The sequence below is a fragment of the Chionomys nivalis genome, chromosome 9, assembly GCF_950005125.1.
Source record: "Chionomys nivalis chromosome 9, mChiNiv1.1, whole genome shotgun sequence".
Classification (NCBI taxonomy): domain Eukaryota; kingdom Metazoa; phylum Chordata; class Mammalia; order Rodentia; family Cricetidae; genus Chionomys; species Chionomys nivalis.
In genome coordinates, this window is record NC_080094.1 from 14672503 (window position 1) to 14774729 (window position 102227).

General features: G+C 47.8%; 2 protein-coding genes across 10 annotated transcripts; one reads left to right on the plus strand and one right to left on the minus strand.

The window, feature by feature from the left end:
* Positions 1–7972: 7972 nt before the first annotated feature.
* Ada (adenosine deaminase) lies at positions 7973–30377 on the plus strand. 3 transcript variants are annotated; one of them, XM_057781199.1, is made up of 12 exons: positions 7973–8126; positions 18281–18342; positions 21308–21430; positions 24025–24168; positions 24760–24875; positions 25834–25961; positions 26516–26587; positions 26669–26770; positions 26996–27060; positions 29089–29218; positions 29669–29768; positions 30147–30377. In XM_057781199.1, exons 1-12 carry the CDS (start codon positions 8094–8096, stop codon positions 30161–30163), a joined length of 1092 nt encoding a protein of 363 aa, XP_057637182.1. In that variant the 5' UTR covers positions 7973–8093; the 3' UTR covers positions 30164–30377. The 3 variants fall into 3 exon arrangements, with proteins under 3 accessions (XP_057637182.1, XP_057637183.1, XP_057637184.1); XM_057781200.1 differs by having other exon boundaries at positions 30150–30377; XM_057781201.1 differs by lacking the exon at positions 7973–8126 and adding an exon at positions 11265–11348.
* A 631-nt stretch (positions 30378–31008) lies between these two features.
* Positions 31009–94157, minus strand: Pkig (cAMP-dependent protein kinase inhibitor gamma). Of its 7 annotated transcripts, XM_057780872.1 has the most exons (5): positions 94004–94140; positions 62152–62274; positions 54412–54480; positions 36103–36275; positions 31009–31708 (listed from the first exon to the last, which is right to left on the minus strand). In XM_057780872.1, the coding sequence occupies exons 4-5, from the start codon at positions 36248–36250 to the stop codon at positions 31629–31631; spliced, it is 228 nt and encodes a 75-aa protein (XP_057636855.1). In that variant the 5' UTR covers positions 36251–36275; positions 54412–54480; positions 62152–62274; positions 94004–94140; the 3' UTR covers positions 31009–31628. The 7 variants fall into 7 exon arrangements, with proteins under 7 accessions (XP_057636855.1, XP_057636853.1, XP_057636854.1 ...); XM_057780870.1 differs by lacking the exon at positions 62152–62274 and having other exon boundaries at positions 94004–94157; XM_057780871.1 differs by lacking the exons at positions 62152–62274; positions 94004–94140 and adding an exon at positions 93834–93997.
* Between the last annotated feature and the right edge of the window lie 8070 nt (positions 94158–102227).

Here is a 102227-nt window from a genome sequence, read left to right on the forward strand (position 1 = left end):
GGCTGACTGCTATCACGAACCTAATGTCACCATTCTCTAGGATTCCAAGAGAATGACAAGGCCACGGACACACACACACACACGGGCACACACACACACGGGCACACACACACACACGGGCACACACACACACACGGGTGCACAATACTGAGGTGATAACAGCAGACAGGAAGAATCAACTAAAATGTGGCTGCTATAGAACCAATAATGGATGGAGGTGACAAGGAGCCCAGGGCCTGAGACCCGAATATTCCAGTGAGTCACTGAGACAGACTTGCTGAGCTCCCCCAAAGGCTCAGGGGTTGGAGGAACCAGGCTCCTCTAAACACCGAGAGGCGGAGGGCAGACTGCCGTTTGAAGGGTTGGTTGCTCTGAGAACAACTGATTAACCCGGGCTATCTTCACGGTGGGCACAGACAGGATAAGGACCTCCCCACCGTGACAGGAGATGCCATCGTGTGCTCATAAAGGGCTCAGGAGTGTGCCCCCTCCCCATTTCCTTGAGGAGTCATTCACACCAATGCCCTCTTCCTGGCTTGCCCTCTTAATTTTTCTTCTTAGTCATAGGGAGTCTCAAAGACATATAACAAGAGAAGCTACATGAACACCAGGGTCTGGCTTTCTGCTGCCATACTTTCTTCCTACCTTTCCCAATGCACCAGGCCATTTGATGGCACAGGAGGGGCCCGTTGCCTTCCACTGTGTAGCATCCTGTGCTAAGCAAGTACTCTACCACTGAGCTGTGTCCCCATTATTCACTCCTTTAGTAGCAGGACCTCCCTTTTTACCTGCGAGGTTTGTTTTCTAACTACAAACCACTTTTCAGGCACCTTTGCAGTTCAGTGTGGTCACATGACTTCATAAGTGAAAACTGTAAAGGGATTTGGGAAACTGAATCTTTAAAAAGAAGGCGTTAGTGGCTCCTTCTTCCTCTCTGATCGTGGAGCTGCTGATGAGATGGGTCAGTGCCTCCGCAGCTACAGTAGACCCTGGGCCTGGGGGCTAACAGGACACACTACCGGCGACAGAACAGAAACAGGCTGAGCCGTCTGCAGAGTCTGACCTCCAAGGCCTGCCTCTGAATTTCATATGACAGAGAAAGAAAAGTGTCTTGTAACCACTGTCGTTTGGGGATTTTCTGCTGTGAAAAGATCTAATCCTATTTTGTAACCTGAGGTGAGGTCCATCTTCTCTGGGCTCTCTTCCCACTCAGATCCTGGGAGATCGGCCAGCCGGGACTGGGTTGTATGGAGTTCACACATCCAGGGACAAATCTGGAGCACAGATGTTTTCCTTGGCTCCTACAAAGTTTAAAGAATTAGAAAATTCTTGAACATGGTTTCTGTTCTTATTATTCTTGGTGAGTTTTGTTATTGTTATTTTTTTTTTTTTGTGAGTTCGCTTATTTGAATCAGTGTCTCATGTATCCAGGCTGGTCTCAGGCTTACTATGTAACCAATGATGACCCTAAATTCCTGATCCTCCTGCCTCAGTTGTTCCAGAGCTAGGGTTACCTGGCTTATCCAGTACTGGAGACTGAACCCAGGGTCCTGTGCACACTATGTGAGTACTGTACCCAGCCCTTGAATATATCCTAAACTTTGAAATCCAGGATTCTGGATCCTCTTTGATGGCTGGAGGATCCAGCTGCTGAAATATTGATTTCAGCACAGCAGTATTTGTTTCTTTGTTTATTCATGGCAGGGTTGCATGCAACTCAGGCTAGCCTCAAATCCACTATATAGCTAAGGATGAGCTTGAACTTCTGGTGCTCCTGCCTCAACCTTTAGAACGCTGGGATTATCAGCATGCACCACCACAATGGGCATCTGCTACCTCCTTGTGATGTTTCCCTATCAAATAAGGATGCTCTCCTTGGTTCAAGAATGGGATTTGCCTATGGCTCAGACTATGAGCCAGCTATGTCCACACATTGGCCCTGAACTAGGATGGCTCTAGTTTATTCCAGAGTTAATGAATCTGTGTTGTCATCTCCACTACACAGAGGAGGAAATAGGGCCTCGGAGCTTGCCTAAGGCTGCAAGCCATAGACCATCATGAGTTTTGATCACTGTACTCTGTTAACTGCTCTGTCAGCATTGACCCTGTAACCCCGAGGCTCCTGAATATGTGCTCAACCTCACAGTGACAAAAGATAAACTTAATGATCATGACATGATGTGTCACATTAGGAGGGGGCAACTTACCTGAAGAATTATGAATAGTCAGAGTAAGATATTCCCTATATTCTCAAAGCCTGGCACAGAGTCAGCCTGGGGAGCTATGTTGAACAAATGAGGAAGCCACACTCCTCAGTCATCTGGCACCGGAACAGAGCCAGGATGCAAACCCTGGATTCCAGCCTCTTGCCCAGGCTTTTCCCCAGACATGGCTGCTGCCAGCCTCACCTGCTTTCCCCCAAGCACACTCCCTAGCATGTTTGCACTCAACCCTGGTGCATCTCTAACCAGCAGCCAACATAGAGCTTTGGTTCCTCCCCAAACGGAGGTCTGATTGTAATCCTTGCCGCTTGGGACTGCAGGGCCGCTGGGAGGACCAGACGACATCACGCATGAAATGATACATAACAAGTGCTTAGTACACAGTGGGCATCACTGGGTCGCATCTTTTATGAAGGTAGGAGGTGCGGGGGACTGACATTGTTACCTGGAAATCCTCACCTGCAGCCATCAGCCTGACTCTGCACCAAGGCCTTGCTCAGATGCAGCTCCTCTTTATCTCAGGGGCAGCACGATGACCACAGCTTCCCCTGACTCCATCCCACACACCCCCACAGCACACACGCTTACTCTCGTCAGACCTTAGCCTTGGCCTAGAGATCTGGAGAAAAAATGACCCCACTCACTGGCAAGTCAAAGTCATGGGACTTTCTTTTTTAATCCATGATTGTAGAGAATGATAGGAACACGATGTTTGATCATGCGCACCGTTGCCTTCTCCATTTCTTCTTTTCCTGACCCCCTTCTTGCTAATAACCTCACCTTCTTCATGATAACTGTCCTCCAAATTCTGCACTTGAGAGAAAATGTAACTTACTTTTCTCTTTCAACTTGATTTACTTAATTTAACATGGTGATCTTTGGTCCCATCTGTTTTCCTTCTAGTGATATCATTTCATTCTTCTCATGAAACATTTTCTTGGTTTTTTTTGTTTGTTTGTTTGTTTGTCTTTGTTTTTTAGAAAAAGCCTCATATAGCCCAGGCTGGCCTCAAACTCACTAGGTAGCTAATTCTTCTGCTTCCACTTCCCAAGTGCTGGAATTACAGGCATGTACCACCACATTTATTCTTCACATGACTTTTTATGTTTTTTTTTTTATTTATATATGTGGGGGTTCACATGAGTGCAGTGCCTATGGAGGCCGGAAGATGGCTATAGAGACCCTGGAATTGGAGTTACGGGCATTTGTGAGCCAACCTACATGGCGCTGGAAACCAAACTCAGAACCTCTGCAACACCAGTGTGCATCCCTTCATCCCCTCAGGCCTTTTTGACCTCAGGAAGATGGCAGCAAGTCTCCTGAAAGGGGAACAAAAGGGCTTCCACAGGTAGATACTTTCCTACTCTGGTTGACTTTAGATGTTACTGAACTACATTTCCCAGCCCACCCCATTCCCCTACAACTCTGTGGCCCAGTGATCCACCAGTAACCTACTATAATGACCCCCCTACTACAATGTATCAAATGTGCTTCTTCGGAGCCTGGCTACCTCACACTTCCTCTTCTAACTGGCTGGAGTAAACATGACCTTGGAATCCCAGAGCAGGATTCAGCAGGACTGCTGTGGACCACCCAGCCAGAAGAAGCACAAACTCAGGAATCTGATTCAGGGCTAGACCAGGTATCTGTTTCATCTTCTTTGCTACAGTAACTACTGCTGAAACATTGTAGTTCTTTCTTTCTTTCTTTCTTTCTTTCTTTCTTTCTTTCTTTCTTTCTTTCTTTCTTCCTTCCTTCCTTCCTTCCTTCCTTCCTTTCTTTCTTTCTTTCTTTCTTTCTTTCTTAATGTCTTCATGTTTAACACCTGGTGTCTATGCAGCTCTGACTGTTTGGGAACTCACTATACATATCAGACTGGCCTTGAACTCACAGAGATTTTGTCTGCTTCTGCCTCTGCCAAGTGCTGGGATTAAAAGCCTGGTCCAGCAGATTATAGTTGTTTCTAAAGTGAAGCACCCCCACCCCACCCCACCCTACCCCCACACAAAGCTGTTTGGCAATTGCATCAGCAATGCTATTACCGAAGCCTCTCTTGGCTTAGCTGGAGAGATTACTCCTAAGCAGTTCCCATAATGCAATTTATTAGCTGGAATTGGATTTATATATATTTGAGACAGTCTCACTCTGTAACCCAAATTGGTCTTAATCTTGTGGCAATCCTGCTTCCACCTCCCAAGCACTAGGAATACAGACATGAGCCACTCCACCCTGCTTGGGATTAGCCCTGAACAACTCCACCCTGATTGGGGTTAGATCTGAGTTTGGTTTTGCAGGAAGGCTAAGAAAGCCAGAGTTCGTATGTAACACATTTAGGGAACGGCATCTCTCTCCATCCCTCCTCCAGCTCTCTACATGATGTGTTTTGTTCGGAGAAGCCAGAGTCCAGATGACACACTCAAGGGAGTAATGGAGGGAAGTTTAACAAATGCACTGACTACCAAGGGGTGGGCCCTGCCCGTGTGCTGCCCAAGTAAGCAGGGCACCCCTCCACATGGTGAAAACTACTTCCCAATGACACCTGGATGTCCCCAGGTCTGTCTCTCTGCTGCAGGTGCTAGCAGCCCTGGAGCAAGCTTAGTCGGTTGTGCTGAACTCAGAGTACCAAGAAGTTCATGGAAGAGGCTTCAAAAAATACCAGAGGAGACTGGAGAAGATACAGTCCTTGCCTACCACTCAAGAAGTCTGGGGTTTGGTCCTTGGTACTGCAAAATATACACATACACGCACCTGATAATGGAGGAGAGTGTGTGGTTAAGCCCCTCACTCTCTGAGCCCCCAATCGGATTAGCTGCATACCCTACCATCTTCCGGATGTTGAGTCCAGAGCTCAGGTTGGTCACCTGCCTGCTACAGAGTTCTCTTGCTGCCCTGTCTCTTTTCTGCATTCCCCTTACAGGGGGCTTCCTTAGATCTCTCCTAGTAAACCCCAAACTTTGTCTCAGGAGCTGAGTCTAGGAAAACCCTAACACCAGGAGCATAACTCAGGAAGAGCAGCCACACATGGAGTCACTATCTTAGGGACAGGGGCAAGAGGGGAGCTGTAGGGGCAGAGGAGAGAACAGAGAGAAGAAGCCTGCCAGGAGCTAGGGCCTTGCCAGAAAGACAGTACTCTTTGATGCCTAGGAGAGTGGAGGAAATAAGCATCTGGCTTCTCCATCCTGTCACCTTCTGCCCCTCTGCCTGTGCCAGAGGTGAAAGAATCCCTGGTGTTGTGTATAGCATGAGGTTTGCTCTTTGACAAAAGAGCGGTTTGTGTATCCAGCGGTGAGGCTGATCAAAGACTTGTAACCCAGCACTCTGCTGTTTCTTGGACGTTTGGGCCTGCCTAGAGAGGAGAATTTTGACAGTCTGCCTGGTTAGGACGGAACATACTGGGTTACAGAAGTCGGAGGGCTGTAGCAGATGGAAGTACCTGCCCCAAATCATGGCAGCTGATGAGAAACACCTGCCATAGCTTTGCAAGTAAGGAACGTGGCTGGGCTCCACTGGACATTGACTGGAGTCAGCTGGTTGGCTGAAGGGTGGCTTCACGGTACCTCAGATGGTGGGATTAGGGGTGGCTGAAAGATGAGGCTTGACTCAACAGCCAACTGGACTCACTGAACACACTTTCCACCAGTGACAGTATCTTCTGGTGGCTCAAGTACTCAGAGAGAAAGACCAAGAGGTCCCAGCGGAAGTTGAAAAAGCCCCAAATCCCTCCAGATAAGAAAGTCTAGATGCTTCCTCTGCCGTGTTCTACCAGCAAGCCCTTCAGGCCCTCTCAGGGCAAGTCGCCAAAACCTAGACTCCATCAGCAAAGAGCTGTCGCCTTTGGTGGGACAGCAAGTTATTCTCGTGGCCCCAGATCCGTCTAGTGTGCTGACTTTGGAGAAGGACTTGACTGTCCCAACCCAGACCCAGATACAGAGTCAGAATGACATCTAAGTATCAGCACTCTCTACGACACAGTGATCCTCCAGGAGCCCATTGGGCAGTGCCCTCTTGCGGCCTCGGTGACTTCATCTGTAGACTGGTAACAGTTCCTGCATTACAGAGTGTGGGACAGATTGAATGGGATGCTATTTGTAAAGTGCCACTGGCCACCAAGGGTGTGCCCACATGGGGTGGTGGTGTCATGTATCTGAGGTAACAAACTGCCCACAATGCTACAATGTGTTAAGAATTTTTCTTTTTGAAACAGAATCTCAATAATCTCAAGAATAGCCCCAAATCCTTCTGCCACCGCTTCCTGAATGCTAAGGTTACAGGTATGTATTACCGTCTCCAATCCACCCCCTCCCTCACTCCTCAGACCCACATGAAACCCAACCCCAAATCTGGACTCTGCAGCTTACATGCAGCATGGATCAGACTCTCAGCTATCCCCACTCTGTCACCTGGATCCTTCCTCGGCGCCCCTCTCATGCTGTCCCCTCGTGTCAGTGTGCTCAGTGTCCCCACTTCAAGGTGGCACCTCAAGTTGTTTAAACATCTTTCTAGAATACAGCAGACCCTGCCCTCAGCCATGAGTATGTTTCTAACCAGCTCGCCTCCACCAACCTGGATAAGTTTCTAGACTTTGCAGCTGGAGGACTTTCCCAATAAAGGTTTGATACCGTACGGAAAAACCATTGACAAACCGTCACTTACCTCCCCGCAGGCTCATGGGAAGGGCAAACCTCACTGCGGCACATAGCATGATTTAGCTTCCACCTTGCCTTCTGGCCTCAGTCCCCTATTCTTCCCCCTCTTATTTATAGGTTTGTTTATTTACAGACGAAAAGTGGAAATTGCATCTCATCTAGTTCTGGGATACCGTCATTAAACTGATGTTTCCATGTGCCCCAGTCTTCCCACAGATTTATGCTGTCCCACCGCTTGAATGACAGTGCTTAGACTTAAGTGTATGTTTCCCCTGCTTTACATTCCTCCGCACTGATGCATATAGCGAGCATGCATATTTTTGGTGTCGTTTTTATATGTCCTAGAAGTTGACCAGAGTGTATGAAGTTTTCTTCCACTTATTCTTTCTGTCCCCATTCAGTATGGCATCTGCATACATCTGGGCTTTGCAGCTGAAACTCACTTTACTGCTGCGTAATACTCTGTGGAGCAGACAGTCTGCTGTGTTTCCCCACTAAGTCAATGTGGGCATTCTGAATTGTCTCCATACGAGGGCACGTTTCTCCAGCGTAGCTGCCCCGGGAGAGATGAACTCTGTGTCTCTCTCTGTCCGCCCCTGTGTCTCAGCCACCCTGGCGTCCTTTCAGTTTTAGCTCCCAGGAGTCTCTCACACACATAACGAATGTCCCTTTGCAGCCCACCTGCCCTCGCCTGGTGAGCTCCAGCCGTCGTTGACTCCGCTAAATCTCCCTAATTACACACTCTCGCTTTGGGATTCTGCAACAAGTGAGTCTACCCCGCAGAATCCTGCCCCACGAGGCTCCGGGGCTCGGTGCCTCCAGCTCCGGTCTGCACATAGTAGGCGCCCAGGCAACATGGAAGCCTCGGTGAAGAAGGGGCTGGAAAGGGGTCAGGGCTTGGCGGGGACACTAGGATCACGCCTTTTGGGGGCTCACCTGAGAGTTTTCTAGGGTGTAGCCGCCTGGAAGGTCTGGGGTCCAGAACTCCGGGAAATGGGCGCCAGGGATGCAGGCGGGCCAAGGGCGGGACCCGAGCCCCGGAAGGCGGAGTCTCCTGTGTGGGCGGGGAGTGGGAGGGACCGGCCGGGGCAGCCCGGTAAAAAGGAGCGTGGCGGTCTGCGTTCTCTGAGAGCCCTCGGAAAGCGACCCTGCCACCGAGCCAGCGCGGACCCGGAGAGCTTCGGCGGCGGGAAGAGCTTCGGCACCGGGGTGCACACTCGGCACCATGGCCCAGACGCCTGCTTTCAACAAACCTAAAGTGAGCGCGGAGGGGCTCCGTCGCCCGGGTTGTGCCCCCGGGCTGTACCAGGGCTTAGCCGGGCCCAGCCCTGGGAGACTTCACCCTTAGAAGCATAGGAGGACTCCCGCTGGCATCTCCCCTCGACCCAGGCCGTGGCTTGCTTCCGGAATGTCGGACGAAAGACGATGTGGCAGGGAGCGTCCAGAACCTGGAGGTGCCTCTGGCTGGCCTTCGGGTTCGGCTGCTGTCCATGCCCTGTCCATTCCGGGTCTCAGCCTCGCTGTCTGTCAAATGGGCACTCAGTGGGTGGGGCTGCGCAGCTGTGCGAGCCTGAGCAGGGACCTGATGTCTGAACCTTAGTAGAATGGGGCCCAGGGTCTCTAGCTGTTAAGTGTTCGGTGAATGGTTTTATCTTCAGTGTTATGATTGCTTTGTGGGTGAGTTTGTGGGTGTGCCCGTGGGAAAAAGTTGTGATCCAAGCCAGAAAGGGGAACGAGGCAACAAAGCGCTGGGGAGGAATTCCTATACACCCTGGGCCTTTGGCCACAATAGGTTTGTTTGGGGTCAGGTCATGGCCCTTGACCCCTGATGGAGTACCCCTTGTCTTTCTGCTTGCAGATGTAGCTTCTTAGAAACAATGAAAGTCAGGGAGAGTCCAGGTCCCTAAGGCGAACTTGCAGCCCTCAGGGATTCTGTCCAAGGAGGCCCTAGACCCAGTAGTCAGCCAGGCAAACTGAACTGGTCAACAGAATAAGGACTGAAGACCCAGGGGGGAGGAATCAGAGACAGCCAGGCTCAGATTTATCCCTCCAAGAAACAGATGTTGACTGGTGATGGCAGACATCGCAAAGGCATTAGCAAGAATCCGATGTATATGTTGTGTAACATATGTGTGCCTGGAGGGGGAGGGGAAAGGGCAGATGGGCCTGCTCCTCCCGTAGGGAACTCACTCTGACCCTGCTGTCAGAAGCTAGAGGCTAGAAGGGCAGGGCACGCCTTCTTGCCCAACCCATGCCTCCTGCACATCTTGTCTGGTGCCCCTCACCATAGTTAGCGCCTCTTGTCATTGAAGGCTTTTTTTTTCTTTTGATGGTCTGAATTCTCTCCACCCTTGGTCAGGGGAGCCACCTCTCCTGATGGGAGCGATGGAAGCTGAAGATGAGTGACAGGTGACAGATCGATAGCACCTTACCCTTTTGTAACAGCGCTGTGGGGAGTGCCAGTATACTATGATCCCCTGTATTGTCACCTGGTTCATGGTGGCAGGTCATTTCCTCCTCGGCCTCAGACTCCACACCTGGGGGAAAGGACTTCATTCCTAGGTCTACGCGCACCGGTGTCTGGGTGTTAGGAGGCAATGCTTGAGCGGAAAATTAGCATATTGGTTGCTACGTCTCATGTCATGGGGAGGGAGGAACGTAGCTGTGGCCAACAGAAGTGGGAAGGGGTCACTGGGATCAGCGTCTGGGCGTCCTGTGTGATTGAGTTTTACTAGTTGAAGCTTACTGAGGGCCCAGCCTTCACACATAACTGCACACAGCCAGTCCATCCTGATAATGGCCTTGTGAGGTAGCCCGAACCATTCCCATGTGCAGATGGGGAAACGGGTGCAGGGAGCCTAACTAGGATGTAGCCAAGCTGGGAGAAGAGCCCACATTGAGGGCTGGCTTCAAAATCCCATCTCCTACGCCAGGCACCATGATACACACCTGTAATTCCTAGCATTTGGAAGGCTGAGGCAGGAGGATTTTTTTAGTTCCAGGCCTGAACTATATAGCAAGACCTTGTTTTGGATGAGAAAACAGCATAAAAGCCAGAAATTCCATGCGCCTTTCTCCCCTGGGTGAGCTCTGCAAATGCCTTGGGGAAGAGATGGCATCTCACCTGAGACAGGAGCCTTTGCTGGGGTCTTTGTTTTCTTATGCCCACCACCAGCTGGGACCTAGGGGCTTGGGCAACTTCAAGGTGAGTGGTGATACCTACCAGAGTTTTTGTTTTGTATATATGTAAGTGTGCATGGAGGCCTGCGTGTGGAGGTCAGAGAATAACCTTAGGTGTCAGTTTTCTCCCTCCGGCTTGTTCCTCTCTGGAACACCAGGCTATCTGCCCCAGGAGTTTCGGGGCATTCTCCTGTCTCTGCCTCATGTTTCATAAGAGGAGTAATGGGATTGTAGATGTGAGTTACCATGCCTGGCGTTTGCGTGGGCTCTGTGGATTTGAACTCAGAGCCACATGCTTGTGTGTGCAAGCTCTGTTCTTCCTGAGCCATATCCTCAGCTTTCCCTTCCGGATTTGGAAGTAATCTGACTTTAACTGCAGGCTGAGACTGAGGAGGTTGGGGCAGGGATGAGATACTATGTAACACTCCTGGTCCACCAGCCTACCCGGAGAAGCAAGAATTTAGGCACCTGCTACCTGCTTTGACTGAGTGCTTGCTTCTTAAAATTGCTGGGCACTGAAGAAGATGGATGAGTGTGTGTGTGTGTGTGTGTGTGTGTGTGTGTGTGTGTGTGTGTGTGTACACCAGTGATCCTTATCACGGAAGCAGGACTAGAAAATTCTGTGGCTCCAGTTGTTGCTATGTGTTAAAGTTCCGCGCTGACCTCGTGCCTCTGGCTGTGATGGGGTCGTGAGTACTGGGAACCTTTAGCGGTTTCGTTCACAGAATCCTGAATGACTGAACGGGCAGCTGTCAGCATCCCGTTTGCAAGTGGAGTCGTCTGAGGACTAGAGAGGAGAAGTGTGCTCAAAGCTGCACTCTCTGTGCATCTCACGTCTTAGACGGCGAGGGAACTGGCCCAGGTTGGGAAGGCTGTTTGAAAGCCAGCCATGTGTGGCATGATCCTAGGGCACCTTTGCTCTCTGACACTTGGATGTTTGTACCGAGAGCGGTTCTAGCTGCTTTGTATGAATTAAGTCACGTTTTGTTCACAGCAGCCTCCCGGGATAGGTCCTGTTATCTTCATTTGCATAGGAGGAAACTGACTCAGAGAGGCAAAGGAACTTGCCAAAGTAGCACCACCATAAAGCAGCATAGCTGGGCTGCAAGTCGGACTGGCCTAAAACCGAAGTAGGTGCTATTGACGGCTTTGCTAATTAGTAGTTTTTCTTTTGTGAGATAAAAAAAGGGGAGTGCTGTGATGTTAAGAGCAGGTACTTAGCGGCAGTGTCTTGGCCTTAGCCTTCAGACAGACCAAGGTAGAACCCCTGCCTCTCAGCTTGGCAGCATCAAGTCCTCAGGTAAGCAGGCCCTGAAACTCAGCTGTCTTCAATAGCTGGGAGAGAAACCACTGTTATGGGGTGCTGGGGCAAATCTACACCACCATGGTTTCTGCTAAAGTGCCTGGTTCTAAAGTGTGTGCTTCCTTCCGGAGGTTGCAGTGGGCACTTCCTGGATTACGGGTCACCCTCATTTCCTGTTTTGAGCAGGTGTACTGACTTGGGTTCTTGGTGTCTTTCCGTTACCAGAGCCACCTGTTAAAATGAAACTAGCCATAGGAAGAGACTGTCTCACCTGTTTAGATTCATGTGACAGTTGTTGGGGAGGGGACAGAGGGATTTGGTTTCATGGAAGCCTTTGTTTGACAGAGCAGAAAGAGGAAGGGGTCTGTGGTCACACAGGGAGGCAGGAGACCAGCCTGACTCCTGATTCCAAATCCTGGGAGACTGTCCTGCAGACTGAGAGAGGACTGTCCACCTGCCTAGGTGTCCTGAGAGAGTCCTATAGCCATACCCCTGGGGTTGATGGAGGCAGCACTGTGGGATAACCTTGAACAAGGGGACCCCAAAATGAGGTTGAATGCTATATTTATCATGGGGCTAGGGGTATGGGTGAGCTGTGCCTCAGAGTGGCTGCAGGGCTAGATAGCAGTATGGGGGCCAGAGCCAGGCCCACGCTGAGTTCCGCTCTCCCCCTTAATTACTGGGGTTAAGTAACTTCCCTGTGCTTTAGTTTTCCTGTGAAATGGGAATTATACCTGTAGCCATCTCACGGACACCAAGTGTGACCTGGTTAGTGTGGGCAGGCCACACTGATAGCTCCCGTCTGTTAGGGACCTGCGTCACCTGGTGATCATCCTGGTCACATTTTCCCTTCCTCTGCCTAACACCTTGCCTTGTTTGGATAAAAGCTTCTGGCTTTGGGCTCATGCAACTTCCTGGCTGTGGTGTTCATTTGTTTGTAATCCTGTTGTGACCTAAGGCAAGTTCTTCTCTGAGTCTCAGTCTTATCACCTTTAAAGTGGGAATAAACTGGACTGTTTCCTAGACTTTTGAGTCATAAGATTTCTGCCAAGTGGAGATGCTTCTTGCTGCCTGAGAACTTCTGGGGTGACTCATGAATAACACTGGGGAGCTCCATCAGGCCCCAGGGCTACAGGAAACACCAAAGGTCTGCTTGGCTCCTTCCAGTCTGTACCTTGGATCTACCGGAGCCCAGAAAGGGCTGAGCTGAATTTGGAGGGGCTTCCTGAAAAAGGCAGGGCTGAGGCAGTTCATTGGCCCAAGCCTACCTTGTTGGTTGGTTTCATCCTAAAAGTCAGTCAAGAGGTGGTGGGACATGAGGTGCTGACCCCTGCTCCACCCAAGCCCTTGCCAGGATGAGGTAGGAAGGAAGGACTTGTGTGGGCTGGCAGTGGGTACCTGTGGCTCCTCTGGGTTCTGGCCGTGGTGCTCAAGACAAGAGCCTGGCTGCTCTGCCCGCCTGGATTCTCTACCGAATCTGCCATTGCTGACATTAAGACTCAACAGACCCAGAGCACATTTTGCTGTGCCAGGTGCTGTAGTTGGTACCGAAGACATGTAGAGGGTAGAGTGTGTAGAGTGGCGCAGATGGGTACCTGTTCTTGGAGAAGCAAAAGTGGAATGAGAACAGAGTGGGGGCAGGTGTGGTGGTGCACACCTTTAATCCCAGAGTGTAGAGGGCAGAAACAGGTGGATCTCTGTGAGTTTGAGGCCAGCCTGGTCTACAGAGTAAGTTCCAGGATAGCCAGGGCTATAGAGAGAGAGAGACTATCTCAAAACAAAAAGAAAAAAGAAAGAGAGAGAGAAAGAGAGAGAGAGAGGTGTTGTGTGTTTAGGCATGTGGAGACCTGGGGACACATTGTCCTACTGGGCCAGTCCTGCCCACCCTCTACAGGCCTGAAGCAGATATGAAAGCATCTGACCAAGAAGGCCAAGATTTAGATACTTGTCCTAATTCTGTCCACTATCTCCAGCATATCTTGTGACCTGAACTCACCCCTCTGGACCTCACCAATGAGGTCCAGACATCTCTTGGTGCTTCCTCAGTTCCTGGCACAGAATAATTATCTGTTAGTTACTAAGCTGCTTCCTGTCCCCAGCAGCCCTAGAAGGTCTTCCTGCCATTCTCACAGATAATGGCCAACTGCAAGCCAGTATTATTGAGTGACCACAGAAAGAGATATAAAACTCTCCAGAGAGGTCAGGAGGCTGGAGAGAGACTGGGCACCAGGGTCAGGATGGTGTTGTGGCCTCGAACAAGACCTGGACTTAAGGGCAGGAGGACTTGGGCCCCGACTTTGCTCTCTTGTTGGTCTGCTCTGACTTCTCTGAGCTTCACGTCACAAACGTCTTTATGTACAGATGCTAGGTTCGCATAAATGCGGACCTTGCCTGGGGTCTAAGGACGGCAGGAGCTCTGAGAGCCTCCACACTGTCTCAGAGGTGGTCCTGTCTGCCGCGAGGCTAGCAGGACAGCAGTTAGGAGCTCAAGGGCAGACTTGGGGTCACTGACTGATCCCTGAATCTTTAGAGCACTGGCTCTCGACCTTCCTAAGGCTGCCACCCTTTACTACAGTTCCTCATGCTGTGGTGACCCCCAGCCATAGCATTATTTCTATTGCTACTTTGTAACTGTAATTTTGCTACTGTTACGGATCATAATGTAAATATCTGATATGCGACCCCTGTGAAGGGGTTGTTCAACCTCCAGAGGGGTCGTGATCCACCAGTTGAGGACCACTGCTTTACATACTTCTCTGAGCCTCAGTTTCCTCCCATGTAAAATGGGTGTGCAGTCCTTGCCTTCAAGGTTGTGGCACATACAATAGACACTCACATAGACTCAATAGACACCCTAACTGTCCTTTTCCTGAACATGGTCCCAACTCAGTCTCTAAACTTGTACCTCCATGGTCATCTGGGCTGGTAGATTGGCTTCTCAATGGCAGCTTTCTGGAATGTTCAATGAGTTGCCTGTCTAAACTGTGAACTGTCTGTGGAGATGGTCTCTGCTTCCGCCCCCTACCAACCTGTTCCATGTGGCAGCTTCTGTAGAGCAGGGTGGACAGCTGGCCTCAGAGGGGCCCTCATCCCTGCCGGGTTCTCTAAGACCCACCATAGGGGGTTGTTGTGTGTTGGACTCCTGCTTGCCAAGGACCTACCGCCGGTACAGTGTGGCAGGCCTTGCACAGTAGCTGGCTCCATCTGGACACATACATTAGCAATCTTCTGCTGAGGTTTACTCCCAGCCTGCTCTCCACCCAGAAAGCCACACTTTTAAGAGCTGCCCCCTCTCCCCCGCCTATTGAAAATATTTCTGTTGAAAACCCATCTCCGTGAGTGATTCCCAGCAGGTTTCCCGATTCTGCCACACACTAACTTTTCCTTGATCTTTCCTTCTTTCTGGCCTACTCTGCCCTGCAGGGCTCCTTCTTCAGGTTGGCCCTCGGAACACACTCTATTGTATCCCTTGGTGTCTGATTTTCTTTACCTTGTGGCTCTGCAGGGTGTGTGTGTGTGTGTGTGTGTGTGTGTGTGTGTGTGATCATACCCTAGGGCTCTAACCTCGGAAGGGCTCTTGTTCTGGTAAATGGGACAAGACAGACCAGCCCAAGACAGCGTGGATGCTTCTAGAGCTGGCTTGCTGGCTATCTGCCTGCAGCTTCCGGGAGCCTTTCTGCTCCTGATGGTCTCTGGGGGCTGGCAGGTGGGGCAGTCACATCCTGACAATTGTCGCTGTTATACAGCAGCAGAGACACTGTGGAGGTGTCTCTGTTGACGTGTAACTGCTTTCCCCAGAGTGCCCTTGCAGACCTCTGGTGCCCACTGATGGAGACAGAGCACAGACACGCTGCCCTGACCCACGGTTGGATTCCCCTTCTCATAGTCCAGGCTTTGTTTTGCCTCCGACCACTCCTCCCCCTTTCTCAGTGACCTCCTTTACTCCATCATCCATCAGTGTCTACATGGAGTCAACTCACTCCTGCCTCAAAAGAAATGAGCTGCTGTGATCCACAGCTACCCTCTGCCCCTCCTGGGCTATGTGTCAGCCATTCAGAAGTAAGGTTCATAGGAGAATAACCTAAACCTTCTCTACTTTCTCACTTCCATTTACTGTTGCCTTTCCCTATCTGGATTCCGCTCTCCTTGTTCAGGCCTCTAGCATAGGGCTCTAGGGCATTCTTCTCAGCCTTGACTGGGGTTCAGAAAACAAAACAAAAAACAAAAAAAACGGAGCTGAGACCCAGGGGCATCATTGTGTCCTCCTTGCCTTGACCTCTGACAGGGCCTGGCTATATGAGATTCCTGTGGCAGCTGTAACAAGTGACCGCATGCTAAGTGGCTTTAAAGCCACAAAACACCCTGGGCTCCATCCCCAGCACTGAAAAGACAAAATAAAGGCTGTTACATCCCCCTTCCCCCAGCCCACACTCTACAGTTCTGGAGGCCTGCAGGGTGATGCTCACAGGGGTCAGCCCTTTGCTTTTCCAGCCTCTGGTGGTGTCAGCATTCCAGACTTACAGCCTCATGGATCCAATCTCTGCCTCTGTGGTCACATTGTCCTAGAGGTCTTCTGCCTCTGCCTCTAGGACAGGAAAGTACATTCAGAACCTGTCCAGAGAGTTCAGGATAAGCTTCCCCAAGACTGTGGATGATTCCATGTGCTACCATCTAAGACTGTGGATGATCCCGTATGTTACCGTCTAAGACTGGATGATTCCATGCTACCATCTAAGACTGTGGATTCCGTATGTTACCATCTAAGACTGTGCATGATCCCATATGTTACCATCTAAGACTGTGGATGATCCCGTATGTTACTGTCTAAGACTGGATGATTCCATGCTACCATCTAAGATTGTGAATTCCGTATGTTACCATCTAAGACTGTGGATTCCGTATGTTACCATCTAAGACTGTGGATGATCCCGTATGTTACCATCTAAGACTGTGGATGATCCCGTATGTTACCATCTTAAGACTGTGCATGATTCCCTGTTATCATCTTAGGTCCTAGTTTCTGGTTCTAGGGCTTGAGATACTGGGGACCCGTGGTTGACCCAGTGTTCCCACCCAGGGAGGTCACTGCTCCCCCTTATTTAGCCTGGTGGGCTGGCCTCCTTATGCCATGTTCTCCAGTGTCCCCTACTATCTTGGGCCTCTATTCCCCAGGCTCTGCCTCCCCTGCACTAAGTGCTGGCTTAAGCTAGGGCCTGGTTCTAGACCCCAGCCTCAAACTCTTGTCTGTGATGGCCTTTCTCAGCCTCAAAGAAACTGGGAAAGCCAACAGCCAGCATGATCCCAAGCTGGGGTGAGCTGCTCTATCTTCTCCCAGCTGGGTGGCCTTAGACGTGCTGGGTACTCTAAGGACCTACTGACTAGAGGTTTTGTCCCCTCTGCTGGCTGCTGCCATGGGCCTGGTTTTTCCTGCTGGAAATGGGCTCTGTAAGAGTTCCTGGGGCTGACCCTTGGGCCAACAGTTCCCAGATGTTCCTTCTCCATGGCAAGCCTGCCAACATCCTTATCTAGGCCACCAATTTCCAGATATGGCCACACCTTGGAAAATACCACTTCTGGGTCTCCCTTGGTCCAAGAAATTTACTCCATGACCTGGATAAGGCAGATGACAAAGTCCTTTAGGTCACTGGCTCCTGGCACCTGTTGTACCTCTTAGCAGTCATGGAAAACAGCATCTCCCAGGGGCAGTGGCTTCTTCCTTTGGGCCACACCTCTCCACAGACACTGTATAAAGTCTTTGCCATAGTTTTTGTAGAAGACTGTAGTATCCCATGCTGTTCAGTTGAAGCTTAGGCCCAAAGAGACCAAATATCTGAGATCAGTCATCCAAAGGTAGAACTGGGAGTCTAGACAAATAGACTCTTTCCAAAACCTCTGCTGGTAGCCTTGGCTTTATGTGCAAGGTGTCACACACGGGACTGGGCAAATAAGGGATGATCACCAAGACCTTTCTAGAGGATCAGAAAGACTTAGTTACCAGATATGTTGCCTGCTAAGGTAGGCTGGACTGGCACTGGTGTGTGACCCAGAGTCTGGTGTTTGTATATTTGCATTTACTTCGCCCTGCACATGCAAGTGTGTACTTTCCCACAGAGCTGGAGTCATACTTCACTGTGTGTGTGTGTGTGTGTGTGTGTGTATGTACGCATGTACGCGCACATACAGGCATATATACCGACATGTAAAAGCCAGAAGTCAATATCGGGTGTCATTCCTAAAGTGCCACCCTCCTTATTTTTCGAGACAGGTTCTCACTAGGGAGCCTGGGGTTTACCAATTAGGCTAAACTGGTTAGGGAAGCCCAGGGACGCCCCCCCATCTCCATCTCCCCTGCTCTGGAACTGTAAGTTGCACCACCACACTTTGTGTGAGTGCTGACTGAACTCAAGCCCTATGCTTGTGCAGCAGTACTTTATAAACCGAGCTGTCTTTCTGAGTCCCAGAGCCTGATTTTTGAGGTGTCTGCAGTCGGCTATTCCTGGTAAACTCAAGAGGTGGCTGAGGGCAGCAGCTTTGGTGTGGTGGGGGCTGGCTCCCACTGGGACCATGGTTGGCCTCATTAAGTTCACAGTTTGGGAATTGGATTGGGGTTAGAACATTGACTCTGCTGCTCCCCAGCTGTGGCTAAGGCAAGGGTTGGGTCCCTGCTTCCATTGCTTGCTTGCTATGTGACTTTGGACAAGGCATTTAACATTAATTTCCTGAGCTGTGAACTGCATAGCACAAGCACAAGACCCCCCCCACACACACACACAAAACAACAACAACAAAAAAAAAAACAGGTAAGCTTAGACAAGAGCATTCATGTAAAGAGTTTAAGAGGTGTATTGACTGAATGTCCAGAAAAAGGTGGCTTCCAAAGTGGTCCTCAGTTTCTATGGTGTCTCATGTTCCTTCTCTGCCCCTTGCAGGTAGAGCTGCACGTCCATCTGGATGGATCCATCAAGCTAGAAACCATCTTATACTATGCCAAGTAAGTCCGTGGACAACCCAGTCCTCTCCAACATTCAGCGATATGTACAGCTCTTCTTGGGGGGCCCTGGAGATTCCCAGGACTCTTTTCACCCCTTGTGGGAGTCAAGCCAGTCCTTGGTGGAAGATGGTGTTGTCCTAGGTTCTTTCCAGTTCAGCCTCCATTGATTGGAGGTGGTAGGCGAGCATCCTACCTTTTAGCTGTCGGGAAAAGCAAGCCCCGCTCCTAGCATCCTTCACTCCTTTGCTGCGGGGCACTCTGTGCATCCTGGGAGGAGTCAGCTTCACTCCAGTGTCTAGCCTCAACTCTACCGCTGTGGCATGAGACAGCCTCCCCAGGTGTCCAGGTGCCACTGGGGAATTTGTCTCCCAACTCCAGAGCATGGCTCCTGTGTTCCCTGGAAGGGTTCTACTGGGCACGCTTTCCTCCACATTGTGCTTCCAGCAGCCTCTTCCTGCCCTGGGATGTGGCTGCTGTTCAGTTGTCATAAGCACACAACATCGGCTGCCCCACATTGAGTGACTGCCCTAGCTTACAGGTGGGAGGATGAAGCCATGGAAGCCAAAGGCAGTTTCAGTCCAGAGGTCTGGTAGAGTATTTTCTCCCATCAACAATGCAACCAGGGAGCTCTGTAAAGTAAGACCTGAGAAACAGTGTCTATCAGGATGCCACAGTAAAGGTCACTCCCAAATGACACTGTCAGCATCTGTGGCTCTAGTGTCCAGGGGACGCCTCTGACCTTATCTGTGTGTGACCTTTGATCATCTGGAGCTGGTAGCTATTGCCACAGGGCCCTGCTGAGGTCGTCTGGGTGGGACACTAAGATGGGTTCTAATCAGGGATTATTAAATGGTCCAAAAGGCTCATTAGCCGGGTCAAGAAGGCACGAGTATCCTTGAGTGAAAGAGCAAGATGTAAATATTGGGGCCTGGTGTGATTTTTCTGGCCTCAGTGAGCTCGGGGTGAGAGGGGGGTGCCCTGAAGTCTTCAGGCAACAGGGAAGAGGCCTCGCTTCCAGTGACCCCTTCTCTGTCTGGGTGTCTGGGTGACTGTTCTTTCTTCAGCTCCTGGGTTGTGCCCTTCATAGTGCCTTTTACCTCCTTCCCAGGCCCCTTCACCACCCTGCGGGCTCTCTATGGAGCATATGAAGATTTAGCCAGGCCCCTTTACCACCCTGTGGGCTCTCTATGGAGCATGTGAAGATCTAGCCAGTCCCCTTCGCCACCCTGCGGGCTCTCTATGGAGCATATGAAGGTCTAGCCTCCTCTAGTGCCATCATTGCATGGCTCTGAGCCACTACTGTCCAAAGGTCATCTGCAGTCTGTCTCCAGATGCCTACCATGGCCTCACTATCCTCTGGGCTTTAGGGCTGTAGTCTGACCACTGACTTTGAACATAGTTAGCAGTGTGTCCCTCTGAAGGCTCTCCAGGATCACCATGGCTGTACATGGCCTTAGGAAGGTGACTTAGGCTGGCTGGCCAGCAGCAAGAAGCTTAATCTGGAGGGACCAGTGAGTACTGAGAACCTGCTTATGGGCCAGGAGCACAACAGGGGCAGGGGCCATATCCCCAAGGTAAATTATGGGGACCTGGGACTGGTGAGGATTCATGATACACAGGCTAGAGTGGGGAGACCTTGGTGTTACCTACTGGGAAACTATGGGGACTTGTTTTATCTTACAGCTGTGCTGGGAATGAAACCTAGGGCTTCTGCATGCTGTAAAGCTAAAGTTTGAGCCCCTTATATTCTCTTTTTTAAACACATGCATACACACAGACACACACACACATGCATGCAAGCATGCATGCACACACACCAATAATAACAATAGCGGTATAAAATAGGAGAAACCAAGGCCTAGAGGGATACTGCAAACAGGAGCTGAGTCACGGTGGGTGGAGACAGCAGAAGCAGGAAGGCACACCAAGTTCACACCAGCTTCCTGCAGTCCACAGGAAGGCAGAGCTCCCGATGTAGGAAGAAGGCAAGGATGGGAGAGGGTCTTGAGCTGAGTAGCCAGCACAGCAGACCTATGCTAGGTGGGGCAGGTTGCTATAAGAAGCCAGCCAGGAGGACAGAGGGAGAGGTCCTGATACCAGCTCTTGTCCTGGGATTATGATACCACACAGTCTAATAGCTTCTGTCTGGACATGTGCTCAGACATCTCTGCCTACCCCTGGACCTGATGAGGAAGTCATGGGCTTGCTATGATACTCACCCTGGCAATAGCCAACCTGTTAGTCCCTTGAGATATATTGACTTGTCTCTGGGTCTACCACCCTGAATGCATTTAATCTTAGAAGCCAGGCAGGGCCAGGCCTGCTGAGTACTTGGATGAGCAGTATGATTTGTCGTGACTTCTGAATACAAGTCTTGGAAGGCCTCTATGCTGTTCTCTAGCCTTGGAGCTCAGTTTCCTCATCTGTCCCAGAGGAGAAGCTAGATGGAAGGACCCCCTTGTTTCTTACTGGAGTTACCAGTTTGTTCCATGCTGCCCTGGGAGGCCTGGCTGGATCTTGCCTTGGCATCTCATGTTATGTTTTCATTCGTTTGTTTGGTTGGTTGATTGGTTGGTTTTTTGAGACAGGGTTTTTCCATAGCTTTGGAGCCTGTCCCGGAACTAGCTCTTATAGACCAGGCTGACCTCGAACTCAGAGAGATCTGCCTGCCTCTGCCTCCAGAGCACTGGGATTAAAGGCATGTGCAGCTTTCTTTTTTTAATGTAGTTTTAAAAATTCATTTTATGTGTTCAAGTGTTTTGCCTGCAAGTATGTATGAGTACTACATGCACGCCTGATGCCTACCAAGGAGGCAGAAGGCATCGGATCTGCTTGAACTGGAGTTAGAGATGGTTGTGGGCCTCCATGTGGGTCTCGGGATCAAACCAGGTCTTCTGCAAGAGCAGCCAGTGCTCTCACCCCCTGAGCCCTGGCTGCAGCCCCTCATCCTCAGTTTGATTTTCAGGAAGAGAGGCATCACCCTCCCGGCAGATACAGTGGAGGGGCTGCGCGACATCATCGGCATGGACAAGCCTATTTCGCTCCCTGGCTTCCTGGCCAAGTTCGATTACTACATGCCTGCTATCGCGTGAGTTGCTCCCAATCCTGTGTCCCACAACAGCACCCGTCCCTGTAACCAAGACCAGACTGAGCTGCTGTAGAAGGACCTCTGAACCTCCAGCCTTGCTTCTGACCGTAGTGTGCCCCTGAGCCAATTTCTCCTATGCCTTTGGAATCCTAATCTCTTAACCCACCCAGAGGCAGAAGAGGCTCTGCTCAAGCCCTGTGCTGGTTAGGCTACGGGATGTCTTGTTCAGAACTCGCTTCCCTTGCACAGCTTAATGTCCCCAGACCCATGCCGCCATCACAGAACTCAGAGGAAGAGCCCTTGGCTTAGGTCAAGAAAAGACATGGGGGGTAGATCTGAATCAGGTCCCCCATGTCCCAGTCTAGAACTTTGGAGGGTGTGGGCAGGTCAGGTGCTGGAGCGGGAAATGGAGGTGCAGTTGGGTCTGTCTTCGATGTCTTGAATCTCCGGTTGAACGAGGACCACTACTAGTCTCTGAGAAGGCCCAGGAACTGCCATTAGAGAGTGTCAGAGAAAGGACTCAGAGTCTGAAAATCTAAGCCAGGCTTCTGACCCAAATTTACCGGCTTCTTTCTGTGTCGCTCAGAGCTGACACCGAAACCCACATGCCAGGTGCAGGGGTCCTACAAGGCTGAGCTCTTGCTTTCCGCAGATGCTGACTCCTCCACTACCCTTGGGGACTAACATACCCCAGCCTCAGGTCCTTGCCAGTCCCCCACCCCCTGTTCTCTCTGTCTGGAATGCTATTCTCTAAAAGCCCATAGTTTGCCTTCCACGCACATCTGCGGTGCCCCTTCTCAGTGAGGCCTTACTGGCCGTGTTGTAGCGTACTGTATCACCTCCTGGCTTTATCTCTATCAACAGTGTTCCTGTCTGGCAGACCATGTGCGTTTTCCCTTTACCTGGCTCTTCTGTCAGAAGGTGACCAATAGGCAGGGATCCGAGCTCCTGTTCACTGTGTCCTGAGGGTCTGTGTCCAGTATGAGGGTTCAGTACCCACCTGGAGAATGACTGGAACCACAGCTCTGGGAAAGGCAGAGAGCAAGCCCCTCCCTACGGCAAAGCTGAGACCCAGAGCCTCCTGCATCCACTGAACCTCCTCCTGGGAGTGCCCCATTTCCCCAGAGCTAGGCCCTTTCTTCTCACTTAAAGGCGATGGGGGTGCTTGCTTGCCTTCCCTTGCTCATTGTCCCTGCTCTGGAGGAACTCCTACCTAGGACAGTCCATTAGCATTTGATCAGTGTTCACAGAGGCCCTCACAGGTCACTTTGTGCCTCGCTCCTGTAGCTTACACTCAGCAGCAGCAGCTAAAACACTTCCAGCATCCAGCTGATCACTTCTTTGTAGCATTTGTCCGCCCTACCCCAAGTCCTGGCCTAGGTGAGGTTTCTGATGTTTTGGTCATTTGGCCTCACAATAACCCTTTGACAGCGGTATCAGAGAGGGGAGCTAACTAGCCCAGGATCACACAGACTGTAAGACTGTGTGAATATCATTTGCCCACTCCAGAGTCCCTAATCCTAGCGCTTGGGAGGCAGAGATGGGTGGATCTCTATGAGTTCGAGGCCAGTCTGGTCTACAAAGCAAGGGCCAGGACAGGCACCAAAGCTACACAGGGAAACCCTGCCCCCCCAAAAAAAAACAAAACCCAGAATCTCTCTGGGTTCACCATCTGTGCCCCTTCTCTCCCTGCCAGCCTCACATTTAGTAAAAATTTGGCTACTGTGTCCTAGGCCCTTTCCTTGGATGAACTGTCATAGTTATGACAACATAGAGAATCCTTGCCTCATGGGAGTCAAGGGGACATGGGAAATAACACTTCAGAAAAAGCATGTGATGTCTAATGTTAGTGATCAGGACATGGAGAAAGGATCCCCAGAGAGAAGGTGGTCTGGGCAGGGCCTTAAGTTGGCATTAGGTGGAGGCAGGCAGAGTCCTGAGGTGGGAGAGACAAGCTTGATGGTCTTTGGCCAGAGGAAGAATGTGAATCACAAGATGCTAGCAAAGCTGGTGACCGTGCCATTGGACTGGCATCGAGGCAGAGCTTTCTACACAACTGGAAGCCATAGGGCTCAGAAGAGAGGAACAGCATGCTTTGGTTTCCTTTTAAAAAATTATGGAGTTAGGAGCCGCTAGATATGTGCCCCGCCATTGAGCCACTCCCTAAGCCCTTGTTTTCTTTTCTTTTTAGGCTGGGGCAGGGATCAGAGGACAATTTGCAGGAACCTATGTCCTCCTTCCACCCTGTGGATCCTGACAGTCAAACCCCGGTCTTCAGGCTTGACAGCAAGCGCCTTTTCCCACTGAGCCATCTCACTGGCCCTCCGGGTTTCCATTTTTAATCACTCCCGCTGCCACACGGAATGGGCATGGCATCTGGGCAAACGTGAAGACATGCCCGTTAGAAGCAGTTCCGTCACACAAGGGCAAGGGGTCAGAATGAGTTTAGTTCAGAAGCACAGATGTCAGGACTTGCCAGTTGGCTTGGGTCTTCTCTGCAGGATCTGAAGAGGGTTGCAGGCACCTCGTTTGCTACAGGAGCTCCCAAGGATTTTGAAGAAGCTTGTTGCCAGCCTGTGTTTCTCCCTTCCCAGGGGCTGCAAGGAGGCCATCAAAAGGATCGCCTATGAGTTTGTGGAGATGAAGGCAAAGGAAGGCGTGGTGTACGTGGAAGTGCGCTACAGCCCACACCTGCTGGCCAACTCCAAAGTGGACCCGATCCCCTGGAACCAGGCTGAGTGAGTGGCTGGGGGCTGGAGGGGGCTGCATTCATTGCTCAGCCCTGAGGAGATGCAGAGTGCTGGGAGCCCTGGCCTTGCCCTGGTCCATGAACTCAACTCAACCAGAAGAAGCATGATCCCTATCCCTCTGCCTGTGGTTACATCTCTGCCCTAAGTGAAATGCTTGGCTAGCTGCCCACGACTCTGCCTGGCTTAGCCAGTGACATCGAGAGACTCTGCTCAATGAATGAGCCTGGCCCATTCCTGTCTTCTGGTCTGGACCTCTTCATCTGGAAATATCTTGAAGCCCCCTTGCCCCATCCCTCTGAGCCATGATTCTGATGCCTGTAGACAGTGGCAGCCCTACAGGTTCAAATTTAGCCCCCTCTCCATCTAGAAATGGGAAGGGCTGTCTGACACCCTCACACTGGAATCCAGCAGTGCCCAGACAGCTCTGAGGAAGTAGGCCACTGCATAGGGGCTTGAAATCATGTCCATGTGTCTCCCTGAAAGACAGGTCAGGGGCAAGGCTGCTCCTCCCTGCTCCAGTTCCATGGCTACCATGGCTACCATGACCTGAAGTCCCTCCCTCCTGCTCTCCCCACACAGAGGGAACCTCACCCCGGATGAGGTTGTGGATCTTGTGAACCAGGGCCTGCAGGAGGGAGAACAAGCATTCGGGGTCAAAGTCCGGTCCATACTGTGCTGTATGCGCCACCAACCCAGTGAGTACCACTGTACCCTGCCGGCTGCCTGGCTCTATCCCAAAATCCCATACCCTGTGTGTCCAATGAGCTCTTGGCAGCTCTAGTGAGTCTTCTAAACAGGAAATCTAGGTCTTGACAGCCGCGTGACCAACAGGAAGCTCATAGCCAAAGGAAACTAAACAATAGGGAAACGTCTATGACCAAAGACTCTGGTTTGGCCCGGTCCAGAGCCTCTTGCATAGGTCTGACTTCTGAGGTATCTGGGATTCCTCTCCTGTTGCCAGCATTGGCCAAACATCCAGGGCTCAAGCTTCAACCTGCAGCGCCCATTCTGTGACCTTGGGCAAGTCACATCACCCTTCTTGAGTGTTCACACCTCGTTCGGGGATGGTCACACTCACTTTGTGCCCCTACCCTAAGGATTAGCGGGAACAAAGTCAAGGGCTGATGTGAGGTTACAGGGCTCACTACAATAACGCACGGCCTGCATGCCTCTTCTCAACCCTCAATGCCACCTGGGGATCGAAGTCAGGTCATCGGGCTTAAGGCTTTTACCCACTGAGCCATCTTGTAGGCCCACATCGTAACTCTGTGGGGCTCTTAATGTAAACTGCATGACTCGTTAGCAGTGAACTCATTCCTGAGGTATAGCATGGGTTAAATATTAGACTCTATGTTCCCACTTTCTGAGTGAGGGTACGTCTGCCATGGTGTTGGTAAGCACTGGGGAAATGACCTGTTTGTCACTTACTGAGCCCCGCCTTTGTCTCAGCACACCCTCGCCATGTGCAGTGGCAGTAGTCTTCCTCTGGGAAAGAGACTTGGGTGGGGGAAGACACAGCAGTCAGGATCTGAAGACAAGACACTGGATCTCGTGTCTTCTCTGGACAGATGAGGGCTTAGAACATCCAGGAGGGCTGCCGGGCAGCCCTGCTCCCATACTGTCTGATGACGCTCCGTTGAACCTCTCTCCCAGACTGGTCCCTTGAGGTGTTGGAACTGTGTAAGAAGTACCATCAGAAGACTGTGGTGGCCATCGACCTGGCTGGTGATGAGACCATCGAAGGAAGTAGCCTCTTCCCAGGCCACGTGCAAGCCTATGAGGTGGGCCTGAAAAGGGGAGAGATGTTCCTGGGGGAGCTTGGATGGTGAGCCTGGGGCCTCCCAAGGTAGGGGTGAGGGACTCCGAGCAGGGTATAAACCAAAGCCCCTGCATGGTGATTGGAGAGCTGTGTCTGAGTCTGCATCTGCCTGTGATTTGCTGGGTGATCTTGGACAGAACTGTTTCTTTCTGGGCCCCATTTCTTAGTTCTACACTTCTTGTTAGGCCTTGGTCATATTAACTTGAATTTTCTGAAACTCCACCCTAAAACCATGTTTGTTTGTTTTAGAATATTAGACAATGTGTTTAAACCCTTCAGACAGTATCGGTGCAGGAACTGCAAAATAAAGGATAGCTACCACTTTATTTCTAACACTTGGAAACCAGGCCACACCCTCCTGTGTACTTATTGAAGTAGCCTCGCCTGACTCAGAGGACAGTCACACCTGCCAAAATTTAGACCCAAGTGTGGCAAAGACAGGGACCTCTGGGGACCTTCTAGGAACCTTCTAGGGACCTCTCAGAGCTACCCCTGAACTGTCTCTTCCCCTTCTAGGGGGCTGTGAAGAGTGGCATTCACCGCACCGTCCATGCTGGGGAGGTTGGCTCTGCTGAGATTGTGCGAGAGGTAAGGAATCAGGAACCCTGGGCCTCCTCTTCCTGACTCCAATCCTGCTCCTAGACTCACCTCCTCTCTGCTTCTTCATAGGCTGTGGACACTCTCAAGACCGACAGAGTGGGACATGGCTACCACACACTGGAGGACGAGGCCCTCTACAAGAGGCTACTGCAAGAAAACATGCACTTTGAGGTGAGGGTGTGGGGCTGGGAGCTGTCTCTGGCTACCCCCATGCCTTTTAGACAGAGGTAGAAAGGCCAGGCAAGCTGACTGGGAGTGGCCAGTGGTGGAGGTTTCAAGGGCTCGAAGCAAGGAGGTCTTGGCAAAGCTGGCAAGAATGGTGCCACGGCAGGTGGCTCGGCCCATCGGGGTATGGCCTGGGGCCCACTATGCCAGTCACACACCTGCCCCTTGCAGGTTTGCCCCTGGTCCAGCTATCTCACAGGCGCCTGGGATCCCAAAACGGAGCATGCAGTTGTTCGGTGAGATCTGGTTCCTGGGACCCATTTGGTTCTTCTGGAAAGGAAGGGGAGGGAACGTAGGAACGGGCACCTGGGCACCCTGGTTCTTAGGAATGAAGTCACGGTGGCTGGGTGGGAAGCAGGTACTGCTGTCCTTGTCCAGCGAATAAGGACTGCGAAGCTCACGTGCAGACCTGACTGTGGTCCCCACCTACTGACTACTAGAGCTGAGGTCCCATAATGCATCAGCCACAGCAGAATGCCCCCTCCCAAAGGAAGCTTCTGCCTTGTCACCAACTCTGACTTATGGGCTGTGGGCAGACCAGTCTCACCCGGCTGGGTGTTTGCTGCTCTTGGTGCTGTTGAGCGCTCCCATGAATGCCAGCCTGAAGCTTTCCCTGGAGCATCTCTCCCATACTACAGGGCTCCCATCAGCAACCAAGAACAAGGTCTTCCTGTCCTGTGACCAGGTCCTTATCAGGGTTCGTTTGAGGACAAAGCCATCTTCTCCTAAGGCAGGATACAGATGGCAGAACCTGGGCTGACAATGGACAGGCCAGCACTGGTGCCTGTGGCACAGCAAATGGCAGCTCTTGGAGGCACACGGGTCTATTAGCACACTGGCTAGAGGGAGGTTTAACTCATCTATGCAAATACAAAGGCTGAAGAACAAAGACTCTGGAGATGGTAGATCAAGGACTGAGGAGAGAACCCACAACAGTGACATCAAAGGGTGGGAGAAACAGAAGGGAAGTCAAAAGCCTGGTGTCAGTGGTTACGGGTGCTTGCTGTGCAGGCATGAGGACCAGGGTTCAGATTCCAGCAACCACATAAAAAGCCAGGCATGGCCATGCACACCTGTGACCCCAGTACTAGGGAGGGGGTGGAGACAGGAGGATTGTTGGGGCTTCAGGTTCAGTGAGAGGCCCTGACCTAGAGGAATGAGATGGAGAGTGAGGAAGATGGCCAACATCTTCCTCTAGCTCTGCACATCCACAAACATGGGTACGCACACACAGGAAACTGAAACAAAAAATTTAAAATAAGTTTTTTAAAAAGTATGGTGTTAGAGAAATCTAAGAATGGTGTTTTGAGAAGAGTTAAGTGTCCAATTCTGGGGCTGATAAGGTGGCTCAGTGTGTAAGGTACTTGCCACCAAGCATGACAACCCAATAACCTGTACGGCAGAAGCAGAAACCGACCGTCACAAATTGCCCTTTGACCTCCAAATACACACCATGGCATGCACATCCACAACATAAATACAAATTTTAGAAGTGTTGAATGAAGGCTGAGAGAGGTGGCTCAGAGGTTGAGAGCATTGGCTGCTCTTAACAGTGGCCCTAAGTTCAATTCCCAGGCTCACAACCATCTATAATGAGATCTGGTGCCCTCTTCTGGCATGCAGATGCACATGCAGGCAGAACACGGTGTACCTAATAAATAAATCTTAAAAAACAAACAAAAAAGCCGGGCGGTGGTGGCGCACGCCTTTAATCCCAGCACTTGGGAGGCAGAGGCAGGCGGATCTCTGTGAGTTCGAGACCAGCCTGGTCTACAAGAGCTAGTTCCAGGACAGGCTCCAAAACCACAGAGAAACCCTGTCTCGAAAAACCAAAAAAAAAAAAAACAAAAAACAAACAAACAAAAATCAAAACAACAAAGGTGTTGAATACTACTATCCAAGCAAACAAGGTTGGAGCCAGCAGAAACCAATCAAGCTCAACAAGATGGTGGGCAGGGTTGTGCCAGGAAGTTTACGTGGTGTGTTGAGGAGCCATATGCGAGGAACTGAGGCCTGACTAGGAGAGGCAGGCAGGGTGCCAGCCACGTTCCAGTGCTGAGAAGGGGAAGGTTAGCGGGCACGAATGCTTAAGGGGCTATTGCTTTCCTGGCTCTGCAAACTGCCCTCCTCCCTGGCTCTCACCTCAGCTCCAGAATGCAACCACTCATGTTGTCTAAGGCTGGGTGAAGATCGAACCGGGGAGATGGGGAGCCATGGTCCTTGGAGTAAAGAGGCTCTTTTCTCCCTGCCGGCCCCTCCGCCAGCTTCAAGAAAGACCAGGCCAACTATTCACTCAACACAGACGACCCTCTCATCTTTAAGTCCACCCTGGACACTGACTACCAGATGACCAAACGGGACATGGGCTTCACTGAGGAAGACTTCAAGCGACTGGTGAGTGGGGGTGAGCTGTGGCCGCGACACTTGGTCCAGGTGTCTGTGTGAGGACTTCCTGGAGCCTCTGGAGACCCACAGTGGGTTTCCCTGACATGCCAAGCTGAGTCTAGCACCAAAGGCCTCCCACAGAGATGCCTTGACACTGGCATCCCAGCTGAGGGATCAGGTGGCTTAGCCTTTGCTTGGGTTGATCCCTCTCTCAGAAAGGTGTGCCTGGCTGTGGAAAATTTTGTGCCATTTAGGCTGCTCCTAGGCTGAGACCTTGGTCTTGGGTTCTGCTGTCCTGAGTGAATCCTTGCAAGGGCCTCTGCCCACATCTAACCTCCTCACACCCACAAGGAGTATGGGGGTCTGTGGTCTCTGCTACCCTGTGACCCTAAAACAAACCCCTCGCCCTGGTTCACAAGACCACTCCCTTCCTGGCTCTTCAACTGGTTTCCCTTCTAGAACATCAATGCAGCCAAGTCAAGCTTCCTCCCCGAGGAAGAGAAGAAGGAGCTTTTGGAACGACTGTACCGAGAATACCAATGGCCACCAGAGGCTGAAGGTACACCTACCTCTGGGAGGTCCTTTGGGGAGCGGGGGACAGTACTGAGAACTAGTGAGCCTACCTGGCTTCTGGGTGCAGTTGTCGGTCAGCCTCTCCTCAGGGAGGCTGTTTCCTGAGCAGTTACTACGTTCTGGACAGGCTTCCTGCAGATACTCCCAACCATCATGGCAGCCTGAGGCGTGACCCTAACAAGGAGTAGGCCCAGTTCGATTTCCATGAATCCCTTCATTTCTGCATATGGCCTTGGCAAGCCACACATTCCCTTGCCTGTAGCCCCTGTCTTGCTATCTATGGTAGGAAGGCATTCTCTGTGCTTTCCCCGATGCCTTATGTGTTATAAGTGGTCTGACTTTTCTACCTCTCTGACTTGACCAGCAGGGCAGGTCCCCTGAAGATGGCAAGGCCACTTCTCTGAGCCTCAGCCTGTGGATGGAGCCTTCACAACTGTGACACTCTTACCTTCATTCCTTCCAGACCTCGGAGCGGCCAGGTCTGTCCTCTGATCAGGTGTTCTGGCCAGGGCCCCGGGGCCTTGCCAATTGTGGGTATGGATCGGAAACCTTCCTTCTAAGGCTAAAAATCTGGTGTTTAATAAAGCAGCTGGTGACTGGCATCTTGCAGCACATGGTGGATGTGGTCTTGGGGCTGCTGGCTGGGGTAGGTAAGAGGCCCCACATGGACACTGGGCCGGAAGAGCCAGGACCTTTCCTCCAGAAGTGACATTTTCCCAGAGAGGCAGTTTGAGCAGTTGCTCCTCAACTCTTGGCTCCTTTAACCAGAGTCTTTTGCGGCTATTTTTATTATTTTAAAGGGTTGTCCATTTTTATGTATATGGATGTTTTGCCTGCATGTAAGTATGTGCATTGTGTGTGTGCCTGGTGCCAGAAGAAGTCAGGACAGGGCATCAGATCCCCTGGAACTAGGGTTCAGACAGCTGTGAGCTACCGTGAGCGCATGTGCATTAGAGGACAACTTATGAGTGCTGCTTCTCTCCTTCCACCATTCAGCCCAGGGACTGAACTCGAGCTGTGAGGCTTGGCCGCAAGCACCTTTACACACTGAGCCATCTCACAGGCCCCCTTCAGGTTATCACCGTGGGCTGTGTGAGGATGGGGTGGGGAAGGGTTCATCAGTTACACTGGTCACTACAGGACAGAGGGCAGCAGTGCCGGCTGAAGATGTGGGGGTACAAAGCCCAGCTGGGCATTTGGTGGTTAAAAGAAACAGTCTTAAGCCAGTCACACAAACCATCAGCCTTTATTTCCCGGGACCTAAGTATCATTCTCTTGGTACAAAGGGCAAAGAACTGGTCAGCTAGTTTTGAGTCCAAATCTTTTCCCTACAACTGGATCTGAGGCTCCGTGAGGGGAACTTAGAGCTGCATAGATCATCAGAACTAAGCTTAAAACGGCTTCCAAAACAAACCAAAACCAAAACAGAAAAAAAGTGATTGTCAGCTCCCCTTCTCTGCTGAAAAAAGTTATGTTTTTAAAAAATGTAAAAGAGGCTTTAAAAAAGGGATAGAAAGATCTTTCTGACATAGGCAGCTGACTGGAGGGATGAATGGTGTGGGGACAGTCCCTGTCCAGGTAGGGACTGCCCACCTGGGGGGCGGGGCCTGGCTCGGGCCCCACCTGGCTGAATAAATAACATCCTGTGGTGATGGTGTACCTGGGCACTGCGGGGAGGTGGAAGGGAGAGTGGAACCATGGCGTGGGCAGAGGACTTTGCTGGAGTAGGCGCCACAGAGGCCTCCACGAGGCTCAGTCGATCTGGCTGCTCAGAGAAGAGACTGCTGGGTTGTGCCAGGGCTCCAGTACAGGAGGGGACAGTTAGCCTGCAGGAGCAAGGCTGGATTCAAGACGAGCTGCTCGCATCACTGCCCTGGGGCTGGCTGCTGGCCTCCTTCTCTGGGGTACTTCCCTCCGTCTGTCCTTCTGCAGGGGAGAGAGAAGGAGGAAGTTTTGGACACAGTCACACACTACAAAGCACGGGGGTCTGGAAAGACCAGGCAAACTGATCACTGTGGCCAGCCTTTGGAGCAGGCTAAGAGCTGCACTGGGCCAGAGAGGCATCCGCCTGCTCTCCCGTGGAAAGGCTGGCAGGGCTCCTAGTACAGTGAAAACCAGAAAGGTCAGGACTGTGCTAAAGTGTGAGAAGAGTGTGTGCTCCCCGGGGGAACTGCGAATGTGAAGTTCCCAGAAACAAGTATGTGCTTATAAATGAGAAAATCGTTGAAGACAGTATAGCAGACTCCACCAGCCCAGCTCAGGAGTGCCCACAATGGTACAGGATGCACATCTGGACTGTCTGACTCAGTACACCACTGCTAGCATCCACTCCTGCTCTACTCCAGCAGGCAGAAACCTGAGCTGGGCTGAAGACAGCAGTCACTGAGAGCAACCAGGCCTGCTCTCGAGTCCCTGTGTGAGCCGGGTCTCCTCACTCACTCCCAGCTTTCTCAAGGCCTGCTAGGAGGTGGAACCAACAGCTTTTGCCTCACCCACCTGACAACAGTGCCCAGCTTGTATTCCATCCTCAACCCTCCCAGGGTCAGCATCCTCCACAGAGCCCAGTCATATGGGCAAAGCTCAATTGCCAGTCTCAAGCCCCAGTGACACTGTGATGCCACTGAAGGTCCATCTATCTCATCCTGCCATTAGGCCTGTCTATAGCCCTGGGTCTGGCCACTGCAGGCACTCTGCATTAGTCCACACGGCAACCTGAAGGTGTGTTTGAGGTCATGACACCCATGTGAAAACAGGCTCAGAGGAGCAAGTTGACTGATGTCCCTACAATCTAAGGGTGGAGAGTCTTCTTACTGCGGAGCCCAGCGTCCTCCACTAAGCTGCATTCTCTGGAATTTATAGAGGCTTGCTGGCAGGTTGGCCTCCCAGTGTCCCACACGGCAGTCTTGGGCCTGAGTGCTCATGGAAGTAAATAGTGTGGGCAGAACTTGGCACTGTGACTCAAGTGTGTGCCAATCTGAGCCTGCCTGGCATGAAGCTACCTCTGAGGATGGTGACTGAACCAAAGCTCTACCCACTTCCGGGCTCCTGGAGGCCTCACACCCATGACTGCATCCGAGGAAGCATGCACTTTATGAAGCCCACCATGAGCTGTGACCCTTTGAACCCATGTCTCTGCTCTGTCACTCTGCTGCTAGAGACTGCAGGCAAGCCACTCTGCATTAGCCAGCCTAGCAAGGGTGGAGCCATTCTAAACAGACTCTGTCCTTCACCTTGGTTGTCAGACTACTGAAACAATGCCCCAGGATCTCCTGCTGCAGAAAAGCCTAAAGCCCAAGCCAACCAGAGGGACTTTTCTCCTGGAAAGAGCTCGACAACTAGTCAAACCCTGAGGACAGTGGGCTCTCAACAGTGAAGGGTCCATGGTGGGCAGGATCCCACCTTGTGCGGGACTGCTGAGGTATGAACGACTCTGGCCTCTACTTAAACCTGCCCTCATGGCACAGCCCTGAAGATGAATCTGGAGGGGTCGGTCACTGGATCTTTTCGTCCCTCTTCCCAATGTGGCTGTGCTTGAATAAATTGCCTTTTCCTGCTCTTCATATTATTTGGCTCTTTAAAATATTTCAATTTATTTTTACTTTATTTGTATGACTATTTTGGTTGCATGTATGTATATAAGTTTTGCTTGCATGGATATGTACCACATGCATGCAAGGTACCTTTGGAGGTCGGAAGAGGAAATTTCCTGGAACTGGAGCTACATTTTGTTGTGAGTGCTGGGAACCCAACTTGGGTCCTTTCTACAAGCAGCAAGTGGTCTTAACCACTGAGCCCTCACTCCAGCTCCTAATTTGGTCCTTGTAATTGGCATACTGAGGACTGCCATCCAATGTGGCTTATTGGAGCACAGGATGTGACCCCAGGTCCTCTAACAATTATACTTCTTCCCTGCCAGCCTCAGCTCCCCCTTAGTTGGGGAGAAGGTCCTCTCCTATCCATCCCAGGGAAGAAAGAAGCTGTGATGCCCAAGGTGAGTGCACTGTGTTCTCCATGGCTAGCCTGTGGCTTCTCTTGCTCTTAGGCAAAGTAAAGCAGCATCTGCTCCGTGTCTGAGACACCAGGGACAGACAGACTTGTCCCTCATACTGCAGAGTATACACATCAGGCAGGCCACAGGCTTGAGGAGACCAGGGAGCCTGGACCTCTTAAGCCTTTGAGGATTTTGGTCCTGTCCTACTCAGCTTATGCACCAGCTCTTGGAAGTTGTGACAGAGAAAATTCTGGGGTCCTTGGTCTACTGGGTCAAAATCTCAGAGGTAACATTTAAGTCCCTGTCCTCTGTGAGACTGCTGGGCTCAGAAATGCCTGGAAACATTTTATTGCAAGGCCTCCTCACAGAGGCTTCTCATAGCTGGTCACTCTGCCCCAGCTTTACCAAGGGTGCGTCCCCCTCACAGAGGCTTCTCATAACTGGTCACTCTGCCCCAGCTTTACCAAAGGTGCATCACTCCCTGGAGCAAGCACTGCCCTGTTTTCATGTCTCCTTTCTGGACGTCAGTCACTGTGGCTAGCAAGCATCATGTACTGGGAGGACCCACATATCATGAAGACTCTCAAGTAGGGCAAAGGGCATTGGAAGGGCCTATAGGAGAGGACTGGCAGCTGTAGTGGCTAAGGAGGGTGGAAGACACCAAACAAAGCTGATTAGAGCAGAGAGGCCTTGAAGGAACCCTTGGCACCGTGCCCAGTGTGCCAGTTGGACACACTGCTCATTCAGCTGGGCAGTGAGCAGCCACTGAATAAGTGCCTGTCACGTGCCAAACCCTGCTCGTCCCAGAGGGCACCAGACAGCCTGGGCTGCAGCAGTTCAGTTCACAGGGGTGCTGTGTTTACGGGGCCATGGAGACAAAGGGAGAAAAGGGGCTCCTCTGCTAGAGATGAGTTGTGGTCAGGGAAGACCTTAGCACAAAACACACCACCATGAGAGGCCACCAGCATGTGTGGACCAGGCAGTGGGTGAAGAAGCCCTCACAGCTCTAGAGCCTGCAGGCTGGAAAAGAGAGTTGAAGCTGCAGAGGGGCGTGGCACGGGCACTGTGGAGGTGTCCACACCTGGGTGAGGCTCTTGGGGTAAGAGGCAGTGAGCTCTCTCAAGGCAGAAAGACTGTCATACTAACTATGGTCATGTGCTGGGTGAACCTAGGAAAACTCCCAATTTCTCTTGGCCTCAGTTGATCTATCATGAGAAGCTGGGTCCCTGCCCCCAACACATTCTCTGTTCTGTCCTAAGTCCCTTCTGGGCAATGAGGCAAGAACTCAAGACCGGGGCCACCCAGGCAAAAACGATGTTATGGCCCTGCAAGGACCAACTGCTCCTAGAGTGACAGGGAGGAAGCCACAGTGTAGAGCGGGAAGTGGTGTCTCTGGCAAGCATGGCCTCGGTGCCTGCAGCAGGGAAGAGCTGGAAGTGAAGGCTTCCCAGGAAGGGTCAACAGCCATCTGGGGACCTGAGCTGAGCAGAACAGAGGGAGAAATGGGGACCAAGGTGTCCCAGGCAGTATTGGGCGGTTCCTCTTGGTTTCTTCATTGGGTCATTCAACCTGTGGTCACCAACTGCTTGCCACGTGCAAGAAGAACAGGGGCCCCTCTTTTCTAGAGCTCAAAGTCAAAGAAATGAGACCTTCGAGAGTAATGCGGTTGGGGCAGTGCATCAGCTCTCGGAGGAGGCTGCTCAGGGCCTCTGCTAAGCTGGCCCTGAGAGTGAAGGGGCAGCAAGTGGTCCTAACTCCACTGGGGGATGTTCTAGACGAGCAACAGTGGAGTAAAGGCCCTGACTAGAAAGCTCTGCACCCTGATAGAGAATTAGACAAACATGGGTGCGTGGGAGAAGGTGTGGGTAACAAGGCAGGAGTAGAGCCCAAGACACTGTGGAGTGTCGTGGCTCTGAGATACCACCAGGGAGTCTGGGGCAGAAGCCTGGCGGGACTGGGTAGCTAACTAATCCTGCTTCCTGCTGCATGAGGAGCGCACCCAGTCCTGGTGAACAGCAGGTGACAGGGCAGCTATGGGGATGCAGAGAGGATGAAGCACGAGGCAGAGGGAGTTAGGATACGCCAGAGACTTGACAGGGCTTGGTGGTGGTGGTGAAATGGGAGAAGGGAAGTGGCCCAGATGCTCGCCAGAGCCCTCAGGACCAAGACACTGGCGTTCTCTAGCCTACACATTGGCTGGGCTCTGCCACTATCACGGACAGCTCCAATTTAGAAACACTTCTCTGAGGAAGTGTGGGATCTGGAGACTAGCGAGAGCTAGCAGGGCACCTCCCCATCTGCCCACCAGGGTGTTGGCATAGGCTCTGACCTGCCCCCTCAAGTGCCAGCTCGCCCATGTCTCCAGCTAGCTTCCGCACGCTCACGGCCTCCGAGTCACCCTGGATGTCAGGCACTGCATTCCGCCGGCCTGTCCGGTCACAGGAGATGAAGTCCGAGTAGGAGGACTCGACCTCCATCACGCCTGTCGCATCGCTCCTCAGCCTGTGGGGACAGAAGCAGGAGGGCAGAGGTGAGGCACTGATGACCTCTGACACAACTACCTTTTCCACAGAGAACTGAGAGAAAGCACTAACCCCAGGTAGATTACTAGCCACATCTTTTTTTTATTTATTTTTTTATTTTTATTTTCGAGACAGGGTTTCTCCGTAGCTTTTGGTTCCTGTCCTGGAACTAGCTCTTCTAGACCAGGCTGGCCTCGAACTCACAGAGATCCACCTGCCTTTGCCTCCTGAGTGCTGAGATTAAAGGTGTGCGCCACCACCGCCCGGCTACTAGCCACATCTTTTTTTTTTTTAAATATTTATTTATTTATTATGTATACAATGTTTTGTCTGTGTGTATGCCTGCAGGCCAGAAGAGGGCACCAGACCTCATTACAGATGGTTGTGAGCCACCATGTGGTTGCTGGGAATTGAACTCAGGACCTTTGGAAGAGCAGTCAGTACTCTTAACCACTGAGCCATCTCTCCAGCCCCATACTAGCCACATCTTAAAGAACAGAGCGGAGCAGGTGGTGCTGCACGGCTGTAATCCCAGCACTTGGGAGGCAGAAGCAAGATATCTGTGAGCTCTGCACCATCCTGATCTGCACAGTGAGTTCCAGAATAGCCAGGGCTATGGAGAGAGACCTTGTTTTATTAAAGAAAAAAAAAAAAAGAACATGCATGAGGGTGAGAAATGACTCCTGCAAACTGTCCCCTGACCTCACACCCTCACCGTGGACCTCAAACAGACACACACACACAGACACATACGCACACACACAAACATGATGACATAAATGTAAAAAAAAAATGTGTTTAAAAAGAACATTCATTCAATCTTCACTCAAAATAAATTTGAAGACCAGCATTTCCACGCTTACCGTATCATGTGCTTGGCACCGCCCTGGGATCTACAGACAGAGCCAGGACAGGCCAGCACCACTCCCCACCTCACAGAGCTTAGAGTTCTCTGTATTTGGCATCAAGCTACCATTGCTTAGGTCATGACCATGTGTTCAGCGCTCCAAGGGTGCCACAGGGATGGCCAGGAACCAACCAAGACTCGGAATCAGGAAGTACCGTGTCAGTCAGGATGCAAGGATGGTGGGGGACAGAATCTGGGCATGTGACTTACACCATGCTGTAACTGCAGCACTCAAGGGACTGAAACAGGAGGATTGCTGTGAGTTTGAGGCCAGCCAGCGCTATGCAGTTACATAGCGAGCTCTGTGATGACAGAATGAGACTCTGCCTCAAAGTAAAATTCAACAGTGTAAAAAGAGAGAGGCAAAGGGTGTCCTCAGGAAGGGAGCAGCAGGTCCTAAGGCGCTGAGGGAGAGCAAGAGGGGCAGTGACATCGAGGACACTGAGGGTGGGCAGAGGCCACCTGCCCATCCTGGAGGGCTTGTAGCTAAGGTCATGAGGATAAGCTGTGCATTTCAAAGACAATTCTGATGTTTCTGTAGAGCAGGGCCTGGGTGGGAGTAAGTTTAGAGGCTTCTGAGGAGGTCAGGTGTGAGAAGGCAATGGGGAACACGCAGGTACTGAGATGCATTCGAGGCACAACCTGAGGAAATGTGTGGAAAGAATCTGGCTGATGGGGAATTTGGTTTCTGACATGAGTCAGGAGGTGGACAGAGGTGTGGCTACTGAAAAGGGACCCAGAGGGGAGCATTTGGAATACCGGGTGGGTGGAAAGCAACCATTTACTAGTTAATTTCCTAGATGGCTTCAAGTTTAGTTTCCCATGATCCCTCCAGTGGGAAGGGAGGGACAGGCACATGGAGGAGGAGGGAGTGGAAGCAAAGGTGTGAAGCCAAAAACAGTACAGCCCTGTGGTAGACAACACTCTAGAGCAAAGAGAACCATGACTGTAAGGATACAACACAGAAATTATTTAGGGATGTGCACGCACACATTGTACATCACAGCCTATTCTTTGGAGCAAAGACGCTACCCCTCTCTGGGCCAGGTTCCCCACCTGTAAAATGAAGGCATGGAGAGATGGAGGAGGCACACAAGTTCTGTGTAAAGCAGTCCCTGCTGCATCCAGCAGATGGCGCACCCTGCCCAGACTTCTTAGCTGTGGTGAGGCCTCAGCTGAAGGATTGTGGGTGTGGTATCTTCTGCTAACCACTCTGCCTCCCCTTCCTTTAGGGAAACTGTTCAAAGCCCAGGACAGGTAAATGGCCTGTTGCAATAGTACACTGTAGTAACAAGGACAAGTGACAAAGCCACCAGTGGAAAGAGTGACAGGACAGTTACCAGGCACTTGTTTTACTCCATCTCTCTCAAAGGCCCCATCCCGTAAATAAGCACTTATAACCTGACTTGGGAAGGTCTCAGGCAGATCCATGTGGCTCCCAGGCTCATATGTTTCCCCGTGTGGCACCAGCAGCCCATGGGATGGGTCAAAGCCTGGGCAGCCCACACCATCTGCTGCAGCCTATTTCTTCCATGAAAAGAGGGATTTGGGTCTGGACTTTCAATGCACTGATGGAGATGGGTCTTGTATTAATCTGTTGCTTTTATTGGTTAATTAATAAAGAAACTGCCTAGGTCCATTTATAGGCCAGCCCTTAGGTGGGTGGAGTAAACAGACAGAATGCTGGGAGAAAGAAGCCGAGTCAGGAGTCACCATGTTTCTCCCACTCCAGACAGACGCAGGTTAAGATCTCTCCTGGTAAGCCAGCTTGTGGTACTACACAGATTATTAGAAATGGGTTAATCTAGATATGAGAGCTAGCCAGTAAGAGGCTAGAGCTAATGGGCCAAGCAGTGTTTAAAAGAATACAGTTTCCGTGTAATTATTTCGGGGCATAAGCTAGCCATGCGGGCGGCTGGGTGCCGGGACGCAGCCCCGCCGCTCTTATTACAACAATGCACCAGACTCAAAGGCCTGAGCTTGGCAGCTGAGCCAACCTTCTCTGCTGCTTCCTTCCAAGATGCTCCGCTCGGCACCTGCTACAGAGGAGTGCTCTATAAATAAACCTGGATCACATTGCTTTTCATCCACCCACCCACCCACCCACCCATCCTCTCCCGCTGCTACCTATATCTATGGGATGCAGAATGGCTCCAGGGACCGCAGGGAAAGGCTGTCTGCCAGAGGCTGCACTGTTCTTGCCTATCTCCGGGATCTGACACCAGCAGATGAAGTTACCTGCTAATCTGAAGTGCCAGCCTCTCTCTGGGACACACCTCATGGGGCTCTGGACTTGCTCTTACTCTGTCTGGCCCTATGAGCTGCACAGGAAGAAACCTGATGCTGGTGGCACAGAAAACGACACTGCCAAGCCCCAAGCCCCAAGCCTAATCCTGGAAAGCATCCGTCCCCATCCCGCAGGGAACAGTGATTCCAAACACAGCTCCAAGGAGTTTTCAGCTCACACACAAACACCCAAGCTCACTTTTCTTCCACATCTATATTCTTCATCCTGTTGTGGCATAGGTAAGGCCTGGAATCATAGCTAACAGAGGGGCTGAGGGAGGATGATCTCAGGTCCAGCTAGCCTGGGCTACATAGCAAGATCCTGTCTCAACAGACAGACAAACATGAGGAAATGTTCACGTACACTGTTAACTGAAATAAGACCATAACCACATATACAAATATTTAAATTATGAGTGATTTTTAAAGTATTCTATATTTTCTCTACCTCTTTGAGACAAAGTCTCATGTAGCCCAAGCTGGCCTTGAATTCCCCATGAAACCACAGCTGGTCTTAAACTCCTGATCTCCCTGTGTCTATTTCCCAACTGCTGCAATTGCAGGAGTCACCACACCTGCCTTACTTTCTAAATCTTCTTTTTTTAAAAAAAAAATATTTTTATTTATTATGTATATAGGTTTCTTCCTTCATGTATCCTGCAGTACAGAAGAGGACACCAGATCTTATTACAGATGGTTGTGAGCCTCTGAGCCATCTCTCCAGCCACCTTTCTAAATCTTCTTTAGGGGAATAGTTATGTTTTTATTATTAATTATTATTAACGCTGGACATGTGACCCAAGGCCTTCTGCACGCTAGGCAAGTGTTCTACCATTGAACTACAACCCAGCCCATAAATTATCAAGCTATCTGTGCAAGAGAAATAAAACTCACAAGGTGCAAATGGAAATACGTAAGAATTGGCATCCCACCCTGCACAGTGTATCTTGGTTCCTTCAGAAATGTCTGGGTCATACACAAAAGCCTTCCCTTTGTTTTCCCTTAAATTGTTTTTTTTTTTTTCGAGACAGGGTTTCTCCGTAGTTTTTGGTTCCTGTCCTGAAACTAGCTCTTGTAGACCAGGCTGGCCTCGAACTCACAGCGATCCGCCTGCCTCTGCCTCCCAAATGCTGGGATTAAAGGCGTGCGCCACCGCCCGGCTTTCCCTAAAATTTTTGTACGCAAAATTTTCATTTACTTGGGGGAGGGAAATGGGAGGTGGTGGTGGGGAGGAGGCAGAATTCTTTAATAAATAAAGAAAAAAATTTTTTTCATTTACTTTTTGTATCTTTAATGCGTGCACGTGACATGAAGTGTGTAGGTGTGTGGGAGCCACAGTGCCCATATGGAAATCAGGGGACATATTTGTGGAGCTCTTTCCCTGTGTCTGGTGTTCAGTGGCCAGGCTTGTGAGGCGAGAGCTTTTACTCACTAAGCCAATTTGAGGGTCATCTTTTGTTTTCTTTTAGAGGAAGGCTCTGGGACCAGGCTGGGCAGGAACTGACTATAAAACCCCAGGTGGGCCTCCAGCTCCCAGCCTCCCAGATGTGAGGATTACAGGTTTGAAATATCATGACTGCTTAAAACTTTATCTTTCATCTTGCTTTTCTTCATTCAAGCATATGTCTTAGAAACAAGTCCAAATTACCCTGAAACCCTGTACAACGATTATATCAAGACACTAAAAATATATCCAAAGTCCTCTCAGCCCTCAGCTGCCGTTAGCAGCTGCACGATCCTCTGCGGTCACTGCTGCGGACTGTTTTAATTCCTCCCCACCCCCAAGACCTGGAGCCTGTTTCCTTAAAAGCAGAAAAGTCACATCAAAGGCTCTGTACTTTTTCACTGTCCTAGGTCCTGCCCACTTCTCCTCCACAGACTGTTTTATTTCTATTCCCATTTTAACCCATCTTGTGCAGCTAAAACAAAATACCTGAGCCTGAACCACCCTCAGCCGTGTGTTTCAAGAGTAAGGGCTGCACACACAAGATTTTAGTTTTTTGGGTTTTTTTTTTTGTTGTTGTTGTTTTGTTTTTCGAGACAGGGTTTCTCTGTGGCTTTGGAGCCTGTCCTGGAACTAGCTCTTGTAGACCAGGCTGGTCTCGAACTCACAGAGATCCACCTGCCTCTGCCTCCCAAGTGCTGGGATTAAAGGCGTGCGCCACCACCGCCCTGCTCACACACAAGATTTTAAAGACCACAGGTCATTCTTTTAGATCCTCCCTCCCACAAGGGCAAGCATAGTCTTTTCTTTTGTTTCCCAGTGTGCCCTGAAGGGCTTTCCCGTACCTGCAGGCACTGGGTGCTTCATACTGAATAAATAATGAACTGTTAACAGCCGGCGCCCTGCCCCTTAGCGGCCAGGCTGGGTCACAGCAGCACTTGTGCAGAGGACGCCTCTACACTCCACTTGAGAGTTGAGAAAAACTGATGCTGGGGAGTGGATCGCCTTCCTTCAACTTCTCAGAGCGCACTTTCTCTCTCTTCTAGGCCAGCACCTGAACAACTGGTGCTTCCATGCTGTCTTTCACGCTCTTCTGCTTCCTCTTGTCACTCTGCGCATCTCTCCATCCCATGACACAGCCGTCGACTCTCTCATGCTGAGAGATGCAGACACCTGGGTGATACCAGAAGGAATGGCGACAGTCTGGTCCTTCTCAGGCCTCTCGTTTATTCTTTCTCCTGGGCAACATGGGTTACCTGTGCCAGTAGCTATGCATAGGCCCACGCCCCACACCCTCTCCTAACCTGCACTTCGTCTACACATGCTGGCTTATGGCAGGACTGTCATTCTGGCATCCACTCCCTACACCTCTACCTCTGGCACACCCTCGGGTCCTACATCCTCTGCTAGCATGAGGGACACTCAGAAAAATAGTCTGGCTCATGGTCACATCACACCTGGCTCAGAAAGGTTCAATGATTACAAAGAGTGACACAAAGCTGAGTGTGGCTGTGCATGTCTCCAGTCCTAGCACTCGGGAGGCAGGGCGGGGGATGAGAAGTTTAAGGTCACTCCTGACTATACAGTTTAAGGTCACTCCTGACTATACAGTAAGCTCAAAGACAATCTGGGCCACACGAGACCCACACACTGATCCATTCACGTCCACTGACATGAAAGGACGTTCTCAATAAATGGTCACTAACATGTGGGGCTGTGGGGCTCTCTCCAGCAGAGTGACAACTCTGATGCATCCAGGATCACGACAGGGCCTGGTCCATAGTACACGCTCAACAAATAACAAAAAAAACTTAGGCAGAGTCAAACCAAGGGGACTCCAGGGCCCACTTAGAAAAGCCTCTTGCTACTTGGAAAAGCTGAGGCTCAAAGGAGAATGCTACATCATAGGGGCATATTCCCTTAGTCCCAGGAGGCAGAGGCAGGTGGATTTCTGTGTCTCAGGCTAGCCTGGTCTACATAGAGAATTCCAGACCAGCCAGGGTGACAGACCTGACCATAAGTAGTAGTAACAATAGGAAAGTGATAGACCCACGGTCTAGAATCTACAGCTCCTAATGCCTAGTGTAGAGCTCGCTGCCCTGCCAGCTGAACAGTCCTGCTGACGTCAGTGACGTCAGAGGCTGTCAGTATGCTGTGGTAGAGCGCTTACTTTACCACTTGGGACATATGGCTCGGGACTAATCAAAACACTCTGAAGTTCCTGGGCTGAAGTGAAGATGCACTGAGAATACAGGCCTATAGGGGCTGGAAAGTTCCATGAGATGTGAGAGGTGCCAATTAATAAAACATTGCTGTGTCTCCTGTGGCTGAGGTATCAGGAACGTTTTCCTTCTAACATTTCACCCCTCTCCTCTGTCGGCTCTGCCTGACAGTGCCACAGACAGCCAAAGCCCTACAGCCCTTTCTCCCATGCTTTTACTGCTGGCTGGAATAGGAGTTCTACCAGTAGGCCATTCTGCCCAGCATGTGCGCGGTTCTACTTGAGTCAGGCCAAGTTTAGTATGTGATGAACTGTGTTCTCAGCTCAAGGGTGGAAGGAGCAAAGGCGGGGCCCTGCTCACCAAAGCGGCAAAGGTCTGACTCTACCCTCGCAGCCCTCATAATGGGGCAAACTCCCAGACTCCTCTTCTAGCTTCCTTTGCCCCCACCTGAACAATAATGGGGCATGACTGCTGAGTGTCTGCCAGCCTGGACATTTCATTGTGCCAGGCACCTTCCCGGGCATGGGGCACACACTGGAGACGAGACATTTACAACCTGGCACAAGAAAAGGCATTGAGTGGGGTAAGGAAGGAGAGGAGCGGGCTCTCCAGCTGCACACGAAGTTCAGTTAAAGGTCAGGGAAGTGGTTCTGCAGTCACATGAAAAAGAAAAAGGAGCACCAGGTGCGGTGACACCTGACTAGAAGTCCCGGCACCTGGGAAGGAGAGGCAGGAGGACTTCCCGAAGTTCAAGGCCAGCCGGGTCTGTACACAGAGTCCCCACAGGGAGACCCTCTCTCAGAAACCTGCCAACCAAACAAAAGCCCCCCCCCCACCTGAAATGAAAGCGGCCCAGGAGGACTCCAGGCAGAGCCAAAAGCCCATCTGTGTCCACGGGGCGCTAAGAACTGAAGCTCCCAGGTGTGGGATCTGAATGCTTACGGGGAACCCAGCTGACCTTCAACACCCAGGCAAGAAGGAAGAAGCCCTTATATTCTGGGGTCTTGAGGTCACAGGCCAAAGCTCCCACAGGTGTTTACTCTGGTCCCCACAGGACAGCATCTCTCTGGGGGCTCTGCTGCTCTCCCTGGCTCTGTAAACTGAATGGACCCTGGGCTGTGCCAAGAGCTACAGTCTGCTTGAATCTGCAGCTCTTAGTCCTCATTCCATTACAACTCTAAACTGCTTTCCAAATACATTTGAAAGGTCATGTCTTGCTTTTTTTTTCCTTTTTAAAACAATAAAGTATTTTGCAGAAGTTACAGAAAAAGAAAGCAGGTTTTTTTGTTTTTTACAGAGGACATAGGGTACAGGAGTGTGAAATAGTCTTGTGAAAGGTTTCCCAGTCAGCAAAACTGCCCAGCTCCACAGCTAGAGAGACCTGCGGGTACCAGAGGGGAAAGCCAGGATCTATTAAACCAGCAGTCTCCAAACCATCTCTGCTAAGGAAGCTGGGAACAGACAGGCCGCCAGGGTTGACATCAAAGTGCTCCCGAGTGCCCTAGGGCGCATACAGTGAGTGCTCAGTACCATGCAGAGAGCAGCCCTGGGCAAGGCTTTGATGGGAGGTATGATGGGAGGGAGAGGTAGGGCCGGACCAGATGTGACCATCAGTGATTCTGGACTACCAGGGAGTAAGGACACCTTCCTGTTCAACTCTTAATTCTCTAGTGACTTTTCCGGTGGAGTGCCCAGATACTACACCCTCTGGGTCTCCTGCTCCTCCTGGGACCCATACGTTAGAGTTTCTCCCCCAAATTCTCAGTCCTGTTTTGTGTGTGCTCCTGGGGGAAGGGACAATCCCTAAATATTTTATGTTGATGATCCCTAAAGAGCTTCAAACTCTCAGAATGTGTGAATCTGCCCACTTTCTGTGCTACTGGGCTTCTTTGTCACCAGCAAACCTCATGTGGCAAGCCATCAGCCTGCCCCCTTCAAGCCTTCCTCTTTCCACAGGCTGCTGGAGGTGAGAGTGTGGAGCCATTCTTGCTCCTCCGCTCCTCTGCAACCACCGACAGCTTGCCACCGGGTCACCAGGTCACATCGCCTCTGCTTGCCGCAGTTTCCCTGTCACTGTCACCCGCCGAGTGTCATGCAGAGGTCCTCTCACCCCAAACTGCTGCATGCCAATTTCCCACGCAGCCCCAGAGTTGTTCCTGAAACAGAAACTGGACTGTGTGATTCCTCTGCTCCAGTCAACATCAGCGAACCTCAGGCTCTCGTGTCAAGCCCTGATGTCCATTCTGACCCAGTCCTGCCTTCTGCGCAGCTTTTCACCATTTCTGCGTTCATGGCCAACTTTTGCTGTGCTATACTGGAGCCTCCAATTCTCAAACCTACTGTAATTCCGGACCTTCCCAGGCCGCTTCCATCTGCCTGGGAATTCTTGGTCACTCTCACCTCCTGTGCACTGCGCTATAAGTAGGCAGGTGACACCCTAACCTCAAGTTTGCTTTTTTGTTGCTGCTTGTTTTGTTTTTCATTTTTTGAGATAGGGTTTCCCTGCAGCTTTGGAGCCTTCCTGGAACTCACTCTGTAGACCAGGCTGGCCTCGAACTCACAGATATCCACCTGTTTCTGCCTCTCGAGTGCTGGTACTAAAGGTGTGTACCACCACTGCCCAGCTAGCCTCAAGTTTTTAAAAGTTCCTGCTCTGAGGTTCCCAGGGCTCAAAACCACCAAGGTTCCTCTTTCTCACTGTGTAAGTCAAGAAGGCCTGGTGCCTGGAGGCTTACTGCAGTGGACACAACTATGGGTCTGAAGTCTAGTATCTGTCCCCAGAGTAGCCCCTTATGGTACTGGCCAACTCGCCTGACCAAGGGACAACTCTGAAACATGGGTGCTAATAGCTGCCTTGAGTGTGGCTGTGGGGACTCTCAAAGCTCACTGGTAACAGGTTTTAACAGAGATCCAGTGGTCTCTCTTGGGCAGTAAACCACGTCAAAAACAAAGAAAGCATTATCATGGCTGTTTTGCAAAAGACAGGGGAAGCTCTGAGAGGTCGTAGCTTACCCAGGGTCACATGGCAGATGTGGAGCAGTCCAGTCTGTAATCAGGCTAGAGCACGGAAGGGACCTGGAATAAGGTCTAGTGTCTATTAAGATTTTATTTAAGTGTCTGTTTTCTTTCTATCATTTTTTTTATCCCCTACCCACCCAGTCACCCCAGTCTCTAACCTCAAAGAAAGAATTTCAAAAAGTAGAACAGGAAACTGGGAAGGCTCAAGAAAATGTTTTTGCGCGCCAAAACAAACACCAGCTGTACTTAACCACACTTAAGCAAAGTTCTGGGCTGAAGGTTCCCACTTGTGGTTTCTAGTTCTGAGTCAGAGTCTCATCATGTCCCTCAAGCTGGCCTCCACCTTCTTCTCCTGCATCAGTCTCCCTAGTTCAGAGAGGATAGGCCAGTACCTAGTTCTCTGCATTGGATTTTGTGCTGGAGATCAAATCCTTCAGTCTTTTCAGTGATGGCTGGTTGAGTGTATGTATTTGCCTCAAAATTATTAAATCCACAGCAATAGAAAAAAATAATGTGGGATACCAATTTTAAAAACCTCACCCTTTTAACAGCTATGCCCTACCCAGCACGGCTGTGCTGTAACTTATGTAAGGCAGGGGGCTGGAATCTGTCAGTCTGTGATTCTAAGGAGGCCACTGGGATGAAGAAGCAAACAGTCTTGCTGAATCTTTCGATGACTAGGCACGCTTCTCCCCAGCTCTCCTGTCATTTGGGCCATACCTAAGCTTAGCTAGGGCTCAGCTGTAAAGCAAAACTTCTAGACAAAAGCAGCCCCCTCTACCATGAAGGGAGGGGCAGGAAGGGAAAATGAAATCACTTCCAGGCAGGCTCGCCCAAGTCCCAGGCTGGGCTAAACTCCAGGTCTGCTGTTGCCAGGTGGGCATAGTTTCCCCCAATCTTATGTGTCTCAAGTATGAACGAAGGGGGAAACCGCCCTCTTTCTCTGTAGTTGTTCTGCAACATGTCTACAAGTTGTTTGACACTCTGCCTAACAGGATGAGCATCAAAAAGGCTGTAACTCAGTTGATGGGGCACTAGCCTCGTACACACACAGTCCTTGGTTGAAGTTTTAGCACCATTCAAGAAAATATAAACACAGCCGGGCGGTGGTGGTGCACACCTTTAATCCCAGCACTCAAGAGGCAGAGGCAGGCAGATCTCTGTGAGTTCGAGGCCAGCCTGGTCTACAAGAGCTAGTTCCAGGACAGGAACCAAAAGCTACAGAGAGCCGGGCGGTGGTGGCGCACACCTTTAATCCCAGCACTTGGGAGGCAGAGGCAGGCGGATCTCTGTGAGTTCGAGACCAGCCTGGTCTACAAGAGCTAGTTCCAGGACAGGCTCCAAAACCACAGAGAAACCCTGTCTCGAAAAACCAAAAAAAAAAAAACAAAAGCTACAGAGAAACCCTGTCTCGAAAATCCAAAAAAAAAAAAAAAAAAAAAAGAAATATAAACAGGTAATGGAGGGTCTAATTTAAATCCTTTGGATGAGTTATGAGCTACCTCTGAGCTAATTTTTCTTCCTTCTCTACTGGGGATCCCACTCAGGGTCTTTCATGGCCTAGAGCTATACCCAGTCTCTAATTTCTACTATAAAATGAACGATGGTGTCTGATTTCTAGGAGGAAGTTAGTGCATCTTGTACAGCATCCAGCTGACTCTCCTGGGATAACTGTCTTCTGTATTTGAGCAATACAGGAAATCAGAGGCTTCCATACCTAAGGAGGAACCCAAACTAGTTCCCGGAAGTGACCACACGAGGAGGCCTGAGCTGCACGATGGAGATGCTACTACATGTCCCTTGTTAATGCAAATCTAGCCACTAGATATGTGTGAGAGATAAAAAAAAAACAGAATTACGCAGGCAAGCTGTCCAAAGTCCTGACCTACAGAAATCAAGAGAGAAAGTAAGTTCATAACTTCCCTCTCCACTACCGAGTATCGAGGTGATGTATTCTGCAGCGGTGGAGAACTAGAGCAAACCTTAGGCACCTCCAGCCCAGGTTTCCTCTCCAACCCCTCTAAGAGCGTGGCAAAGCTACCCCAAAAATACACTGTGTGGGATGAAAGGAAGCAAGAAAATATCATTACAATATTCATCCATTCATCCAAAAACTTGACTGACCACTCACTGTGTACCAGGTTTGTGACTGCACGCATGGACACAAAGACAGCCAGACACACGTTCGGCCCTGAGGAAGTTCATGGTCTAGTAAGGGAGACTACCAATTCCTAACTCTTCAGAGCTGAGGCTCTGAGGCACTTGGTAGAACTGCTAGTGCTTTCAAAGACCTTCCTCTCAGTGGGTTTAGAAATGACAGGCAGGGTGGGGCACTGTTACAACAATAGCCCTTATTGACATTTTACTGATGGGGAGAGCATGAAAGCCCACACACCTAGTAATAGAGGGAAGAGGTTAGGAATACTTTAGGATAGCATATATAAACTTTAAAATGTCACAAACCTTGGTAGCTGAGAGCTATAGCTAAAAAGAATAGATGGAATGATAAAGAATACCCACCTGGCACCTTCTTCGGGTCTCTGTGCATGAGCACAGGTGTGTGCATGCGCATGCACACACACACATAAATCTTAAAAAATAAAAAACCTTCCCACCCCTTGCCTACATCAATCCCAAAGTGATGTAGATCAGAGACATGCTCAGAGCTTCTTAGCTAATAAAGCCATTTATAAAATACATTTAGAGTCAAATTTCATTTCTCTAATTATTCTCTGGGAAGGACGCATCCCACGGCACACAAGATTCTCGCATTATTACTATGTGTCAGAGCTCTCATCTGGAGACATAAAGTAGATCCGCAGTTGCTTAGGGCTGGGGAGAGAACAAGAGGGTGGTGCCGAAAGGAGGCAGGGTTTCTTTGTGGGTGATGGAGATGTCTCCAGTTGATTGTGGGATGGATGTCCAACTATGAGAACACTGAAGGGCACTGACTAGGACCCTTTAATGGGTGAACTATGTGGCATGTGAATTCATAAAGCTAGAGAAAGAAAACACTCTACCTAATTATGATGGAGAGAAACCCTTCTCCAGTAGACACTAGTGTATTAATGCGCTATGCCCTAAGCCTTCCTTCAGGATTTCAGATCACGCCTGTGAATGTGGTTTCTCATGCAGGATGTAACACAGCAACACTCTCAGTATCACAGTGTAAGAGGCTATATGCCCTAGGAAAAACAGTTCTTTATTTTTCTGTCTTTTCCCTAAAAATAAGGAAGGTGAACAGGTATGCTTTAGCCACACACCTCTGACTGGCTCACTGGCTATATTATCCACGGCAAGTCACTCAAACTCTGTACAGTGCACCAGTTTCTCCACATGTAAAATGACAGCACCAACTTTCTTAGGGTTAAGTACAACAGCATGCAAGATGCCTTTAACGGTCCCTCTGGTATTGGAAGCCAGACTGACTTGAAGCCCAACATAATTTTATTTTGTTTTGTTTGGGACTGGGTCTTTCTATTATGTAGCTCTGGCTATCCTGGAATTCCCTATGTAGACCAGGCTGGTCTCAAAGTTATATGTCACCATGCTAAACTCCAACATAATTCTTGCCATTATCAATGTTGTGCTCACAAGGGTCTTTCCACGGACTCAAACCAGTAAACTAATGTCATGCTCTTGGGTGTTGAGTGGAATGAATTAAGAGTCAGACTGTGTATTTCATGATATGACGTGTACCACATGGTGACCACTGCTGCTAGATGAAGTTCTAGCATTTCAACAGTGCAGACCACACTTCTCCAAAGCTTTTTACTTTCACTTTTAGTGATCCTCAATAATAATGCCTTTCCCTTTGGGAAATTTTGTGTGGGCTTTGGTAAAGGATGAAATGTGTACAATGGTAGCTTCTCTAAACAAAATAATTCTGTGGAAAAAATCCCTGCCACTGTGGAACCAGGAATTCCATTGTGCCCTCCTAATTACAGCAAGAACAGGAAAGTTAGAGATTTACTAGACACCCCTAATCCCAAGGATGAAATGCCTACAATTCAGATCCAGAGCCTGAGGCCATTAAGATCAAAAGTTCAGCTAATAAATACAGAGAAATCAGAATGGTACAATATAACAGAAAAAGAGTAAAACATCAGGATCTTCCCTTTTGGGAGCGTTATGAGGGGGAAAGGTCAATATAGTAAGGCTAAGAAATTATAATATATTATCTGCTCTCCAGAAGTCCTTTTCCCAAGGTCAGACATTTGAATCAGGGTCTCCATTCCCTTGGGGTTTGAGGAAAGTTTCTGCTTAAGAAAGCACTCATTCTTATAGGTAAAGTTTACTTTTAAATTTTACCACCATCTATCTGGTTGATTGGAAGCCATCATTGAACCCTGTTGAGCTGCTGTGCCATCTAGAGTGTGCTTTACACATTAGCACAGAATACGAATGTAGCACGGACCACATGTTCTTCCCGGTGTCTGATTCAGCAACTCACATTTTTATCCACGTTTACTGAGCATGGGGAACCTCAGCTTCTAGAAGTCATAGCATTTGGCCAACATTCAAAAGTCAAAAAGTGGCACAACCAAGATTTCACTCTAGTTTTTTTTTTAAGCTCTATACCATTTTTTTCTTTCAACTACATGAAAGCTACTTTGTGTATTTTTACTTCACTTCTTTGATAACAGTGACTCCTGCCTTGAACATCTTGATGGAGCCGAGTGCTGTGCACTTAGTATTTCAGTTCTAGTCTAGTCCTGTGGGGAAGTTGTTACTGCGTTCACAGGTGAAGAACTGGGGTGCGAAGAGGTCCAGAGTCTCCGCTAACTGAGGAGGAGGGCAGCATTTGAATTCTCCTTAGAGACAGCTGCCAGCTCTCACCCTGGACTCCTGCTCCCTGCTTCTCCAGCTTGCAGAAGAAAAGGATCTGGAGAAAGTGGCACCGTTTTCACAGATGAAGAACCCAACGCTCAGAGATGAGCTCTGATTCGGTCCCCTGGCATCACGTGGTAGTTGGAAGAGATTGTGACTCAGTTTCTCATCCACAGTGCACCCCCCCATCTCCTCTCAGCGTTTCTCCTAGTAACCAGGGCAGAATCCACAGCCTTGTTCCTCTTCTACTTTCTAGTGGTTCCAGGATTCGGGGATTCCAGCCCTTCTCTGCCTCCAGCCTCCTGCTAGTAGAGCCAAGGTCTCTAGTGGGAAGCTGTCATGAGAACAGAGCTCTTCAGCTGCTATCAGCAAATCCTGTACACCCTGCCTGCCAGCTGCTTCCCAGGACACCAGGCTTGTGCCCTCTCCTGACTTAGGGCCTCTGGGAATCTCCTAGATGCATATGTTTGCAGTGGCTTGGTTGCAGCTGTCAGTTCCCAGGATTTTTTTTTCCTACCAAATCCTGTTTAGGAGGGCTAGCCTCTGTTCCAGCTGCTTTGGAACACTGAGGGCCAGAGCCCTGTGCGCCTTGACACTGATAGGCTTGGGAGGGGGGGACCTTAAGTCATGGACATAGCTTGATACTTACAATGTTGTCTTAGTTTGGGTTTCTATTATTGTGAAGAGACACCATGACAATGGCAACTCTTTTAGGGAGTAGCTCACTTACAGTTTCAGAGGTTCAGTGAGATATTATGTACGTTTTTATATGCATATAGATTCATATGTACATACTGAAGGGTACAAGAATAAGAATATAAAAATGTAGATCCCAGAAACAAGAACATAGAAACAAAGGCACACAAAGTTGTAAGCCTAGGAGAATGAGAACAGACTGTCAGTAGACTTCTCAGCAGCTTGAGGATTAACTATTAACAGTGGGTTACTCTGCTTTACAACCCATAGCTCTACTTACAAGGTCAATGCATCTCTCTGCAGACTGAGAGCCTAACACCCCGGCCATCCTTGATTAAAGACAGATATGAGCTGAGTTAACTTTTAGGAGATAGATATCGACCTCTGGGTTACACATCTTCCCTGCTCTGCGAGACCGGCAGCATCAAGGGGAGAGCACAGGGCTCAGTGCACACTGCCTGGAAGGACCAGGGAAGACAACAGATTAAGTACAACACTAGTTTAACTGAAAAACTCTGTTAAGAGAGATTATAAAGCAAGGCAATCTATGAGTTTTCCCTGGAGATTGTAAAAATTTCTTTGTTCAGACCTACTGCTTGCTATACCTTACTATAAAAAGGTGGGTTCAGAAACCGGCCTTTATCACAGCCTTACAAAATTCATCTCTGGCTGTGGTCTCAGCTAGTTGATAAGCTTTTTGTGTCCCATAGAGATTTTTTATTTTTCCCTGGAATCAGGTTTCTGAAATAAAGTTTGCTTCTGGTTTATTAGACTTTGGTGGCCTTTCCTCATCTTTGTGTGACCCCCTGGACCCAACACATACTAAATCATCTAAATGATTACTACATTTAACTAATTACATATCTATCACCTCACTTTTTTGTGATGAGACTTCAGAGCTATCCTATTAGCAACTTTCAAGCAACTAACACATTATTATTGAGTCTAGTTGTCAATACTATACATTAGATTTATTATTATTATTCATTTTATAACTATGAACCATCAAGTCTGCCTATGTTTAAGTTTCTAAGACCCTCACCAGTTGTTCTCCATAACTGCAGCATGGATTTACATGCACCTCTGAGCTTTTACAACAGTGCACTGCACGGATTTACATGCACCTCTGCCCTTTTACAACAGTGCGCTTCACGGATTTACATGCACCTCTGAGCTTTTACAACAGTGCACTGCACGGATTTACATGCACCTCTGCCCTTTTACAACAGTGCACTGCAGTTCAAGTGCATTTCCCTGATGTCTAGAAAGGATCTTCCCATGCATCTTTCAGCTATTTGTATGTTACCCTAGGGAAAGTGATGATGGGGGTAGAGTAGTACAAACTTGTAGTTCCGGCCCTCGACAGGTAGAGGCAAGAGGAGTGTGATTATAAGGCCAGTCTGGGCTACATAAAACCCTGTCTCAAGAAAGCAAAAAAGAAAAAAACTTAAAAGGCCAGGTATAAGAACCACGAGGGTATACACCTCAGAATTAAAATTTGGCAATAAAAAAAAAAAAAAAAGAACCACGTGTGTGCCACATGACAAGGCCCAGGACTTGGGAGGAGGCAGGAGTCCCAGCATTTGAGAGCAGGAAGCAGGAAGATGAAGAAATAAAGAAAACCTTAGCTGGGGCTGGGGAGATGGTTCAGTAGTTAACAGCACTGACTACTCTTCCAGAGGACTTGGGTTCAGTTCCCAGCCCCATTCACAACTGTCTGTAACTCCAAGATCTGACACCCTCACGTAGACATACATGCAGGCAAAACATCAACACACATACAATAATATAAATTTTTAAAAATTAATAAAATGTTTTTAAAAAAGAAAGAAAGAGCCAGGCAGTGGTGGTGCACACCTTTAATCCCAACACTCGGGTGGCAGAGGCAGGTGGATCACTGTGAGTTCGAGTCCAGCCTGGTCTACAGAGTGAGTTCCAGGACAGACTCCAAAGCTACAACAGAGAAACCCTGTCTCAACTAAACCAAAAAGGGGGGTGGGGGAGGAAAGAAGGAAGGAAGGAAGGAAGGAAGGAAGGAAGGAAGGAAGGAAGGAAGGAAGGAAGGAAGGAAGGAAGAAGTCAACAGTCATGCCACCTGGTTTAGACCATGTACTTCTATGCCAGAATCCTTGGCTATCATAAAACTATGGCCACTGAACCTAGGAAGCACACTTCTAAGCAACATGTTCACACTGTATATGCACTTTGTTTCCAAGTGGAAGGTGCCTGCCCCATCCCTCCTCACAAGACTGCTGGGTGTGCCCATTTCTTTGGGCTGGGCTTTGCTTATTTTGGTAATTCTAACAAAGTCTTAAAATGACAATGGCCATGCCCTGGGTGTTGTGAACATTTCTTTCTAACAGACACATGCAGGGAATGTTGGCGTCACACCTAAAGCTGCTACCCAGCTATGGATGACTCCATCTGTTTGGGTATATGGCTGAAGAAACCTGCTGAGGCACCGGAAGGAAGCTGTCTTTCCAATGCTGTGAAGAAACTGACTGGATGGGAATCAGGCCTGTGGCACTGCAGCATACCAGTATATAACTGCTGCTAAGAGACACCCTGCCTTTTTTTTTTTTCAGGCGACCAAAATTCCCCTCGAACTTCATTTAGAATCTATGGACTTTCTTTCAAGCAAGAAAAAAAGAGAAGACGTGTAGGCAAACTCGGGATGTGATGGCACAGAAGTGTGAACTGCACAGCTACCCACCTAGTTTAATTTCTTCTTCCTGCTTGCATCACTTCAGGTTTTTCACTCTTGATTAATCAGTGTGGAAGTCTAGAAACCAGAAGAAAAGAAAACAGGATTAGAGTCAGGCACGCTCTGGCTAGAAACTGGAGCAGCCTTTGGGAAGACAAGCTTGCACTATCTGTTAACATGGAATGAGCACCTTTGTGTGAGCCTAGAGGTCAGGAATAGGTCCAGAGATACATTCCAGCAAGTAAAAGCTACTGTGTGGGGTTAACTGTCTGTATGGGATGGAGTTATATTCCTGGGTATCAATATGCCAAAACACCACACAGCCATTTCAAAGTATAAAGAACTGACATGGAAAGAAGTTTATGTTTAATTGCTTAAAAGAATATTGTAGCCTGGCAGTGGTGACTCACGCCTTTAATCCCAGTACTCAGAAGGCAGAGGCAGACAGATCTCTGTGAGTGTGAGGCCAGTCTGGTTTACAGAGCTACTTCCAGGATAGCAGGAAGAAAAAAAATTGTGAAATTGCATATATTACTGCTGCTCTTTTGTGGGAACAATCTTCCTATGTAGTTCCAACTGGCCCTCCAACCTCCTCCTCAGTGTGAGGTGAGAGGTGTGTGATGCACACAGCTACTACACACCTACATGGAACAGTAAGACACATTTGTTCTTACTCTTTGGGGCAGGTGTGGAGTGGTGGTGGTAAGGACCAAAACAGAAAAGGGCTTCCATTCCACTATTGTGTTTTGGTTTTTTTGAGACATGCTCCTGCCTAGCTGGAGTTCTCTGTGTTGCCATGCAGATTTCTGTGAACTTAGGGTCAGCAAGGCTACAAAGTGAGAGCCTGTCTACTCAATAGTTAAAGTCTACAAAATAAACTCCCTCCCTTCTGGGAAGCCCAATTTCATCCAGCCCTGGGAGTAGCTGGCCTCTGGGAAGAGGATGCTTCAGACCATCGCATCTGCTCACTGGCTGCTCCCAGCAGATGCTCTGGCTTCCATATCCCACAAGACCAGGAACCCAGATAAGAGTGAAAAATGTGAATACTGTTTGAATCATTTTTTTAAAAGATTTTATTTATTATGCATACAGTGTTCTGTCTGCATGTCTGTTTGCATGCCAGAAGAGGGCATCAGATCTCTTTACAGATGGTTGTGAGCCACTATATCGTTTCTGGGAATTGAACTCAGGACCTCTGGAAAATCAGACTGTGCCCTTAACCACTGAGCTATCTCTCCAGCCCTGTTTGAATCATTTAGACAGAAGAGAAAGCAGAGGAAATGATAGAAATTAAGAGTGAAAGATGCCAAGTGCTCACCATAGTTGCCAAGGGAACTGCCTAACTGCATCAACCTTCCAGAGTTCCCTGGAGGGCCTCTTCTCCCCTCTGCTTCAGGGTTTTACTTCTAACTTTTTCTTATTTGATAATAAAGATTTCAATGAAATAGCAATGACACCTCTCATTTTCACATATCCCCCTCACTGCACTCAACCTCTGCCCTCCATGCTTCTTCATGGCAACAGCCACCATATAGCAGGCCCCATGTTCAGGCCCCGCTGTGCTGTAAACTTCAGCAGTCTTGTTACCTTCCCTATGCTTTGCCTACACCAGCCTTCATTCAGCTTCCCTAACATTCTACAGGCTTCCCGCCTCTAATTGTCTTGCTCAGCTGCTCCTCTCCCTGCCTGGGTTAGTCTTCAGGCTCCATGACATGCCTTAACCTCGGCTCTCTCGGCAGCAATGCCTTCTGAGGCCATTTAAATACCACCTCTTTGAGGAAGCCCTGGCCCGCCCTCTGCACTCTCCTGTATCTCAGCGTGTTCAAGCAGTCCGAACACCTATTCATGCTCGGGGTGAATGAATTTGAGAAGGGCCACTCCTGTTTTCTCTTACACCATTCCTCTCTCACCATGCCCAGTGTAGGCAATGAATGAATACTGGCTGACCACATGAAAGTGTTATCAACATGAACTGAAACGGAGGCCTCAACACTGTAACTCCTGCCTTCCCAGGCTTGCCGTCACTCTTGGGCCTCTCTTGGAACTCATGACAACAAGGTTTTCTTTTTCTTTCTTTCTTTCTTTCTTTCTTTCTTTCTTTCTTTCTTTTCTTTTTTTTTTTTTTTTTTTGTGGAAACAGGGTCGGAGGGGGGGCAGGGTTGAGACAGGGTTTCTCTGTGAAACAGTCCTGGCTATCCTGGAGCTCACTCTGTAGACCAGGTTGGCCTCAAACTCACTGAGATCCACCTGCCTCCCCCCCACCCAGGCGCTGGGATTAAAGGTGTGCACCACCACATCAAATTCCAGGCCAGCCAGGGCTACATAGTGAGACTCGGTCTCAAAACAAATTAAAATAACTAAAAATTTAAGTCTTACCCCCTTCATATTCTCACCACAGCACCATTCAGGAGGCCTACCACCCAGATTTTAACCAGCAGGGCAGGACAAATGGAGGTGGCAGCCCCTACCCACTCAGATGGTAGTTCTGCCTGTATGTGAACAATACATGCATGCCTCCAAGATACACAAATGCACAGGACACCAGGGAGAAACATGACAGTGTGAGGAGAGGAGGGTAAAGGGGAACTTAGACACCACAGAGTGGAACCACGGAGCAAAACCGTGGAGTGGAACCATGGAGTGGTGATTTAAATATTTTTCTGCACCATCTAGTTTTCCTTCCTTGAGTATGTTCGAACTTTGTAACTGGGGAAGGAAGAACATCACAATAAACACTATAAAAACAAACCAACAGAAAATCCACTGGTAACTTGAGATTCCAAGTCACCCATCCCTATAGTTGGGGTTCCCAGTCCTGGGCCATCCATGTATTGTGTGGAAGAGTTCCTTCTATTCCTCTGAAACACAGGGATCAGGAAGGTGAAGGAGTGCATGCCTTGGCTGCAGCAGCTGCTGCCAGCTGTTCCCATCACAAGAGCTGCAAAGCTGTCGGCACAGGAACTGGAGAGGGTGTGGGCTCAGAGCAGCTGGAGCTCAAGCCTCTGCAGGGATCCATGGTCCAGTGCACACAACCCCTCCACATATTTCACTTGGACCACTTGGCACAGGCCACAGCAACTGCTCACTCCCCTGCTGTCTTCCCTGGTCACAGGGCCTAGAAAGTAGTCCTGTGGTGGAGTGCTTGCCTGACAAGAACTTGGTTTAAATATCACTATCAATGCTTCATTTAAAAAAAGCAATACAAACAAACAAAATCAACAAACCAAACAACAGCAACAACCCAGGAATTGTGTGGATTTTGAGCAGGGTCTGGTAGCATAAGCTACCATACTATAATTTCAAGCACTAGGGAGGAAGAGGTAGAGGAAAGAGGAAGAGGAAGAGGAAAGATTAGTAAAGGCCAGTTTCAGCTATCAGTGAGTTTGAGCCAGATGAAAAGATTCTGTCTCAAAAAGAAGAGGGGTGAGAAGAAAGAGAAAACAACTAAAGCTGGGTCTGTAATCACCAATCCCTCTAGCCCAGTGCTCAGTATTGCAAGACTGTGACAGCCAGCCCTAACCTAAACTGCCTGGGGGTGGGGGCAACCACTCCATCCCAGTCATTAAGGATACTTCTTTTTTTCCCTGGGTGGTCTGGTTTGTTGACGACTTACACAGTACTGCCTGTGATGGCTAGGAAACCTAACCCAGCACCAGGCACCCCTAAAAGCTGTTGACCTTTGTCCTGAAATGCCTGTGGGATCCTAGTGGCCTGCAGGTGCTAGCCAGGTGAGGTAAGAAGTAATGAAGCAGTTGGCTCTGGCTCTGGGATGAAGGGCTCTTTATCACTGTACAAAGGGGGATGACAAACAACTGAGGGGAGGGAAGCCTTCTCCTCCTCCAGCTGTGGGATCCATAGAGCATGAGGAAACTGTGACGTCCACCTTTATAAACCCTTCCTTAGCCCTTTTGGCACACAAGCACCTGATTTGGCTCTAAGGCTGTTGTCCTTCTGCTAGCAGTAAGATAAATTCATTTAGTCTAAATCTGAATTGAGTCTTTGTCTTTGGTCTTTCCCAGCGGATTCAAACTCTTTGAGCCCCTCAACACACATTTACAGAGTTACTAGAGAGACCACTCTATAAGGCATTGCCCAGAGCTGACCTAGAGCCCTCACAAGTGTGTCCTTTCTCTGGGGGCTCCAAAGGTCCATTATCCCGTCCTAAAGAGCCAAATGGAAGCAGGAATTTCTTCGAACACCAACAAAGCTTCTCTTACATTTGGGAACTGCTGGCTCCGTAGAGCACTATGTTCTAATCTGCCATTCACAATCTGCTGGCCTCACAGCCAGCAGGGAAGCAAGGCCACTGTCCTAAGCACCACTGAAGGGTTTCCAGGAGGTGGTAAGCACAGCCGTAAGCCTTGTGTAATAACTGTTTGGAAGAGTTTCCACCTCTGACTGTGCTTAGCAATCATGTCTGGCGCCTGAGCTCAGCTGAGGAGAGTAGTTAGGCTCAACTTCTTACAGGCGTGGCTGCCAGGCCAGGGTTCTCTGCTCCCAGGCAGGAGCACCCACCACTTCCTTCCTGCCTCCGTGCTGATAACTGACTTGAAGGTCAGAATTAGGTGTCCAGGTGACAGAAAGTAGCCCCAAAGCCTGGTTTGTAGAGCCAAGAGGCAGTACTGGGGAGCCTGACATAAACACTATCCTACGAGTCCACTAACATCCTCCTATGTGTAGTAAAGCAGCAGTCTAGCGCATGCATTTCCGTTTTATTTTGTTGTTTTGTCATTTTGGTGATGGTGGCTGTGGTGGCGCTGGCTTGGAACTAACTCTACATAGGTTTGAGGCTAAGGATAGCCTAAAATTATAGCACTGCGATCCTCTTGCCTTAGCTTTACAAGTGCAGGGATTACAGGTGTGAATTACCATGCCCAGCTGGAGAGTTTGGTACCAATCTACAGGTGCTAATTTACTGTATTTCATCCACCCCCACGACACCCTGTGGGGTAGGTTTGGGTGTGATCCCAGCTTTGCCTGAAGGCTGACAGGTTCTCGAGGAGGAATGAGGTCTGCCCAGGGCATCTGCACTAAGGAATGAAGTATGCTCTACTGCCTTCCCACCAAACTCGAGATTGAAAGCAAGCAGACGAGACACACCAAGTCCAGGGATTACAGAAGCCCACAGTGGTGAAGGGCCAGGAGCAGACAGCAGACTACAATGTATAGCAAACTAAGTGGGGAAAGGTAACAAACCTACGTTCATGGCCTAAGCCGTGGGTTTAGACTAAAACACCACTCTGCCTTCTGACTTTGGTACAATACCTCTCCTCGAGCAGACAGAGAAACTGAGCCCCAGGGAGGTGACATGGATGGAACGGCAGCTCTGGGGGCAGGGACAGACTACTCTCATTCAGCACTCTATCACCTGCAAGAGGTGAAAATCTGAGGAAGTCGCTCCCCGTCTCTGTAGCTCTTTCTGGAAGATGGGAAAACCCCTGCATCAGTGCTGTGAGGATGAAAAGGAATCAGCTGAGATGCCCATGTAACACACATGGGAAGACAGGAACCCACACAGGAGCTCAACACAGAACTCTCTTCCTATTCCCGAGATGCCCTAAACTTACCACCAGGGTGGCGCGTATCAGGAAAAGCCCTGTAATGGCGCTCTGATAGCACAAACAAGAAACTAAAGCCATGCTCACCTTGCACATGAAGAAGACATGCCACTCACCACTTTCCATCCTGCTTCCTGGCAGAGACCGGGTACCCCAAGTCCCAACCTTTCAAAGCATCATGGCCTCATTACCTCCTGAGAAAGAGGGATGATCCCTATCCAGAGTCCCCAGCTCTAGGGCCCACGTTGAGGGCTGGGGCATTGAAGAAAGGCCTCCCAATGCCCTTGCTACAGGGTAGAGTCCAGCTTGTATGGCACAGTCACTGGGAAGTCTGCAGCTTTAAGATATGCCCAGCTGCTAGGAGACCTCTCCCTTTAACCCCCACCCCCTTACTTCAAACAATTTCTAAACAACACATCCTCCTGAGGATTAGGGTCTCTGATGGCCCTAAAGATAAAGAATTAACAGGACCCGGAACAACAACTGACTTTTGTTTTGTTTGCATCCCAGCTGTGGACATCCTTTCCCTGCAGCAGCAGAGAGGCTAGATGAAAAGGCTGGGAGGCAACAACAGGGAATTTCCCTCCATCTCTCATCTCTCTTGCCAAATGAAGACCTAGGGTGGCAGGTTTTATGTTGGAATGGAATTGTGAGGCTGGAAAGATGTCTCAAGATGTCTCAAGCAGTTAAGAGCACTTACTCCTCTTCCAGAGGACCCAGACTTGGTTCCCAGTTCCCAAGTAGCTCACAAACACCTTTAACTCCAGTTCCAGAGGATCCTATCAATGCCCTCTTGCCTCCAAGGGTTCTGACGTAAGTGCCATTAAACCTGACTTTTTCATATAAGCTAGGGATCTGAACTCAGGTCCCTGTGCTTACACAAGCAAGGACTCTTTACTCACTGAGCCACGTCTCCTGCCCAGCGTCCTCTTGATTTTCCCACTCAGCCAGTTTTTAGCCATTTTGAAATACCAAAAACCTAGGGCACTTTGCTTCAAAAGCTATAATGGTCAGCCTCAGAAGAAAAGAAACATACATACAATCACTTGGTTTTGTCCCTTCATTTAGATACAAACCAGGTCCAAGTGTATCAAACACTTGTGAAGATCACATGCTTTCCTTGGATGGCTCTTTACTACACGGTGACTTTATTTTTTGTGGTGCTGGGGATGGAAGCCGGGGAGATCATGTACACGGTAACAAGTGTTCCACGCTGAGCTACACCTATTCTATCACTGGTTTTGCTTCCCAAGGCTAGATATTTCCATTTTAGTTATAACTTCTCATATATATTTAACCTGTGAGGCTCAAAACTGTCTGTAACTCTACTTCTGGCCTCTGCAGACACTAGGCAAGAAAGTGGTACAGGCAGATACTGAGTATACATGCAGGCAAAACACTCAGACACAAAAACATATAGTAATTTTCAAATATCAAATCTATTTAATCTGATAATTGGGAAGATGGGCCACAGCATGCCATAAGCCATCTCTAGTCACCTGAGGACCTCAGTTGAGACCCAAAGAGGGACCTAGAGGTAACAAGGGCCCCTTCCTTCCTCTCTGCAGAGTGACCTGCCTTGTTTAAAAACCTGAAAACAGGCTCCAAGAGAAGGAAAGCGTAAGGGTTTATATGGTCGAGGAAGAGAGCACAGAGTCAAAGTCCAAGATCACTCCTTCTGAGCCTGGAGCTCTCCACACAATTCCTACAGCATATGGGAATGCCTTTGTGAACCTAAACAAGTTGGTACCCGAAATTTAACACACAGCCAGCACTTGAGAGGTGGAAGCAGGAGGATTAGGAGTTTTAATATACCAATTTTTTATGTGTGAGATATGTCTTTTAAGAATTTGTAAAACTTTTTAAATTGGAATTTTAAAAAACCTTTGTAATTATAAAACTATTAAAATTTTACAGATAGTAATTTCTAGAGTCAGATTTGGCTTTTCAGCCTATATATGGGCAAGGAGGTGCCCTGAAGGCTGTGGAGACTGCTGAAGCTACATGGTGAGAGAGTCTCCAGTGCGGATGGAGCCCACCTGTGAGAATGAGGCCCCCACTCTGCAGCCCTGGACAGCTACGGAGAAAGCAGTAATGTCTGGAGCAAGTGTCCATGCATCACAGCACAGAAACTGACCTTTTGTGGGCAGCAGGCTAGGCTGGGGTAGACAAGCAGCGCAGTGGTACTCACGGGGGCCAAGTCTCCTCCACGGGCAGAGGTCCTGGTCAGAACGGAAGGTAAGAAGCCAAGGTTCAAGGAGGGCCGTGCAGAGAGCAGCAGGCAGCTCGTTCCTGCCCTTTCTCTCTCTGTCTCCTAAATGAAAAGCACTTCGAGGTTTTAGAGGGTGTTTCCCACGTCTCAGGCCAAGTAAGTCCCCATTTGTTGTAATCCAATTCTCGGCCTGATGATGTCAACCACTCAACCCACTTGCTCAGTTTCCATCTCTGTCCACGGGAGAGATCTATTTCCTTTGGACAATGAGCCAGGAGGCTGTAACTTCATCCCAGGCCCGTCACATTTGTCAAACATCCTTCCTTCAATTTTCAACACCGAGGCCTCAGTGACAAAAGGCTTCCTATGTGGCTGGTCAGTCCCAGGCCTCCAGGCATTTAGTCACTGGGGACAACCGTGGCTCTAGGCTCTGCTGTGCTTCCATCCATTTCTTCGGTGTAATGTGCTAAATTAGGCAGGAAACCTCTCTATGCCTCCTCCATCTCTGCCTCTCTGCCCAGTCCTCCAAGTCTTTCATTTCTCCAGCTTTCTAGGAACATGCTAGGCACAGTATGTATGTCCTTATGTCCTACGGACACACACAGGCTAGGCTAGGACACGCTGGAGAACTGGCTTCAGGTCTTGACCCTGACTCAAGCAAGTCACTGGACCTTCGCTTCATCAGTGAAATGATACATGGGTTTCTTTCCTGCCTGAAATTCCATTGCAAGCCAGTGTGTGTAGAGCTTATTACCAAATGTATCTTGGATCATTTTACTCCAGGCTACCAGCCACATGCCTGAGCAAAAAGAAACCCCTTCTTCCATAGATTCAAGATGCCTGCCTGGATTTGTGGGCTCCTGAGCCCTCACAGAAAAGAGAGCTAAGACATTTCTCTGGGAGAAAATTCAAAAGAATTCACTGAAGGCGTCCCAGGGGACGTGAAGAGAGACAACATAAACTACTAGATAAGATAAACAAGTACGAGAATGTAACTGTCCTTAGGGACAAACCCAGCAATGGTCAGGCTAGATAACAAGAATGTTGCATCTGCAGAGTACTCAGGGAAATGGGGAAACCTTTCTACTCTTCCCTGTGAGAAGCAAGGAGACCTGGGCAGAGACTTGTGAGCAGCGTCAGGAGTCAGAATCAGGATCAGTAGGGTCTGAGCCCTACATAACACACTCTGTCTCTGTCTCTCTCTGTGCATGTGTGTCTGTTTTCCTAACTGTAAAATGGGATGCTAGTGGCTTCATTTTAGGATCCTGAGAAGTGATCCTTACAAGAAGACCAAGACAGCAGACAGTGCAGACTGAATACTGGGCAGATTGGTTTTTTGTTGTTGTTTTTAATATTTATTTATTTATTATGTATACAATATTCTGTCTGTGTGTATGCCTGCAGGCCAGAAGAGAGCACCAGACCCCATTACAGATGGTTGTGAGCTACCATGTGGTTGCTGGGAATTGAACTCAGGACCTTTGGAAGAGCAGGCAATGCTCTTAACCTCTGAGCCATCTCTCCAGCCCCCAGGGCAGATTGTTGTACATTATCTATTTTGATTCTCACGACACCCCTAGAAGAATTATTATTATACTCTTCCCTCAATAAGAAGATGAAGCAGAGAAGTTATGTGATATGCCTAAAGTCACAGAGCTCAAAAACAAAAGGGCCAGAATTAGAAACCATGGCTCTTAGCTCCTGACTAAGTCAGAATGAATGCACACATGTGCCAATGCTATTCTTAAAACAGACATCCCACCCAGCCTGATAAAGGGAACACACCAACCAGTCCATCAAGTCAAGGGGTGGGCTTATTGGCTTTGTTACCAAAATGCTGGGTGGTTTTAACTGCTTCTACCCAAAGCGGGAGAGCCAATCTATGTGCGTGTTATTTCCATGGGGACAGGAAGTTATGGAACTCTGCTGGACACAGCTCTTCACGGCAGCGGGGAAGACTGTGGCCCTTTGTAACTAAATAGGAATTTTAATTAGTTCTCAGAAAACTCTGATGCTTATCAGTACTCAAGCAAACAGGCTCTTCAAGGGTGGATGTCGGCCAATCAGAAGGCTTTGGAACAAGTTGGTGAACTGTGGTAGAATAAAAACCACCAGCCTGAAAACACTGTGGGAACAACAAAGATGTGGGGTCCTACCAGCCCTGCCTTCCTCCCACTGAGGATGACCTCGGGCAATCAGTTTGTGCCTTGGCTGCCCAATGGAGAATGGGATCACAATAGCACTTTCCCTCATAAGTTCCTTGTGTGTTGTATGTGACTACATCTTTGTGTAGGTGTCTACGCATGTGCACACATGTATGTGGAGGCCAGAGATCTATGTTGGGTGTCTTTCTCAACAATGTTCCACTTTATTTCTTATTAGATTTATTTTTATTTTATGCGTATATTTTGACTACATGTATGCACGTGTACCATGTGTGTGCCTAGTGCCTATGTGGATAGGTCAGATGAAGACATGGGATCCCCTGGAACTGGAGTTAAGCATGGTTGTCAGCCAGTGGGGTGCTGAGAACTTAACCAGGTTCTCTATAAGAGCAGATGTCACATTTACAGCTTGTTTTCTGTGCCACGGAGCTACAAAGGCCCTGCTTGTTTAGACAACTGAGAAACATAATATTGAGATTTACATCTGAAAGTAGAGTTTCTTAGCTGGGTGATGGAGCAGAGACAGGTGGATCTCTGAGTTCAAGGCCAGACTGGTCTACAGAGCGAGTTCCAGGATGGCTAGGGCTACATAGAGAAACATTGTCTTGAAAAATCAAAAAAGGCTAGTTCCAGGACAGGCTCCAAAACCACAGAGAAACCCTGTCTCGAAAAACCAAAAAAAAAAAAAAAAAAAAAAAAAAAAATCAAAAAAGGGGGAAAAAAAGTTTCTTGCCATTATCTTTTCAATTATAATCGTTTATGTATAAAAGGGGCATCTATAGAACAGGAAAAAGGCATGAAAGGTGCCATCACCCCAGCATACAGGCGTCACCAGAGAGCCTCTTAGTGCCCAGCTCCAAACAGAATTTGCAATCAGAAACATGAGTCACGTGGGAAGCAGTGCAGTCAATCCCACAAGAATCACAAAGACACATTCAGTAAATTTGCTTGAACTTTGCCACATAAGCCAGGCTAGCCCTTGACCTTCCTTCTAGGTAACCTTCTTACTATGGCTAGTAGGATACAGGCCACCATCCTGGTTTTTTATATGACTTCCGGGATCTGAACTCAAGTCCTCACAGTTGGAAAGCAAGCACTTTACTGAGCCATCTTGTAGTACCCTCCCAGAAGGCCTTTCCTGAGGCAGCACCACTTACACGTTTAACAGGAGGCAGCCTAACACGCCGCTGCCGCCCTAACTGCCCTGCCCTCTGGGTCTGGCTAATCAGACCCCACACTAAATGTCACTTTCTTGGGGAGGCCTTGTTTGGAGCCACATTAGCTCTGTGCTGAAATGATCTCTTATTCCTCTTAGCATGGTATTTTAAGCACCTGCTGTGTGTTCTCCTACCAGAGAAAGGCTAAAACATCTCTGATAGATCCATCCCAAGAGCCTTAAACAGTGCTGAGTGGACACACACAGGCACAGACAGACAGACAGACAGACAGACAGACACACACACACACACACACACACTCCTTGTACACTATAAGCTAGGCCCTCTCTCTATGGGAAAGGATCATCAGAGAGCAAGAGATTTCCCTTCAAGTAGTTTCTAAGAGAAAGCAGAGCCAAAGTGAGACACAGTGGTGTGCACCTGTGGACATGATACACAGCCTGCTTTATGAAACCCCAAGGAGGCTCTCAGCCTGGCAGTAACAGTAATGGAGGACTTGGATCTATCACTTCTGGCCAGCCAGCTCCTACCCCTACCCATGTAACACACAGAAGTTCTACAGAACTACAGGCAGACAGGGTGGGAGGGGGGGTCCTTTCCATAAGTAGGAGTGGTCTAAGACTTCTCCCAGGAACTTGGCCTCCTTATTAAGACATCTGAGGAGCCTCAATCTACCTGCTGGTCCTATCATGTGCCCTGAAGTAAACCACTTCTACCACTCAGAAGGTGTCCAACAATTTCCTAGGAAGAAGAGGCTTATGGGGCAGACAGCCAACTCCAAAGGAAGCTAAGACCTATCCCTTAAAAAGAGTCTTTCATTATTGATTAAGAACAGTCAAAAGCATTATCACAAGAACACCATCAGCACGGCAAGGACTCTAGAGAAAATAGATCCAGTAAACACAAGAAAATCAGACAAGTGAGAAGGGCTTTATAATTCTGAACACACTGTTTCCATAAAGCATAAAGAAAACTAACAAACCTGAACTCCTGAGAAGTGGCAGTATTGATGGAGAAGCTAACACTTCAGTGGGAGGACCGGGAGTGAGGAGAGAGCAGCTGACAACGCAGAGGGAAATACAAGGCAGAAAGAAGCTTGATTCTAGAACAATCCTGGAAGTTCAACGTGGCACCAGGTAGGAATTCCAGAAAAGAAAGGGAGAAAGGATATGATAGGAAAATATCTCCAATTCTAAGACGTTTCCAGGACAGTCTTCAAGCCCAAAGTCAGATGTGTATGAGTAGAACATGGTTGACAGCCACTTAATTTTGCCCACTTCAAAGAACAAAACAGAGGAACTTTGCAGAGAAAAGACATTGTTTCAAAAGTACACAATCTGCTCTTTCTGAAATCCTAACACTTAACAATATGTTAAGTTGGGAGCATCACCCCAGTCCCTGACATCCATCCCAGACTCCCTGGCCTGGGAGTTGCATTGGTGTGAACTCCAAATCCCAGCATGCCAGGTTCTAACCCCTCCACAGAGGAGAGTCAGGACCACTCCCACAGGGTATTTAAGTGGATGCCCAGAGGAGGAATACATGGTCCCAGGTTTAGCATGTGCTCTGCGGTTTTCTGTCTCCCCTGCCATGATCTCAGCCACCTGAGAGTGCTGTATTTATTAAAACATGGCCATTTTAATTTGGTTTGATTTGGCCTGATTGGATTTCTGTGCACTAGCGGAGAGGATTTTTCTTAACAAATATAGTCAGGACAATATAGTCAAACTCTTTTTTAAAGTGTACTATAGAGGGGGCTGGAGAGATGGCTCAAAGGTTAAGAGCATTGCCTGCTCTTCCAAAGGTCCTGTTCAATTCCCAGCAACCACATGGTGGTTCACAATCTGTAACGGGGTCTAGTGCCCTCTTCTGGCCTGCAGTCATACACACAGACAGAATATTGTATACATAATAAATAAATAAATAAATAAATAAACAAATAAATAAATATTTTTTAAAAGAGTGTACTATAAAAATAAATGGTCTTGTTTGGCTCTAACTGGAAAAATACATATGTTAAGATAATTGGAGATCCTTGTTAATAATAAGGGCTGTTAAATTATTGTATGTGTGATACTAAATGCTAAAAAGTGCTTTTGGCTGGGTGGTAGTGATGGAGGCCTTTAATCCAGCACTCAGGGGCAGAGACAGGTGCATCTCTGTGAGTTCAAGGCCAGCCTGGTCTACAGAGCAAGATCCAGGACAGGTTCTAAAGCTACGGAGAAACCCTGTCTCAAAAACAAACAAACAAACAAAAACAAAACAAAACAAAACACCAAACAAAATAATAAAATAAAAAGGAAAAAAACAACAAAAAAAGGTGCTTTGGTTGCTGTTGTTTGGGGCGGGGGCATTGGTATGAGGTAGCTGAGTGGTACCTAGTGGTAGAGTGGTAGAGGGCTTGGCTAGATGCTCTAAGGCCCTGGCTTTGATCCAAGAACCACAAAACAAGCAGGCCATGGTGGCACACCTGCATCCACGCGTACGGAGGTGGAGCAGGAGAACCAGAGATCTCCAGCCTATGCTATGAGACTGCATAAAAGAAAGGCAGGTGACAGTAAAAGAAATGGTGCTTTCGAGTGAGACACAGAGGAACGGTGTCTTTTTGGATTTGGAATTTCTTTTTGGTTTTTAAGTTGATCATGGCCAGGCATGATGGCACACATCCTTAAACTCCAGCACTTTGGAGACAGATAGGGGAATCTTTGTGAGCTCAAGGCCAGCCTGGGTACATAGCAAACTCTAGGCTAGCCAGGGCTACCTAATGAGATCCAGTCTCAAAAGCAATAACAACAACAAAACCATTCATTCATTCATTCATTCATTCATTCACAGTTAAGTCCTACCTGTATTTTAAATATTTATCTTTTGTTATCAGTTATTGTAATCAGCATTTAGCAGGCCCTTTTGCTAATGTCAACATCTATAAACCCATGTTTATAAACCCAGTGTCCCTCAGGGTTAGAAATCCTCAGTCACCTAGGGGACACTAATGTGACCACTGCTGTTATTGCCACTTGATATGTGCATTCTTAGTTCTAACTCTCAAAGCAATCCCCGCCCCCCCAGGGCCCAGGTCTGATGCCACCACACCTCCCCTTCACATCCTGCAGTTTGTTATCATCCAGAAAGTAATAGCACATAAATTTTCTCATGAACCCCATGAAAACATGGGGGTCAGGACTATCTTCATTTGAAAAATGAAGAATAGAAAAGTAAGTGATTTGCCCAAGATTTCAGACTCCCTGGTCCCCATCCAGTGTTATTTCTACCAGACCTTATCATCTGCCCCTAAACCCTTCATGGACATTTGACCTGCAGCCACTGTAAATGAATACAGTGGACAGAGAGCAAAAGCAGGAGCGAGACAAAGGAGGGGGAGAGAGACCCCCCCCCCAACCCTACAAAGAAAACAGCAACCAACCATGGAATGTCCTTTGTTGCTCTGTCAGCATTATGCGTGAGTCTCTAAGGGGCTCTGGAAATGCCAGCAGCCAGACCCTGGCATACACACAAGCTGTTGGCACAGACAGCTCAGAGCACTTCTGACAAGCGGTGCTACTCTTTTTAGGTTCCAAAACAAGCAGCCATGTGCGCCTCTGCTCTGAAAAGACACGGCCTGTGCCTCCTAAATCTGCTTTAGTCCAGACATGTATGTAGCTCCAGGCTTTTAATTCTTGCCGATATTCTTAGCTATGGTTGGCCTAGAGCAGTGGCAAGTTGACAAAGCTCCACAACAGGCTGGGCCACAGAGGAAGCCCAATGTGTAGAGTTAACGTGGGCAAACACCTGACTCCAGTCACTTAGAGCGTGGAGAAGCTGGCGGCTCCACCAAGCAGAGAAGGCCAAGATATGGGTGTCATGCATTGAGTGAGGCTGGTGCTGGTGCCATTCCCAGCCTGTTCTGGCATGTGAATAATGGCCAAACAGCAGCTAGGGGAAGAGGCTGTTTACTTGAGTTCAAGCTATTTATAGCACCAGCAATCTGCACATATTTGGATGACAAATCTCTGGGCTTCAAGTGAGCTGAGCTTTGCTCCTGGACAATTTCAACAAACACATTCCCTCCCCACGCCACCCCCAGGGCCCTCCCTCAACATGTGTTGCCCTCAGGATATCTAACTTGAGTTGCTGAGCTTCAGAAGATTATGAAAATAAATCACATTTGAGGAGCATGTGACTTTTAATTCATTTATCTATGAGTTTGAAATACATATTTAAGACTTAAATCAATCCATACACATCCTTTAATAGTGTTCGAAGATCCAACAGCCAAGTGATGGTGGTGCACACCTTTAATCCCAGCACTCAGGATGCAGAGACAGGTAGATCTCTGTGAGTTCAAGGCTAGCCTGGTCTACAGAGTGAGTTAAAGACAGTCAAAAATACACAGAGGAACTCTGCCTCCAAAAAAAAAAAAGCCAAAAAAGAAAAGAAAAGAAAATAGTGTTCAAAGATCCCATAAACGGACAAACAATATCTGAATGATGTATTGGGATAGTTTTGATCACACTCTGACACTCTCATGACTAACAATAAAGTTTACTTTGAATCAGAGGGCAGCACCAGTTACAAGCTAACCAAAATTAGCCACAGAGGTTTGGAGGACTGAGGACATATAGAAAGACAAAAGAAGTAATAGGGTGGGGCTTAGAAAGATTCTCAGCCCTTTTAGATTGAGGAAAGAGAGAGAGGAGGTTACTGATCGCTTCTCTGATTATTCAGGTCCTTACCTCAATATCTGACTCCGGAGTTTTTATTGATAAAGAATAATTCAATAAATGCTTCATCTGGTACCCAATATAGGACACGTATTTCCACATAGGACCTGAAAAAGTACTAAAAAAAATTCCAAACACACACAGACTCAACACAGCTTCCTAGTACAGGCACCAAAGCTACAGAGAAACCTTGTCTCAAAAAAACAAAAAAATAGATACAAAACTTTGGACTCACCAAGATAGGTTAGATAATGGAGTAATGTCTTCAAATTTGCCAAATGCAAATGGACTAGATATTGTGGATGTAATTTTTACCTTTTTTTTTTTTTTTTTTTTTTTTGTAGCTTTGGAGCCTGTCCTGGAACTAGCTCTGCAGACCAGGCTGGCTTCGAACTTACAGAAATCCACCTGCCTCTGCCTCCAAGTGCTGGGATTAAAGGCGTGCACCACCACTGCCCAGCTTGAATTTTTTTTTGTCTAATAATTGTTCTTATTGTATATAGTTTTACTGTATTAGAGTTAAAGCCTTTCCTTTTTATTTAGATAAAAAAGGGGAAATGTGGAATATTTGGTCACACTGACACTCCTGAGACTGACAATAAAGTTTACTTTGGGAATCAGAAGGCAGAGCTAACTACTACCTGTCCAAAATTAGTCATAGAGGTTTAGGAGGACTGAGGATGTATAGACAGACACAGGAAGTAGGGTGGGGCTTAGAAAGATTTTCAGCCCTCTTGGACCAAGGGATGAGAGAAAGAGGTCATCACTGATCACTTCTCTGATCATTCAGATTCTTACCCTGATATCTGACTCCCGAGTTCAATAAAGAATAGATAAACAATGCCGGGCGGTGGTGGCACACGCCTTTAATCCCAGCACTCGGGAGGCAGAGGCAGGCGGATCTCTGTGAGTTCGAGACCAGCCTGGTCTACAGAGCTAGTTCCAGGACAGGCTCCAAACCACAGAGAAACCCTGTCTCGAAAAAACTAAATAATAATAATAATAATAATAATAATAATAATAAAATAAAATAAAAAGAATAGATAAACACTTCAGAATGACTGTAATCAGTATGTCTGTGCTGCTATAAGGCTGCCGTGCCTAGCTCAAGACCTATCTAGAGAACATTTCTTATGACACAGTTTGTGTAGAAGGAGAAATGTTTTCTGTGATCCACAAATATGTAATCGCATATGCATGCCAAACAAACAGCAGACGCATCCCCACCGACTGTAGAGCAGAAGCAGACAGTGCAGGATTGCCAACGCCCCTCCAGCTTACTGCACACACATACAAGGGAAAGGTGGGGTTACAGCAACAAACATGCAGAACCTTCCACAGCTTTAACTTAAACTGTGGCCAACAAGTCTGTTTGGAAAAACTAGCTACCTCTAAAAGCTGCTTTGTTTTTAGGACTAGGTATTGTTGCGGAAAACTCGTGCTAGCCCGTACTTAATAAACAAAACCTTGCTTTTGCATTCAGAAGTATGGCTCCGTGGTGGTCTTCTTGGGAGTCCTAAGACTCAGGCACAACACTGTCTAACTCTGGGTGCTGTTAGGTCCACATGCAGAGTGACTACTGATGTTGGAGGCCTGCAGCTCTATCACACAATGCAGTCACCACAAAGAAAAAGCTGGCAAGTGAAGAAAAGACATCAAGTGTGAAGAGTGACGCTGGACAAGTAATTTGTGGGGAACACAGCTTGTCTTTAGAAGACCTGGCCTGTCTTCTTACCCTTTTCTCTTGCTAATGACACTCACTAGAACACAAAATTGAAGTGTTCCAACAAATCTTAAATTTTTGTTATTGAAAATTTGTTATCTTTGTTTCAAAACAGAATCTTACTTACTACATAGCCCTAGCTAATCGGAAGCTCACTGTACAGAACACAGTGGCCTCAGCCTCCAGGGTGCTGAGATTAAGGTGTGTGCCCCCACACCCAGCTGTACTATTACTATAATGTTGAGGACGAGACCCAGTCCTTAGGCACCTAGGTAAATGCTCTACCTTTTGTGGCCCCAGTTTTCTTTATTTTTCCTTCACCCCTCCTTAGTTTGCTCCTTTAACTTGTCCCATCTAGAGATAGAGAGCGCACCGTAGTATGGCCTCAGCTTTCAATGCACAGCTCTTGGCCCAAGGTTTTCAATGTAGATATTTATCACACGAAGATAACTAGACAAGAACACCTATGTAGATACATCCGTCAGTAACTGTTTATAAAGTAAGTGTTGGTGACATGTTACACAAATCACCAGCTACCCACAAACCTCAAGGGTACTGTTTGGTAGAACAGAGGCTTCATCTCAGAGACTCAGGATTAACTGAGACAATCTGAAGTACCCAGTTCACAGTTTATGTTTTGTTGCTGTTCCCGGAGCCATTTACATCTGTAAAAGGATATACAAAATACCAAATTCCAAATGAGGACTTCTCTGGATGGTGGATAGCAAGAGGGATCCATTAAATTATGTTCTACCATGAATCCTTAATTTTTAGAAGTGCAGATTAAGGCCATATCCATGAAAAATAAAGACATTACTCTAGGAAAAGGGGGCAGGTGGAGGTGGAACTGGGGCAGAGCACTTGCCCAGCAGCCACAAGGCCCTGGGTTTGATCCCTAGGCTCACAAAAAGAAAAATAAAGGATGGAGAGACTAAAACTGAAGGAACTTAAACAGAGCAGAAAAAATTTGGGGACAGTAATAGGAATTGGCTTAGTAGATCTCAAAATACAGTTCCTCGCTGGTCAATGGTGGCACACTCCTTTAATCCTAGAGACAGAGGCAGGCAATCTCCGGGTTTGAGGCCAGCCTGGACTATACAGTGAGTTTCAGGACAACCAGGGCTACACAGAGAGACTGTATCTTAAAAAAGCAAACAAAAATAGTTCTTCTGGGACTCAAGAGACAATCAGTGGGTAGTAAAGGCACAACCAGTCCACCAGGCTGACAGAGGTGACTTAGAGAAGCACATGCCACACTTTCACCAAGAAATCAACAGATGCCTGGAGACTTTAGGCTTCTGCAAGGCATAAAACCAGGAGTCTGGATCTCAAATAGCTGTGATACTTGGATCATAGACTTTTTCTAGTTATTTGTTTAGCTTTGAGACAGGATCTCACGTAGCCTAGGCTGGCCTTAAACTTGTTATGCACCTGAAGATGGCCTTGCACTTCTAATCCTCTTGCTTTCACGAGTGCTAGGATTATAGGTGTGGCCTGTCATGGCCCATTCATGCAGGGCTGGGAATCAAATCCAAGACTTTGGGTTTGAGAGGTAAGGGGATAAACAGATAAACATATGATGGTTAATTTTGATTTTCAATTTGACTGAATTAAGACACAGCTGGGTAATGAATGAAGCTCACTGCTCGCTCTCTCTCTCTCTCTCTCTTTACATTTTCAGAGTCAATTAGACCTTGAGATCCCTGACCAAATGAATGGTTTAATCCTTTGATGGATTTTAACACGGTAGCATTATTTGGGAGTTAGTGAAAAGCAGGGGGTGACAGCTAGAGGCAGGTCACTGGGAGCACGCCCTTGCAGCTGTATCTTGCTCTCGCCATTTCCTGTATTCCCCACTCTGTTTCCTGTGTGCTGAGAAGAGCTCTTCTCTGGTACACACGCCCATCATCGCCATGTTCTGCCCAAGCACAAAGGACCAAGTGACCATGGACTGAGCTCCTGAAACTATGAAATCCTTCTTCCCTTATGGCTAATTATTTATGTCAGGTATTCAATCACAGAAACACACCGCTGAGGCTCCTCCACGCCAGTGTACAGAAACACACTGCTGAGGCTCCTCCACGCCAGTGAGATGCTTTCCTACTGTCAGTGACTACTACTCATTGTACACTACATATCCCTTTAAGAATCTAAGGAAAATGTCTATTCTCAAACAATTTCCTTTAAAGGATCAATGGAATCTGATGATTATCTTTGGGTTTGTCACAGATGCACAGATCACATCCAGAAACTCTCAAGAAACTACAAGTTTCAGTGAACATTTCTTGTTGGTGATGGGCATCAAGTCCCTTGCAGCTTATACAGAAGGTACCACAGTACTACCAACTTACACCCAAGCTTTTATAAGCGTGTGTTGGGGTCAGAGAGCCCAGACCCCAAAAACATAAAATGCATGGCATGAGACCCTTTACAGGGTTAACAATGGACTGAGAGAAGTAGAGAGCAAACAGACCTTCACAATATGGCAAGATGAAGTAGAGAGCAAACAGACCTTCACAATATGGCAGGATGCATCAGAGCACATTCATCAGACTGACCTCACCCCTCAATTTCCTTTTTGGCTCCAAGACTCACTGGCTACAAAACAACAGGTGGAAATGATTGACAGGAATACTGAATAGAAAAGAAAGCAATAAGCAGTCCAGACACTATGGCACCATTGTTAAATACCCAGCCTGCTCTGCCTGTGGAGCACTGGACTCTGTGGCTACAGAAAAGTATCTCAGAACAAGAACAATAGGTCTTGGGGCTGGGAAACTGGATCAGTCCCTGACACACTTGTCACACAAACAAAAGGACTTGAATTCAGATCTCCAGCACCACCCTTCAAAGAGCAGCCAGGGGTAGAAGGAAGTGCCTGCAGCCCCAGGCTGGCCTTGAACTCATAGAGATCTTTCTGCTTCTGCCTCCTGCTGCTGGGATTAAATATGCCTGGATTCAGATATTCTTTTAAACAGTAGTTCAAGAAAAAATAATTTGGGGGTGGAGAGATTCAGTTCTCAGCACCCACATGGTGGCTCACAACTGTCCAGAACTCCAGTTCCCAGGGATCTGATACATTCTGGCTTTCATGGGCACCAAGCATGCACATGGAACATATAAATACATACATGCAGGCAAAATACTTATACACACAAAAAATAAAAATAACTAAAGCTTTTTAAAAGAGAAAAAAGGAATTTCCTTTAATCCTCATAGACACTTTATGCACATTTTATCATCATTCTCTTTACAAGAGAACAAGTAAAGCTCAGAATTTTAACTTGCCTAAAACTGCATATCTTTTAAGGAGAGAAATCAAGTTAGCTGTCGAAAAGGAAATATTTTTGAGATTTATTTTTATTTTATAAATATTGGTATTTTGCCTGCATGTATGTCTGTGCACCATGTGTGTGACTGATGCTGAGGGAGGCCAGAAGCGGGTGTCTGATTCTCCGAAACTAAAGTTACAAATGGTTGTCACATGTCATGTGGAGGCTAGGGATTGAACCTGGGTTCCCTAAAAGAGCAGGGTATCCTAACCACTAAGCCATCTCTCCAGCATCCTGAAGTTTTAATAATGTATTATCACCTACTATGTGTGTGTTTATATATGTGTGTGCAGACAGGAGTATGTATGGAAGCCAGAGACAAAAGACAAGAATATATGTTGAAGCCACAGGACAACTTCTGAGAGTTGGTTTTCTCCTTCCATCACATGGGTCCCAGGGATTGAATTAGTTTTGGCAGCAAGCACCTTTACTTACTGAGCTATGACACTTGCCCAAGGAAATATTAAAAATTACATATTGGAGGCGGGCAATGGTGGTGCACATCTTTAATCCCATCACTCAGGAGACAGAGGCAGGCAGATCTCTGAGTCTGAGGCCAGCCTAGTGTACGAAGCAAGTGTTAGGACAGCCATGGCTACACAGAGAAACTCTGTCTTGAAAAACCATAGATAGATAGATAAAATATTACATATTGGGTAGCTAGAGAGATGGCTCAGCAGTTAAGAGCACGGCTGCTCTTATAGAGAACCCAGGTTCAATTCTCAGCACTCACATGGCAGTTCACAATAGTCTGTAATTCCAGCTCCAGGGGACCTGACACCCATGGCAAAATACCAATGGACTCCTCTCTGCTTCTTCCATGGAGTGGCGAGGGAAGCCTAGTCAGTACTGTCTCTCCCTGTCCATGCTTTTAGGAGACTTTTTCCTTGTGTGTGCTGTGTGTGAGAATCATGGCACACTGTGGAGGTCAGAGGAAAACTTGCTGAGTTTAGTTTCCTCCTCCTACTTTGGACACTGGGGTTGAACTCTGGTCATCAGACTTATATAGCAAGTTCTTTTACCCACCAAGCATCTCAGCAGCTTCCTCTTTTATCTTCTTCTTTTTTCATTTCTCGAGACAGGGTTTCTCTAAGTAACAGCCCTGGCTGTCCTGGAACTCGCTCATGTTGACCAGGCTGGCCTCAAACTCACGGAGATCCGCCTGCCTCTGCCTCCCGAGTACTAGGATTAAAGGCGTGCGCCACCACTGCCACAAGGTTTCTTTTCTTTCTTTTGTTTTGTTTTTCCAGACAGGGTTTCTCTGTGTAGCCCTGGCTGTTCTAGAACTTGCTCTGTAGACCAGGCTGGCCTCAAACTTAGAGATTCACCTGCTTCTACCTCCTCAGTGCTGGGATTAAAAACTTGGTATCACCATGCCTGGCAACAGCTTTCTTTTTCACAAGACTTTCTTCAGAATGCAGGCTCTGGAAAGGATTTAAGGCACGCTTGACGAACTGTCTGCTTTACTCTGTACAGACACTTAGGCTCCTACAGAGCATTGAGAGGTTTGTCCTCAAAATACCGACTGCCAGTCACTGGCTGGTGTGTTCTCCTGCAGCCATGGGCCCCCCCAGTGCAGCCCTGGTCAGTTTCCAGGTGTCAGCTAGCATTAGCAGTAAGCTAGCGTCCCACCTCCCCACTGATCTCGCATCAGGTTAAGTCTGGGCTGCTAGTCCCATGAGAGCATGCATTTGCCACAGCTTTCTCCCATAAGCAAACTTTACTCAGGTTAATGAAACTTCCCACTTAATGACCACAAGGTTCTTTGTGACCGGACCTTGCTAATGTCTGCAGATGTGTGTCCCGTATAACCCTCGCTGTCCTTCCGTCACATCAACTCCTTTCAGGTCTTCCCAAAGCGAGTTCTTCCCCTCTACCACTTCAAGGCTGCCAGAGTTACAGCTTTTTTCTAGCCTCCAACTTTCTTTGGCCATTCCACCCCATCTTTACCCTTTCTCCTATTTAACCCTTACTGCTCAGCAGTCTCCGTTTTTGTGCCTTCTCCTCCAGGAAGTCTGCCTTCCTCATGTCAGTCACATGCAGAAGCACACGTGAAGGCCAAGACAACACTATGCTCCTTTACATTTATAAAGCATGTGGACGGGGTTGTAGCTCGGTGGTAGAATGCAGTTCTAGCATGCAAGAGGTCCCGAGTCCTATCCCCGCCAACACCGCTACAGTAAAAATAAACGGGAACATTGAAGGGGTGGGGAGCAAAGAAAGAGGCAGGCACACTCAATTGTCAGGCTTGATAGCAGGCAGTGTTTCTGTTAATCACGGCTGCAGCCCTGGTGTTTAGAGTGTCTCAGATGAACAACAGAACACATTTAATGAATGATAAATGAAGACATAGGGTATGAGTCATTCTGCTCTGTAAGCCTTCCCATTTTGCTCCTCTGATGGTTGTCGGAATTCTGCCCCGCAGCCTTAAGCCCATCATGAGGGCATCACAGCCCTGGCTCCAGTTTGGCTTCTTGCTCCTATCTCAGAGAAGGAAAATTTCCAAGCCCAACAGAAACTAAGGTGACGCAATTTTCAGAGAGCAAGATGTCCCCCCTCTTCTCATGTACATTGCTGCCACTTGTCCAATCACTCAGCCCAGGACATGAGTTTATCCAAGCAAAAGTTATATGCTATGTTTGGCTACATGGTATCAATCTCACTGGCATAAGCTTTAGCCTTTCCCGAGATGAAGTCAATGATGGCTTTCAACTTTGTTTTTTTTTTTTTTTTTTTTTTTTTTGGTTTTTCGAGACAGGGTTTCTCTGTGGTTTTGGAGCCTGTCCTGGAACTAGCTCTTGTAGACCAGGCTGGTCTCGAACTCACAGAGATTCGCCTGCCTCTGCCTCCCGAGTGCTGGGATTAAAGGCGTGCGCCACCACCGCCCGGCCTGGCTTTCAACTTTGTAAAGCTTAAATAAATTAAAAAAAAAAAAAAAAAAAAAAAGCTAACTGAATTCCCTAAAAATTCCCTCCCAGGCAGGATGACTATGAGGCAGTGGGAAGGAGGGGTGTGTCAGCGGGAGTCAGAGCCAGGAGAGCGCGCTTCTGGTAAACAGTTGCTCTTTTCCAGACAGGATTAGGATTACCCGAACCCCACTGCTAAAAATATACACATAACAGGTGGTATACATTATATAAGTACATCCAAAACAGAGACTTGGTCACCGGTTCTAAAAAGGGAACAGTTCAGTTAATCAGAGTCAGCCAGGCCTTCCTGAGACTGATCCTTCTCAGAGAAGTCGCAAGAGCAAGCAAATGTTCCCTCAGTGCTCCCACTGCTCTGTGCCGCCACAGCCTACCTCCTCCCAGCCGCAGTACTGGGATCCAGGCTGTTGCATCTGCTCTCTGAAGAACTTGCTCCCTCCTGCTGCGGATGGAGCCCAGGTCCTCCTGGATGCTAGACAAGCATTTTACCACTGAGCTATATCCTCAGCCATGAGACAGGACCTCAGCATGAAACCCAACAGCCTGGAACTCCTGGACTCGAGCAACCCTACTGCCATAGACTCCTCATTTTGTTTGTTTTCACTGATTATTACTGGGGGGAGACATGTGACACAGTGTGCATTTTGGACAGCAATTTTGTGGAGACAGTTTGTTTCCTTTTTTCTTTTTCTTTTCTTTTTTTTTTTTTTTTGAGACGGGGTTTCTCTCTGTGTAGCTTTTGTAGCTTGTCCTGTCACTCGCTCTGTAGACTAGGCTGGCCTCGAACTCAGGCCTGTCTCTGGCTCCTGAGTGCTGGGACTAAAGGCATGCACCACTATGGTCCAGCTCTCATCTCCTATCTTAATGTAGGGTATTGAATTCAGGTGATCAGGTTTATGTGACAAGCACCCTTAACTGCTGGGCCACCTCACGGCACTCCTGCCACAGCCTCCCAAGTGCTGGGATGACAGCCATGTAAAGGGCTCACCTCAAACCCCTTTTCAGTAAGCCCCCCATTCTGCCTGGGTTCCTCACAGGGAGATCAGCTGACATTGTCAGCAGGCGATATTTTGAAAGTTGACAGGATCAGAGTCCTTCTCCTGAAATGGTCTCCACAGGAAACACATACAGCGGCAGCAGTGCAGCCCAGCAGTAGAGCATTTGTCTAGCACGCTCAAGGTTGAGTTCAGTCTTCAGCAGTGTAGAAAGAAAAGGAATGCATGCATATGGAAGGCTCCAGGTTGCGACTTGGTCCCAGCCTACACAAGAATTCATCCCAGTGACTTTGCTCATGGCATTTGCTTGCTTACACCTGCCAATTTCAGACAATACCAAATTCTACAAAAGAAATTAAACAGAGTAATGGGCCAATGACTAAAGGAAGCAGGAGAGCCAGCTGTTCTGAGTGGTCAGGTGTGGTCTCATCTAGAGGAAGTAGCATTTTAGACTAAGGAAAAAAGAGAGATCAGCATTTTCCTGGCATCTTCTTAGATGCCAGGAAAGATTCCCAGGCAGAGAGAAGGGAAAGTGCTCTTACGGGAGCCAGGTGGTTTCAAGAGGAAGATGATCCAGCCTTCTAGAACCCAAGGAGCCAAGGAAGGGCTGCAGCAGGAGAGGAAGGCAGGAGCCGGATCCCCAGGGCTTTGGAGGCCCTAAAGAGGAGCTAGATCAGCAGGTAATGAAAAGTGCTTGGTCTCAAGACCTCAAGCTGCTGCTATGTCTGAAAAGAGCTCCAACTGGACTATAGGAGGATTTCTGTGGTCAGATAAAAGCCAGTGTTTCCCATCCACCAAAAGAAGTCATTCTCCTTACCTCTGACAGAAGGGACATATGGCTCCATTCACATATACCTTTGGTTGCATATCAAAGCCCAAGCCACCCTCCAGGCTCCCCCAGTCCCTACTCACAAGTACTTGTTAAACATTTCAAAGTCCACACTAGCCTCCCCAGGCTTCCCTCCTCCCATCTGCTCTCTTTGTAACAAGGTTCCTCCTCCCCACTCCCTGCTCTCTCTCTTTCTCTCTCTCTCTCTCTCTCTCTCTCTCTTCTCTTCTCTTCTCTTCTCTTCTCTTCTCTTCTCTTCTCTTCTCTTCTCTTCTCTTCCTATTCTCACTATCTCCTCTCACAGATAGTCCTTGCTATGCCCAATCTGTCTCTTTTTTTCTCTGTTCTGTACTCTTCCAAATGCCTCTAGCTGGGCACCCATCACTTGGAAAGGCGATGTCTCTTGTTGGCTCACTAGAATCTGCCGCATGCTTATCCACTGTGGTTCGGGGCATCTCTCTGCTAGAGGCACTTACCCGTCCCTGTATTGTAATCCTGGTAGACTTCTTCTTTGTGACCCTTTCCCTAAGCCTCTTCTATGTCCTCTTTGCTCTGCTTCTAAAGGATGTCTTCCTTCCTGCTTGCTCTAACCACGAGCGAGCTCATTCAGAAAGGCTCCGTCAGCTCCTCACCTGTCTTCTCTGACCTCTCTCCTCTTCGGACACAGGAATTTTATTGAAGCCTCACTGTATTTCTGCAAAAAGTGTGGCCTCAGTACAGCTCAACGAGCAGAAATGGCACCCTTCATTTCTAAATTCTCAAAGATTATAACCACTACTGCCGCTGCAAAAGAAAACGACCTCAAAACCTCTAAGTCCTCTCTACTCCCTGCGTCTCCGAGCTTTCTTTACGCACTCAAGTTGCTCCCTCTGATCATTAAATTCAGTCTTACAAGGATTCAAATGTCTCTTGAGTATGGATAGTATTAAAAATTGTTACATGCTATTCTATTTCATTAAAAAAAAATCTGGCTGTGGAGTTCAGTTACACCCTCCCACTCCAGATCTAAGCAAACTTATTTAAAAGTTTCCTCAAAAATCTGTCCTTGGTCAGGTGGGCCACCTGACTGTAATGGAGAGAACAAAACAGGCCACCCCACCCCCACAACACTATGTGCTTTAAAACAACTAAAACGTACACTATTCCAAAAAGGATTTCTGCTGTCTCATACACCTCTTCTTGGTTCTGTTTGACTCTCTAAAGACTCCCCTCTCTTCTATCTCTAAACCTTTTGCTAAAGCATAAACTTTCTTTTACCTCAGCATTTGTGAGACCGTTGTATAACTTTCTGTAGTTCAGCATTTGTGAGACTGTTGTGTAACTTTCTGTGTAGTTCAGCATTTGTAAGTTCATTAGGTGTGGTTTAAAAATTTGTAAAATCTATTAAAAGTTACCTTAAAATTTGTAAAAAAAAATTGATAGTTTAAAACAATCTATACAGCCGGGCGGTGGTGGCGCACGCCTTTAATCCCAGCACTTGGGAGGCAGAGGCAGGCGGATCTCTGTGAGTTCAAGACCAGCCTGGTCTACAAGAGCTAGTTCCAGGACAGGCTCCAAAACCACACAGAAACCCTGTCTCGAAAAACCAAAAAAATAAATAAATAAATAAAAATAAAACAATCTATACATAGGTAGTCTACAGCATGCCTGTATGTAACTTGGATTCTTGTTTAAAAAAAATATGTGCGGGGCTGGAGAGATGGCTCAGTGGTTAAGAGCATTCATTGCCTGCTCTTCCAAAGGTCCTGAGTTCAATTCCCAGCAACCACATGGTGGCTCACAACCATCTGTAATGAGGTCTGGTGCCCTCTTCTGGCCTGCAGGCATACATGTAGACAAACTATTGTATACATAATAAATAAATAAATATTAAAAAAACAGATGTGCTACAGTATACTACTACACATGTAACTGAGATGCAATTCTTGTCTATGAAAAATAGGACAAACCAACAAATGATTGATGAAGAAGGTTCATAAATTCCTCAAGTTGTAAAGGTCTACACTGGATACCAAAGAACTGACCTAGAGATATATGTCTAACCACTTAAACAATGGATGTTTTATGATTAAGGCTTATAAATTCCTCAAGTCCATTCAAGCTAAGAAAAATTGACTTGAAGATGTATGTCTAGCCTCTGTCTTTGCTAACTTTGCTAAGCTTCAGCTATTTCTATAAACTGAGTCATATTAAAAAAAACTTGTGATATTCTGTAAAAGCACATTGTAAAAAGATCAGAAAAATAAGGTTATCAGTCCCTCTGTGGACTAGATATATGGTTTATAGTTTCATTTTTTTAATATTTATTTATTATGTATACAATATTCTGTCAACATGTATGCCTGCAGGCCAGAAGAGGGCACCAGACCCCATTACAGATGGTTGTGAGCCACCATGTGGTTGCTGGGAATTGAACTCAGGGCCTCTGGAAGAGCAGGCAATGCTCTTAACCCCTGAGCCATCTCTCCAGCCCTTTATAGTTTCATTTTAATACTAAAAAACCTTCTATTCAAAATTTTAAGGCTCAAATTTAACAGGGATAAAATGTAAAACCCTAATCTTGTAAGGCCAGTGGCACACACCTTTAATCCCAGTACTCAGGAGGCAGAGGCAAGTGGATCTCTGTGAGTTTGAGGTCACCTGGTCTACAGAGTGAGTTCCAGGACAGGCTCCAAAGCTACACTATGTCGAAAAACAAAACAAAACAAAGGCTTCTTCTGATAGCAGAAATACAGACTCTGGTAGCAGCAGCTGAGGCTGTCTCCAAAGATGGAAAGCAATTCTAGCAATTCCACCTGGACCTTGCTTCACGTGTGAAAATGCTGACTATTGGGCAAAGAAATGTTCTATGCCTCACCTACCACCAGGGCCCTGTCCAAACTATGGACACTATTCAGTGTTATCCTCGGATACAAGGAGAGTTCAAAGTCAGCCTGGGTTGCCTAAGAGCCAACCTTAAAAAATAAAAAAACAATTTCACTTTTCAAGAATTAACAAGTAAGATCAAAGAATCCATTCAGATTTTATTGAAAGAGACAATAATGCAGAAGAAAGACTCATGCTCTCAAAATAATGAAAATCAAGCCAGGGGCCAAAGATGGCTCAGTGGGTAAAGAGCTAGCCAACTATACATGTGTGGGACCTGAGTTTGAATCCCTAGAATCCATTTAGAATCCCAACGTCCCAGGCCATGCGGTGGTGGCACACGCCTTTAATCCCAGCACTTGGGAGGCAGAGGCAGGCGGATCTCTGTGAGTTCGAGACCAGCCTGGTCTACAAGAGCTAGTTCCAGGACAGGCTCCAAAACCACAGAGAAACCCTGTCTCGAAAAACCAAAAAGAAAAAAAAAGTCCCTACACAGAGATGGGAGACAAAGACAGGAGAATCCCCAAAGGTTCACAGGCCACCTAGACCTGCATATACAGCAACAGATGTCAGAGACCCCGCTTAAACAAGATGGAAGACAAGGACCAGTATCCTTGATCAAGACTGTCCTCCAACTTCCACACACTTGCGGCTGCACGCACATGCGCACAGACATACACACCTATGCATGCATGCTCGCACCGGGCATGCTGGTACATACCTATAACGCCAATACAAGAGGGGAAGGGGAAGGATGAGATCACCAGTCAAGGCCAGTGCAGGCTATGTAGGAAGATCCAATGGTCAAAAGCAAACTAGCCAATCCACTGGGAAGAAAACTGAACTAGAAGCAATGCACCTTTTAGTAAGATGCTGGCTAGAAGATGATCAGACAGGATTTGTGCCAGATCCCTTGAAAAGTATCAGCCGGGCAGTGGTGGTGCACGCCTTTAATCCCAGCATTCAGGAGGAAGAGGCAGGGAGATCTCTGTGACTTTGAGACCAGCCTGGGCTACAAGAGCTAGTTCCAGGGACAAGCTCCAAAGCTACAGAGAAACCCTGTCTCGAAAACACCCCCCGAAAGAAAGAAAGAAAGAAAGAAAGAAAGAAAGAAAGAAAGAAAGAAAGAAAGAAAGAAAGAAAGAAAGAAAGAAAGAAAGAAAGAAAAGAAGTATCAACCAAATACACTGAAAACATGAAAAAGAAGTCCAGGGGGTGGGGTGGAATGGAGTAGGGGAGGGGATGATGAGTTCAACACGCTAGTGAGGTTAATGGTGGCTTTAGGGCACTGCTCTTATGTTTGTTTATTTGAAGATTATAAAGCTGGGGCTTAATCTCCTTGAAGTTTGTAAATTACAAGATGGCATAAATTACAACTGCTAAGAAGGCTAACCTACGCTATCAAAAACAAATGCTAAGGCTAACCTATGCTATCAAAACAACAACCCAATACTTAAAAATTCAAGCCTAAATGGCAACTAGTTGGGTTTTTGGTTTTTGGTTTTTTTAAGGAAATATTTAAGATCGAAGAGTTCCTAAGAATTTGGGTCTAGTGCACTGGCTTTCTGGCCTGGGTTTGGTTTCTGTGGCCCAGGGGATGTGACAGCTGACTGTCCTGTCCAAACAAACACTGCAGACGTTTACAGAACCACCAGGGATAGTTCATTTCTCTTCCCACAGAATCAAATTCTTATCTGGACAGAAAAGTCTGTGTGTGTTTTGGAAAAATATTCTGAATAATCACAATTCTTTGTAGCACTGAGAAGAAGACAGTCAGTTTAAAACTCAATTTTCACTTAAAAGAAAAATAAAAGTAATTTTTCTCCAGAAATCTTGGCTTTAGGGAAAGCAGCACAGTAATCAGGAACTGACAAATGGCTGTGAGGAAGCTGAGCAAACAAGGCCACTGTTTATCCTTCACAGACACTGCCCCTTAGCCAAGGGCTCCTTAGAAAATGATTTCTATTCCTTTATCAACTTGGTTGATAGGAGTTTCAAATCCAGCGCATATATGGAACTATGAAACGAAGCTGTTTTCATTCTTTAGAAATAAACAGTTTAGCAGGGCTTGGGTGGCGCATGCCTTTCATCTTAGCGTCAGTGATATGCAGATCTCTAAGTTGGAGGCTAACCAGGGCTACATAGTAAGCCTCTGTATTAGAAAATAATGAAAACAAACAAACGCTTTAACCTGGCATGGTAGTACATGTCTGTAATTCCAGCATCCAAGAAGCTGAGGCAGGAAGACTCCACACACTGAGACCAGTCTGGTCTACAGAGCTCACAAATAGTCAAACAATAAATCACGCCTTTTTTGCAAATGGAAAAACACGTACTGTGTTTTAAGATTTATTTGCTGGGCTGACAAGTGGATCTGGAGGTGAGGCTCATGAAATCTCAGAATGAGAAACCATACAAAGCACTAGTTTGTTACCCCTAAACATTCCAGGGATATGAGTCCCTCTAGTTAAAATACTCTAGAAAAATATCCTTAAAGTTAATTTAGAATACATTTACTTGTATTACTTGTGATGCTTTAACGGGTTAGATGGCTTAGATACTCTTAGGAGCCCCATTCTCATATGAAGAACACCATAGCCTGGAAAGGGTGGCACCCAAGGTCACTAGCTGAGCGCCTCGGCTGTCACACTTGCCTTTCTCCTGCTGTGCAGTGACGATCATGATGCCAACAGCAGCAGTGGCATCTCAGTCACACTCACCAAGCAGTGGGCATTGTTCTTTGTGAAAAGTTTCTCCACCAACGCAATAATCCAAATCAGACAAAATCAAACCGAATTAGATTTTTTTTTTTTTTGAGACAGGGTTTCTCTGTGGTTTTGGAGCCTGTCCTGGAACTAGCTCTTGTAGACCAGGCTGGTCTCGAACTCACAGAGATCTGCCTGCCTCTGCCTCCCAAGTGCTGGGATTAAAGGCGTGTGCCACCACCGCCCGGCTCAAACCGAATTAGAAAAGGTCCAGGTTTAATGGATACAAACCCTCCAGGATGGCTTTCCAGCCCCCCAGAGAGGAAAAGGGAAAGAAAGACTGGAAAACCAAGTGTTTGTTCTCTGGGGGGGGGGGGGGCAGTTTAAATACCCTGTGGTGGTCTTGAGAAGCTTTGGGGAGGGGTCATCATTTTGTGGACTTTTTCAGGGGCGGAGTCTGGACTAAGGCAACTCCAGGGGAGAGGGCTTGGGGTGGAGCTTGCACCTGAACATTCTAGACTCTTTGAATATATGGATGCCAGGGGCCAGAGTGAAGCTACCACCCAAACTCTTTGCACTTCCATATGTCAACTCAGGTAGTGCTCACAATAACGGTTCACTAAAGGCAGGCTGGTCTGTCTGTGGGCCACCAGCTCCTCTTTACCTACCCTGCCTATTTTACATGCCCTTCATCTCTCCCAGAAAATCAAAATGGGCACCCTAAAGCCCCTGTGTTCTCTTCACCTTCGTCTCAAAACATAACTCATCCCAAAATACTGTAATTACTATGGTGGGTAATAGAGATTACTTTATACTATTTGCTCTTCCTTTGTTTAGGTTTGAAATTACCTTTTAAACATTTATGGGTTTTCCCCTAACACGTAATCCAAGCCACTCAAGAGGCCAGCTGACAAGCTCCACTAACAGTGAATTCCTAAGACAGTATTACTGAAGAGGGCTCTGCAGTAAAAGAAAGAGGCATTGATTCATTCACTAGTTCCAAGAACACAGACAAACCCCAATTATGTGTAAGGCTGGGTAAAGGTCCAGTGAGGGACTCCTGTCCTCACCAAGCTAAGGATTTAATAACATAGACACACACACTGCAAAAGTAATTATGGAAGGGACTAGTCATGAGAAATGCTATAAAAAGAAAGTTCAAAGTGCCACAAGAATCAGAAAAAGAAGGAACTTCCATTATGCAGAACTCTCCAGGACAGTCCAAGTTTTTGACATATTAAGCATTATTTAAATTTAGTAAGTGGCTCACAGAACAAAGGTTGTTAACCACAAAAGCAAATGGCAAATCAGGTCTGGAAAGCCACATTCTCTTTTATGGTATTATGGTGGCTCCTGGGGAGGGGTTGGGAGGGTAGGATTCTTCTATGGTAACTTTGTGTCAAAAGAGAGATTATAGAAAATATGTGTGTGTATGTATATAGGTACTCACACATGCAGAAGTCAGAGGGAGTATGGTGTGTGTGTGTGTATGTCTGTGTCTGTGTGTGTGTGTAAGACAGGATCTTTCACTGAACCTAGAACATGCCAATTCAGCTTGACTGGCTGGCCAGAAAGTCCAAGAATTCTCCTGTCTCCATCTCCTTAGAGCTGAGATTAGAGACATATGTGGCCATACCTAACTTTACAAGGTGTTAGGATTGAACTAAGGTCCTCAATCTTACCAGGCAGACACTCTACCCACTGAGCCATCTCCTCAGCTGACATTTTTTTAAGATTTATTTTTAGGGGGTCTAGAGATGTTCAGTTAAGAGTGCTTCCTATTCTTTGTCTTTCTGGATTTCTAGTGCCAGCCTGTGTTATTCAGACTGCCAGAGAAGAAAAGATAGTAATGGTTTCACCCAACACCAGATCCTGCATACTACAACCAACCCAGCACAATAGTGGCATGACTATTACGGACGTCACCAACCACTTTCTGCTTGGATTTGAGGAGGGAGTTCATGTCTGGTACTATAAACCTGGTCAAAAGACCACAGATGGAGACATCATAGGCTCTAGAGGGAAACCTACTCTTGTTATTTTTGCTAAATTTTCATGTTGTCAAACTACCTTCAAAATATTTCTATCTAAGCTGGGCGGTGGTGGCGCACGCCTTTAATCCCAGCACTTGGGGGGCAGAGGCAGGCAGATCTCTGTGAGTTCGAGACCAGCTTGGTCTACAAGAGCTAGTTCCAGGACAGGCTCCAAAACCACAGAGAAACCCTGTCTCGAAAAACCAAAAAAAATAAAAATAAATAAAAATAAAAACTAAATGTAACCCTTGACTTTTGTAAGACTGGTTGAACAACAATGCAAATATATTTAATATTATTAAAACTAATATTTTAAAATGGTTATTAGAAAATTATAGATTTTATGTATCTTTTACCACAAATAAACCTTAAAAATATTTTTTAGGGCTGGAGAGATGGCTCAGAGCTTAACAGCATTTGCTGCTCTTCCAGAGGTCACGAGTTCATTTCTCAGCAACCACATGGTGGCCCACAACCATCTGTAATGAGATGTGGTGTCCTCTTCTGGTATTCAGGCAAACATGCAGACACTGTATACATAATAAATAAATTCTAAAAAACTTTAATTATAACTCATTTATTTACTTTCTTAAAAAATATTTTTTATATTTATTTGTCTGTTGGTTGGTTGCTTGGTGGGTTGGTTGTTGGTTGGTTGGTTTTTCAAGACAGGGTTTCTCTTTGTAACAGTCCTAGCTGTCCTGGAACTGGCTCTGTAGACCAGGCTGGCCTCAAACTCACAGAGATCCGCCTACCTCTGCCTTCCGAGTGCTGGGATTAAAGGTGTGCCCTACCACCGCCCAGCTGAGACCCTGTCTTAAAAAACAAAATGAGGCATATCACCATAGAACCTTCATCTAGCGATGGATGGAGATAGAGACAGAGACCCACACTGGAGCACCGGGCTGAGCTCCCAAGGTCCCAATGAGGAGAAGAAGGAGGGAAAACATAAGCAAGGAAGTCAGGACCACGAGGGGTGCACCCACCCACTGAGACAGTGGGGCTGATCTATTGGGAGCTCACCAAGGCCAGCTGGACTGTGACTGAAAAAGCATGGGATAAAACCGGACTCTCTGAACATGGCGGACAATGAGAGTTGATGAGAGGCCAAGGACAATGGCACGGGGTTTTGATCCTACTTCAGGTTCTGGCTTTGTGGGAGCCTAGACAGTTTGGATGTTCACCTTCCTAGACCTGGATGGAGGGGGGAGGACCTTGGACTTTCCACAGGGCAGGGTACCCTGACTGCTCTTCGGACTGGAGAGGGAGGAGAAGAGGGTGGGGGGAGGGGGAGAGGGGCAGGAGGAGGGGGAGGGAAATGGGAGGCGGGGAGACAGAGGCAGAGGCAGGCAGAACTGACAAAAGCCAGCCTGGTCTATATAGCAAGTCCAAGGCTAGCCAGATGACATAGTAAGACCCTGCCTCAGACACAAAACAAATAAAAACTAATATTTCCAGAAACTTTTCCTACATATATATTTCTCTCAATATTTTTTCTCAAAAACATTAGGAGCAAACAAACTGCCTCTTACACATAATCACAGGATGCAATTATTTTTGAAGTGTATGTAACAGCCACCTTGTCCCCTTCTCATGACTAAAGTGCCCACCAAACAAAGTCTGTGTGCAGTCTTTCAGCACCATAAATCACCACAGCCAACATCTCTGCAGACTCTTTGGTGATGTCCTACTCCTGGGACCGGCTTTCGCCTGCCCACTTTGTGGTACCAGCACCCTTAAGGTTCCCTGGGAAAACCACCTTCTTGTCACCTGTCATCCGTTCTTGTCTTGCCCTCCCACCGCTCAGCCAGCTCTTATCCTATGTGGTTAGGCACAGCATGTCTAAGTATATTGCTTAGTATGTGCCTTTCATGTGGCTACTGCCATTCCAATTACAATTCTGATGATTACTGTTATTATAAAGCTATTGCTTTAGGGAGATGAAGGTGTGGCTCAGTGGCCGAGCAGGTGGTTAATATGCTCGAGGTCCTGGGTTCAATCCCTGGCATCAAAAAGAAGAAGAAAGGAAGAAAGGAGAAGGTGTCGTCCTTTCTCTCTCGTGGCTGTCTGCTCAGTTAACTGTATTCTATATCCAAGTTAATCTCTTGAATTTTCTCAGCACATACTATGGAAGGTAGAAATTCCACCATCTGGGTAGTGACTAAGAGTGAAAGCTCTGGGCTAGGGAGATGCTCAGGAAGAGTACTTGCCACACAAGCATGAAGATCTGGGTTTCAATCTCCAGCACCCACATAAAAAGATGGGGGTGGGGCCGAGAGATGGCTCCAGGTTAAGGGCAGTTGCTACAATTACCTATTACTGAGGACCCAGGTTTGATTCACAGCACCCACATGGTGGCTCACAACACCAATTCGAGGGCTCCTATACGCATGTGGTGCACAAACACTCTGGTTACAAACACACACACACACACAAAAGTGTGACCGTGTGCCTGTAACCCTGGAACTATGGTGGATAGAGGAAAGGGAATCCCTGAGGCCGGCTAATTACCAGCCTAACTCCAGGCTCAGTGAAAGATGGAGTGACAAAGAGCAGAACCCACACCTGCACACACAGGCGCACACACAAAAGAGCAGAACACACACCTGCACACACAGGCACACACACACAAAAGTTCAGCAAACTAAAACACAGGACCCAAATATAATGTGCTTTCCATAAGCATTTTACCATAGTTTTCATCCATAAACTAGAGATCATAACAGGCAGGGCCTGAGTCACAAGGTTTTTATGAAGACAATTTTATTAAGGGACTGTAGAGTGCTTACCTAGAACCATCAAATCCCTCAGTTCAATCCCCAGCAACCCACTCCACCAAAAGAGCTGATTATACTGAGATTAGTGCATAAGAAGTGCTTCATATGATACTAGTACAAAGAGGCCTGCTGTCTGCCAACAATGAGCTCGGCTTGCTCTCCACACTGCTGCCTTTTGTCTGTTGCCTTCCACTGGTGCACTTCTTTCGGCAACAACCTCTCTCCCTAAGCCGTCCACCCTGCCTTCCAGAGAAAGCTGTGCTATCAGTTTCCCCTTCCACTCCCGTCTTCTCAGCTCTAGGCCAACTGCATTTAAACTCTCTCCTGTGATTGAAAAAAAAAAAAAATACAAAAACCCTCCCTTACTCCTCAGCCGCTCTCCAGCCTTCTCCCGCCCCCCTTCCCAGAGCTGCCTGCGCTCCGTCTTCTCACATCCCACTCTTACCTCGTCCCACTGATACATTACACCGAACCCTTGGAAGCTGGGACATTATAGATTCCGCCCCCACCATTTCAACACATCTGCTCAGTCGGGTCCCTAGTGACCCCTGAAACTTATTTATTCAGATGGCACCTTCTTACTTTAACTTCTCCTACTTGCCATCTCGGTAGCATCTAACAATGCTGACCTCTGCCCTGGGCCTTCATTATCACACACTCCCTCGGTTTCCTCTTCCAGAGCCACTTCTGGGTGTCACTTAAGTGAATGGCTCTTCCAGGAGTGTGCAAAGCAGCAACCCTCAAGTCAGGCGGTGGTGGCAGAGGTAGGCGGATCTCTGTGAGTTCGAGGCCAGCCTGGTCTACAAGAGCTAGTTCCAGGATAGGCTCCAAAGCTACAGAGAAACCCTGTCTCGAAAAACTAAAAAAAAAGCAGCAACCCTCAGATTTGGGCCCTTTTTAAATCTTTCTCATTATTTTTCAGTATCATTGTTTTGTTTTGTTTGTGGGGGGTGTTGAAACAAGGCCTGTCTATGCAGCCCAGGCTAGCTTTAAATTCCTGATCTTCCTGCTTCAGCCTCCTGAGTGCTGGGAGTGAGCCACAACTGGTCAGGACTTGAACTTGTCTGTAGCCAGAGATTAAACTCTTGACCCTCCTGCCTCCACCTCCCAAAGGCTGGGAAGATAGGCAGGTGCCACCATGTTGAGCTTTGTAACACTACTTTCGAATGTGTCTGAAATTCTGTCCCTTTACCTTCTCACCATCTTTCCAGACAGAGCTAACTCACACTACTCCCTCCCCAAACCTCCAAACTAGATTGTGTTCACCTGAACAGAAGTACTCCATTAACAATGCCCATCACACAGCCACCTGTCAGTCCAATTTCCTACCTAAGTTCTGATGGCCATGACGGAAACCAGCTTTCTCGTTACAGTGTGCACAGTGCCCGGCACCTCATACTTGCTGTGGTTTCCATCTATCACCCAAGGGCTCAAGTGTTGAAATCTCACTTGCTAAGAGAGTGGAAACCAGTGTCAAGAGGTGGGACCTTCGGGAGGAACCAGAGTAGATAAGGTCATCAGGTTGGAGCTCTTGTGACTGGATAATGGAACTTCTTGAGAGAAGGCCAAGGATGAAGTCGAGAGGCAAAGCACCTGCTTAATATGGGCCAGGGTCTCTTCAACCTCCAGCACCACAAAAAGAGGAACCCTCAAACTCAAACTCCCCATCTTGTAATATGCAACATTCTGAGCCATTTCAGGTCTTTTGCTATAAAAAGCTTATGGTCAGAAAAGCTACCCTTTTTTCCAGTACTTAGTTTTAATAATGAAAAGGCCTATGGCAATATTTTATATCTGGTTTCTGTTTTTTTTGTTTGTTTGTTTTTTGTTTTGGTTTTTCGAGACAGGGTTTCTCTGTGGTTTTGGAGCCTGTCCTGGAACTAGCTCTTGTAGACCAGGCTGGTCTCAAACTCACAGAGATCCGCCTGCCTCTGCCTCTCAAGTGCTGGGATTAAAGGCGTGCGCCACCACCGCCCAGTTATATCTGGTTTCTGAATTACCATAAATAAATTACTGTAAAGTGAAAAATAAGAGCAATGAGACTGCCAGGCGGTGGTGGCGCACGCCTTTAACCCCAGCACTCAGGAGGCAGAGGCAGGCGGATCTCTGAGTTCGAGGCCAGCCTGGTCCACAGAGCGAGTACCAGGACAGCTAGAATGACACTGTAAGACCCTGTCTCGGAAAACCAGACAAAAATGAGAGTGATCGAGATTAAAGAAGGTGAGGGATCTACCCCTGATGAAGCACACCCACCTACTGACTAAAATCCCCTGCCAGCTCACACTTGTATCCTAGAACTCAGAAGATGGAGACAGACACAAGGACTAGGAGTTCAAAGCTAGCCTCTGCAACATAACAGCATCTAGCCTGTCTACAGGCCATAAATAAGACCCTGTATAAACAACAATCCCCCTTTAGACCCCAAAAATAAAATCCCAACCTCCTAAAACTTTATCCCCCCCCCCAAAAAAAATGTGTCAGGAAGAGCCAAGTCATATCTCTCAAACATCAAGTAGAAGCTATTTCTGCCTTTCAGATCCTCTTCCAGCCTAAAATTCTTGGGAGATTCTCTACAAATCCGGCTGTCTCCTCAGGGTTCTGCCTTCCTAACACCAGGCATGTCACCAGCCTCGACTCCTGGCCAACACAAGGGCCGGCTTCCTATCTCCTTTGGAAGTAACCTTGTGTAATCTCTCTAGAACCACCACTCTCACTGCTGCAGGTCCACAACTGCTCTCTGCGCTCAGTTTCCGGTACGTGCAAAACGACAGCTCAAATGATACCAAATTCCTGTCCATAGGTCTACGGATTGGAGTGGAGTTCCTAAGGACAAGATGTCTCACTCACTTTTTTTTTTTTTTTCTTAAACCGCTGGCGATCAGCCCGGGCCCTGGTTCTCAATAAATCCTCATTGATGTTCCTCGTAGCAGTAGCAACAAGGCAAGCTCCCACATAGCGCGCATCTTAAATAGAAATACACTTTATGATCATCTTATAAGACATTATCCCCATTGTAGAGGTGAGAAAACTGACGCAGGGAAAAGTCCAATCTCGACGGCCCCTCAAGGGAGACACACGCAAACGTTTTCTTCAGTTCCTAGTTACTCAACGACAAACCGTCAAAGAAAAGAAGCTTTAAAAAAATGTTATTTAGGCCGGGCGGTGGTGGCGCACGCCTTTAATCCCAGCACTTGGGAGGCAGAGGCAGGTGGATCTCTGTGAGTTCGAGACCAGCCTGGTCTACAAGAGCTAGTTCCAGGACAGGCTCCAAAGCCACAGAGAAACCCTGTCTCGAAAAACCAAAAAAAAAAAAAAAAAAAAAAAAAAAAAAAGAAAAAATGTTATTTAAAAAGAAAACTTTCCAATGAGCCTCAAGAGATGCGTAAGAATAAAAGCCGAAAGCGCACCCACCCGAAGCGGGCTGGGGTCAGAAGGCGTCGCAGGCGCCCGCTCCCGGGCCCAGGGGACTAAGTCCAGCCCTCCGTCCTTGCCCCGCGTCCTCGCGGCCCGTCCCTCGCCGGTCGCCTGGCGGACCGCTCCTCTCCTCTCCGAGCCCGCCCGCTCGCTCGGCCGCCGCTTACCTGCCGCCTCGTCGCCTCGCGGAGCCCGGGCCGCCGGCGCGAGCGCCTCCCCGGGGCCGCCTGGCGCCCGCTGCCAGCCGCCGAGCCGTTGCCTAGGCGACGCGGCTGCCGAACTCCCGCGTCGTTCGCGCTATGGCGGCCGGGAAGGGACGCAGCAGCGAGCTGGGGAAGAGGAGGAGGCGCTCGGGCATAGCGAGGAGTGGGTGGAGGAAGGAAAGCTGTCCTGAGCCTGGGGCCTTAGCTCCCTAGAGAGGTGGCCCGACGGAAGCTGGGCGTGGGGAACAGCGAGGCTCTAGGGGGAGGGCATGTACCTCGGATGCTGCTCTTGTCTCAGTTCATTTTTGGCACTCGAAAGGCAGTATGTGCAGTAGAGGTGCCCTTTGGCCCAAATTTGCTAGGTTAGTAATAAATGGGTTTTGAATTTTTGTTGTTGTTTTGATTTTTTGTTGTTTTTTTTTTCTTTTGTTTGTTTGTTTGAGTTTGCCTTTGGCTGATTAGTTTGGGGTTCCTATTTTTCTCTTTCTTTTTTTTTCTTCCTTTCTTATTTTGCTTTCTTTTTTCTTTTTTGAGACAGGCTAGCCTTCAACTCATTATGTACCTGAAAAAAACTTGAACTCTGCCTCAACCTCCCAGCCTTTTTTGGTGGCGGAAGTAGTGAATAGAATTGGTTTGGGGGTGAGCACTTCAGCATGGGAAATAAATAACTTGTAATGAGCAATTACACTTACCGGAAAGATCCAGCGGATACGCAGGACCCTCAACTCAAAAGATGTTCCTAACTGTTGTGGAATTCCAACCCACCAGGGAAAACCAAGACTTAGACTTACTCCGAATTCAGATGAAATTAATTTTGTTCTTACTGCCAGCAGGAGGCCAACAGCCTGAGAGTCAAGTCAAAAACTAGCGGAGGGCTGGAGAGATGGCTCAGAGGTTAAGAGCTCTGACTGCTCTTCGGAATTCCTGAGTTCAATTCCCAGCAACCACATGGTGGCTCACAGCCATCTGTAATGAGATCTGGTGCCCTCTCTGGCATGGAGGTGTACAGGCAGTAGGAACATTGTATACACAATAAATAAATCTTAAAAAAAAAAAAAGAAAAGAAAAGTTTGCTGAGCTGAAGGAAGGGTTTATAATGGTGAAGGTGAAAGGTGGGTATCACAGTTATCTCAGTTGGGTGATCAAAGTGCTTCACTCCATTCCAGCTGTTTCTGGCCCCCATTATACATAGCAGCAATCCCATAATTCTTCTCTCACATGGGTAACAGCTACAGCCCACTAGGATCTCCCTGGCATTTCAGGACGAAGGTCAATAGCTATTAGGGATGGCTGGTGCTGGGTTAGGTTCCTTAGCCATCACAGGGGAGTCCCTGTATAAATTGTCAACAAACCAGACCACTCTGTAAACCGTCAAGAAGGCTCCTTAATGACTGGGATAGAGTGGTTTCTTCTTGGCAAGCAATAACACGGTGGCATCAGATTAGGACTGGCTGTCACAAACTCCATGGTGGAACATGCATAAAATAGGTACATCCGGAAAAATAATCAAGAGTCAAACTAGGTATGGTGGCTCACACCTGTAATCCCAGCACTGGGGAGGCAGAGGTAGGAGGGTCACCGAGAGTGCAGGACAAGTTTAGGATCCAGAGAATTCCACCACTGCTTGGGTTAGAATGAGATCTTACCTCAAAAGTCCAAACCCCGCCTAAAATAATAGGATCTGGAGTAGCTACAGCTGTCGACACAGTCCATGTCTAGAACTGCCGGTCTTTAAGCTATGGGTGTAATGAAAATCTCCTGCTCTCTCTGGACTAGTCCTGTTCCTGCTTCTACGCTTTTTGAGGTGGGGCGATGGGTGAACAAGGTCCTTATATAATCAATCCTCAATGTTCCGGAACTCTATATATAGACTAGGCGGTCCTGAACCTAGCAGAGATTCTCCTTCCTCTGCCTCCAGAGTTGTAGGATTAAAGGCCTGCGCCACCACACCCAGCCTCATTCCCAGCCTTCGTTTCTTTTTTTTTTTTTTTTTTTTTTTGGTTTTTCGAGACAGGGCCTTTGTTTCTTTTTTTGCCAAGTTGTTCAAACCCAGGACTTTGCACACGCTAGGCAAACACTGTATGGCTGGTTTGTCCCCAACGCTTGGCTTTGTGGTTCCTAAGCCTAGGACATCTGTCTCAAGGCCTTTACTTTCACTGCTCTGTGTGCAGATCCTTGCCTCCAGGTATCCTTAAGGTCTGTTTCCTCACTTACACTGTGGCTCTGTGTCTATGGCCCATGACCAAGAAGACCTGGCCTGATCATCTTTAGTAGATTCCCACAAACTCTGTCTGTAGTCTTCTCTCTCTTTCACTGCTCTCGTCCAGTGTCTGACGTTCTATGCATTTGGTTTTCGTTTGTTTCTTTTCACTAGAGCATGGACTGCCTTAAGGGCAGGCACATTGTTCTCTGGCATTTGCTGTCTTTTCCCTGGGACCAGTGCCCCGCACTTGGTAAAAGTAAATACTTTCCACATGTATAAGTTGAATGTCCAACACCATGTGTTTGGAATGCTACCCCATGTAAAGAGGAGTGAGAGATCATAGATGTGTGTGTATAGAGGCCTACACATGTAGAAATACATATGTACAGGGCCAACAGAGGCAAAGGCTGGTGACACAGTTGAAGGCTGTCTGAAGACTGCTTCTCAGGGACCTCTACTTAGGTGACGCCAGGATTCTTTTTTTTTTTAAAGATTTATTTATTCAGTTATTATGTATACAATATTCTGTCTGCATGTGCATCTGCAGGCCAGAAGAGTTCACCAGATCTCATTACAGATGGTTGTGAGCCACCATGTGGTTGCTGGGAATTGAACTCAGGACCTCTGGAAGAACAGCCAGTGCTCTTAACTGCTGAGCCATCTCTCCAGCCCGACGCCAGGATTCTTGAGGTCATAGAAAAGAATTTCAGGAGCCAATATGAAGCATAGTTGGAATTTTATTATTATTATTATTTTGTTGTTGTTGTTGTTTTGTTTTGTTTTTCGAGACAGGGTTTCTCTGTGGTTTTGGAGCCTGTCCTGGAACTAGCTCTTGTAGACCAGGCTGGTCTCGAACTCACAGAGATCCGCCTGCCTCTGCCTCCCGAGTGCTGGGATTAAAGGTGTGCGCCACCACCGCTCGGCTTCTTTTTTTTTTTTTTTTTAAATATTTATTTATTATGTAATCAGTATCTATCTGTGTATGCCTGCAGCCCAGAAGAGGGCACCAGACCTCATTACAGATGGTTGTGAGCCACCATGTGGTTGCCGGGAATTGAACTCAGGACCTTTTGGAAGAGCAGGCAATACTCTTAACCGCTGAGCTATCTCTCCAGCCCTGTAGATAAGATTTTTGTGAGAGCCCTAGAAAATTGCAGGTTACATCTGGGAAAGAAAAAAAGGCTACATTCAGAGGTTATAGACCTTAGAACTTAACCATGCTCTGCCGCTATTTTAAAATTATTCTTTGAAACATCTCTGGGTAGGCAGCCTTCACAATAAACGTTAATTGTGCTAGAGGATTTTTTTTTTTTTTTGTTTTGAGACAGGATCCCACAGCTGGAGGAGGAGAAGGCTTCCCTCCCCTCAGTTGTTTGTCATCCCCTTTGTACAGTGATAAAGAGCCCTTCATCCCAGAGCCAGAGCCCTGAGTACCAAAGCCAGAGCCAACTGCTTCATTACTTCTTATCTCACCTGGCTAGCACCTGTGGGCCACTAGGATCCCACAGGCATTTCAGGACAAAGGTCAACAGCTTTTAGGGGTGCCTGGTGCTGGGTTAGGTTCCTCAAACATCACAGGGGATGAGCAAATTGTCACACAAACCAGACCACCCAGGGAAACCGGAAAGAAGGCTCACTGATGACTAGGATAGCATGAGGTTTTTTTTTCCCCTGGGTATGCAGTAAAACAGGGCCATCAGGTTAGGGCTGGCTGTCACATTCCCTCAGAAGTGCCTACCTTTGAATCTGGTCCAGGCCTGTAAAACATTACATTTTTGTGGGAATCATAGCTGAACAGTTGTTATAAGTGAACTCTCATTTGGAGAAAGTCTTGGGATAACAAGGATTTAGAGACTGTTAAAAGCACAGTGAGGCCGGGCGGTGGTGGCGCACGCCTTTAATCCCAGCACTCGGGAGGCAGAGGCAGGCGGATCTCTGTGAGTTCGAGACCAGCCTGGTCTACAAGAGCTAGTTCCAGGACAGGCTCCAAAACCACAGAGAAACCCTGTCTCGAAAAACCAAAAAAAAAAAAGCACAGTGAGTTTGAGGCCAGCATGGTCTGCAGAGATAGTTCTAGGACAGTTAGGACTCTTACACAGAGAAACCTTATCTTGAAAAAAAAAAAAGGAGTAAGAGAAGGAGGACTGGAGAGATTGCTCGGTGGAGAGATAGTTCAGTGGATAAGAGTGCTTATGCAGGGTCTGGAGAAACGCTAAAGGATGACCCCAGACTCAAATAGCTCGTAACAGCAAAGAGCGTTTATTATACCAACATGCATGTGGGTTCATTCACCTGTGCAAAGTGGCGATGACCCCGAGAGGAACCTGCAGGCTCCTTTTACACAGCTAAAGGAAGTTCCAGGGTCAGCTACATAATTAGTCAAGCAGGCAGCCTTTACATTAGTGTATTTCTAACTGACTGAGGGTCGGTCTTATCAGTTTTGGACACATCTGCACAAGCTTGGCCGTGACCCAGAGGGGCTGTTGGGGTTGTCCTTGAGATACTGTGGGGCTGGCTTAGGCCCTCTCTGCTTGTTCTCTCCCCCAATCCTGAATGTAAGGGCCTTATAGATAAATGGCTCTTTGTTTGAAAAGACACCTGTTTTGCCCTTCTCAGAGAGTTGCAATTTAAATTCAGTTGTAAAAAGTGGGAGAGTAGCCAGGCAGTGGTGATGGTGCACACCTTTAATCCTAGCCTTCTGGAGACAGAGCCACGCAGATCTCTGTGAGTTTGAGGCCAGCCTGGTGTACAAGAGCTAGTTTCAGAACTGCTAGAACTGTTACCTGGAGAAACCCTGTCTTGAAAACAAACAAACAAACAAAAAGGTGGGAGAGTTTAACCCCTGCCCTTGTTACTCTCATGGAGGAATATTCTTAAGACGAGCCTCTCCACCAACACAAACAATTCCAATCAGACCATATTAGACTGAATCAATGCCCACGTTTACTGCAGCGCTTTCAGGTGGCTGGGTAGGGGGTCAGTGCTTGGCAGGCTTTTCCAGAGGTAGAGTCCAGACCAAGGCAACTCCCAGGGTGAGGGGGCTTGAGATGAAGTTTTCTGCTCCATTGGTGCTCCAGTGATGCCTCAAGGATGAGTGCCTGGAGCTGGGGTGACACTTCCTATCAGACCTCAGTTCTTTTCCCAGAATCCTCATGTTGGCTCACAATCTTCTGTAACTCCAGTTCCATGATCCAACCTCTTCTGGCTCCTCAGACCCCTGGCATGCACATAGTGCAAACACATAAAGAAAAAATGAGTGAATCTTAGAAAGAGAAAAAAAAAAAAAGAAAGAAAAGAAAACATCAAGGCATGGTGGAGCACACCTTTGTTAACCAGCACTTGTAGGGAGCGACAAGAGGATCTCTGTGGATGAGTTCCAGGCCAGTCGGGGCTCCATAGTGAAACCCTGTCTAAAGAAAGAGAAAAAGAACAAAGGAAATCAGTAGGCTTGAAGATGGCTGAAGATTGTCCTCTCCTTCATAATCAATTTAGGCTCCCCGCTTCGTCCATGATGACAGATATATTATGTAAGTAAAAAAGAGATAGGGAAAGAATGGGGGAAGTATCAAAATTGTCCCTCCATAAAATGTGCAATGCCACGTGAGATGACAGCTACAGATCAACTGGAGGTACAGGGCTTTGTGGAGACCCAGGTAAAACAGGGCTGTTTAGTGGCTGTTGTTGCTACTATTGTCTATTTTTGTTGTAGTTTTGTGTTTTGGTGATAGGGGTCTCATCCCATGCTGGTTTAGAATTTACTGTGATGGGGGGCTGGAGAGATGGCTCAGAGGTTAAGAGCATTGCCTGCTCTTCCAAAGGTCCTGAGTTCAATTCCCAGCAACCACATGGTGGACCACAACCATCTGTAATGGGGTCTGGTGCCCTCTTCTGGCCTGCAGACATATACACAGATAGAATATTGTATACATAATAAATAAATAAATATTTTTTTAAAAAAAGAATTTACTGTGATGCCAAGGCTGGCCTTAAACCTGAGGATCTCCCTGCCTCAGCCTCCCAAAAGCCACACCCAGCTACTTGAATACTTTGGTTGTTTTTTTTTTTTCCTGAGATAGGGTTTCTCTGTCTAGCTGTCCTGGAACTCAAAGGCTTATAGATTAGGCTGGCCTTGAGAGCGTAGATTCAGAAAGGACTGCCTCTGCCTCCCAAGTGCTGGAATTACTTCTTTTCTACTTTTATTTTAAAGATTTATTTATTTATTGTGTTAAAAGTATATGTGTGTCAGGCATATGCTTATTTATAAATGAAAAAAAAATGGGGATCTGCAGCAATCTTTAATAATCCATTACAACACCACTGCCTGCCTCTCAACCTTCTTAATGCTCTGACCCTTTAATACAGTTTCTCATGTTGTGGTGACTCCTAACCATAAAATTATTTCACTGCGGCCGGGCGGTGGTGGCGCACGCCTTTAATCCCAGCACTCGGGAGGCAGAGGCAGGCGTATCTCTGGGAGTTCGAGGCCAGCCTGGTCTACAAGAGCTAGTTCTGGGACGGGCACCAAAGCTACAGAGAAACCCTGTCTCGAAAAACCAAAAAAAAAAAAAAAAAAATTATTTCACTGCTACTTCATAACTGTAATTTGCTACTGTTGTGAATAGTAAGGAAAATATCTGATATTTAGCACCCAAAGGGATTACAACCCACATGCTGAGAACCACAGGCCTAATATTCTTAATATTATGATGTTAGACATATTATTTCTGCTAGTCAAATATAGAGAAAAAAATAAATATAAATCAAGCCCAGGTTGTGACTAGACTTTGATGCTATTCCATGGTCCAGAAGTTTTCCCCTCATGGCTTTACCATCCTGTCTCCTGAAGATACTTTCCTGCCTGTTACCTAGCCTCATCTCCATCAGATCCTAGGAATGAACCTTCTGAACAATGAAGGAAAATTAATATTTGGCTCCTGTCTGTCTGCATTAAATGTGATCCTTGGTCCTCTGGGCATCTGTGAATGGAAGTTCCTGCAGAGGATGACACCGTACATTGAACTTTTGAAAGGCTGATTAAGTGGTTAGAACTGTAGTTACTGTGGAGACTGGAATGTTGCAGGTCCAGAGCCTAATTACAGTTTTCCTTGGGCTAGCCTTATCTCGAGTAGTCAGTCATTCCTCTGTCTGACCTTACATCCTGTGATTAACTTAACAGGCCTTTGGAATTCGCCCATGTTTCTACCAGAGTATTTGAGAGTGCCTGCATTTACGACTTTATTATTTTATGTGTATGGGTGTTTTGCCTGCATGTATATCTGTTCACCATGTGTGTGTGCCTGGTGTCCACAGAGGTCAGAACAGGATGTCAGAGACTCTGGGAACTGGAGTTATAGAAGGTTGTAGGCTGCCCTGTGGGAACTGGGAAGTGGACTTGGGTCCTCTGAAAGAGCAGCCAGTGCTTGTTCTTTTTTTATTTTTTATTTTTATTTTTTGGTTTTTCAAGACAGGGTTTCTCTGTGGTTTTGAAGCCTGTCCTGGAACTAGCTCTTGTAGACCAGGCTGGTCTCGAACTCCCGGAGATCCGCCTGCCTCTGCCTCCCAAGTGCTGGGATTAAAGGGGTGCACCACCACAGCCCGGCCTGACCCTTTTTCTTACTTTTTTTTTTTTTTTTGGTAAAGTCTCCTGTAGCTCAAACTGGCCTCAAACTCCATATATACCGCCTGGCTGACTTTTTTTTTTTTTTTTTTTTTTGAGACAGGGTCTTTCCGCATAACCCTGGTGATTCTATAGTTCCCTACTTAGACCAGGTTGACCTTAAAAATCACTTCTGCCTCCTCAGTACTGGGATCAAAGGTATGCACCACCATCCCAAGCCTGACCTTGAACTTCTGATTGTCCTGCCTCCACAGTCCAAGCAATAGGATCCTAGGTGTTGGCCTCCAGGCCTGGTTTATGTGGTGGTGGGGTTCAAACTCAGGGCCAACCACTCTACTAACTGAGCTACAATCCCCAGTCCTTGAATA

What these genes read in the sequence shown, in the direction of transcription:
- Pkig (XM_057780870.1), bottom strand. Translation starts at nt 36,250, where the DNA reads ATGGAGGTCGAGTCCTCCTACTCGGACTTCATCTCCTGTGACCGGACA. An exon ending in GCTGGCACTTGAGGGGGCAG is followed by an intron (nt 31,709 to 36,102) that starts GTCAGAGCCTAT and finishes TCTCCCCTGCAG; the next exon opens with AAGGACAGACGGAGGGAAGT.
- Ada (XM_057781199.1), top strand. Translation starts at nt 8,094, where the DNA reads ATGGCCCAGACGCCTGCTTTCAACAAACCTAAA. An exon ending in GCCACGTGCAAGCCTATGAG is followed by an intron (nt 25,962 to 26,515) that starts GTGGGCCTGAAA and finishes TTCCCCTTCTAG; the next exon opens with GGGGCTGTGAAGAGTGGCAT. An exon ending in AAGAAAACATGCACTTTGAG is followed by an intron (nt 26,771 to 26,995) that starts GTGAGGGTGTGG and finishes TGCCCCTTGCAG; the next exon opens with GTTTGCCCCTGGTCCAGCTA.